The sequence below is a fragment of the Acartia tonsa genome, chromosome 9 (assembly GCF_053477335.1).
Source record: "Acartia tonsa isolate MP-2025a chromosome 9, ASM5347733v1, whole genome shotgun sequence".
In the NCBI taxonomy this organism is placed as follows: Eukaryota; Metazoa; Arthropoda; class Copepoda; order Calanoida; family Acartiidae; genus Acartia; species Acartia tonsa.
This window is the reverse complement of record NC_137268.1, coordinates 30694436-30838614: the sequence shown is the minus strand read 5'-3', so window position 1 is coordinate 30838614 and position 144179 is coordinate 30694436. Positions and strand designations below refer to the sequence as shown.

At 33.2% G+C, this 144179-nt stretch overlaps 6 protein-coding genes and 2 long non-coding RNA genes across 13 annotated transcripts in view; 6 read left to right on the top strand and 2 right to left on the bottom strand.

Moving 5' to 3' along the window:
- LOC145328759 (uncharacterized) overlaps nucleotides 1-4202 on the top strand; it is a 6695-nt gene extending 2493 nt beyond the window's left edge. The window contains exons 5-8 of the mRNA XM_080172579.1: nucleotides 373-501; nucleotides 915-1130; nucleotides 1537-1673; nucleotides 3508-4202. Of these exons, the coding sequence (XP_080028705.1) occupies nucleotides 373-501; nucleotides 915-1130; nucleotides 1537-1673; nucleotides 3508-3903 (878 nt within the window). The 3' untranslated portion in view covers nucleotides 3904-4202. The remainder of the gene's footprint in view (nucleotides 1-372; nucleotides 502-914; nucleotides 1131-1536; nucleotides 1674-3507) is intronic.
- A 5846-nt stretch (nucleotides 4203-10048) lies between these two features.
- Nucleotides 10049-12368, bottom strand: LOC145328758 (uncharacterized). The gene is made up of 3 exons (XM_080172578.1): nucleotides 12323-12368; nucleotides 11482-11701; nucleotides 10049-10914 (listed from the first exon to the last, which is right to left on the bottom strand). Exons 1-3 carry the CDS (start codon nucleotides 12332-12334, stop codon nucleotides 10691-10693), a joined length of 456 nt encoding a protein of 151 aa, XP_080028704.1. The 5' UTR covers nucleotides 12335-12368; the 3' UTR covers nucleotides 10049-10690.
- Nucleotides 12369-14984: 2616 nt separating this feature from the next.
- On the top strand, nucleotides 14985-18733 carry LOC145327486 (uncharacterized). Its single transcript, XM_080171032.1, has 3 exons — nucleotides 14985-15102; nucleotides 15424-18350; nucleotides 18656-18733. Exons 1-3 carry the CDS (start codon nucleotides 14985-14987, stop codon nucleotides 18731-18733), a joined length of 3123 nt encoding a protein of 1040 aa, XP_080027158.1.
- A 28038-nt stretch (nucleotides 18734-46771) lies between these two features.
- On the top strand, nucleotides 46772-49175 carry LOC145327485 (uncharacterized). Its single transcript, XM_080171031.1, has 4 exons — nucleotides 46772-46925; nucleotides 47279-48306; nucleotides 48569-48885; nucleotides 49121-49175. The coding sequence occupies exons 1-4, from the start codon at nucleotides 46823-46825 to the stop codon at nucleotides 49173-49175; spliced, it is 1503 nt and encodes a 500-aa protein (XP_080027157.1). The 5' UTR covers nucleotides 46772-46822.
- A 9202-nt stretch (nucleotides 49176-58377) lies between these two features.
- LOC145328757 (protein phosphatase 1 regulatory subunit 21-like) lies at nucleotides 58378-84463 on the top strand. The gene is made up of 12 exons (XM_080172577.1): nucleotides 58378-58583; nucleotides 59187-59282; nucleotides 59750-59815; nucleotides 60157-60257; nucleotides 71721-71851; nucleotides 77269-77345; nucleotides 77968-78034; nucleotides 79535-79691; nucleotides 80303-80408; nucleotides 80886-81110; nucleotides 83682-83821; nucleotides 84143-84463. The coding sequence occupies exons 1-12, from the start codon at nucleotides 58491-58493 to the stop codon at nucleotides 84216-84218; spliced, it is 1335 nt and encodes a 444-aa protein (XP_080028703.1). The 5' UTR covers nucleotides 58378-58490; the 3' UTR covers nucleotides 84219-84463.
- A 1477-nt stretch (nucleotides 84464-85940) lies between these two features.
- On the top strand, nucleotides 85941-140073 carry LOC145328756 (uncharacterized). Of its 5 annotated transcripts, XR_013882585.1 has the most exons (43): nucleotides 85941-86177; nucleotides 86607-86675; nucleotides 87199-87355; nucleotides 88136-88246; nucleotides 88824-88958; nucleotides 89262-89320; nucleotides 92944-93003; nucleotides 93386-93444; nucleotides 93968-94138; nucleotides 110607-110659; nucleotides 111843-111994; nucleotides 115462-115594; nucleotides 116134-116207; nucleotides 116354-116650; nucleotides 117033-117282; nucleotides 117916-117980; nucleotides 118837-118989; nucleotides 119429-119505; nucleotides 120002-120107; nucleotides 120445-120606; nucleotides 121001-121109; nucleotides 121421-121505; nucleotides 121888-121975; nucleotides 122175-122431; nucleotides 122741-122882; nucleotides 123175-123410; nucleotides 123572-123740; nucleotides 124124-124239; nucleotides 124628-124692; nucleotides 125059-125143; nucleotides 125557-125635; nucleotides 125918-125985; nucleotides 127168-127276; nucleotides 129203-129313; nucleotides 131495-131587; nucleotides 132131-132252; nucleotides 132650-132782; nucleotides 133182-133279; nucleotides 133614-133727; nucleotides 134328-134396; nucleotides 136996-137089; nucleotides 137607-138223; nucleotides 139112-140073. XR_013882585.1 is itself a non-coding variant. In XM_080172574.1 (42 exons), exons 1-42 carry the CDS (start codon nucleotides 86100-86102, stop codon nucleotides 137697-137699), a joined length of 4956 nt encoding a protein of 1651 aa, XP_080028700.1. In that variant the 5' UTR covers nucleotides 85941-86099; the 3' UTR covers nucleotides 137700-140073. The 5 variants fall into 5 exon arrangements, 3 of the variants coding, with proteins under 3 accessions (XP_080028700.1, XP_080028702.1, XP_080028701.1); XM_080172574.1 differs by having other exon boundaries at nucleotides 137607-140073; XR_013882586.1 differs by lacking the exon at nucleotides 134328-134396 and having other exon boundaries at nucleotides 85942-86177.
- LOC145328751 (uncharacterized) lies at nucleotides 103114-104435 on the bottom strand. Of its 2 annotated transcripts, none has more exons than XR_013882583.1 (5): nucleotides 104174-104435; nucleotides 103942-104006; nucleotides 103714-103795; nucleotides 103534-103605; nucleotides 103114-103206 (listed from the first exon to the last, which is right to left on the bottom strand). It is a non-coding gene; the product is annotated as an uncharacterized LOC145328751 (long non-coding RNA). The 2 variants fall into 2 exon arrangements; XR_013882582.1 differs by lacking the exon at nucleotides 103114-103206 and adding an exon at nucleotides 103256-103305.
- A 2201-nt stretch (nucleotides 140074-142274) lies between the features above and the next one.
- Nucleotides 142275-143782, top strand: LOC145328754 (uncharacterized). Its single transcript, XR_013882584.1, has 2 exons — nucleotides 142275-142390; nucleotides 143145-143782. It is a non-coding gene; the product is annotated as an uncharacterized LOC145328754 (long non-coding RNA).
- The last annotated feature ends 397 nt before the right edge of the window (nucleotides 143783-144179 follow it).

The window sequence follows — 144179 nt, the reverse complement described above, 5'->3', positions numbered from 1 at the left end:
AAGATCTACATTAGGGCCAAGTTATTTTTTTATAGGAGCTTCAGTCTCAGAGATTTGATATATTAATTAGCTTTTCATGATTAAGAAATTTCATTATAAATCAAAGTTTGAACATTAGAGTAAAACAATATAGGGAGAAGGGGTAAATGAATATATGTCCTCTTCCCGAGGACCCTGTGCCGATTTTCTATTGGGTCTTTGAAAATCAACCAATAGCGTCGGGAATATAAAACCAGCCAAGTCGATACTAAAGAAAGCTGAAAGCAAGTTGCTACACAAAAAAGGTCCCCAACAGGGGAATTCAAGTTGTTGTCTGGTTATACATCGATTTATTTTTTAAACACTTTCTCTATAACTTATGCTTTTATTTAGTTTCCATAAAAACTGAGATAGACGAAGATACCAAACTTCACTCCCCGCCTGTAAACGGCCGCAGTTTTTCTGGCCGTCCTTTTCCGCCGACCAGCGGCCACCATCTTCGCCTTGCTGACTTATCCCCAGGTATGCTTGGAATTCTTTTTTTCAAATCATTTCTACTATAATTTATCTGATGGCTAGCTTTCTGGTCAAGTTCAAATTGCTTTATTCAACTACATAAAAAAATATTCTAATTAAATATATTCTTATCTGTACACAAGGATCTTTAGGGAAAAAACAATGAACGATAAATTGTTGTTGATCCCAATGAGGATAAACAAAATCAACCCTTTATATTGTGATTAATGTTATCCGTTAGTTTGGACACCACTAGTTTATAATCAAGCAATAAAGATATTTAATGAAAAAGTACCAAAAGTTTTTGAGCAACAAATAAGATAGCGGGGTTTCAAAACTTTGGATACCAATGTAATTACCAGTCCAATCCACCTTTCTCCCTGGTTGTAATGAAGATCTAAAGTGTGTGTTTCTTATAGGTAGCGACCGGCGGTCATCCCATCACACAGGGGCCCCACTACCTGACCTAGTCAGAGGAGGCGGGGGAGGGGGAGGCGAGGGAAGTGGCAGTGGGGAAGGGGGCAGTGGCCCCGAGGATTTTGAGGACGGTATAGAGGAAGATATTGATGAAAGTGAGGAGGGAATTGATATTGAGGTTGACGATGATACTTCAGAGGGACAAACTTCGATTCCAGGTAAAATATAAATCCATAAAACAACTCATTAATTGTAGAGCATTTTTCTGAAAGTCCATTGATTTGTATTATTTTCTGGTAAAACCCTAACAACCCTATGACAAACAACCATTTAATTGCATGGCGATTTACTTAAAGTTCTTGGTATGTAAAGGTATTTACTCTACTTTTTCTTTTACTGTCATAATCCTGATATATCAGCAGTTTCCACAGTTAATGACCCATCTGATTATCAAATCATGAGATAAAAATAATCAACCATTTAATTACACACCGTTTGTTCCTTTTTATGTTCTATATAGACAAATGCATTTGCCATACATTTACTAGTAATGTCACGCACCTGACATAACAGCATATTTTTATGAAACTTAGAGAAATTTAAGAAAAAAAAATTTTCTTTTAGGGAAGAAAAAGAAACGTCGTGTGTTATTTTCCAAAGCCCAGACCTATGAGTTGGAGCGCAGATTTCGTCAACAAAGATATCTGTCTGCACCAGAGAGAGAACATCTAGCAACCATGCTTAATCTTACTCCTACCCAGGTAAGAGAACATCTGGCAACCATGCTTAATCTAACTCCTGCACAGGTAAAAGAACATCTGGCAACCATGCTAAATCTTACTCCTACACAGGTAAGAGAACATCTGGCAACCATGCTTAATCTTACTCCTACACAGGTAAGAGAACATCTGGCAACCATGCTTAATCTCACTCCTGAACAGGTACAAGAACATCTGGCAACCATGCTAAATCTTACTCCTACTCAGGTAAGAGAACATCTGGCAACCATGATAAATCTTACTCCTTCTCAGGTAAGAGAACATCTGCAACCATGCTTAATCTTGCTCCTACACAGGTGACTGTAGTTTAAGAGATCTTACATGACAAAGTAATATTACTATTCAATTATAGGGACTATTAAAAAAGGTATAAATTTAAAAGCTTTTGGCCGAAAACTCCTGAATGACTTGATGTTAGAATAATGAACTTTTCTAATATGACATCATTCGGAATACTTCGGTCAAAAGTTTTTTGATTCATCCCCTTTTTAATAGGTACAATAAAGAGCTTCATGAACATATAATGTAACGGGAAAGCAAAAAATCTATATTAATACTTAAGACTTTTAGTTCTTTCACTCAAACCTAGTTTTTTACCACTGACCCCATATTTCTAGCATCCAAGGGGATGTTTTATCCCAAATGGATAATATCCATGCAGGGCTCCTTAAACCTGAACCTAAATGCGATTTTTCAAAAAGTTTGTGTAAATGAAAGAAACCGACAAATATTTTCTTGAAAATTAAATAAGTGGAGGGGGGAGAGAGAGAATTATTGAGAAGCTTTACAAACAAATTTATACTTTTAACAAGGATGACAACATCCATAAAAGCGAAGCACTGAAACGGTAGGACAAACGGACATTAACACTTGTCTAGTGTCTGAACTGAATAATCAGAATATAAAAGTATCGAAAGAGTCGAATCAAAATTGTAAGTAAATTTGTTGAAAAACTGCTTGATACAGGATAATGTTTTGGACATACTTACATTTTTAGGACTTGATTATAGAGTTGCTTTGCTTATACTATTGTTCTTTGTTGTCCCAGGAATCAATATATCAAAAATCAGATCAAACGGATAATTAAATCACATAAAAATGTGTTGTTAAAAAATTAGAAAAATGAACATGTTTAAAATGGACATACGGACATTCTGGTAATGATTATAGAGTTGCTACGCTTTCTAAATCTTACCTAACTACTACAGGAATCATCATGCAAAGTTTGAAATCGATAGGACAATTCTAACATGTCTAAATTAACGAATAAAAGCTATCTATCTCGGACGGACGGACGGACGTACGGACGGACGGACGGACGTACGGACGTACGGACCGACCCTAATTATAGAAAAGCTTCGCTTTTAAAAATGACAATATTAAAAGAGCAAATATTTGAAATGAAAATCTTCACGAAGTTGTGTTCAAATCATTCATTTTCAATGTTTATTTTGAAATGCACATAAGTCATTTTATAAAACCATGAAGCGTGTTGTATAATGCTTAGCTTCTCTAACAAGGCTTGTGGAAAGACATTTTTACATTTATATGTCTTTATAATTTATATAAAGGAATAAGAAAACGGCCGAAAATTGATATACATCCCCAATGATGATACACAAAATTAACCCTTCTGTAGATATATTTTACAAAAGATTAAATGGCAGAAACTTGTATCAATGGAAATTTTTTCCCTTGTTGTTTTAAAGCTGTTGAAAGAACATATGATATACTTTTCAACTATTAGGGACATTCTCAAGACATGATTGCATGTGAGTATACTTCAAATTACGTATTTAATTTATTGTTATTTTAGGTAAAAATCTGGTTCCAAAATCACCGTTATAAGACTAAGAAAGCCATCCACGAAAAGGGCTTCGAGAGTTGGACGGCCGCGGCGGCCGCAGCTGCTGCCGGCTTCCCGCCACGCCGCGTCTCTGTCCCAGTGCTATTCAGGGACGGCGGTAGCGGTCATCCCAATTTCCCCGGCGGTCATGGACTGGCTAAACAAGAAGCTTTGTTGGCGGCGCAAGCCGCCCATTTGGCTGGATTAGCCGCCGCAGGCGGTCCGCCCTTTCCTTTTCCGCCTTTGCCGTTCCCGCCTCCCGGTTTTGGGCTGCCGCCTTCTTCGTCGGCGTCAAGTTTGTTAGCCGCCAATCCTTCATTACTCTCCGCATTCTCTCAGAACTTGAAACCTTCTAAATTATGGTGATAGCAATTAGTTTGTTAGTTCTTTTTAATGTCAAGAATATTCATAAATTGTTTTAAATCTTATTCACATAGTTTCTTTTAAAAGCATTGCCAGTGTTTTTTTTACTTGAGTGATATTTTATTTCATGAAAGAACTTTTCTGCCATTCAAAAGTATTTTTCAAATATTTTTTTCTTTGCAAAAAAAGAGGGAGGGGGGATCAAATAGTGACGAAGCCCCTTGAGGCTAGGAACACATCATTATCATAATGTTACATTGATAACAATAACAGCAAACTATTATGCACTAACAAACAAATTTTTTTAAAAATATTTATGACTGACAGAAAACTTTTTTCTTTTTAAGATATACGAATTTTGACTAAACTCACATTAAGATTACTGCTTTTTTGATCACTGAAAATCGTTTTAATGTGTGAGTTTTCTTAATTAAAGTTAAAATTGTGTTAAACTCTTGCTTTAGAAAAATCTTGAATTTTAATTATGAAAATTGTTCCTATAAAACTGGCTGGAATCCTTATAAAATATTTAGGTATACCTATCAACACCTTATTGTGATTCCTGCTAGAATTGTTAACATATTAACTATTTAAAATTATGAAATTAAAAGCTATGTATCTATCTAGTCTTAGATGTAATTTTAGATTTCAAAAAACTATTATAAAGTTTATAATTGTGTATTTTTTAGCGCAAGTACTCTGTAACTATGACATGTTGTTAGTTTGTTTCTATTGTGGCAATTTTAAACCTGATACTAACAATGTATTTAAATCTTTAACTTTTTAATAAAATCCAGCTGCTACGCCCCCTTTTGGTCTCTAGACGCACTGGATGTGGGAAAGTGGAGTTAACCTCCCCAATGTTAATTTTAGTTTTAAAAGAAAAAAATTGTGGGGGTCATTTTTTAGGGGTCATTTCTTTTGGGAAGGTTGTCGTACCCTTCCCCAAGATAGCTATAAACCTTCCAAGGGCTTATAAAAAGTTACACTGTAAAAGAGAACCATATCAGTTCAGTTGTTAGCAAGATCCTTCATTACAGACAGAAAGACCAGCACATATCCTGTTATTTTTATATAAGGATTTCGGAGTTAAAATCTAAAAGTAATTAACAAAGTAGACACACACCAATACAAATGACGAACAAAAATGCTTCGCTGTTTTTATAAATGTATATTTTTGTGGCAAAACTAATGAAATTATCTATATAATAATAGCTAGAAATAATATTAAATACTCTCTATAACTTTTACTTAAATAATTCTGTTAAATGCCACGCTAAATTATAAACAGTGACAATTACCAGGGATCTAAAGGGATAATTTAATTTAATTTAGATTACAATTAGCCGTTGAAACATTTGGACATTGAACTTAATATACCAACCAATCAAAATTCATTAAAAGACCCAAAAGTTGTTAAGTCAACGAATAACGTTATCATAAAACTTTGGAGACAGCCCATTGTCCCCTCTCTCTCTCTCTCTGGACAATTACTCTGACAATGTCTAATCATAAACCGGCTGATAAAGAATCCTCCATAGTATTCCTCTATTTATTTTTAAGAATACTAATCTCAATTCTTACACTAAAATTTATAGAAAACAGTTTATAATTGCAACTAACTGAGCCCAGAGAAAAAGTATTAGAGAAAATTTACAAAAAGATTTTAGGAATTTTTTACTAGACACATCGCCCCTAGTCTCCTGAATGAATTTGGACTAATCATTTCAGTTAATTAAAATTTATTCTTAAAATTATTATTTAAGATATTTCTTGAGGAAGGTGTAATCATTTGAGAAATGAAAACCAAAATGTTCCATTTCTATAAGAGAATCAGAGACTGAAAAAGGGTCTATAATTTCTTTCACTTTAGTAGCGGCTAAGCCCCTAGAGGCCTCTAGAAGCTTTAAAGAGGATACCTAAACTTTAATCTATTTTAGGTTAATAAGAAAAAGTAAAAGAATTAAGAGGGGAGGGGATATCTTTTCAGTTGCGATTTCTGTGGAAAGTTTGTGCAGAAGTTAACAAGATACTTTTCTACAGACATCCTGTTACTTTTATTTAAGGATTTATTCTTCCGTTTATCTGCTTCAAAAAAAGTTTTATTTTTGTGAGGGAGCTGGGATAACTATCCCTCCAAATAATTATCCCTGTATTTCAGACAATAACTAAACACAGCTAATTTATTGATAATCGATATCTCTATAGCCATTAACCTAGCCCCCCAATTGAAATTGATCCCCGCTTAACCCCTTGGCGACGAGAAAATGGGTTAACTTGTGTGCTTTTCTAATATCAACATCAAATTATTGACATTAAATCATTATTGGAATATATCTATAGAGTTAGGTGAATGAAATTTGTTTGAAATTAAAAAATTGTGTCAATTTTATTATCGGATGAATTAGATTATCTCCTAGATAACTGTAAAGGAGAACCTCATCGGCCATGGGGTTAGTGCGATCTTAAGCTACGGACTGACAGACTTCTTGTTACATTTATAAAAATGATTACCACGACCATTTTAATTGAATGCAATAAAGTTGGCATTAAGCATGAAAATTGTTTCTAGTTTCAATTGATTCAATTTTTAAATCGGATATAAAGGGCTAAAAACGCACTTCTCCCCCTCTTTTAGTAAATATATAATATATGTTAGTAATCAATATTATACTCAAAGACCAAACTTTACTTGTTATTAATTTTGAGTTTAGTAGAAGTACAATGGAAAAATGTGTGTGTGTTCTAACCATCTGCCCTTCAATTGCCGCCACAAGACTCCCGCATTTTCTCTTACACCATATTTGCCGCTAAATTTAGACCAATCAGCGTTGACAGTCCCGAAATATGGACCAATGAGAGCGCTGGATGGTGAATGAATGGCGAACTAAGTTTTTACCATAGCCGGAGGGTTTGGGGGAGGGTTCAAGCCCCTCTAATATATTTAGACTCGCTGTAAAGCTTTGTATAAGGATTACTTTTGAGTACAATACTGTAAGAAATTTTTAAAGCAAAGCTTTTCTATAATTAGGGTCATAACATCCTTCCGTAACGGTTAGCTCTTTTAATTAATTTAGACACACTTGCATTGTCCTATCGATTTCAATCTAAGCATGATGATTTCTATAACAATTAGGTACGATTAATGAAACATAGCAACTCTACAATCGTTACCAGAAAGCCCGTATGTTCATTTAAAACATTCTGATTTTTAACTTTTAGTAATTTTTCATGTTATATAATTATCCTATTCATCTGATTTAAGCAATGATAATTCCTAGGACAACAAGATACACCATTATAAGCGAGGCAACTCTATAATCAAATCCTAAAATTGAAAGTATGCCCATTACTGTATCCTGAACTTACTCAATTATGCAAAGAATAAGATATAGCCAACAAGCGAAATAAATGTAAGATAATATTTGGGAGGCAGATGTAAAGGTCGCCAATTGTACTATAAGTTGGCCCAAACGACAGCTAATAAACGTAGAGGTTTCGTGATTTTTTCAGAATTAATTTTGTTGTAGGTATGACCTGCAAATTTGCAAAAAAAATATGTACAATCTAGTTAAACTTAGAAATCAATGTTCTATTTATTAAATACTGACACTCTACAAGAGTTATTGACTCTATGCCCTTCCTTCTGACTTTAGAAGTTTTCTTTTATGAATGTTGTCATCCTTGTTTTATCTTAAATAAAAGAAATCTGTAGGTAAAACAAAACTCAAGCTGATGATTAAATTTGATATCTAAGTGTTGCTTGAATGCAAGAAAATTGGCAAAAATTGATGACTATATGAATTTTTTTCTTGTAAAAAGTTAAATATTTTCTTTTAAAATCAACTATAAAATAGTGGTTGCTTTCATAAAAACTTATTTCTTTAAAAATTTTAGAAAATACTTCTTTCTATCTCAAGCCCTAAGTTGCTGCTCCAACCTTTACTTAATCTAACATAAAAAAAATCATTCAAAAAGTTTGTTGTGGTCCTAATACAATATGAGGGAAACTACGGAATAATACTTAAATAATTTTAAAAGGTAAGAAAATTTACATACTGCATAGTTTTTATAAAATGAAATATGCCTCTATTTTTAAGAGTGTCACTGCAGTATATACTAAAAGAGGGGCAGAACTTTTTCAGAGATATAGAGAAAGAGCGCTATTATGAGAGGTCTCTAAAAAGAGAGAGACAGAGAGAGAGAGAGAGAAAAAAAAATAAAATTAGATAGGGAAGGATACAAACTGTAATCAAAGCATAGGAAAATGATCTAAAATATATCCAGTATTTCTCTGAATCAGATTTATTTCTGCTGGATTAAAACCCATACTGAAATTGCACGTATTAAAATAGTAAAATAGTCCATCTCATTATAAATTTTTCTGTCTGCTAGAAATTAAGTTTATAGATACTTGTCTGCTATATTCAAAACTAACTCAGCGAGTTAACGGCAATGATGCGCTAGTACCCAAAGTCAGTCAGAGAACCTGCTAAATTCTTGCACATTCCCTTTAAGCCAGTATCCAAAGTCTGAGACTCCTAAAAAGTGAATATTCGATCCATTGTACCCTCTCTTACTCCTTGGGAACCATATCAGTCAAGCGGTCAGCAAGATCCTTCGGTACACACAGACAGATAGACAACCATCATGTTACTTTTATATAAAGATATATCAAAAATATGAATTAGGGCAGCATTAAAAGTTAACACTAATTTAGAGGAAAAAAGCAATAATTATTATTTGAAAGAATAGTGCAATTATTTCATTGAAAAATGTATGGATTTAACAAACTTAAGTATTACTTTGTTCTTTACAAATTTTATATAGAGAGCTCTTTTAAAAAATGAGAGAGACAAAAAAAGAGGGGAAGAAAAAATGAAAAAGAGGGAGAAAAGTTATAAGGGGGGAAGGATGAAAAGCTAATATGAGAGAGATTGGGAGGTTTTTTTTGTTGAGCAGTATTAAAATTAAAATTCAGCTCAAATTATTACACTTCAATACAAGTAGAAATATTTTTTAGTTTGGAATTAATTAAATCCGTAGCATGATAGTTGAAATATGGATTTTTGGCGGACGCGCTAATATCGCATATGGACCCTAAACAAGCTCATTTTAGATGCTTATGGTAGTTAGGGTTTGGTTAGATAAGGGTTTAAGAGTCCCGCAGTGATAGCAACCCCTATAGTTGGGTCCCGGAAGTACTACAGCCCCTAACAAATTTTTTTTAAAAGAATATATATTAAAAGTGAAATAGGATATTACAAAAATTAGAGAAACACTAAACTACATAACTTTTGTGTCACTTTTGAGGAAGACGATTCCCTTTTCTCCCATCTCTTTTGAATAGATTTTCTACCCCCTTCCCTTTTTCTTTTCCCTATATAAGACGTCATATGGAATCGTCTTCCTCAAAAGTGACACAAAAGTTATGTAGTTTAGTCTTTCTCCAAAAATTAGGGCTCGGCAGATGCGCGTCAGCCGCGACTAAACCTCAAATTTGGATGTTTAATATTTTTTGAAAAAGGGATTGTCATAATTGTCTCAGGTTTAGACTTCTAGCTGATTTTTGAAATTGTAAAAGAAAGAATTCCCTAAGGCCTACATGGGGCTGACGAGCGGCTGCCGAGTACTGACAAAAGCATGTCAGCCAAGACGATATCATTATCAAGGTGTCAAATGTAAACGGCTATATTATATTCTTTTTAAATGGGACAAAAAATATAATTATAATAATAAGTTGTAAAAGCTCTTTATAAATTTAACTAGTTTTTTCGCCCCTAGCAATCAGAGGCTCCGTATTGGAAGATTAAAAAAAAAGAGCTTAAAACCATCCCTAAAACGGAGTATTCAATCAGTTCAGTATTGAAATATTAAGCTTCAGACAGAAAATCCTTACTACTTTATATAATAGGACTGGTAGCTGCGCCCTTAGCTCCGAAGGATAAGAGCATAAATCAGAAAGATAGCAGAAAACTATTCGAAAACATTGATTTTATAATTGAAATAGCCTAAAACCATACCGGGACCAATGTGAAGCTTCCCAAAAATAGAGCATTCAATCAGACTGTAGTTATTGAAATCTCAAGCTTCAGACAGAAAATCCTTTCTACTTTTAAAGTTCTAATTTCTTTTTAAAAAATGCAAATGTATCTAATATAATTTATTTAGATATGTTTTAATACAATTTGATAAATTATACATTATTTAATCAAAATAAATATACTATGAATCTAATAATAAATAAAGCTCTATAACTTATGGAGGAAAAATAGATATGTGAAAATATAACAAAACAGTCTAAATTAAAGTAAAATATTAAAAATCATTACTTTTTCTTCTCTTCTTCAGATTAATATTTGTTTAATTATCTACTAAAAATTTGCCTGTGCTATTCTAAAAAAGACTTTTTCATTATGTTGAGAATCCGGTTTATATCCGCTGGATTAGAGCTGGTTCTAAGTCATACTAATCTTATAATTGTACATTTTACTATCCTCTGAATTCTGTCTAATGCAATGTGATAAATAACTATTGAGAATATTAAGTAGCGAAGCTACTCTTTGAATAGTGTATGTAAATATGTCAGTATGTACAATTACATCCACCTGGTTCTTTGATAGTGTTATAGTGCCTAGTAAAAAATGACTTCATCAATACAATTCACCAATGTTAGGCCAGTATACATTTTACCATTGGTCAATTACAATATATACTGGCCTATCATTGGACATTTGTTTTGTAGGGGACGTAATTTTTTATTTCGCACTATAATCTGCTTCTGGTTCTTTTACTGACACACGTAACCATTCAATGATCTCCTGCAGATTCCAGGTAAAGGACAATTTTGCTGGCAAAATCTCAAGGCTTCGATGTTGGATGTGCGTAGGGGTACGACACGGGTAGGGGTAGGGTTGCGTGGAACACATGAATACCCCCGGAGTAACTTGTACTTACAGACTCCATTCAAGGGGGGACAGGTACGCTGACAGGACGACTTGGAAATGCTGCTACCTGTAATACAACATATCATTAGGTTACATTGTGTATGTGTGTCTGTGTATGTGTGTCTGTGTGTAGGTGGGTGTTTGTGTGTGTGAAGGTGTTAAAAATGTATTCAATATCTATGACACCGTACTTTAAGTAAATTGAAATTGTTCAATGTCAAGTTTAAGGTTATAGTGCAAAGAAGGCCTTAGAAAGCCACGAATAGATCTTCTGTCCTTCCCCTACAAATACAACTAGATCTTATTTAAAACTGAAGGAGAAGAGAAAATATAAAAATAAGCTCCCTGATTCTAGAAGCAAAGCCAATTGTAAGTTACTTCAATTACTTTTTAACCACAGTAACTCCTATTTTTTGTAAAGATTTTGTGATATAAAATTAGTAAAAACAAAAGATCATGATAAAATAATTTGTAAGTGTATCAAAATTCAGCCATGTGACGTCATATAAATAAGGGAAATGAGAGGAGAAGTGGAAAAGAAAACCACTAAAAAAGAGATGAATAATCCCTCATTTTATGACTTAACATGGCTGATTTTTGAGACACTTTGTACAGTTGCAATTTGTAGTCCTACCTAGAAGTCCGCCAAGCAAGCCTAAACTGAGTAGATCCAGCCTGCCTCTACTGGCATCAGCCTCCAGTTCCGATTCCAGCTGCTCCAGATCCAGGTTCTCTCCAATATAGGTGCCCAGGTTTCTGGCGTTGTTCTGGTAGTTGCGGATGTATTCCTCGTTAAATTGGTACTGAGCCTGTGTGTAGCATAGCTGCGCTACTACCACACAAAATACGACAATCTAATAATAGAACAATGTTGAAATAAAGGATAAAAAGGGATAAGATAATGGTCGATAAATTGATGTACATTATTACACTAAAATACAGTTATGTAGTTTACAATTAGTGGATGAAAGGTTTGGACACTCAACCTCATAAACAAACCAATCAAAATCCATTAAAAGTCCCCAAAGTTGTCGAGCCAACGAATGAGAAAATGATATTATAGAACTTTGGGGACTAGTGTAATAAACCAAGTGTTGAAACTCTAAACGAAAATTTGACTATTAAAAACGTTTTTACTAAAAGTAGATTTTACCCTTCAGTGTCCTATCCCTACGGGATAATATCCCTGCGGGGCTATTCTAACCTTTAATTAACCTAACTAAGTCTTACAAAATCCGTAAAAATACTTATCTTAGTATAGCTTTGAAACCGATTAATAACCGCCGTATTAGAACCGGTTCTCAGCTATACTGAAAAATCATGTATAGCATCGTATTACAGACAATTCCTATAAATGCTTATAATACAATGCGATAAATAACTATTATGATATAAACATTTAATCTTAAATAGCTTTTATATTAAAATGGCTTAAAGAATATATATTTTACATTTGATAATAAATTAAAACTTACCGATAATTTCATCTTTATATGATATCTTGAAAGTTTAGATAAAACTAATCCTATATCCTACAATTGTCATATTTTATAGGTTTAAGGGGTTCGGTTTTTAAATGAATTTGAGAATTATCTAATTTTAAAGGTTAAGTAGATATAAACGGGATATTTTATTCTTAATCCCCCTAAGCAACAATTTTAGCAATCTTCCCAAGATAAATTTACATGCATTAAAATTTTGAATAACTTATCGTTCATTTTCCTATCCCGTTTTCTGTAATAAAATTATGTATATGTTTACGAAACCAATAAATGACATTTAAACTGTTGAAGGACATACTTACATTTTAGAACCTTATTTTAGAGATGCTTCGCTTATAACATTGTACCTTGTAGTGATAGGAATCAGTATTCCAATAATAAGATATCGCTTAAAAAATTGTTGTTAAAAAGGTTAAATAGCAACATTTTTTAACTGGTATAGGAATCATCATGAAAAGTTTGAAATAGATAGGACAATTATAAAATTAATAGATTAACAAAAAAAGCTAAATGTACCAGACGGACGTACGCATAAAAAAAACATTTTATTTATATGTATAAAAACTGGTTATTCTTAAGAAGTGAAGCGGTCAACCCATATTAAACACCTGAACTTCTTATGATGTAAGTCTAGGAGCCTCACTAATACCTTAATTCATGGTTTAAAGAATAGTTTTTAAAACTAACTAAGATGTAATAATATTTATTGTCGCATATAGTCATCTTTCTGTGGATATCAAAACTGGTTTTAATTTATTCGATATTTGTGGAAAATTTGGTGTAAAACGATGCTATTTCAGTATCGCTAAAATCTATTATTTTCTACATGATTACAGAAAAGTAAGGCCCAAATGAATCTTCACACAAAAAAATCACCTTTTTATGTTTTAATGTTTTTGCGTAAAATACTAAAATAAAATACTTCCCTATATTGCTAAGGACGGTTTGAGCTATAGAGTTATGTATATATAAATAACGTACGGACGGACAGATCAGATGGAATATAGAGAAGCTTTGCTTTAAAAATACAGTGGTTTTTTTTATGAGAACTTTTTTGAAAGTAATTTTACCCCACTTATAGTTATCATAATTTAATGATTAATGGCTTATTTTCTTCGTTTTTTAAGGCAATTAATAGAACAACAAAAAAATATTTCAGTTTTTATTTAAAAAGTACAGTAAAATCTAAAATTCAAAACTTAGGTGTCAACATATAAAAATGGTTTTAGCGCATTTTTCTTAAAAAATGGATTTTCTGTAGTCGACTTTGGGGGGCCAGTACTCCCTCCCTGGTTGAGATATGACCTTCAAACTTTGATATGTACATGTCCCTAATAGTATCTGTATACATTTTTAGCTCTATATCTCAACTTTGAAGTGTTTAGCAGCCATTCTGACAAAAGGTTGATTATTTGAGCATAAGGAAAATGCGCTAAAACCATTTTTAGATGTTGACACCTAAGTTTTGAATTTTAGATTTTACTGTACTTTTTAAATAAAAACTGAAATATTTTTTTGTTGTTCTATTAATTACCTTAAAAAACGAAGAAAATAAGCCATTAATCATTAAATTCTGATAACTATAAGTGGGGTAAAATTGCTTTCAAAAAAGTTCTCATAAAAAAAAAACACACTATATTACTTATCCCTCTATCGCATTTGATCCCCTATCATAGCATTAGAAACTCCGCCTATTAGGCGGCGACGTTGCTACTCATTATGATTGCTCTTGTCTGTGAGCCTTTGGTATGTAAATTCAACATAGTACTTTCTTAAGCAAAGTTTTTATAAAAATATGTCTTATCGGTCCGTGATTAGCGTTAATATTCAAGGGCGTCCAAGGGGGGAGGTATTAAGGAAAATACATTCCAAATTGAAAAGGTTAAATCATGGAAAGAAAAACGAACATTTACCTAACCTAAAATAACCTATCAAAAGCTACTTTGAAAATACGACGAAACTCGCAACTTCGTTTTCTTTCCATGATCCAAAAAGTTTTATATGCCCTCTCCCAACAAATTAACCCCCTTGTAGAAATATCACACCAAGTAAATTTACCCTTCGGAGGGGATATAAGACATTTCCCCAAATCTCATTTTATTTATGACGCGGTTCTGAGTCGAGATTAGATCTTATTACCTATACGACAAAAACCTTTGCCAGCAACGAAATCAATTAGAAAACAATTACAAAACTTATACATGATTTCAGCTGTCGTCGGGTGGCAACACTTAGCAAAATTGAAGACCTTTTTATCTGCCCCCCCTCCCCCCAAATATTATTTTAGATTTATTTCGCTTGTTGGCTATACCTATTCTTAATACGATGACGATTTATATCACAACAGTTTGGAGTTCCCATTTTGCTGGTGCAAATGGATCCCTTCCCCGCAGGACCAGCGGGAACGGCGGAAACGGAAACGAGACCGACGGCAAAGAATCCAGGAGGCCGGAGGAGCAAGCCAGGGAGGAGACCTGCAAAGGAGGACAACCCACGGCGCTTTTTTAGGCAGCAGAGGGGGGTGTTACCAGCCACAACACCTCTCTCTATAAAAACATACTGGCGAAGGCTCAAGCTGGGCCGCAACTATTTTGGTGTTGAAAACGAGAGAACAGTAGGACAAAGGGTGAAAATAATGCTGCGGACAATTCACCCAAACCCAGGACCGGGGAGGGATAAGACAGAGGAGGGGAAGGCCAACAGGAGAGAAAGAAGGAAAACAAAGAGACAGGAGAAGAGGAAACAACAGAAAAGTGAAAAGGACAAATACAACATCATAACATGGAATGTCCAAAGAATGTCTCTGGGAACCTTTAATAAACAGAAAGCAAGACAGGTGGCAGAAAAAGCAAGAAAATAAAATTGGGACTCAGTGTTGTTAAGTGAAGTAAGAGCAGAGAAAGAAGGAGTAGCATGGATAGGGGAAGGCAAAGAGCTGACGGTGATAATATTTTCGGAAAAGGCAGGTGTCCTACTTAGAGGAGAACTGCTAGACGGATGGTGTCAAGGAGGTCAAGCCAAGAAAATAAGTAAGAGACATGTATCTGTGAAAACAAGAGGTCTATCTTTAACAGCTACATACCTACCAGTATTTATTGGAAACAATGAGGACGAGATTGAGGTTGAAATGGATGTACTTACAGAGCACAAAGAATGGGCAGGACGAGATATATTTATTGGAGGAGGAGATTTTAACGCACATGTCGGAGGAGGGGAGGAGTTGGACGGAGTCAAAGGAAAGTTTGGACTAAGAGAATCTAACAACAGAGGTCGAGATCTAATCAGATGGTGTGAGGAAAACAACCTTGCATATGTAAATAGTTTTTACAACCACAAGAAAAGAGGAACCTGGTTCAACAGAATGTTAGGACGCTGGTACGAACTTGATGGATTTATTATGAGGACTGAAGAGAGACACAGATATGCAAGAAAAGTAAATACAATAGGAGAAATGACTTTGTCAGACCACAAGCCCAAGAAACTTGTCATTCACATAAAGAAATGGCACTGGCCAACTGACAAGAGGAAAAGAATACCTAAAATAAGATGGGAGAAACTTAAGGAGCCGGAGACAGCCATGCTATACAGACAAAAGATAAATGACTTAATTGAAGAAAATGAAAGAGAGGAAGCAGAAGAACAGACACCTGACACAACTAACTACCAAGAAATAATTGATCTTGTCACCAATGCAGCCAAGGAAGTCTGTGGTGAAGAAGAAAAGAGAATAGAAAACCCATGGATGATAGGAAAGGAGGAGGAGCTACAGAGACTGAAGAGCAGAATATCAGGAGCAGTATCTCTGAGAAACAATCTCAGTGAAAGGGCAAGAACACTGCAACAAGATCTGGACAGAGATATAGACGAAGCCAGAGAAAATCTTAAAGATGCCAGACGAGAAATGAAACGTGAAATGAGAAGATGGGAAAAGGATTGGTGGGAGGAGAAAATTAGTGAATGTACAATAGCAGAAGGAAGAGGAGACCATGGTAAAATGTACAAGATAATGAAAGAACTTGGACGGAGAGGATGGAAAGGAAATACAGACACTACAACCATAAACAAGGAGGAGTTTCGAGAACATTTTAAAAGTGTGTCTGAACACAGATTTGAAAACCTACCTGAAGAAATTGAAGAGGCTGTTAACGAGATAGACGAGACTATGTACAACACTGAGGAGGCAGAGATGTGGAACGAAATGCTTGAAGAAACGCCACAGAGAGAAGAGATAATAAAGGAGATGAAGAAAATGAGAGACTCAGCTCCAGGAAGAGACGGTGTAAGATTAGGAATGTTGATAAAAGGAGGTGAAGAAATAATAAGTAGAGTAGTGAAACTGGTACAGTTTATGTTTAATAATGGTCCGGAGAAATGGGAAGGAGAACTAAAAGTTGGAATGGTCATTCCTTTACACAAGAAGGGTGATCGAAACAGACGTGACAACTACAGAGGAGTCTGCTTACTGGCTATGGGAAGCAGAATCCTGGCCAGAATCATGGCCAATAGACTGAGGATTTGGGCAGAGAAATTGGAAATACTGGACGACGACCAAGCTGGATTCAGGAAGGAACGATCAACTGCTGATGCTACACAGGTGATGATCCGAATCCAGGAGGATGTTAACGACTTGAAGAAAAGACTAGAGGCCAAAGGAGAAACGCTGGAGGACAGAAGGACGCCAGTAGCTAGACTGTTGGACCTGAGAAAGGCGTACCCCAGGGTGAACAAACCTGCCTTGTGGGGAATCCTGCAAAAATACGGAATGAAAGAGAGAGCACTAAGAGTTCTAAAGGGCCTGCATGAAGCAACAGAGTACAGAATAAAGAGTAGAGAAGGAGAGAGCGAGCCATGGGTTCCAGCCAGAGGTCTAAGAGAAGGAGACCCTTCATCCCCTGTACTGTTTAATGTCTTCCACCAGGTGGTGATGAGGGTTGGGACAAAACAGAGAAAGAGAAAGGCTGAAGAGGCAGGGCTTGAGATGGGTATCAGCTTTAAAGTTGTACCTGGATCATCTTTTCCTTCAAATAGCACCTGGGAAAAGAGAAACTCTGAAGCCAAGAGAGTCAAAGTGGACAAAGAACTTTTTGCTGATGACACTTCTGTGATTGGTAGGAAGGAGGAGATTGAACAAGGACTGAGAGCTATTAAGGAGGTGATGAATAAGTTTGAGGAAAAGAACAATGACGACAAGGAAGAGGAGGTAATTTTTGGAACAGCTGAAAGTAATAAGATACGGATGCTAGGCAGTTGGATCGGACCAGAAGAGGACATAAAACAGCGGAAAAAGAGAGCTGGAGCAGCTTGGGTTAAAGTGAAAGCTCAGCTGAAGGGATCAAGAATGTCTAAGAGAACACAAGCAAAAATTGTCCAAGCTTGTGCAGAGAGTGCCATGTTGTTTGATTGCCAGGTCAGAACGTGGCAGGTCGGAGAGATTAGGAAGCTCCAGAGCTGCGTGGACAAAATGTACAGGTATATCTGGAGCAGCAAGACTAAACCCCCTTTAATCCAAATGCAAGAAAATGGGGTAAACATGCAAGACATAAGGACGGAGTTTGGCATAGGATCCATTAGACTAAAGATTGAGAAAAGGTGTCTAGAAAGGCTTGGACACTTAATGAGGATGGAAGATGACAGAATAGTGAAATCAGTCACTTTTGGATGGCTGGAAGATCTAGAGACAGTAGAGAAAGTACCTGGAAAGAAGAGGAAGACGGTTTTATATTACAAGAAATTAGTAAAGGAGGCAGGCCTAGATTACACCAAAATCGGAGCAATGACAGGAGACAGGAAAAGATGGAGAAAAATAGTCAAGAAAAGAGTTAGCTACCTATACAAATATGACAAGAAGAAAGGAAACAAGAATGTGTCAGAACCTATCAACAGAAACAATATTGTCAGACAAGACCTAGTCAACAGATGTGAAACCTGCGGGAAAATATGCAAGAGTAAAGGAGGCCTAGTTGTGCATATAAAACGCATCCATGAAGCATCTAGTCATAAAGTAAACTTCACCTGTGATAAATGTAACGAGTCTTTCACACAAGAGGCGAACCTAGCCAACCATACCAAAATCTGCCAAGGAACAAGTACCGGATCATCAGACACAAGGAAATGTTCTTTGTGTCATAAAATTATAACAAAAAGTAACTTTAAACGACACCAAAGAACATGTAGGATAAGGCAGGGACTCGAACCAGAGCCGGTACAAGAAGATACAGCGGCCAGAATATATGTGCCTAAATTTGGACCCTGTAGATTCTGTAGGAAGATTCTCTCACTAACAAATATGTCAAGACACCAAAATAGTTGCCAACTAGCAAGAGAGGCGGAGCTCTGACGGAGCTGAAAGCCTTTGATGATGATGATGATGAGTTCCCATTTTAACAGGGACAACAAGTCATTGATATTGGATGTCAACCAAATCCCATGAGGTTTAACATGGAACATTTGCAGAGAGAAAGGAGACAATGGGCTGTTTATTACACTAGTGTCCAAAGTTTTATATTAACGTTTTCTAATTCGTTGGACTTTAGTAAATTTTGAGTAATAATCATTGGGAATGTACATTAATTTATCGGCCATTGTCTTATCCCTTTAGATCCCTGGTGTATTTGATTGAAAAGGCTACAATACAATGTGTATAAAGCTGTTAAACCATGTAAACGACAGTAAAACCTTTTATTAAAGACCGACTATATTAATCTCCAAGATCTATACAGTTTCTTTATGTTAGTGCAGCTATTCTAAAATTAGGGTATTCTACGCAGCAAGATACTTATTGCGCCAAATAAAGAGCAGGATTCTACGCATCAAGGGTGTTTCATATAAAGAGCAGCTCACTAAAACTCTTTCTCAGATATTTTATTCAATGGATGCATCACGAGAATATTTTTGCTGTATTACAATTTACTCTTCAACCAACTTATGTCTAAGGACACATTTTTTCAAAGTACATAATATAATGGGTATATTAAACAAAATTTTGAAATAAATGTTGACGACCTTATATAAAGGGATCTTGAGGTAAATCCTAAAATATGTAGCAACCAATTATCTGGAGCGAAGCTTCTTTCTTGTCATTTTGTGTCCATACGTCTATATATTATACAAAAAGGCTTTGAATTATCAAAAAATAATATTTTTAACTGGAAGCAGGAAATCTGAACAACAAAAATACTAATAAACATATTTCTAAGCAGATATATTGGATAATTACCATTTCTTACAAAAGAAGAATGAAGGTTTCCTCCCCATAAATTGATGAAAAAGAATCTTCCTAAACAAAGCTTTTCAAAAGTCTTGGGAAGGATTATAACTGTATTGGGGGAGGATACCACCACAATCCCAAGAGAAATCGCAAAATAACCCCATCTAGCGGCCAAAAAGCATATTTTTGTTAACAGCTGATCCTAACATAGATTGAAAAAGAAAATTTAACGTGCCCTTAGAGACTTTTAAGGAAGTTGTTATCCTTGTTAAATCCTGTGTGTAGAAACTAATTAACCGAACATAAGAATTTAGTATCTACCAGGGAGGGAAGGGACAGTGGACTATAAGTCATACTGGTTCCCAAAGTTTTAAAAAATGTTTGCTCTATTGAACTTTTATTAAATCTTGATTGGGTTACACAAACTAGCAGTCTCCAAACTTTCTACTAAAGGGATATTTTATGTCATTAAAAGTGTCATTGTTGTTGATGGCTTTAATTAATTTTTCGCCCATAATCTCATCCCTTCAGATCCCTGAGTATTTGGTGTCAATGGAGGGCAGAACAGTTTCCTAATCGTGTTCATAAAATCTCTATTTTGCAGTAACTTTTCCACCAATAAAAATATATATTCATTAATAAGATTTTAATTACTATGATATCTTGTTGAAATATATTTTGGTTGCTTTTAAATATTAAAGTAAAACAATAGAGGAAAAAGGGGTTATATAAATGTACTTCCCCACCTAGTGGACCATGTGTCGACTGACAATTGAGTATTTAAATATCGGCAAATAGCGTCGGAAATATTAATGCAGCCAAGTAGCTACAAAAAAGTAGAAAGCCGGCAGAATTGCCAGCAGACGAAAAGGTCCAGTTAGTTGTCTGGATTATACATCTATACTTTGTACATTTATTTTCTTAATATTTCTTTAATATGTTAATTTGTTCAAAATCTCTGAAACATTTTGGCAAATAAATGTGCTTTTTAGAGAAGCTTATTATCAAGGTTTTTTTTATTATCCCAAGACCCTAAAATAGCTACCAAAAGAGAAATCTTAAAAATATGAGGGGGGGGGGGGGTTATTCATATCACCATTGGCATTGATATAAAAGTCTAAACTGCTACGTTGAAATAGAAGTGATAGTAAGCCACATCAAGTCTGTAAATTCTATGTGATTCAATAATATTAGAGGTCTTTAAAAACCGTCCATCTCTTGGGATTAAGTTTGGTTGTAATAATGTCACTGAATAACATAGTTCTCTCAGTGGTACACTAATCTTACACACACACACACATACACACTCACACACACACATGAAGTAGCAAGGTTACTCTATAGTTTGGTTGTAATAATAACACTGAATAACATATTTCTCTCAGTGGTACACTAATCTTACGCACACACACACATACACACACACATAATATAAGTAGCAAAGTTACTCTATAGTTTGGTTGTAATAATAACACTGAATAACATATTTCTCTCAGTGGTACACTAATCTTACACACACACATACTCTCACACACACATAATATAAGTAGCAAAGTTACTCTATAGTTTGGTTGTAATAATAACACTGAATAACATATTTCTCTCAGTGGTACACTAATCTTACACACACACACACATACACACACACATAATATAAGTAGCAAAGTTACTCTATAGTTTGGTTGTAATAATAACACTGAATAACATAGTTCTCTCAGTGGTACACTAATCTTACACACACACACACACACACACACATGAAGTAGCAAAGTTACTCTATAGTTTAGTTGTCATAATGTCACATAGTTCTCTCAGTGGTACACTAATCCTACACACGCACATACTCTCACACACAAACACATGAAGTAGCAAAGTTACTCTATAGTTTAGTTATCATAATGTCACATAGTTCTCTAAGTGGTACTCTTATCTTATACACACACACACACATAATATAAGTAGCAAAGTTACTCTATAGTTTGGTTGTCATAAAAACACTGAATAACATAGTTCTCTCAGTGGTACACTAATCTTACACACACTCACACACACACACATACACACACATGAAGTAGCAAAGTTACTCTATAGTTTGGTTGTAATAACAACACTGAATAACATAGTGCTCTCAATGGTACACTAATCTTACACACTAACACACTCACACTCACACACATAATATAAACCCTTTACAGTCGGGCCCCTTGCCGCACCTTAATCAGTCGGGGGGGGGGGGGGGGGGCATTCAACGATTGAGTATAAAGAAATTACAAATTGTTTTGGAAATGTTGAAACCGGTTTGTGGCCATTTCCCCCTCCCCCTTTATGGCCTGAAAATGGGGAACACTTTCGCTTTCATGAAAAATCTTAAAAATGGTTTCAATAAGTGGGCTCGTATTAACCCTTAGCTGACAATAATGTGAACGGTCTTAAATAATTTATTTTAAAAATATTTTTTTATTTTCATTTGGGGTTTATGGTTTTTAGTGTCGTTTGTTACGATTGTAATAACTTTTTTTGTATTCATGTGATATTAATGAAATTTTATACAGAGACTACCAACTACTTTAACTAGCTATGTTTAAAATTTCATCAATCTATGTTGAAAGCCTAAAGAGTTAACGACACTCAAAGACAATCAACATTTTTTATTTAATAGTATAAAAAAATGACTTTTTTAAACATAATACCTACAGAAAAAGATTGCATAATTAAAGGTATTTAAACGTAAAAATCGATCATGAAGCATAAAAGAACGGCGATTCTCATTTGTCTAAGGAAGATACACAAAAAATTTCAGACTCCTATCTTTATTTTAAGTGGGTTTTCTACAAAAAGTTAACGTTAATTTTGTGAAAGGAAAAAAATAATTGATCCGAAATTTAAACGTAAAACCTACGGACAAAGATTACATAATTATAGGGGTTAAAACGGAAAAAATCGGACACAAAGCATAAAAGAGCGGCGATTTTTACTTGTCTAAGGAATCTACACAAAAAATTTCAGACTCCTATCTTTATTTTTAGTGGGTTTTTTTTGCATGAAAAGTTAATGTTAATTTTGTTACAGGAAAAAAATAATTGATCCGAAATTTAAACCTAGTAAATGAAAACTAGCATAAATCCTGCCATGTGGGTCTGCCCCCAACCCCTTACCAATAAATGAGGTCCATATTAGCAACCTAACCATACAACATGTTCTACCTTGTAAATATATCCATAAATGAGAGATCTTTTATTTTTTTCAGTTTGGCTTTGCAACTGATAAATATCTGCAAAATTAGAATCAGTTCTCAGCCATACTAAAATGCATCATATTACAGGCAATTTTCTCTCAATTAATAAACCTATAATAAATAAGGCAAATAATATTAATTCAGGACTAATTGGTACCCAAAGTTTTATAACCTTTAGTAAACATTGGACTGTAAATTACATTTGGTACCCAAAGTTTTATAAACCTATATGGCTATATCCGCTAGATTAAAATTGGTTCTCAGCCATACTGTAATGCATCATATTACAGACAATTTGGCACAAATATTGTAAGTAATTTAATGGCTTTAGAATAACATTATTTAAAATCCTTTTCACGTTGTTTTTACGTTAATATCGTCCAATTTAACTATACTTTGCAACAAATATTATTAGTAATTTAATTGCTATAGAATAACGTTTTTTTAATCGTTTTTTACGTTGTCTTTACGTTTAAAAACGTCCAATTTAACGATACTTTTTATAAAAATATTATTAGTAATTTAAAAACTATAGAATAAAAGTTTTTTAAATCGTTTTTTACGTCATGTTTACGTTAAAACCGTCCAATTTAACAATACTTTTTAACAAATATTGTTAGCAATATAATGGCTATAGAATAACCGCTATTTTAATAGTTTTTTATGTCGTTTTTACGTTACAAACCGTCCAGTTTAACAATACTTTTTAACAAATATTGTTAGTAATTTAATGGCTATAGAATAAAATTTTTCACTCCGTTTTTAAGTTTTTAACTCATGTATTTTTATTTTAATATCTGCGGACAGCTGTCTATAATATGATGCGATAAATAACTATTCCAGTAAGGCTTCCAAACCAATTTATATCCGCTGGATAAGAACCTGTTCTAAGCCATACTGAAAAAGTCATGTATAGCATTGTTTTACAGACATTTTCCTACGATTACTAAAATAAAAATCCTAAAGAATAATGTCAGTTTTTTTAGCATATGCCTTCGGCCATTTGGGGCCCACAAAACTGGTTTTAATCTTATTATTTTTCCATTTTAATATCCGTGGACAGCTGTCTATAATACAATGCGATAAATAACTATTCCAGTATGACTTCCAAACCAATTTATATCCGCTGGATAAGAACCGGTTCCAAGCCATACTGAAAAAGTCATGTATAGCATTGTATTACAATGTATTACAAACTGGTTTTATTTGTATATTTTTTCATTATAAATAACTGTGGAAAGCTGTCTATAATACGATGCAATAAATATCTATTCCAGTATGGCTTCTAAACTGATTTATATCCGCTGGATTAGAACCGACTCTAAGCAATACTAAAAAATCATGTTTAGCTTCGTTTTACAGTCAAATTTCCACAATTATTAAAATAAAAATCATTAAATTAATGTTAAATTTTTTAGCATGGGCCTTAGGCACCTTAGGGCCCACAAAACTGGTTTTATTTGTATATTTTTCCATTCTAAATAATTGCGGAAAGCTGTCTATAATACAATGCGATAAATACCTATTCCAGTATGGCTTCCAAACCGATCTATATCCGCTGGATTAGAACCGGCTCTATGCAATGCTGAAAAATAATGTTTAGCTTCGTATTACAGTCAAATTTCCACAATTATTAAAATAAAAATCATAAAATTAATGCTAAATTTTTTTAGCACAGGCCTTAGGCACCTCAGGGCCCACAAAACTGGTTTTATTTGTATATTTTTTCATTCTAAATAACCGCGGAAAGCTGTCTATATTGCTATGCGATAAATTGATTAATTTAAGCATGTTAGAATTGTCCTATAATATTCAAAGTATGGATTTCCAGCCAAAAAAATGTTGATCAACAGTGCAGTTACTCTTTAATTTATTTGCCTTGTGGCTTTTCTTGGATGTAATTAAATATCTAGGTTAACAATTCAAATATTATGCTTATTATATTCTAAAATCTTTTTATCATTTTTAGTCTTTTAAAATCGCTAGGATTTGTAGTTGCACTTAAAAAAAGAGCGATTAATGAGATTTTCCTTTTATTATTGTTATTATCATAAACCGGTAATTTTACTTACAAAACAATTTAGAATTTTTCTATTCTCAACCCATTCAACGCCCCCCCCCCCTATTATCTCAGTTCCTATTGGAGATAGAGGGCTAAAAATTTTTGTGCAAGTCCCCTGTTTGATAATGAATATCCGACCTCAAGTGAGTCAAAGTCAATTTCGCTTCCTTCACCCCTTTATTTAACAGCCTTTGTTTTTAGGTCCTTTTTTACTGAAAAATTTCAAACGGCTGTAATTTTCTTATTTTTGTAGCTAGAAGAACAATGTTTTTACAGAAAATGTTTATATTTATGTAAATTTTATATTAGAAATATCAAAACAAAAATTTCAGCGGCCGCAGCTGTACTTGGCAGCTCCCAGCCGCCGCAGTCGGCGGCCGGCGGGAAAACGGCGGCGAATCTTTATGAAATTTTAATACGTTATGTAGACATGTAAGGAAAGCTTAGGTTTAAAATTTGAAGTCTCTAAGTCAAAAATTGCGGTCAGAGGAGCCTTTTAAAGATTTCTGGAGACCTGGAGGATCAGGACCTGCAGGATCATACCTGGAACCTGAAATTGACTTTAACACCTGTATTTCATATGAGAATGTACTACTAGAGGATCTTTTAGTATTTTAGTAAGATAAAATGCTTTGTTTAAGTCAAAAAAAAGTATTTTTGCTCTTTACCTGGATCACCCTGCCAGGTTTGCTGGCATCCTGTGCCCGCCAGGATGGAGATATTCAAAAAATTCCAACTCTCAGTTATGTGCCATACCCATACTTAAAAAGTCACGCAGTTTTGGCTCTTTATCTTTCACACACAGAAAATGAGAAAGAAAAAACCTGATGGGGGGGGGGGCGTTCAACGCCCCCCCCCCTCCCCCTCCTTCCCCGACCGTTAATGGTAAATAGCAAAGTTATTCTATAATTTGATTGAAATAATAACACTGAATAACATAGTTCTTTCAGTGGTACACACACACCTATACACACACTCACACAGACACAAATCAGAGATCTAAAGGGATAAGACAATGGCCAATAAAATGATATACTCCCAATGATGATTCCCCCTTCAGTAGATTACAATTAGGGGCTGAAACGTTTGGACACTCATAATGAACCAACCAATATAATTCAATAAAAGTTCCAAAAATTGTTAAGCTAATTAATAAGAAAAGGATAAAACTTTGGTGACTAGTGTCCCAATGTCCCCTCCCTGCAAACACACACATGATATAGATAGCAAAGTTACTCTATAGTTTGGTAATTATCATGTCATTTAATGACATATTCAAACATGATGTGATCAGATTATTTTTCATCTTAGTAGTGAAGCTACTCTAAAAAATATTCGCTTGACCAAAAACCATTGAGCAATCAAAACTCGCCCCCTCCTACCTCTCCCCAATGTAATTCTAAACAAATCCAAAGACACAATTAAATGTCTTACACATAATAAACGCATACCCACCTAGTCACCTACACACACACACACACACACACACACACACACACACACCCACACACATACACCCACACACATACTAAATCCTAGTACACAATTAAGTGTCTTACAGCCCATTTAATCTTCATTAACCAACAAACATTAAGCTAATAATAGAATTACAATATTTAGAAGGACTAATTATTGCGGTTCGGAACATAATGTCCACTAGTAGAAAGATTTGAGCAAATATAACAATAAATATTAGTATGTAGTATTTCTATAGAACATCTTATTCTAAATCAGTAAATTTAATGAAAAAGTTTTTAAATAGAATAATACATGGCACTGATGTTGAAAAGTGATTATCCAAGGAAAAACACACAGCTCAATAGTAGGAATATATTTCGATTAGAAATACACCGCTTTTACTGCTGAAAGACTGTCACAAGTAGACCCAATAATATTGGTGTATTTCTTGCAGGTTTCCATTAAGTTTTTTTATAAGTGTTGGTCTTTTGCACTCTAGAGAAACTCTACTTAAAGAAGAAGCCTGGGAAAAGACATTAAAGAGAAGGAAAAATATAATTTTAACAGGTTTTCATTTGGGTGAACAATAACTTTTAAGATTTTGTATTGAAAATTTTATATTGTACCTACTTACTATTTTTGTAAGATATTAGATAAATTTAAAAAGATTCAGAAATGTAAGTAGTTTTAGTTAATTTTTTAATCATTTCATATGAATTTTTATTATCCTATTGTATATAAATTATGGGGTTGAATCACGTTTATAAACAAGCACTAAGATAGAAAAACCTTTAGGAAGCTTTCCAGTACACAAGAACATAGCCAGTCCTGCGTGTAACGAGATCTTATGGAACATAAAGCTAGACTTTCTATCTATATATTGTAAGGATTAGGTTTTATCACTAGACCATTTTAAAAGTGAAGCTTTTCTATAATTAGGGTCGATCCGTCCGTCACACACGGATAGCTTTTTTCCGTTAATTTAAGCATGTTAGAATTGTCCTATCGATTTCTAACTTTGCATGGTGATTCCTTTAGTAGTTAGGTACGATTTAGAAAGCGTAGCAACTCTATAATCATTACAAGAATGTCCGTACGTTTATTTTAAACATGTCATTTTTTTTACTTTTTTAACAACAAATTTTTATGTGATCTAATCATCCGATTGATCTGATTTTTGGCATGTTGATTCCTAGGACAACAAAGTATAATGTTTTAAGCGAAGCAACTATATAATCAAGTCCTAAAAATGTAAGTATGTTAATATACATTATCCTGTAATAAGCAGTTTTTCAATAAATTTACTTACAATTTTGCTTATACATTTATATTCTGATTATTCAGTTCTGACACTATATAAGTGTTAATGTCCGTTTGTCCTACCGTTTCAGTGCTTTGCTTTTATGGATGCTGTTATCCTTGTTAATGAGTATTTTGGGTAAATCAAACCCTTGCTTATCTACGAAATAGAGTCTAAGACAAGATCATGAAAAGATCATATTATCTGTCAATGATTATTTCTCTTTATTTTAAATTAAATTTTGTGTAAATTCCCCTAAAGATTAAAATTAGCTTTTGGGAAAATCCTTTTTGATTGTTTTATGTTCCCTTTGTTTTTCTATTATCATTTAAGAATAAGAGGATAAGTAAATGACACCAATGGAAATTTATTATGAACATCAAAAATCTACCAAACGACAAATTGATTTTTATAATATAGAATAGATGTAGATTTATTAGGGAAATTCTTACAATACTCGGATGTTGTTAGCTTTTTATTACTGCCCTGCTTTGTGTTATCATTATTTTAGTAACGAAGCTATTCTATAATTCACTTTGTCTGTCCTTGCGTTCGACAGTCTATCTTTTTGACAGTCCATGACGCTTCAGGGAAAATTAGATTTTCTTGGCTGCTATTCAAGATAATCGGCTGAATTTTTTTTGAGAAGATTCCCATACCAAAAAGCATCTAGAATGAGATCTACTTGTTCTGTCGGCGTTATCCTCTTTTTCAATTTTCAAAATTGAAGAGAAAAAAAATTCAAAGAGGATAATACTGTTCTGTCGGTCAGTCAGCCATGCTACAAAATATAAATTGTATATAACATATAATATATGTGGATGGTTTCGTGATTTTTTCCCAATCAATTTGTTTTTTTATTTCAACACGTGCTTTTTAATTCTTCTTGTCCGTATTTCGAACCATTATTTTTTTTGTGTGTTTCGCTACTTAGAACTCATTGATGTTGCAATTCTTGTTACTATTGAAGTGTATAGTTTTTTTAAAAGCAATTTTAGTATTTATTTTCCTCTGTTTTTCTTCCCACTGTTGTTTCATAATGTTAAAACCAATTCAAATTATTAAAAGGAATAGAAATAAGAATTCCTTGAAAAATTGTATTGGAGGTATTGGAGGAGAAGCTAGAGTGAAAATGAGAATTAAATTAGTTCAGTGGTTAGCAAGTTCCTTCGGTACACACCGACAGACACACAGACATCTTGTTACTTTTATATAAGAATATAGGATGGAAAATATAATTATTTACTAATCGTTTATTCATAAAACTTATCGTTGTCCTCAAAAACCTTCTAACGTGAAAACCAATAAAAAGTTGATTTGTCATGTTTTAATTTTATTGGTTTGTCTGCCAGTCATTCTATTCAGGGATCTAAAGGGATAAGACAATAGCCAATAAATTGATGTACATCCCCAATGATGATAACACCAATATTACACCTTCTCTAGGTTACACTTAGTGGTTGAAACGTTTGGACACTCAACTTATTTAATAATCCAACCAATCAAAATCAATAAAAGTCCCAAAAGTTGTTGAGCCAACGAATAAGAAAACGTCTTCATAAAACTTTGGGGACTGGAATAATAAACAGTCCAATGTCCCCTTCCTCCCTGCATTCTATTAACATTGTTTAAAGGGGATATTCCATTATCTAAAACAATGTTATTCTATATCTAGGGTGGTTCGTCCGTGGATAATTCTAAAAAGGATTTAAGCATGTGATAAACATTTAAAATAAAAAAATAAAAAATCTCTGTATGTTTGTCTGTGTGTACCAAAAAATCTCAGCTAACTGTTGAACCAATAAGGTTCTCCATTACAGATTAGCTCCTGATAGCTCATGGTAAGGTTTATAACTGTTTTGGGAGAAAGCACCATCCCCTCCCATATTTTTTTTACTTTATATTTTTAAACTAAAATTAGAAATTGGGGGGGGGGGGTCAAGTTTATCCCCCTACCTCTCCTCAAATGCACCTAGAGTCCTCCAGGGGCGTAGCCGCTAATTATTTAAAACAATGCTATTCTATATTTTGGGTTTGTTCGTTCGTGCTGCCTACAGGATAATGCTAATTAAAAAAAGGCATTTAACATATTTTTAAAATTGAGTGAATCCTTAAAACAAGAAATTAATTTCTAAGATGAAGTTATCTGCCGTTGCCATAACCTTTACAAAAAATGTTAAGCTACTTAAAAAGACATAAACTATTTATTGTTTACTGAAGCAGCTTATGGTGCCAATGGTTAAATGTATACTGGCCTATCATTGGTCATTTGTATTGTTTGACGTTATTTTTATTAGGCACTATAAAGTGCTTCGTATTTTTTTGCTGCTATCTTAGAATATGGTGGCGAATCCTCAACAAATAGCCTAAAACCTGCACTGGATAAAACAACTAGACTTTCTGAAAAATGTGAAATGATCAGTCCAACCGTTTGTCAGATTTTAATGAAGATACAAACACAGACAACTGATTACTTAATAAATAAAATTACGATATGACCTATTGAATTGATTGATTTAGAATAATATTAACATATGTTCATTAAGCTAATTTTTATTTATATAATCTTTATATTATCTTTCAAAGTTAAGCTTTTCTATAATTAGGGTAGGTCTGTTCGTAACGGTTTGCTCTTTTCGTTAATTTAGAAATGTTAGAATTTTCCCTTAGGTTTCAAACACTGCAAGATGATTTTGAACAGTTAGGTAAGATTTATTAAAAATTGCAACTCTATAATCGTTACCAGAAAGTCCGTACTTCCATTTAAATTTTTAACCTTAATTTATAACATAATTATTCAATTAATCTGATTTTTAATTTTGGAGCTTCACTTTTATGGATGTTGTCATCCTTGTTTTTAAAGTAAAGCATGCCATTATAAATATAATATACAACGTAGGAAGATGTGTGTCTGTCTTGATAGAAGCTTAAGATCCCAGCAACGGCTGAGTTTAACAAATTCGCCTGAATTTATAATTAATCAAAATTTTAGCTAATTTTGTGTTTCAATAGTTTTTCTTTGTGTTTTTAATCTATCTACTAAATATAGTAGTTGTATCATACGGGCGAGGCTGCTGTCAATGGCACTCTAACTTCAGGTAAAACAACCCAGGATAACATAGGACAAATCTCTCTTTTTCTGTCCAAACACCCGGGGTATTAATTAAGTAACATCCATCAGACAACAAACCTTTTGCTTGCACGACCTTTTCTAGAAGTCCTAACTGTGCATGAATTGCACCTTTTTTGAGCCAAGGCATTCCCCCTACTCTGACCTGATATAGCAAAGGTAGGAACCATTTAGTATTGATACGGTGTTAGGCCGAGATTCGAACCTATCACCTTCCCGGCGCCGAGCGGATGCGCTACGTGATGAGCACCGGTCGTGGTTTTTTTTGTAGAGTATATGCACTACTGGTAAAAATAAGTTTGTATCCATATGGCACGTGCCGTAAAAAGGCATCAAACTATCTCTCTTCTCTTCAGGGCTGGAGTTTGGTGTTCTAAAGAACAATTAATAAATAGAAAGGTGGAAAGGGCTATCTTTTTAATCTAGTGGCGTCACCTCTAGACTCTATGGTCACAATACATACATAAAAAAACTTACATTTTTGGGACTTGATTATAGAGATGCTTCGCTAAAAACCTTGTTGTTTTAGGAATCAGTATTTTAAAATTTAGATGAATGGAATAATTATATCAAATATAAAACTGTAGACAAAAAAGTAAAAAAAAATCAATTAAACGAACGGACATTTTGGTTATAATTCTAAAGTTGCTACGCTTTCCAAATCATACCTATCTTTAACAGGAATCATCTTACTAGGTTTAAAATTAGCATTTCTAACATAGAAAAATTAAAGATAGGTGCAACCCCCCCCCCTGGTGAATCGCTGCGCACGCCATTCGTTTAATAATTTTTGTTCCTCTCCCTGACTCCTTAGATATTTGTGTATTTTGCTGCATATAATTCAGGGATAAGGCCGCAGGGTTTCGGATCCGCATTGATTTTATGCGGATCCGGATCCGGATCCGGATCCGGATCCTCAAAATTTGGTCAGTGCGGATCCGGATCCGGATCCGGATGCGGATCCGGATCTTACTGGATCCGGATGCGGATCCGGATCCTACTGGATCCGGATCCGGATCTTTGACAATAAAAATAAAATCACCAAATTTTTCAAAAAAATTTTATTCTTTAATTCGAAGTCAAAAATACTTTTAATTTTCAAGTCTGAACCTAAACCTTAAAGATTGGCTCTCATCAAGAGAATGTCTGAGATTTTATATAAATTTAGGTAGATTTTTCCATTTTTTCCGCATTTTTTGGAGTCTAAGGATCCGGATCCGGATCCTTGGACTCAAAAATATGCGGATCCTTGCGGATCCGGATCCGGATCCGAAACCCTGGATCATAAGGGTATAGATTATTAGTTTAATATGCATTAAGAGATATAAGTTTTCCGGAATTGTAATGTAGGGAGTAGATTTGAAATCTGCATCAAATTTTAAGGATTTTTTATAAAATTCGTTTTTTTGTATAATTCTTTATCTAAAAGCGGAAATACAAATTAAGTTAATTAATTTTGGCATCTGTGATTGGTGGATTTAAAAAATCTGCGCTCTGATTGGATGTCGTACATCATTCAACCAATTAGAGCGCAGGTAGTTTAAAATCCACCTATCCTATTGGTCAAAATTAATTAACTTAAAATGTATTTTCGCTTTTAGATAAAGAATTTTACAAAAAACGAATTTTATAAAAAATCCTTAAAATTTGATGCAGATTTCAAATCTACTCCCTACATTAAAATTCCGGAAAACTTATATCTCTTAATATGCATTGATTTATTTTCAATAAAGAAGTTTTTCATGAAGTATTTATAATATTTGTAGTAAACTGCTTTTAAAATTCATAAAAGCTAATTATCGAATAATTAAATTCTCAAAACTACTTGGAGTATTATTTTCAAACTAAAAAATAAATCTATAAATATAAATGTATATTCAGACAACTACATGTACCTTTTTGGTCTGCTAGCAAATTGCATTCTGCTCTTTTGAAGCGACTTGCCTGTTTTAATAATCTTATGCTATTAGTTAATTTTCAACCAATTGAAAGTTGGCAGAGGGTCCTAGGATTGGAGACATACAATTAACCCCCCGCCCCCCCCCCCGCAATGCTTTACTCCCATAAGTATAAATTCCCAATTTGAAAGCCATTGACTTATCCCTACCTCCCTGTCAGTATTTTCTCTATGAAACTGACAACAAAAGCATTGAAATGGTCCTTTCATTCAATTTATTCAGGGAATATAAAAACACATCTTGGGGAGGAAGTTTCATTCTAAAAAATAACCAATGACGATTATGATCATAGGAGCGCAGCAATAAAAAGGCAACATTTCTTATGGTGAAAAAAAAGTTATGAAAGTATAACTGTAATCTTATTATATAAAGTAGAAGAGGGGCAAAGTGAGGCAAAAATCTGCCATGTGACGTCATAAAAATGAGTGATTATCCATCTCTTTTTTAGGTGTTTTCTTTCCCACTTCTCCTCTTAACTCCCTCATTTTTATGACGTTACAAAGCAGATTTTTGTGTCACTTTGTCCTTCTACTATTAAGTAGGATACTTTTTTTGTCTGTAGCGAGGGATCTTGCTAACCGCTGAACCGATATGGTTCTCATTTATAGTGAAACTTCTGATAGATCCTGAGATTGTTTTAGGCTATTTTATTTTTAGAAATAAGTCTTGGGATGGTATTAGTCGGTTTTTTTTACCCTTCCATATCACTTCGAATATTGAACCCTTGATGCTAGGGGCGCAGCCGATAGTCCTTACATAAAGTACCAGGTTGTTCGAGTAAATGTCTGTCTTTAGTGAAAGATCCCGACAACAGAACCGATTTGGTTTTCATTTACAGTGAAGCCCTAATAAGGTTAATAACTTGGGGAGGGGGGGGGGGGAGTTGGGAGGTACCTGCACCCTTTCAAGATGAATTACCTCTAGAAATATTTTTAGGCTTTTTCTTGTAAAACTAAAATTAAAAATGAATTGTTTGAAGTATTCGTACTTGTTTTTTAAAATATTTCTGCATCAAAGAAAATGCTCTTTTATATGTCATTAACTTTTTTCAAAACAAAATAAAAGAATTTTAAAATATCCTTTTGTGCAATTTAAAGCACAGCTGAAATATATTTACAATTTTCTAGAAAAAAAAGGATGAACAGTAAACTATTATACGATAAGAATAAAATTCATATTATATATAAATATATTCATTAATGTAATATTTAAATAAACAAAAATTAGAGCAAGCTTTTTGACCAGTGGTGTACACACAGATTAACCAGTCAGATGTAAAAACCTGTAGGAACTGATAAAAGGAGAAGACAGTTCTTATCCTGATATATTGTTTTAGGGGGGTGTTGACTACCTCTTGACCATATTATTAATTATAATCTAGTTTTGTTCTACAGCACATAGAAAAACCAAGTAGAGACTGTATTACACACCAGTGATCTGAAGGGATAAGACAAATGCTGATATATTTCTGTACATCCCCAGTGATCATACACAAAATTTCCCCTTTTGTAGATTACAATTAGTGGTTTGGACAGGACACTCAACTTAATGAACAAACCAAAATTCGATAAAAGTCCCCAAAGTTTTTATGCCAACGAATAAGAAAACGTTATAATAAAACTTTGGGGGCTAGTGTATTGAACAGTCTAATGTCTCCTACCTTTTTGATTTTAAACAATTTATGAAAGACCTTACGGGAATACTAGCCGCTACGCCCCTAGAAGCCTCTAGGGACACATAGGGGGGGGGGATATGTCGCCCCCCCCCCTCATTTTCAATATAAGTTTTATTTTTTTTTGGGGTGGGGTAATTTTGTATTGGGAGAGTGGAGAACCCCTCCACAAAAACCTTTCTGGAACAATAAGAAGCTACATGCACTGTAAGGGAATCAATATCGGTTCAGCGGTAAGCGATATCCTTCACTACAGATAAAAAAGCTTACTGTTTTATATAATACTAGCGAATGCACCCTTAGCATCTTGGGACTCTATATTCAAAATGATATGGAAGGGCATAAGAATAGCCTAAAACCATATCAGGGCATATACGAAGCTTCCCTATAAAAGAGGACCATATCGGTTCAGTGGTTAGTGAGATCCGTCGCTACAAGCAAAAAGCTTAGTACTTTATATAAAAGATGATAGGTGCGCTACTAATAAATTAGTATATTAAATAATGATACCGCTACAATGGATAAATAAATGTAAACAAAACGTCAATAAATCAAAATAAATTTATGAATATTTTCACACTAATGATACAAATACAAATAAAATATGAATCACCTTTATTGGTTCCAGGACAAACGCTGGAGTGACAGAAGTCGGAGCGGACAAACGCAGGAGTGACAAAAGTCGGAGTGGACAAACGCAGGAGTGTCTAAAATATTAAGTTTATTAAGTATTTCTATGAAAGTTAGGTTAAGTTAAGATATAAATTTAGAAATAAGCCCCCCGCAGGGGTTAGGCATTTTAAAATAGATTAAGTTAAGTGTCCATTCCGACGTTTGTAATTCCTGCGTTTGTCCGCGTACCCCTTTATTTAGTCAGGAATTTGGGGGAAATAAAAATTGTGCTGTAGCACGATGACAGGCAAATTCAGGGTCCTATTTTGTACAATACATTTTCTGTACATATATTAATTATTAATCGCTTCGTATTATAGATATCTTTCCATGGTTATTAAAGAAAAAATATAAGAACAAGGATAACAAAACTGATATTAATTTTCTGGTTTTATTTTGATATTTGTTGAAAACTGTCTGTAATTCGATGTTATGCATGATTTTATGATTTTTCTGTTTAACTGAGAACCAGCACTTATCCACTAATCCAATCGGTTTCAGAGTAATACTGTAAATTTTTTTGAATTCTACAAATATTACTATGGTTTGTTTACTAAAATGTACAAAAAAAAGCAAAAAAAACTTAATAGAAGAAGTAATTTAGTGGTTATTTACCATTGTACACACTATAAATGTTCGTACAATCTCGAACTACTAAGTACATGCCACCTGGTAGCACGCATAACTAGAATATGTAAGTAGTAAGTGCATGAACTCTCTTATGCTTTAAATTGATTAATGTTGACTATTTTTTGCTGTGCTACTTTCCCCCCATACAAGCTTCAAACTCTAGGAACTTTTTAAAAACAGCCTAAAACCTCCAGAGGAGGTATGTGAAGCTCTATAAAATGGAGAGCTATCTCTAAAAATAAAGGTAAAAAACCTATCCACAATAAAAATTTGATGATCATTCCTTTTTTTCTAAAAACTTATTGATGCCCCATAATTGGCTCTAATCCTATGACGTCCATGTTCCTTTTTTTTTGGGGGGGGGGGGGTAAAATTAAAAACCCCCTTTATCTCATAACCACTTGGAGGTCCTTACTCTAATAATTAGTTTATTAGTAAAATGTCCCACTCTCCTAAAATCCAATGACTAATAAACGTTTTCTTATTGTTTTAATAATCGAATAACTCAAAATCACATAAACTACTGTTAGGATGAATCTAATATTAAATTCAAATGTTTGCTACATTTGCACAAAACTAAATGTACAAAATATAATGTCAATAATTGTTCACCATATATTGATATTTTTGTGTGAAATATTGTAAGTGTATTTATCTTTATAATGGTTGATAAGTCAATATTGATCATTTTATAGAAAATTTATGGTTTTTAAAAGCGGAGCTTTTCTATAATTATCAAACGCCAAGCATTTCTATAATTAGGGTTGGGTCGTCATTTTTTTCGCTTGCTTCGTTAATTTAGGTATGTTAGAATTGTCCTTTCGGTTTTAAGCAACAAATTTTTATGTGATGTATTCATCTGGTTGATCTGATTTTTGGAATACTGATTTGATATAATTATCTGATTGATCTGATTTTTGGAATACTAATTCTTATGACAACAAAGTACAATGGTATATGCGATGCATCTCTGCAATCAAGTCATAAAAATGAAAGTATGTCCGAAAACATTATCCTTTATATATTTAAGCATTTTTTTCAACAAATTTATTTACAATTTGGTTTCGACTTTTATACATTTATATTCTGATTATTCAGTTCTGACACCCTACAAGTATTAATGTTCATTTGTCCTACCGTTTCAGAGATTTGGCTACTTGCTTACATGTGGTAGACTGGAGCACCGAACCCCCCCCCCCCCCCCCCCCCGCTTAGTTTTGACAAAAATCAAAAATAAGGGGGGGGGGGTAGTTTTTTAATGTCTGGAAAACGGCAAGGAGGAAAAAAGCACGGCAAGGCAAAGAATTAACCCCCCCCCCTTAATTTTGAAGAAAATCAAAAATAAGGGGGGAGTAGTTTTTTCACTGTACAACACGCCAGAAAATTGAGTGAGGTAAATCAAGTAAATCCAGTATGCCAGAGGGGAAACCTTATTACGAGATATTCATGTTTTGGGGCATAATTTCCTTATTTATTGACTGATTTTAGTAATTGATGTATCCCTGAACAGGTAGTCTTAAGGAGAATATATCAGAAGTGTTTTCATGGGGACTGTTAAGGAAATTATGCTCCAAAACATGAATATCCCTGTTATAAGGTTTCCCCTCTGGTATACTGGATTTACTTGATTTACCTCACTCAACTTTCTGGCGTGTTGTACAGTGAAAAAACTACCCCCCCCCCCTTATTTTTGATTTTCTTCAAAATTAAGGGGGGGGGGGTTAATTCTTTGCCTTGCCGTGCTTTTTTCCTCCTTGCCATTTTCCAGACATTAAAAAACTACCCCCCCCCCATATTTTTGATTTTTGTCAAAACTAAGCGGGGGGGGGGGGGGGTTTCGGTGCTCCGGTCTTCACATGTAAGCAAGCACCGAGATTTGCTTTTATGGATATTGTCATTCTTGACTTCGTAAATCATATTTCTAGACGTAATGGATTTATAAAATTGTTTGACCATTTATTCCATGTTTTGAAGTAGCATAGCTACTCAATGAATATTATATATTGTCTGTACGAATTAACAAGGATGACGACATCTATAAAAGCAAAGCTAAGAAATGGTAGGACAAACGAACAATAACTCTTGTTGAGTGTTAGAACTGAATAAACAGTATACTAATGTATAAGTCTAAACAAAGTTGTAAGTAATATGCTTTACTTTCGTATTAGATTGTAAATTATGTGTTTAAATGATTTATTCATCTTTTGGAATAAAACATACATGATAAAAATACAAACAATTTTAATTGAAAGGAACACATCATACATTATACTGGTACCCAAAGTTTCATTAAAGAAGTTGTATCAACTTTTTTGCTTTTTATTTAAGATAGCTAGCCGGTTCTTTCAGTAAGTAGTAGATGTAAAATTTTTCATAGAATTCAGATATGCAATCGGTTTTTTTGTAGACCTCTTATTTTTTAAGTAATTTAAGTTTTTTAAAAAAATAATTAAGTCGGTTTTAAGGTACTAAAACGCAACAAAATAAAAGAAGAAAATAGCCAGTATGAACAAAAATAGTAAGATCTTTAATTTGACACCTTACTTTTAAAATTCTGTTGAGTAATTATTGAAAAAATCTATTTTTTTAACCTCGGTTTAATCAAAACATTAAACCTAAATATTTTCTCATACAGACATAAAAAATATGGGTTCATATATATCATTAGAATGAGAAAAATAATATGAATCCATTCTAAGCGAAATTGAAAAAGTTTTAAAAAATTGTAATAAAAAATAGAAAAAATAAAAAGTTTATTTTAAGAATTGTAACTACTAAACTAGCCAATCACAAATCGCAAAAATTGACGAATCGGGAAGCTTAATCTATAAAATTAACCTATAGAATTGCCAGAAAAAAAGGAGAACGTTCATACAATATATACAATAGATACTACAATAAATATAGTGATATTAAAGAACATGTAAAGAATGAAAAATTATGAACAAATATGCATCAGTCTGTTTATAAACTTCAAAACAGGGCAGTTAAAAATAAATTATTGTTTCTTGTGTTTAAAAAATATCTGCTACATTGCATTGTCTTTTGTTTAGGTTTGGTTCAGGTTTGGTTCAAGCTAACCCTTTAAAGCCGAAAATTATGATTCTTAAAATAAACTTATTTTTTTTATAATAGTTTTATAAAGCTTTTTCAATTTTGCTTAGAATAGATTCGTAATATTTTTCTGATTCTAAAGGTATATATGAACCCATGTTTTTTATGTCTGTTTGAGAAAATATTTAGGTCTAAAGTTTTTATTAAACCGAGGTTAAAAAATAGATTTTTTCAATAATTACTCAACAGAATTTTAAAAGTAAGGTGTCAAATTAAAGATCTTACTATTTTTGTTCATACTGGCCATTTTCTTCTTTTATTTTGTTTCGTTTTAGTACCTTAAAACCGACTTAATTATTTTTTTAAAAAACTTAAATTACTTAAAAAATAAGAGGTGTACAAAAAAACCGATTGCATATCTGAATTCTATGAAAAATTTTACATCTACTACTTACTGAAAGAACCGGCTAGCTATCTTAAATCAAAAGCAAAAAAGTTGATACAACTTCTTTGGGGAAAACTAGTTGTGTCCAAATTTTTGCACCAATAATATTTTTCTGTGTATACAGAAGGGAAGATTTTTTATCCTGATTGTGGGACTACATAAATTTATCGTCCATTATCTTATCCCTACCAGAGCAAACAAACCAAAATACTTGAAATAGAGTTAAACTACAAGTTTACTTGTTTGTCATATGATTACTGTATTATATTATACTGTTCTTTTTAATTCAACATCATTACTGGCTTTCGTTGCTGCGCTTATAAATCTATACATATAGATGTATAACCGTACAACTACCTGAACCCCCATGTAGGGGACCTCGTTTGCTAGCTTTCTGCTCTTTTGTAGCGACTTGGCTAAGTTAAAATACCCGACGCTATTGGTTGATTTTCAAAGACCAAATTGAAAGTCGGCACAGGGTCCTCGGGGTGGGAAAATACAGCTATTCAACACCTTCTGCGTGTTTTAATGCTGCGCTTTTTTTTGACAAAATTTTCCTTGTTTCATACAAAAATATGATGGTTTATCTTTATGCTGACAGAAATTCCCAAGAAAAGTAAGAAAACATGGCGGATTCTTAGAATATATGTATAATAGGATAATATTACAGTATAATATCAGCTTGATTTAGTCTCATACTATGTGATTACACTGCTATAGTGGGAATATAAATCCTGTCCTAGGTTCATCATTTGTAACCCATTGAACATATTAACCAAATATTCAGGGGAAAATATGGTTGGGGGATTTTATATCCGTTTATAGTAGATTTATACATTTTATTAATTTTCTTTAAAATACTTGATTTAGCCTTTGTGTAAAAAAAAGTCCAATTCACAAAAGACTGATTTTAACTTATTTCACCAAGGACAACCAAAAATCACGCCTTTATATGCAAAGAACACAAATGAAAAGTGATTATTTTTCTCGTATTCATTCGAATCCGGTGGATAGGAACCGGTTCTCATCCATACGAAACAAACTATGTCTAGCATCGTATTATATCCAGCTTTCTACGAATATAAGAATGTACAATTATAAGATTAAAACCATTTTTTTATGCCCCGAGGTGCCGCGGATAGCTGTTTATAATACGATGCGAGAAATAACTATTAATTCATTGAAAGTATATTCCTATTATATAAAGTAGCAAAAAAATTTAGTTTGAAGATTGAGATCTCAAAAACTACCGAACCGATTTGATTATATTATTTAAGTAAACTTCACAAAGGTCCTGTGATTGTTAGGCTATTTCATTTATAGATTTAATTCTTGGAATGGTTTTGATCATTTTTCTATCACCTCTTTACCCCTTTGAATGCGGAGCCCCTATATGCTAAGGGCAAAGCTGCTAGTGAACTATAAACTAATAGAAAATATACATTAGTAATTTTATTAGCCCCTTTTATTGTTAAAAGTTGTCTGCAGATACGAAAATAAGACTGGAAGAATAGACAGCCCTGTTAAATTGTATAACCTGATAAATATAATAATGTTTGTGCAATGTTCCATGAAAAATGAAACAGTTATCTCATATATGATGACATTATTATCTTCATACACACAGAAAGGTCGAAAATATTCAGGGATAAGACAATAACGATAAATTTTGCATTCCTATTTAGGATCAACAAAATTTCTACTTTTGTAGATTTTGTTGGGTAATTTAGATATTTTTATTTTGTACCATCCAATCAAGATATCATAAAGGTTCTCCGCTTTTTCAAAAAGAACTAGATGGTATTGATATACATATCAAATAACCAGCGGGTGCGCTCCTAGCATTTAGTAGTTCTGTATGGATGATAAAGGGCGGAAGAAAGGCTTTAAACTATCCATTAAATGGATATCTAAATATGAAAATAGAAGAAGCACGATATTACACAGAAATGATTTGATTTCAAGTAAGTTCTGATTATTTAAATTTTAATAATCCGTCAAGTAGTTATTATCAATTACACGAAATTGAGTATACTTATTACTCAACTTATATGAAATTGAAAAGAAAGAATATAGAAAGAGAAAAGAAAATTAAAGGTTCTGTGATTTTTCTTCTTATTAGTTTGTAAAACTTGAAAAATAACATATTGTTCAAATGAAGAGAGAAAGATATTGCATTATAAAAGAACTAGCGGCTTCGCCCTATATTCCCTGAAGAGTAGAATCCGATCGATTCAGTGGTTACTGAGATTTTAAGGGACAGACAGACATCGTTCTACTTTGTGTTATTAACTTATTATAGATAGTTATTTCTCGCATCGTATTATAAATGGCTTTCCACGGAAATAAAGTGTACAATTATAAGATTAAAACCAGTTTTTTTAGCCCCAAGGCACCGGCTAAAAAAATGGTTTTAATCTTATGATCGTACATTTTTATATTCGTAGAAATAATAGATATAATACGATGCTAGACATAGTTTTTTCGTATGGATGAGAACCGGTTCCTATCCACCGGATTCGAATGAATACGAGAAAGGAAATTAAAGAATCAACGTTGAATTTTATTGAAATGTCAAGATTAGGAAAAACAGACAGGCTTCCCAATCTTTAGAGTAATGCTCGTTAGTCAGAAAATCCTTATAATAAAGTAACGGGATGTGTGTTTGTCTGTCTGTTTGTTTGTACCGAAGGATCTCGCTAACCGCTGAACCGATCGGGTTCTCCTTAACAGGATAGCTTCTCATAGGTCCCGGGAAGGCTTATAACTATTTTGGGGGAGGGTACTACCACCCTTCCAAGAGAAATCGCCCATAGAAAAAAATTTACTTTTTCTTTTGAAATCTAAAATAATAATTTGGGTTACCAACTTCGACTCTCCCCTCATCAAGTGCCCCTAGAGGCCTCAAGGGGGCGTAGCCGCTAGTATTCCTATAAAGCAGAGGCTAAACACAGACTTTTTACTAAAGTAGATTTAACTTTGTACTTATCATGGTCAGGTGAGGTGAGATAATAAATAAAAGCATATATCATATAGCAATCATGTAAATTCTTTTGGAATGGAGATGCGGATAAACATTGTTAGTGAAAAAGTAAAAACAAGGATGACGACATTCATTAAAGCGAAGCTCGAAAATTTAGATGGTATTACAAACGAACATTGATACTTGTAGAGTGGAAGAACTTGATAAGCAGAATATTAATACATAAATCTAAACAAAATTCTATGTAAATTTGTTGTAAACAGAATACTGTTTAAGGACATACATATATTTTAAGACTTTATTATAGAGATGCTTCCCTAGGAATTTTTATATTAACAGTCAGCTGTTTAATTAGTTTAAGGACATACTTACATTTCGAGACTTAATTTTAGAGATGCTTTGCTTACACAATTGTACCTAGCTGTCATATGAATTATTATTCTAAAAGTAAACTAAAAAGGATTTAGATATATCATACAAAAATTGCTGGCAAAAAAGTTAAATAAAAATTTACCTTGGACTTTCTGTTAATGATTTTAGAGTTATTATGCTTTCTAGATCGTACCAAAATGTTACAGGACTAGAGTCATTAATCATTATGCCAAGTTTGAAATTGATAGCACAATTTGTTAAGATGGGTAAGAGCTAGCCGTTAGGGAAGTACGGACAGACCCTAACTATATGAAGTTTTGCTTCTTAAAACAATTGAGAAAAAAAGAATGAATGTTAAAATTCTTTAGTATTGAATGCTATCACGAGTATAAAGTTGATTATAAAATAAGAAAGCACTTTTACATTTAGGGTGTTCTGTTGGTCTATCCGAAATTAACGTATAGCTATCTATTTTCAACTTAAATAGAATATTTTAGCTGGCTTATACTATAACAAACTGATTGATTGATTTTAACTATGGCTTCCCTGTAATGAAAAATTAATTTTTACTCCCCAATCCCTTTGACGTAAATTGAGCTTGCTAGGATGGGGTAAAAGAGGAGGATTGGGGGTAACGGTATTTTAGCCAGCTACGAGCAACGCTTTATTAGGGAACATGAAAATAGTCTGGTGCAACATATAAGTAATAATATATCAATTTGTGTCTGAGTGTTAAGCTTCTGTTATGGATGTTTTCATTATTGTTATCCGTGTCAGGATGACAAACATAGAAAAGGAATTTAAAGCTTGCATATCATTATCAATTTCAAATTCATGGTGGCAGCAGTTTTACTTCGATAGCAGCGCAGCTACTCAATAATTAAAAGTGTGTTGTATATCACAACGTTAGTATAAGGAGAATAATTAAGTCAATTGTATATTACTAATTATAAAAATTTGGGTTGGTCCACCAAAATAGCTATTAACCTTCCCTGGACCTGTAAGAAGCTTCACTGTAAAAGAAATCCATATCAGTCCAGCTATTAGTGGAATCTAAATCTACAGACCGATAGACATCCTGTTACTTTTTTTGTAAGGACTAGCGGGGAAAGTCAGAAAATAGTTTATAAACAAGGCAAAAAAAATCTAGAAGCTTCCCCTGAAAAGTACAACCTTAAATCGGGGTACCAAGAAGTTACGTTTGCAAACTTTAAAAAGATGCTCATAACGTTAAAGAAAGTTCTACACCTGGTTTTAGGCTATCTTCCTGTTAGAATGCAACTATATTAATAAAAAAGATCAACTTGAAAAAACATAATTTATACTTGGAATACGACTTTTCAATTCAAATCTTTTGATTTCAAGATTTTTCTTATATTTTTGTTTGACAATCTTCAAATTCACCGTTTTATTATTGTAATGATTATTGCTGATAGTATTTATTTAATGTGAGTCTAGAAGTCACTCGCCTAACAAGGCATTTGTAAGCATATTTCAAACTTTTCAAACAGAAAGACCAAAAATTAATCTAGGAATACGACTTTAAAATTAAATCAAGACTTCAAATAAAAATGTTCTTTATTTAGATTGTTCTATTCTTCAATCCTTTCTAAAAATAATTGAAATTAATGTTTTGTGTTATGCTTGTGGCTCCAACCTAAGATAAGGCCGGGGAATTTATAATTTTATAAAAGATTATTCAGATGCAATGGGCTGATATAACTTTTCTGCGGAAAAATTCTTGTTGAGAGTTGAACTGCAATTTGTTACAAAGAAAACGAAGTAACGGGTTTCGTCGTATTTTCACTGTAGCGTTTGTAATGTTATTTTAGGTTAAGTAAATGTTAATGATTGCCCTGCAGGGTTGGGGTTAGGCAAGGGCTAGAAATGGAAAAGCTACTGTGAAAATACTACTTCGTTTTCTTTCCACAATCCTTAAAACTTTATGGATAAGTAATATATTTTACAAGCGGACTCTTTTTCTCTTTGTCTATTTACTTTTTGTGTAGGGCAGCTTTTTTCCGTCAAAAATACATTACAAGTGAAATAAATTATCTTTTTTTCAGCTAGGGTAAGAGAGAGAGAGGGAATTGACCGAATAATCCTTATTCCCTATTTCCAACCAAAAAGAGAAAGGTTAATAAATGGGGCACAGTGAAAAATTTGGTATTTGTTGTGCAATATGGTGGAATTTCAAAAAATACATTAAACGTGTCTCTAGGAGCAGTTTGGCAAGCGGCCCAGCTCGTTCGGAATAAAACGTGGAAAGACGAGGATAAAAAGTCGATATGAGAAGTCTAAAGTAACACAGTTTGAGAGATCTTAAGCGAATTATGTGAAAGAATTCGCTCGTATTATTAAACTGTTTTTAACCTATTTTTAAAACATATATCAAAAATATACTTTGACACCAGTAGAATTAAACTGCAGAGCCTAAATTTGAATTAAGTCCCCAATAAACTTTTTTGAGGGGATTTAAAAATTAATTTTACTGTTGCTGTGGTCTTTTTTGATCAGAGCAAAAGGTCTTTTTTTAATTGGGTAAAATTCGTAGCTTTTAGAGTGTTTTGCTTCATATATATAGTATTCTGGTATAGAGTAAAATTAGGCCTTTTGATTTCATCTAAATTAATTCATTAAAAACTTAATTCTTTACAATATATCAATGAATTAACTTTATCGTGCTTGTTTTCCATCACTTATTTAAAACACAAAAAAATTGGCTGTAAAGGGTTAAATAGTGAAAGATGACAACAAACGTTTACGCAATACAACAAATTTTTTTTTGTCACATATACAAATATAATAAATAAAAGATTATTCAAACTTATCTTTTTAAATATTTTTAAAAAGCATGTATCTTTTATGTGTATAGTTTTCATTCTTTTCATTTTAATTAAATAAAAATTATTTAACTACATTGGAAATAAGTCACTTTGTGAAAACACTCTTTTTTGAATTGTTAAAAACTGAAATGAAACGAGACTTCTAATTGGTTCAGACTTCAGAATAATATGTTTTATTTTAATGTTAAATTTCTTCTATATAAATTATTGTTTTAGAAAAAAATTATTTGCATCGAACAGAGTAGAGTTTTTATTATTGTATTGATATAATCTGAATCACATCAAATTGTTCTGTAAGAAACAATTTAACCCCAAACTAAAAAATGCTTTTGCTTCCATCAAAATGATCACAGCAACATATAAAATTGATTTTTAAATCCCCCAAAAAAAGTTTATTGGGGACTTAATTCAAATTTGGGCTCTGCAGTCTGATTCTACTGGTGTCATAGTATATTTTTGATATATGATAAAAAAATAGGTTAAAAACAGTTTAAATCAAAAGTAGTATGGTCTGATATAGAAAGCTTGGAGAGCTAGCAGACGAAAAATATAAATTAACCTTAGTTGTCAGCTACGGCCGTTAGATGGCGGTAGAGAGACGTAGTATAGAGGGAGTACCTCTTGCGGCAGATTCGTGCATTATAAATGATATACAGGCTATATGGAGCGGCAGGGGCCGGCAATAATGTGTAGGCACGATATATACTCTTAACTGAGTGGTAGTAGAGGAGGACTCTACGTAAGGCGGTACGGGCCAGATAAATTTTACAATTGCGGTAGGCAGATTGTAAGACGGTACGGTACAAGTTTAGATTAAACCACGAGGGGTGGTTGTTGTCAAGCTGAGCGCGAAAGCAAGTAGTCATACACACACACACGCACACACACACTCACACTCGGGCTACAGGGGCCGAGAGAAAGCTCGCTGTTTTACTTCATTCTTTATCTGACCATTGAACGTACAACATCTAAATACAAAAGTGAAAGAATAAAGAATAAAGGATAGTGAAACATAGGTTTATGCTACAAATTTACTTGTGATATTAATCGTTTAAGTTTTTTCTAAAAATTTATTTTTCCCTCCCTCCCATTCCCTTAAATTTTTTAATAATATTTTTAAATTCTGTAGCATTTTTTCTTTGTATTTTTCTTTCTTATAATTCACCGATATTTTTTAAGCACGTGGTTTTCGATAGGGTGATAATAGATAGTTTTATGACTTTAAATCTCGAATTGAATGCTATAAGCCTTTACCCAAAAAATTTTACAAGGAACATTTTCAATGTCGATTCGATTAATTCTTTTTAATATTATATTCATAATTATAATACTTCGTTTATTTTATATTTGTTTAGTCTAGGTTTCTCGATTTAAATTTTATATAAATTTTTCAGATTATCATCACAAGTTTTTTGTTTCTATCTCATACGGCGCATATTCGCACATAAAATGGCCGATGGTGAGGATGAGATGCAGTTGCCACGTTTGGGCGATATAGCCCAGGAATTGCCGGCGTTCGATGAAGAAAACGGTTTCGAGCCTGTATCTCCAGGTATTTATTTTGATTGACAGGTCATTGGCTGTTAAGTCTAGAGTTTTTCTATCAGTTACGAATCACGATATAGGCCCATGGCTATAAATGTTACATCGATTTTATGTTACTGAAATTTTTGACCCGTTCATACATTTGTATAAGACACAACGATATAAAAATGTAGTTAATAAATGGTTTCTCAAAAAAAAAAAAATTTTTTAGAATAAAATGTACCTTACCAAAGTTGCAAATCCGTTCAACAAAATTCACTGATTTCATGTTGAGCATGTTTTGTTCATGGTTAGACATTCAAATAACAGTTGCAATGTATAAAATAAAATCGATAATTGAAGTAATTTTTTGTTTTTTAGCAGCGGATGTAGATGATGATCTCGCTGACGATAGCGACGAGAGTGTCCATGATCAAGAGGATCAGAACGATGCTGCTCAAGCGCAGTTCCACGAATCGCAACCAGCTCCTATGATGGATGAGATTGCGGAGGCGGATCGAATGAACGATGGAAATGAAAGAGATCCAGCGGAATTATTGGCCATGCTGGCTGACGATGCGCCAATGGGAGCCAGATCGTTTCGAGCATCCACACCTCTCATTCCAGCGCCTCAATCTTATATTCAACAAGAAAGGGCCAGATATGGTCAGCATGATCATATCAATAGAGTAGCACAGCCACACCCTCAGCATTTTCCACAATGTCGGCCCGGTCCAGTTCATCATCCATCTCAGAATCAGGCAATGAATTTTAATCATGTCAACATAAATGCGGCACCATATGTGGCAGGAGGCGCGGCAGCTAGGCCCCAACCGCAGCAGAACGGCGAACGCATGCGCAATAGGTCAGAGGAACTAGCCAGAGTGCCAACAAAATCAGCTCAGTCTGCTATGCCGCCGCGTGGTACGTGTCATGACCGAGGATCAACGGCTGACAGGCCTTTGTCTGTCGATAATTCGGGCCAGGTACCGAACAGCGTTCTCATCGACGTAATTCGCATGCTAGCCAGCGACAGAAATCAGAAAAACCAGCAGAGCGCCAGTGCTCCTCAGCCATCGACCAGCAATGGTGTTGGCATTGTCCAGCAACAGCAGATTCAACAGCAGCAGAGGGCTGGCACACAACCAACTCAATCTGCAAATTTTCAACAGGCCACGCCGTTCCCCCAGGGTTGGCAGATGGTCGCTTTACCGAGCAGAAGGCTCGTCGCAGGCGTGGTTACGAAAACGAAGCCGCCCAGTTTCTGCTTAGTACATTATGCTGTTACGCAACAGACCAGATTGGGGAAAATAACGGAGGTCAACGCGCAGAATTGCCGTGACTCCAGTTATTTGAGGTTGATGCAGAAGACTGGTCTCGATCTTATATCTGTCCAAAACAACATCGGGGTAACATTATTAAAATTATACGATAAAGATTCTCGTTCGCATTTCTATTCCTTACTTTCTTTCGCGGTCTCAGCCTTTTAGATTCACAGTATTTGAAGGCAGTGAGAAATTTTTTAACTGTAATGTCGTAGATCTTAATAGGCACCAGAGCAGTTTATTCGAGCGATGTGATATTTTGAAGATTATTGTTGTATATCACCACATTTAATCGAGTAACATTTAAGTCATATAAAAATTTGTTACGTTTTAAATTATAATCTAGGACGCAGTTCGCGAGCTTTACAATATGTATTTGCCCCCTGATGCCCACTCTGCTATACACCGCAGTATGGAGTTCTCGCTTATGGCCATCGAGCTGCTCAAGTTCATGAGTCTCTACACGAGTTTGGCGTTTAGAAACAGCCCCTCTGTGGTTGTCAAGTTTGCCTGTAACGATAACCGCGAGGTTCTGCAGGGCGAGAGGCTAGCCAGGTTAAATACTTTGCGCAAGGAGCATGAAGAAAGTGAGAAGCGCAGACGGGATAGAGAGCGTGAGGCTAGACCATCTGCAAAACGCTTCACTGGCACGTGCCACAATTGGTAAGCGAAAAAATTTTTAATATATCTTATTTGCAGTTGTCTTGAGTTTTTGTAATGATAGTTGGATCTCGATATTGAGTGGGCAACCAATGGATATGCTAAATGAATAGTCAATGATGTTTTTTCTTCGAAATATACATAATTTAGCTCAAAAACATTCGCATTTATTATACCGTTTTGCAGAGATTTTTTCTTGGTTAAACTCAGTCAGTCTAATGTTTTATTATATTTTCAGTCAGAAACAAGGCCATAGAGCCTCTCAGTGTACAGCTCCTAAGAAAAAGGATTGAAGCGAGGCTTCGAGTTCCCCGGCCATAGCGGCATATCCATCCGCCAAAACCGAGGAGCTCCTTATTGACGATGTTATGGCCACACTCGATAACGACGATTTAACTGACCTGAAGACTATTGACTTTAATTCCAATGGTAATATTGAAAACGACGACAATGTTCCTGTAAACATTGTTACCAGTGACTTAGTCGTAAATTCTTTAAGTGATATTTCTGACCAAGATTTTGCGGCGTTTATTGACAAGGAAATTGACCAGTTACAGGGCCTTGGTTTTGGTCCAGTTGCAGGAGGGATCCATGATCCAAGGGCTCAATTATTTTATAAACAGATTTTAAACGCCAGTGATTCAGTTTTAGAACTATTAAGAGACGGTTACAAGCCGGACATAGTGACTCCTCTACCCGAGGCAACAGATCTTAGGAACAATCTGAGTGCCTTGCAAAACATTCAATTCGTTCACACAAAAACAGACAAATGGGTTAAGGAAAACATAGTTAAAAAAGTTGATTATAAACCCTATTTTGTCAACCCTTTGACAGTGGCCTCAAAATTGGATAGTGAGGGTAACGTGAAATTACGACAGTGTCTAGATCTGTCACGCACGCTAAACGACTGCTTAAGAAAAGTCTCTATGAAAATGGAGGATATCTCCATGGTCCTCCCCAGAGTTACACCCGGCTGCTGGATGTCCGTGCTGGATATCTCAGCAATGTATTGCCATTTGGCATTACATCCAGAGTTCCGTGGTTTGTTTGGCTTTGCGGTTGTCAACGCCTCCGGCACGCGGGAGTTTTATGAATTTTTAACGCTGCCATTTGGCACAGGTTAGTTATCTTTATTATTTCTTAATTCTATCAATAGCATAGATTCTTTCGATATGCAGGTTCTAAAATACATAAAGTAATAGCGATGTCTATCGTTTTAATGAGTGCAATATGGAATGTATTTGATAGCCTCATTTGTGCTGAAGGTCAAAAACGAATGTATGTTTTTTGTTTTATGACTTGTAGTGTTTTTTTCTAAAAAATAATCGAGCGTTCGATTAAATTGTACGCGTTTATTCAAATTGATTCATAAGAATGCAATATTTTTTGTCAGGTCCAGCCACATACATAATGAATTCACTGATAGTTCCCATACGAAGATTCTGCCATGCTCGAGGCATCGATATATCGACATTTGTCGATGATTCGTTCAATTCAGCCTTGTCTAAGATTAAGGGTTTGGCTAGCCTTAAGTTCATAAAATTCGTGTTCGAAAGCACAGGCTGGACGTTAAACTTATCAAAATGTTTCGGGCCTGCCACTTCCTTGTGTTACCTGGGCTTCAACTTAGACTCGATTTCCATGAGAATCAGTGCCCCCCTAATGAAGATAATAATTCTTACGAACGATATCAACGCTGCAATTTCAAAAGCCGAGAGGGTTGGTTTAATACACGCCAAAGAATTAGCGCATATCCTTGGCGTGTGTTGTCACCTTCTCCATTCTCATGGAAATATAATGAGAGTGGTTACCAGAGCATGCCAACAGACACTTGGATCGACTGTACAGGAGAAGGGATGGTCTGGGTCTTTAGCCATAAACGATAGAATGTTGCAAGAATTCGAAATGTTAAAAGTCTATTTAATAAGGTGTGTACATTCGAGTTTTTTAGTTTTGAAATGTTTTCAAAGAATTAAAATCTTTTAAGAATATGGGAATCCGACTCAGTGTGTATTTTTTCTCCGACAACGTACGAATGTATTTCTTAAACCCCGGTTTAATCTTGATGTTCATTTAAATATGAGTTATATGATTAAATATACTTTGTTTTTATTTTAGTTTCAACGGACAACCTGTCAACAAGTGCAATGCTGTCATCAACATTATCCAGCCTGCGAAGCAGGCAGTTTTGCTGGAAGCTGTAGATCCTCTAGATATCGCTCGGATAGAGTCTATAATGGTCTCTGATTCGAGTGAATCTAGAGCTTATGTATTCGAAGCGGAACAGCTTCGTATCATAAAGGAGTTCCCCTTCGAATACAATGAAATGCAGCAGTCCAGTACACTGCGTGAGTTGTTGGCAGTTGTGAGAATGTTTGAACAGGAGCCCTTTCTCCAGCAAAACAGACACAAAACAGTGGTTTGGTGTACGGACAATCGCGGCCTAGTCAGCATTTTGAACCGCGGATCTAGAGTAGAAATTCTACAGCGCCATGTGATAAACATCAAACTAGTCCAGCTAAAGTTTGACATAACTCTCCTGCCGGTATGGCAAAGGAGGAGTACGTTGCTGCTCAAAATTGCCGATGAGGGATCTAAAGTAAGTAACACCGACGAGTGGTCGGTGGCTCTTGAGGACTATAAGTTAATATGTGAGAAATTCATGGTTATGCCGGATATTGATCTAATGGCCAGCGCGGCAAATACAAAATGTCCGGCGTTTTATTCAAAGTTGCCGGATAAAACAGCATTAAGCACCGATTTTTTCATACAAGAGTTGAATAATAAGCGTGTCATGTATATATGCCCTCCGGTCAAAGTTATAGTCCCAGCACTACATAAGATTTTGAGTTTACCGTCTGCCACTACTGTTTTTGTCATCCCTTTATGGCAGTCTGCTTGTTTTTGGTCGCAGTTTATTGAAGCTGGAAGATTTAAGTCCTTCATAAAAAGGATTTTTGTATTTAAGACCACTTTTACATCAGAAGTAGCAGATTGCATGTTTAAAGGGGTTTGTAATTTTTCTATGATCGCTTTATTGATTAAAACCTGAGTGTGTATTTATAGTTATTAGAAATGTTTTATTTATTGGGCTACGATACTTCTTCGACAAGATTTAGTAATACACAGATTAAGATTCTATTGGACCATATGGAGAGGTCATATTTCTATTTTCGTCATAACGAAGCTATGTCATAGGATTTGAAGATAGTTTGGTCGTACCCAATAAAATGATATCATTGTCTATGCAGATATAATTATTTTAATTTATGTATAAGTCTGATTTGTTTAATCTAGAGTCTTTCAACAACCACCTAAGTCCAGAAATCGTAGGATTGTGAGAAGTGTTTTTATTTTAAGATATTTACACAAATTTTAGACATATTATTCTAAATTCAGTTATGTTGGTTGGGCGAAATTAGATTATTTACGCTTATAAGGAAAATCCTGCTTGTTTCGGATTTTTGGTTTTTGCAAGTACTCTTGTTGTTCATCTATGTCTTTTTATGTATTAGTCAAACGTTCGGTCTTTCCATGAAAATGCAATTTGAAAATTATTCTAGTCTGTGATATACTCTGAAAATTTAATACATATTTGTTGGTTGTTCAGAAAAATGGGTTTTACAATATTAATATTTGGCCTTTTTTAGTAGTTGATTCCGAACGGAATTCATATATTTGAATACTGACTTTTTAATAATTGAATGAGTTTTTTGGCAATTTTTATTTAATTTCTCAACCTGTATACCCATTTCAGACTTATTATTAGAGGAATCCGCGGTAAACAGTCTAAAATGGGTCGCGCCAGATTTGATCCAGCTTACCGGGCCAGAGGACAACAAAGACCCATGAGAGGCAAGTATAGTTGGTTAAACAATTAAGAATCGGGTAGTAGGGACAGGAGTTGAACGTTCCTAGGCGTTAAGTTGGCAGTTTTTTAGCCTCAGATTTACGATACAACAAACAAAGATTTTTTTTTTTTATTAATATACAAATGGCCAAATTTCGACACACGTTTTTTCTCTTCATTCAAGTAACTAGATAACTTTCTCTATAAGAGGTTTTTTAATGCATAGGAAGCCTGATTTACTCAAACCGAAGGATAATTTAATCTATATTTTAGTCGGAGAGGGCCTTCCTGCTCGAATTTCGCAGAGGCCAGCTCTGAGAATTATGAAAGCAGCGCGGGGACTGAATTTGTCGCCAACAAAGAGTCGAGATGCCAAATTATACACGTCGTCCCGCGCCCAGTCCACCACGAGCGTGCATTCCCAAGTAGTGGAGGTGTTTCTCGCCTATTTGCGCAAAAGGAATCTGCCTACAACCACGTTCCAGGAGAGGGTGTTGCAGGATTTCATCCATTATCTTGAGGATATAAGAAAGCCTTACTCCTTCCTTAAACAGGTTGGTCATGTTATTATTAAACAAACGGTTAAAGTATCAGGATGTCTGTGCGCGACAAACATAACTTAGGATGCAAACGGAAAGCACCAAAATTGTTTGAGCTCACCGGGAAATTTTTCGAACAAAATTTTACAGAACACATATAAAACGGGACGGGGATTTTATCTTCTTTCACGAATAGCGTCCAGACGGGACACCACGTTCAAGGTACAAAACTTTTATCCAAAATTTTTTCCCAGCGATGAATAGCAGAATGTTCAAAAAAGTTTTCACTTTTAGAACATGAATATATTCAAATCATGGTGTTCTTTAAATCTTTAAATATATGTTTAGGAAGTTTCGTTAGTCATGTTGCGATTAAACAGCGGTTAAGTATCAGGTTGCTTGTATGCGACGATCATTAATTTAGGCGAATACGAAACGGAAAGCACCAAAAAATTTTAAGCTCACTGAAGGAATCTTCGAACAAAATTTTACAGAATATACCTAATCGGACGGTGTTTCACGTGTATTGTTCAGACGAGACGCCACGTCTGAGGCATAAACCTCTTGAAAATTTTTTCTCCATATTTCCTATTGTTTCAGGTCTGTGGAAGTTTGAAAGCATGGTCATACATAATAGATCAGCCTGTTTCGGAATTTTCACAACGCGTGTCGCGGTTGTTGGAGGGAGCAGTGAGAAGGGCAGCAATGGAACGCGCCCCCGTCAGAAAGGCCACGCCCATCCCTAAGGGCACCCTCACGGCAATCATGCACAAGATAGCTTACGACTACGCCTCCATCTGGGACATTCCGCTGCCATTTTTCCGAGCGACGGTGGCAATAATTTTGCAATTCCACACATTTACTCGCCTCGCCGATCTTGATCAAGTGAGGGCTTGCCATATAAGCCAAGATCAAATCGGCGGGGTGGAGGTTCTGCAAGTGATCTACCCCAAGAGGAAGAATGATCAAGAACATGAAGGATGTACAAATCTGTTAGCAGCAGAGGGAGGAGATATGTGCCCGGTGGCGCTGATTAAGAAGTATTATCGCAGATGCGGATTCCGGTTTATGGGGGAAGGGATACTGGACGAAAACTTCTTGTTCTGCAGATCTTCAACCATGTGGTTGCCAGGAGGTAGACAGATTGTAGCTGACAGCAGGTATCAACTCTCGCCACAAACACTATTGAACGATATCACACAGTTATGCCGTCAGGTAGGATATTTCGGCCCGGTGGGCAGAAAGTCCTGTAAGATGTCTGGGGTTTCCGCAGCGTGCGAGGCCGGTTTGTCGGACGAGGCGCTGCGGGACAAGGGGAAATGGAGGTCGATTGAGATGTCCCGTATGTACCGACAGATGACAGAGCCATATCAAATGGCTCTGTCGCGGTGCATTACAATGCAGGACAATCCACAAATAACGGATTTTGCGCGGAACTCCGGTCAGCCAATTTACCGCGGGGCGCAAAATCCTAGGTCGACCTCCCATCCCCAAGTCTCGCGGCGTCTGTCCCCAAGCAGACATGAGGACATTGTGATACAGCGGCCACAGGACAGGCCTGCGTCGGCAGCCCAAAGATTGTTCCCATATCAGCCGGTGATAAACGGCCATACAAATAGAGCTGGGCTTTTTCACAATATCGTGATAAATTCTCCGTTCGCAGGAGGACAGCGAACGGCAAGATTCGTTGACGACGGAAGTTTCAACACACGTTTCACAAGAAACACCGACGCTTTTCGTTCTTGGTTTCAGCCGAACGAATAGTTACCTATTAAGTATTAATTCTTATTTTATGTAGACGTTCGACCTTATAGGTTATGTCCTTTGTTTTTTAGCATGGTGTTTTAAGGGTCGCCAAGATTATAACGATTTTCATAAGTTCGGCGGCGGTTAACGATATAAGTTCGTTTTCGAATGATGCAATTCGATCACATTCGAAGCGCGACATGTTGGTTTTGAATATATCATCGATAAGCGGTCGGTTGTTCAGTTTCAATTAATGATATTACCATGAAGAAAGACAAAGGATCATACCCATTGAAAATTCATACTGTGTTAAATCTAGTATTCAGTTTATTAGTCATGTCAAAAATCAAAGTTTATTTTAGCAAGTCATGCTGCATTCATTTCTAGTCTTTGAAAATAACCTATACCTTAATGGTAGATAAGATTTTTACGAAAATTTTTCATGATATAACGTATAAACCAGTATAAAATCTATGAGTATTATTTTCAATCAGTAAGCGTTTCAAACAATTTTTATACCAGTGCAAAAACAATACAGTCATCACAGCCTTTTTTATATGTATCATAGTCATCCCAATACTTGTAATAATTCCTTTATGTTTTTCATGTTCAAGAAAATTAATATAAGTGAAACAATAATAATGATTTTGTCATTTATTTATTTTAAAAAATCAGAGCTAAAAAATACTATGGAATTTTTTCATTAGTAAAATAGAAGTTTATGGATTTTTTCTCGGGAGATAATCCAGCGTTCACATGACCAGCAGCTCGCGGGTCTCGGCTTCAATTTCAGCTATGCAATCGATTAAACCATCAGGTTATTGCAGTCGGATTCGTGATCCTTGCGGTCACAGGGTTCCACGAAACTTCAGTTGGCTTCACACCAAGCGAGGTGATGATGTTGTTTACCAAGGAGTCGTAGTAATTCAACATCCGCACATCGATCGAATTTTTCGGGTATTTCGGCGCCGAGCCGCTCGATTCGCCACAGAAATACACCCTATTTTCAGCCAGTTCGCCTCAAAAGATACCAATTTGGAGATTTTAGTAAAAATTAAAGAACGGGTATAAAAAATGTGTTTATTACATGTGGAGTTTGCAGTGTTCATATATTACGACAATTATTGGAAACCACACGATCGAATATCGCGAAACGGGTATATAGGCATAGAAGTAAATTAAAAAATTTTTTCGCGTCATTATAAAATCTCCAAAAAACAGGCTACCTTAAAGATTAATAGTCTCATTGGAATATTCTGGTATGAAGGTTGCAATACGATACAACCATATTTCCGAAGTTTAAATTTAGCAAATTTCGCGAATTTCTAGAATCAGAATGAAAAAGGAATCATAGAACATACGAATACGTGCGGTATGTAAATCAGAATTACCTAAGATTCAAAATTAAGCACGTTTTCGTAAAAAATCGACAAACGAACGTTTTAATTGTACGAATAAGCGTTCAACTGTGAATTTTTATCGAAAATTTTCTATCGAAAATGTGCTTATTTAAGATCGACGAGCGAAAATTTGTTAAACGATTCGAATAAAAGCACGCAAGACAAAGAACTTATTCTGTTCCTAAAAATTCTTTAAATTTACCATTCTCGAAACTTCTGGGTTGTTTTAGATGGAACAGATTTACTCGTTCCGAGTCTTTCCGCGTTTTATTTCGATCGAACTTCGGACAATATGACGAATGTGAGTAGGTACACGTTCCAAACGGATTTTTCTGGAATTCAAGCTATGAAACAATAATGTGAGGTTTTCATTGAAGTATCTCGAACGAAAAAGAAAAGATGTAATAGGGGAGGAAGAGAGAAGGGGTGTCAAAACTCCTCATCCTCACAGGGTTAACAACTTTATTTAACTCATTTTTATTTTTTAAACTTTATTTCAACTACATACATCAATTATAGACTAGAAAATCTTTTCAAAAATTAAATAATTCAATTGTTTAAAAACATATTGAAATTATTCGGAGAAGGTATATTTAATATAATATGTCATAAATAGTTAAACCAAAGAAGATATAATTTTCAAAATTTAATGTATTACTATTTTTTCAATTTTAGCTAAAAATAAATTTCTTTCCAATTACAATTAATAAAATGTTTTTAAAAATATTTTTAATAATAAATATTGTAAATATGAAATCTCAGATTGTACACACAAAATAAAAACTGTAAAAACTAGTTGCTAACCGTGTATTGACCAAAATGGCGTTCTTCAAAATAATTGAAAACAGTCGAAGCAAAATAAAACTAAGAAGTCAATTTTGTCTATTTTTTGTGACTTTTCTCTAACGACATTGCTGAAATTAAATTTGTGAATATATATTTTTTACAATAAGTTATGTAATTTACCTCGAATAAGTGTAAAATAGTAAGTTTTTGACAATTTCAAATATGACTTTTGTAAAGGGGAAGTTTTTATATTTGTCAAAAATTTGTACACCTGTAAAAAGTTAATGTGATAATTTGGGGGAAATTTTTATATATTCATTTAAATATTTTTAGTGAGGATTTCAATTCAAATTGTATAAGAAAGTAGGTATCAAAATTTACTTTTTCATTTATAAAATGAAAAATTACCTAGGTATTCTTTTTCTTTTGATTTTCCGATTCATTGTTTAATGTTTATTTTAAAACCGGCTCTAAATATTTCATCCATCTTATCTTAGGACGAAATACAACCAATAGGTATTCATAATATGCATTGATTTTGGTATTTAACTTTTAACAAGAATTTTAAGTTTCAGCCAATAATACATTTAGGGGACAAATGGGATTCTATTTAAAATGAGTTAATCCTTATACTGTCTGTCTGTTTGTGTGTATGTGTGTTTGTACCGAAGGATCTCGCTAACCGCTGAACCGATCGGGTTCTCCTTAACAGGGTAGCTTCTCATAGGTCCCGGGATATAGGGGACAAATGGGATTCTATTTAAAATGAGTTAATCCTTATACTAAAGTAAGGTTTATAACTATTTTGGGGGAGGGTACCATTACCCTTCCAAGAGAAATCGCCCCTAGAAGAAAATTATCCCCTCTAAAAAAAATTTTTAACTAAAATTAAAAATGTAGGAGGGCACCCTCCCCCAAATTTTTATTTTCTTTTTTCTTTTAAAATCTAGAATAATAAATTAGGTTATCAAATTCGACTCTCCCCTCCTCAAGTGCCCCAAGAGGCGTGTAGGGGGCGTAGCTGCTAGTATATAAGAAATGACTAAATCTATTACAGTCAACTTACAAAGTCCATGCAACATTTGTGGAAAGAGATGTGGCATTTACCTAACTACTCAATAATAAGACCAAGTATAATGGTAATCTTTCTATTGGAATGTTTGATGTACCTATATTGATTTCATTTCAGAATTAAAATGAAGTTTAAAAGTGAACCATAGTTAAAAATAAATCAGTTATAAGAAAAAAATTTAAGTAAAGCAAAAAGAAATTAATAAAAGTGAATAAATGTCCCCTGTAACCAGCAGTATGGCGGCAGAAACTGATATCAACACAAAATATCAGAAACTGGCCACGGAATACGCTAAACTAAGATCTCAGGTACGGCTAGAGGAGTATAAAGTAAAAAATAAGTTAGAAGTAATAAATTACAATTACATACCTACCTAACCTGTTAGTTATAGATAAGATACTTATAAGTTATCAGAGATGGGGTTCTTATAAATCAAGTATCGCTGAATCGGCTATGGGTTCTTAACCAAATCACTAGAATTGTTTTTTGTAAAAAATCTTTAAAAATTGGATAATATCTGTTAATAACCCTACGGTGATTTAAAAAACTTGTTTGAAATCTCCATATAAGAGTAACAGGATGGTTGTGTGACTGTTCCATAATATCTCGCTCATAATATCTCGCTCTAGGACCGTTGCATTGAAGCTTTTTTAAGGTACACTCGCTCATGGAAAAAGTATCTCCCTCGTCCACCAGACTTGCTTATTATCGTAAAATAATTTTACAGCAAACGAAAGTAAAACACAATAGTCTTGTACCTATTGAAAACCGACTAGAGACCTACATATATAACTATTAATTAAAAAAGATTGTTACATTAGTCATACCTAATCTTTAACATACATGCCTAGGTACCTAAAATCTATTTCACTTTTATTTATAACACTCTGAATAAAACAGGTATTTTTTAGATCAGCGTGTTAAAAAAAGGCGTGCTAGATGAACAAGATAAATCATCAGTCCTGTCAGACCAACTCAATGACAGGGAAACGCAGCTTAGAAAACAGGCATTTGACGATGTATTAAAGTAAAAAGAATAGAGGTGGCATTTGCTATATGTAAGTCTTCTATCAGATAAGGGACCCTGTGCCGATTTGTGTTAGGTCTTTGAAATCAGCTAATAGCGTCGGAAATATAAACATAGCCGTGTCCCTACATATGAACAAACAGTAATTTGCTAGAAGACGAAAAGGGTTTCTGCCACTTTGGGCAGGAGGTAGTTGTCTAAATAATACATAAAAAACTGATATATTTTTTGGTGATGTAAAGTAACATTTTATTATAACGTGCCTGCTTATTATCGGGGCAGAATGACGGGATTTTAACTGCATGTCAAAAGTTTCTTAAGCAAAAAATGCTTGTATTGTTTCTTTGCTATCATTAGATATTCAAATACTACACTAAAATTCATATTCTTCATTGTAAATGCTTCTTTTTTTCTATTATAAATAAATAATCGTCCAGAAAAATACAGGAAAGTGAAATGGAAGGAATTTTATTTCGGAACCAGCAGCTAACTAGACGAGTCAATGTTCTTCAGGCAAATATGCATTGTTGTCGTTAGTAATCATATTCAAAGTCAATTTATGTTTGTTAATAGCACAGCAATATGAAAAGGTATCAACGTCTTACATTAGAAAATAAAAGGGAAAATTAAATTTGATGACTGTAATGTTAATGGATAATGATCTTAATTCATAACATAATAAGCAGTATTTCTAATGCAAGTGTATTTACTCTTCGTGAAAACATTTGTAACGGCTGTAGATTACGAAGATGCCTTGTAGCGATAAATTGACGTACGGACAAACCCTGGCTAACTATCTAGTAGCTGCGCTACAAAATAATTTTGCTTAACAAACAATGCAATATTTACTTTAGGAAGAAATAGACACATTGAATAGTAAACCCAAATCTAAATGGAAGATTGGAGGGGGAGATAGCACAGGGGGCCATCAAGACAAAGATATTCATGCTAGCAGGTAAACTTTTCATGTGGCTCGGATTTGAAACCTTTCATTAGTAGATATTCAGCATTATTCACTTTGGAAATCAGATCTTTAAATAACTAATATTTAAAGATTTAAAAGTCTTTTAAATAATAAGTTTGTTCTAGTTATATGCAAAAAGTTGATTGGTCAATTCTATCTGCAAGTAAAAGTATTTTGATCTATTGAAACAAAATACATTCGGTACATTTAAAGAAACATGCCCTTAAATTATCATTGATGGATATTTATTAACTACATACCTACCTATAATGATCAATAACTAAATGTTATTAAATAAACTAGGCAGCTTTAATAGCTTTCTTATAAAGTAAACATTTATGCAGCATTTTGAGTGTACTTTATGCATTCTTGAGTGGGCCTATGTGCCGTGGGTGTGTAATAAGTGTGTGTGTGTGTAATGATTATGTGTAAAATTGTTTGTGGGCAATTCCCTTTCATTCACAGCATACCAAGTGAGTCTTCATACATTGGAAAAATATTAGCCATGCTCAAAATTTTCTTCATACATTTGAAAAATATTAGCCATGCTCAAAATTTTCTTCATACATTTGAAAAATGTTAGCCTTACTCAAAATTTTCTTCATACATTGAAAAAATATTAGCTATACTTATAATTTTCTTAATGTAAGCTTGTATCAAAAGGAACTATATGTTTTTAATCATTTGATAAACTCTAATTTTTACATTATTGATTTAACAGCACACAATTGAATATAAAAAATGAAACGACTAGGTACCTACCTAATATACATTTTATACATTTTTTTTTGGGCAAGGCTGCAACATAAATGATTTATTCTATCACATATAAGTTTATAGTGCAATTTTTCTATGCTTTGATCATATTTGATTATTAAGCTATGGATAAAACTTTTTAAATCTTTAGAAATCTTTTCATAAAAGAAAATACATTATTTTATTATTTATTTTATGCATTTAGTAGGTACCTACTTTTTTTTTATTGAAACAAAGGGGGGGGGGGGGTTAATGCAACCATCTCGTAATCAATGTATAAATGGCACTTAGAATTCGAATTTCTATCTGAAATTTTTCATGAGTAATCCTTGGTTGGTCTATTATCTCTAAATCGAACAAAAAGTTGAAAAAGTAACAGCTAACGGCTCAGCCGTTTAGCCGTTTTTTGGCCATTTTTAGAGCAAATCTGTCATAAATTACGTAGGAATAAACTTTTTGAAACATATTTTTGCTTTAAATCATGTGAAATGATACAAAAAAATACATTTTTAGATTTCTAGTACAAGCAACTACCGGCTAGAACCGTTTGAAAACGTTTTGTAGCGGAAAAAGAGTATTATATGGAGATAGGTTTCGTGATGGATTTCCGTTGAAAATAGTCAAAAAATGGCTAAACGACTTAGCCGCCAGCCGTTAGCCGATACTTTTCCAATTTTTTGTTCGATTTAGGGAAAATAGACCTACCAAGGATTACTCATACAAAATTTCAGATCAAAATTCGAATTCTAAGTGTCATTTATACATGGATTACGAGATGGTTACATTAACCCCCCCCCCCCTTATTTTAATTCTTGTAGCTCACATATTTTTTATATTCTTATTCTGCTTATAACTTACTATCCATTTCATTTAGTTATTCCTATAATATATTCTTGATCCGTTTTCATTTTTCCATTGATGAAAAAAATGAAAGATTTTCTATGATAAGGAAAAAATTGAAAGATTGTCCAATATTGCAATTTTACGTTCAGAGGTCAATTCTTAAAAAAAAGTATAAGTATGCGAAATGAGTTTTATAAAAATCTATTTCAATGATTTTAGAAATAGGCCCCTAAAATAGTATAATACCTACCTACTCATTTTAGCTGTCTTTTTTTTTACATTTACCTACCTAACAAAAAAATTTTTTATTTTTATTTAAGAATTGAGCTTAGGTGTAAAAACATGTTTTCAATAGTTTCCAAGGATCAAATATGAATAAAATTTGACAAGAATAAATATTGTAAAAAGTAGATTGTAAAACAGGGCAGGCATATATTTTTAAGCACGTACCTAAGTAAGAAAATATAAAAAATTGTTAACTGAAAATTTATTTAAATTAAAGCCAAAACTTAAAGTGAACCTAGGGTATCTATATCTCTAATAAGTACTTCTAAAATTGTTAGGATATAAAAAATTTTCTAAAGCTAAAAATTACAAAATTTAAACTTTAAAAAATTGAAATGTAATTTAGTAAAGATAATTCCTTTTTGAAAACTATCATTGAGATAAAATAAAAGTTTTCAACCAACCTTTAAATCCTTCAAAACTTTGCTTCATTTTACTTTTAAATAAAAGTAGTTTCGCCCTTAGCATCTAAAGGCCTTATATTGAAAAGGGGTTAGACAGGGTAGAAAAATAGCCTAAAACAATCCCAGGAGCTATGGAGGCTTTCCTATGATTAAAAACTCAATTTGTTCAGTAATTTGCAAGATCTTAACGGTCATACAAAATTAAAAATAAACATAAAATGTACCATCATGAGACCTTTGTAAAGCTTTCTTAAAATGGAGAACTTCATCGCGATTCTAAAGGGCAATAAAAAAATCTATTTTACGTATAAGGACAAATAAGTATCCATTAAAAAAAAGTAACAGCAAAAAACAGGCGTAACTAATTACAATGTAAAGTAAGGACTTTTAATCAATGTTCTCTAAATGAAAGGGTTGGTTTTCTACCGGGTTAATACTTAGAGCCGTATAACCGTTCCCCGGGATCTAAACCTAAAATTAAATTCTTTTTATCAACCTTACCTACACTTTTACATTGTTTTCTTCTATTACAAAATATTTGTAACGTCAGTTTTGCATTTCAAAGTATGTTCGAGGGTATAGACAAGTTTAAAGATAAATTAAGTTACCTAACGAAAATGGCCAGACAGATATAGTTGATTAGTACCTCAGGGGACTAAATAACAAGGCATTCCATCTACTCTTTTTATAAATGTCGCGCATCTGACTTAGCAGTAGAATAATAGGTAGGTACATTTTTAAAGTCTTTAGATATAATTCGGTTGTGACCGGAATTAAAGGACTAGTAACGCTGCAGTCGCGGATTATGGTTGGGCCAAAATATTTTTGAAATAATCCATTTTGCTTTAACAAAGTTATTTGTATTATTTTTTTCTATTCCTTGTATTGTACAATGAAATGTTGCACTGTAGTAAATGTTTAGAAAGTGTTAATGGCACTAATAGGCAATAAAAACCAGATTCAACACATTTTAGTTTAATACAAAGTATAATTTGTTTTTGTTTTAATAGGAAAGTTACCTATTTAGTCAAAGCTTTTTGGAAATTTCGAGTTATTTTTTAATATGTCATGTATCAGTAGTATTGCAGCCATTTAAAAATATGTTATGTTTGACCCAATGTTTCTTTTTCAGAGAAAGTTACGTTATTTCAGATATTTATGTAGGTACTCTAGATTTTTAATAGATAAAATTTCTGAATTATTTATTTTAGAATATTGCTAGCTTGGTTTTTATGTTCTGCTAATCTTGTTTTAAAATCCTGTAAACATTGAGCAAAATTACGGGAATTTTTATGAGTTTAGAACTCATTCTACCAAGTTACAAACTAAACTTGACAACCATGGGATACAAAATTTGAACAGGTTTAAAGCAATTTTGCTACGGTAACATCACACTGCAATTAAAGCTAGCTAAAGAATAAATGTTACTGTGTTGTTACGAATCTTAACAACTGAACTACAGAACCCACTTTTAGTGTGGCATTGGGAGCTAAAACTTGGAAAAGTTTCTGCCAAACATAATGAATGGGGTAACTAGGCTTAGAATAAAATTTCCAGCATATTTCTCGAAAATATTTAGAGATTTATTTGATGTCTAAAAGCAAAAATTGTTTACTAGAATAAAACAGCTACTAAGCATCTACTAAACCTTTCCTAAAATATTTTTTTTTTCAAAAGTATGTTTCTACTACAGTTATGGACAAAGAAAATATCAAAATTATATAGGAAGGTCTGTTCTTTTGACAAGGAAATAATTCTTATGATTTTGCAACATGCCTAATTACCTAGCTCTATTTGTAGGTCTAGCTAATATTTTGCCGAAGTTTTGAACACAAAGAGAGAGAGAGAGAGATAGCATAGATCCCCAAAAATAATAACTAGTTTTAATAATTTGTTTATAAGTATGTCTGTCTATCTTCTTGTTTTTGCAGAACCGCCATAACTCTTTAGTAATAGTTAATATTACATAACTAGAATCCAAGGATAAATTTACTTAAAGAATGTAATGAACTAAATAAATAGAAAAAATCTAAAGTAAAATGGAAATAAGAGAATTGGGAAGAATTAATTTATCGTCCATTGTTTTATCCCTGAATCCGTGGACACCAACTCACAAATTGCCAACAAAATTAGATCACAAAACATCCTCAAATGTAGAAATTTTCCCCAGGGATAAAGGACTTGTAAGTTTTTTGCCTGACAAATTTTGTAAGTAGCACAGCAATAATAAACCAACATATTTACAGGAAAACATAAGTTAAATTATTTAATGTCATTTTAAAGAGCTTAAAGACAGTTTTTTTTGAGAGTATTCAATATTCGTTAATAATGAAGAAGATATAATATAAAGGTTACTGAATGTTAAAAGTTTTAAGTTTAAAGATGATTAATATTATTTGTTCTACCTACTTAAATTAATTTTTTTTTAAAGCTGTTGCCTTTTCCTTTATCCAATAATTTGTTTCCCTGAGTATTTTAAAATTTCTCTTTTCCATATTTCATAGTTTTTCATGCCTACCTAGGTACCTAGTTCTTTCTGCATTTTTCAAACTTTTTGCTGGAAACTTTGAACAAGGATATAAATCCACAAGTAGTACAGAAATAACAAGTTAATGAAATTCGATGCAAGATCTAATGGACTGTTTATTTCATTAGTCCCCAAAGTTTTATAGGTATTAAGTAACGTTTTATTATTCGTTGGCTTTACAACTTTGGGGACTTTAGTGAGTTTTGATTGGTTGTTTTATTCAGTTGAGTGTGCAAACGTTTCTACAACTAATTTTAATCTACAGAAGGGGTAATTTTGTGAATCATCATTGGGATGTACATCAATTTATAGCCCATTGTCTTATCCCTTTAGATTCCTGGATCTTTTGACTTATTTAGTAAAATCAATTTTGAAGAAAAAAATTTAAAGTTGTCAAGAAAGCAAACTGAGTGTGTACTATACTTGTTCTTACAGTGACTGATTTATTTTCTAGCGGAGTAACCGACGAATATACCCTAGTTATTACATGGCTGTGCTACATAATTTATGTTTAAGGGCAAAAAGGAGGGAAATATTGGGAAATAAATTTGAACTCAATTTGTAAAAGTTTAAGTGAGTGACATAATGTGTTTAAAAACATAAAAAAATCCATAAAAAAACTTTCTAGAAATGTTAAGCACTGTTTTAGCTTTTACTGAAAGAAATTGTTTTAAAATTCTCAAAGGGGACTTTACACGAACGTGAGCAAGTGATTCGAACCATATCCAGCAGTGATTATAAATGTTTTTTTTGGGTGAATATATAGGGGTAGTTTCACGAAATGCATTTGTACTTAATTTAGTGAACCGCATATTTTTTGCTAGTTAATGGGTTAAACTATATTTATATGGCATATATTTGAAAGAATTTCAGTTTTCTTCACACTTCACACTTTTATGTTAATTCATTGATATATTTTGAAATATTGATGTTTATGAAGCAAAACTTCCTAAAAGCTGAGTATTTCACCTAAATATAAGATCATGACATGGCAATTAAAATGCAAATGATCTTAATCTACTTGAAAACGTTGTGGCAGTCTATTCTTATTTTGAACTTTATGTGTGATTCTATGGGTTTAAGGGGGTCACATAATCATCCTTAAAAATCCTTTATAAACAATTTATAATGAAAGCATGTCATTAGGTATTACACAAAGCATCCTGTATATAATCAAGCATTTTGAGCCATTTTTATTTTTTTCTTCATTGATTCTTATGGTGTCTGATTTGTTAAGCTTCGGTTTAGCGATGTTGTCATCTTTATATGTCAAATTTTTATAATAACTAGGTAAAACATTTTGTTATTCAATTGAAAATTTGCTGAATTATCAGCAATTTAATAAACCGACTGATAACCCATTAATATTACAATTATATTACATCATACAAAAAGACAAGTCACAAACATAAGAGTAGAAAAAAGGTTTTAAGTATTTTCCCAATTTCCATTAATTAAAGTGCACACTGATCAACTTTAATTGCAGAAAAGCCAAGCTCTATAAATTATAGAATACATAATATTGTATCCATATTGACTAATGAAACATTTATGTAAGAACACAGAATAGGATTCGAATATAATATATATAATGTTAAACAGGGACTTTCATGGCCATACGGAGCCAGAGAGAGAGAGAGAGGGGGACAATGGACTGTTTATTACACTAGTCCCCAAAGTTTTATGATTACGTTTTCTTATTCGTTGGCAGAACACTTTGGGGACTTTAGTGAATTTAGATTGGTTGCTTCATTAAGTTGAGTGTTAATACGTTTTTTCCAGTAATTTTAATCTGCAGATGGGGTAATTTTTTTGTATCATCATTGGGAATATACTTCAAATCATCAGTCATTGTCTTATCCCTTTAGATTCCTGACAAGAAGCTCATCAATTACAAGCTAACATTTTAGATTACAAAAAACATCCAATTCTAAGTGTACTTCTAGTAATCTAAATGAGATAGTTAGACTAAAGTAATGGAGTGCATGTCTTTTAGTCTGTCTGAACAATTTACATTGTTATTTTACAACGTTTTTACAGAATCTTTGTCACTTTTCTGCTAATGTTAATATATTGTTTATATTGTTGACAATAGTAGAACACAGTATACAATGCTCTCATTAATAAGATATGTCACATATAAGGATATATTAATAGCCTCTAGCTACTCTATAACTATAATCTGTCTGTATGTATTGTTTATATTACTGACAATAGTAGAACACAGAATACAATGCTCTCATTAATAAGATATGTCACATATAGAGATATATTAATAACGTAGCTACTCTATATCAAGAATTTGTCTGTCTGTATGTACTGTTAAATTATTGACAATAATATATTTGGTCATAATTAAGAACAGTTTGACTTAATAAGTACATTTGACTAAACGGTTACACACAACTTTTCGGAAAATAAATTGACATTGTTGACCTTTCATGATAATCATAAAAAGATATATTCGTTAAAGGTTTATTATTTTAAAGTTCTAATTTATTTGAACTCAGGGAGGGAGGAGACATTGGACTGTTTATTGTACTAGTCTCCATATTTTATAAAATGATTTTCTTATTCGTTGGCTTATTGACCCTTGGGACTCTTCGTTTAAACCACTAATTGTAATCTTTAGAAGTGGTAGTTTTAAGTATCATCATTGGGGTTATACATCAATTTATCGGTCATTGTCTTATCCCTTTAGATCCCTGATTTGAACTTTTTATTGAACTAAAGTTATTTCCAATTATGTTAAAAAGGTACCTAGAGATTGTATAATTAGAATTTTCCCTCTTTCTCTCTTTTTCCCCTCTCTTTATATTGCTCTCAAATTATAAATTAATTTAGCATAGAGCATTGACCTATTTTGATGTGCACTTTAATATTATATTAGTCACTAGATATTGGCACTTGAAGAGGGTGGTGGGGTGGTGGGATGGGGGAAGGTAACACTTCACTTCCAATTTTAAGTTTTAAATTAAAATTTAAAGATTTATTGTTCTTGGGAGTGTGGTGGTCTCCCCCCTAAAAATTTATAAACCTTTCTTTGACCTATGAGAAGCTTCACTGTAAAGGAGAACCTTATCGGTGTAGCGGTTTGCTACAAACACATGTACATCTAGTTACTTTTATATAAGGGTTTGAACTTTTCACGATTTATAAGGATGACAACATCCATAAGTAGCGAAGCTCAAAAACTATAAATAGACAACTGGAAATGATCTATAGAGTATGTAATAAAAAACTTCAATAACAAAAATCACGAAACCTTTTAAAATGTATATTGTATAATGTTTTTTTGAAGCATTAAGCTAATAAGAAAAAACGTTAAAATCTAAAATTCGATTTAGCACCCCAAAAAAAAGTAAGTCTTTAAAAAACTTGATCAAAATATGAAGAATGTTGACTTATTTAATCACTAAAAAATCCAACCGTTTATCTTCAACAGGAGTTGAGAAAATCACAAAAACTTGAAAAACTAGGAATTGATCTAGCACCCTAACCAATGAAGGTATCTTAATAAAAATAGGTGGAATTACGTATAAAGTAAACTTGTTCAATCCCTGAAAATTTCAACTGTCTATCTTGTATAGGGATTGAAAAAATCCAGGGATAAGGGATGGGAAACGTAGGAAAATATTATTTCAGGCCTATTTCAAGCCTAGGCCTATTTCTAGCCTAATAAACCAGTTTTGGGATAGCGCAGTGGTTCGTATAAAATGCTAATGAAAAAGCTGTGTGTGTGTGTGTGTGGATAAAGTATAGAATCAAATTCAGGTAGCTAGTTTAAAGTAAAAAACATAACTTTTTATAAACCTATATATTAATGGCTTTTGTTAAAATGAAGTTTTTTCTCTCCCAAAATTTTTTATCTTTTACTTTGGTAATTTGAACTCTCAGAAAGCTATCGTTGGGTTTCCCTCAGACAGATTTTAGTTTGTATTATTTGCATTTTTATTAATGAGTAAAAATTTTATTTGAAAATTTCATTGCTAATTAAAATTCAAAATAAATAAATAAATATGCACTTGGGTAACATTCTATCAAGTTCTTTGGATACTATACTGGATATAATGTAATGATATATCTGTACTGTGTTGTATTGTACAAAAATTAGGGTGAAGGTGTTGTATCAACTCCGTACTAAATTTTTAAAATTCAAAATACAACATCTAATTTATAAACTACCAAATGAAAATTCGTAGCTACCTTCTTTCCAAAAAAATAATCCCGTTATTTTTGTTTTTTCTATGTGGCCCTTTTTTAATGTTCAACTCTAAGCAGATTTAATAATTAAACTAATGTGATCTAACACCATTTATATTTATTTTTTCGTAGCAGACGAAATCATTATTTTTTCTAGAATTGTCTGCTTGTAAAATTTCCGCTATCTGTGATTGGTTGATACAAAACAAGCCCAAATCACAGAACACTATTGGTTTAGAGCGGTAGCCAATATGAGCCGTCCGCCAGTAAGGTCATTAAATTAGGCAAATGGTAAAAGTTGCATGATCCCTTTCAAAACCAGGCCGAGACCTAATTTATGGCCAGGTTTCCTATCCCTTATCCCTGAAAAAATCATGAAAACTTAAAAATCTAGGAATCGATCTAGCACCCCAACCAATAAAGGCATCTAAATAAAACTTAATCGAAATATGTAAAATCTAAATTTATTCAATCCCTGAAAATTCCAGCCATTTATCTTGAACAGGAATCGAGAAAATTACAAAAACGTAAAAATCTAGGAATCGATCTAGCACCCCAATTAACAGACAGACGGACAAAACTATGTATAGATTAGATGGGCATATGTCATATGAATCTTCACTAAAAATTTCAGCTGTCTATCTTCCCCCATAGCGTTACGGACTGACTGACTGACGGACGGACATAGTGAATTATAGAGTAGCTTCGCTACTAATAAAGTAAATCATAAGTTTTTAAAGTAGTTGAAGAATAATTTGTGTGCTATTAGTTTATCGAACCAAATATTTTAAATGTGTAATTTTAAATTTTTATTATTCTTGGTCAATTTATTTATGTTCTCTATTTGCAAACTCAACCGTTCATGTTTTGTCCATCTTTTAATGATTTTTAAACATTTCATTGTGACAGCTATAAGCTCGTAATTATTCTACTCTAATTTTATGCTATTTAGTATTTAAAGAAACCACCTTTGATGCAATCTATTTATAGCAGGACGGGATATTATAAATATATTTCAGATTCATTCAAACAGGGTAGACTCGTATACAGCATTTTTATTGGGGATGGACACAAATATTTATTCCATTATTGGTGTTGTAGGAAGGAGATATTGGGCTGTTTATTACACTATTTCCCAAAGTTTTATAATATTAATGTTTTCTTATTCGTTGGCTTTAAAACTTTGGGAACTTTAATTGTGTTTTGGTTGGTTCATCAAGTTAAGTGTCCAACCACTATTTAAAATCTACAGGAGGGGTAATTTTCTGTATCATGGGGATGTAAATCAATTCATCGGCCATTGTCTTATCCCTTTAGATCCCTGGTTGTATCCCTTTATTCAAATAAATTATAAACTTTTAGTTGAAATGAAAGTTTTCAATTACCAAATTTAAAGTAGTGCAATTGCTCTATTACTTGATCACGAAAAATCCGTATTGCTGTCATAAAAATCATGTATTACTTAGAAATAATATATTTAAAGAACCACATATCATAATAATAACTTAGCTTTATTAATATATATTCACCAGAAATGTTACCTATTTTTATTGCTTCGACAAAAAAAAACGTTTGTCCTCGTTTGAATTTCTTTTAATCAATTTATCAATGACTAAAACTTTGATTTAATTCTCATTTTAACTGGTCAAGTATTCCTAAAAATATATTAATGAAAAATGTTGTATACATGATAATTGGGTCGCCATTAGGAGGTAAATAAATTAAAGCAATTTTCATGATATGTAAATCCTTATATTTCACGTTTTTTCCCACCTTTTCAATATTTTTGCTGCGCTTCTAGCCTCTAGAAAACTTAATTTCATATATATTTTAAAGAGCAAGTGTTTAACCTGTTGGAAATTAGTCTAAAACTTACCAAAAAAACAATGTAAAGCTTCTCTGATTAAGTGAGTTCAGTCGCTCTAGGAATCTTGTTAACTCATATATTTATTAAATATTTTCCAACTCTTATAAAAAAGAAATAACAAATCATTCAACACAATGTTATCAGTCATTGATAACAGAAAAAATTTATATTGTTTTTAAAGTGTTAACAAATGTCTGATCAATTTAAATTGATAAGAATATTAAATGAATTACAAATAATTTTAAAAGATTGGATCGTGGAAAGAAAACAAAGTAGCGGGTTTTGTCCTATTTTCACAGTAGCTTTTGATAGGTTATTTTAGGTTATGTTAAGAAAAGCTACTGTGGAAATATGACGAAATCCGCTACTTCGTTTTCTTTTCACGATACAAAAGATTAATAAAAAGACTGTAGTAGAATATGACTGCCAAATACTTTTTACATATTGCTTATGAAAATATTATTTGCTACTCATGGATGTTTCAATATTGTTCCTTTTCTAATTCAATGTTTTATAAAAAATTATATTAAGATTTACATGAATATGTTCCTAAATCTTTTTTGGTTCAGGGTAATCAACGAAGAGTTAGCCGCAAAAATCACTGAGAATGCTCGCCTGCATGCCACACTGGATGATATAGAAAAACAATATGAAACAACTATACAAACACTCCAGACTAGGATACAACAACTTGAAAAGGGAGGAGGAAAAAAACAAATGGAACATTGAAACAGAATTAAATTCTAAAATAGGTTACTTTAGCCAAAACAATGGTTTTATTATTACTTGGATTTTACATCAGATTATCATTTACTCAAATAAAGTGAAAGTTTGATGCTGGCTAAACCCTCCCCCCTCATCCACCCCATTATCCAATCACATCCCCTCCAACCGGATAACGAATTGGCCAATTTTAGTAATACTAATGTATTATTTTTTGTTTTAGAATATTTGTAACTGTCCTCGCAAAAACTTTTAATTTGATTGTAAATTAACTTTCTTCTAGGGTTTTATGTTAACATTAGGGAGAGTGTATCTGAGTGAAAATAAAAGGACTTGACAGTTAAGTTAAGAATTGAGTTTATTTTTAGGAAGCATGTAAATTTATCTTTGATTTTAAATCCTTTTTGATACAGTTTTTTTTTAGACAATAAATAGGGTAAGGGGGGGGAAGTTTCGGTAAGGGGCTATTCTCGGTAATTTCGACCTACCTTCATTAAATGACCTTTTTCTCCATGTTCCTTTCAAATGACAGAAAAAAACATAAAAGCAAATTTGTTCCTTATTAAATTGCCTACAAAAAAGTATAAAATGAATTTTTTGTGAGATGAATATTAAGGGTACTTATTGGGTCTCAAAGTCGGACGAAAAATTTTTTTTTTCCAAAATTTTTTTAGTAGGTGTGTAAAGATCGACCTACACAAAAATTGGTAAGACCTAGAGCTGATCTGAAAAACTTTTTGAACTAGAAATTGCCCGCTTTTTCCAAATCCGTTGAGAGCTTTAAAATCGGGTTAATATTTTTTTCAAAAATGACCAAAGTTGGCGCCGGGGGAAAAATCGGTAATTTCAAAAGAAATTAAAATTCAACTTTTAAGGTCATGTTTTCTTTTGTCAAATCTATTATTCCATATGGACTTTTTAAGAATTAGGCCTAAAAATGAATAGAACAGATAAAAAACAAACAAAAAAATTAATTTTATTTTTTTAATCAAAATTTTGCGAGGAAAAAATCAAAATTCTGGTCCTTTGAAAAAAAAATATTTTTGACATAGGAGGAATAGTCCGATCTTTATGAATTTCTTTGTGGTTAATCCCAATCACCTATACTAATTATGATTTATTACGCTTGTTTGGTCGTTTGGCCTTTTTTCATCGATTTTTTTAAGGTTAAAATGTAGTCAAGATTTTTTGCAAAGATGACACTTTTGCTTCAAATTCAATTTTTGAGGTCAATTTTTAATCAATTTTCATGTTTTTTTGGCTAAATCTATAGTTCAATGTGAGCTTTTTTAGGATCAGGCCTAAAAAGTAATAAAATACGTTTTTTTCTTATATTAATTTTAAGTTTTTTAAAAAAAAATTTTCGAAAAAAAAATCGAAAATTCGCGTCTTTCAAAAAGATTCATTTTTAACATAGAAGGAATAGTCCGATCATTATGAAACTTTTTGTGGATAATCCCTATAACCTATACTAATTATGATTATTTATGTTCGACTGGCCGTTTGGCCGTTTTTCATCGATTTTTTTTAGGTTGAAAAAAATTACCGATATTTCCCCCGGTGGTGGGGAAATATCGGTAACTTTTTTGCGGTCAATTTCGGCCAACTTCTAAAAGTCCTAGGATAATGTCCTTTTAGGACCTGATAGTCCTTTCCGTAAGCTTTCTACTGGTCTTGGTTTCATTTGAAAATATTAATATTTACCCCATTTTTTTTCAAAAAAACCGAAAAAAAACCGAAATTTCCCCCCCCTTACCCTATTAGTTGTAAAATAGAAAATAAACCCTTTATTTTACAAAAATTCAACTTATTAGGACACTGAGATTGTATTTGTTTCAGTTCTCAATTTTGAAAATGCAAAAAAAGCTTTACCAACCTATTCAATCTCTTTTTTTATTTGTAATTATTATGTAATATACCTAGTTGACGATGACAATTATGTCTAAAAACATCTTACCATTAGGTACAAGTTAACAAAAATTGATATACCTATACAAATAAGACACAGCTAGCTTAAGCCAGGTACAGGTTTACCTGAGCACGCCAAAGAAACTAACTAGCAGGGGTGTTCTAGGAAGGTATTGTGAGTTCATAACCACTCTTACTTAAATCGTAGCTGTAGCTTCCCTACTATGATTTTTTTCAAAATACATTTTCTTGGCTGCTGGGTTTCAATTTTTTTTTCTACTATAAAATAAAAAGAATTGTTTATTTCAGCGAGCTGGTTTACAAAGTTTAAAGAGCAAATCTAACTGTTAACTGGATATTTCAATCATATAATCTATTCCATCAATGAAAAATAATAAAAAATTCATAATCTTTTACTAATTATAAAATTTTAAACAGTATACTTTTAAAGTTATATAATCTACATTTAGGCTAATAAACCATCCTTATCTTTAATTTAATTGATGAAAGCAATGATAAAGGCCTGTTGAATCTGTATCAGATTGTCCCAGAATATTTTTGAGACAATTCTGAAACACCAAGTCTATTTTTCATTTCTCTACTGCAAATTATATCTTTGAAGGCACAGATAAATAAGATTATTTTAAACTTAATCATCTAAACTAGGATATGTCCAAAACAAGTAAACTGAAATAATCCTTACACTAACAGGTAAATATGGCAAGGACTGTGTCCATTGTGACAAAAAAGACAAGGAGACTAGGTGATACTAAAATAGTTTACATAGTATAACTAATTCTCAAAAAATACGCTGTTAGAGCTATACTACACAACAAGAACAAACTTCTTAGTAGAAAATATATTTCACTTTATTCAAGCCTTCTCAATTTTAATCAGTTGAGAGTTTCTGTATATTTAATGAATGTGAACTATAACATTAACAATCCTGTGTTTCCAACTGGCACATGCAGTACATGTTGAAATATCTTAAGTAGTGCCAAACTGGTAATTTAACTAAAGTACTTGCTATGCTTAATTATGAAGATCTTATTCTGCAAAGAAATACCTGCTCAGATGATAAAACAGAACAGAAATGCAATTGTAATATTAGTTTGACTGCAAGATCCCAAAGATTGAAAAAAATACAGGTCTGTATAGATCATCTGAATTAGTATATCAGATTCTAAATAATAAAAACACCTTAAAAAAAGAAAAGACCTTTTTTTAATAATTTGTTCAACAAACAAGAAATAGGTTCTGGTATCAATCATCAATGTAATTTGAGTCAATTATCTGATCATATTGTTTAACATGCACTGATATTACCTGTCAGAAACTCTCAAATGATTAAAATTGAGAAGGCTTGAATAAAGCAAAATATAATTTCTACTAAGAAGTTTGTTCATGTTGTGTAGTATAGCTCTAAAAGAATATGAATTTTTTATTACTTTTCATTGATGAATTGGATTATATGATTGAAATATCCAGTTAACAGTTAGATTTGCTCTTTAAAACATGTAAACCAGCTCGCTGAAACAAACAATTCATTTCATAATTATAGTAGAAAGAAAAATTGAAACCCAGCAGCCAAGAAAATGTATTTTGAAAAAATCATAGTAGGGAAGCTACAGCTACGATTTAAGTAAGAGTGGTTATGAACTCACAATACCTTCCTAGAACACCCCTGCTAGTTAGTTTCTTTGGCGTGCTCAGGTAAACCTGTACCTGGCTTAAGCTAGCTGTGAAGACGTTTTGTTCTTTTCATAAATTAAGATCCGTAAACAAACAATGTAGTAAGAGTTGTATTCGAAGAAGAGATAAATTTACAGGTTGACAGATTTTATTTAAATATAGAAAAGGCACACCACTTAAACAAATGAAAGTTTTTTTTATGTAAATTTAAGTTTCTTTCTCTCTGAAGATGAATATCTTAACTTTTTAAAAGGTCTCTGTTAGAATAGTTCTCTTATGTTAGTAAACATTTACTGTGGGGAAAGGAAAAGTTTTCTTATTGTTATAAACAAAGAAAATTTAATGGTTTTTTAACTTGCTGAAAAAAAGAAGCATAAGAAAATTGCACAATCCATTTTCTAAATTCATTTTCTTCATGCAAATTTTCGCCTGTTTATTTTTGTTCAGATTACTATTCTTCAACCCCGCTTTTTTTGTTGAAGTTTCTTTCTAGAATTTTAATTTAAATTAAACACTTAAGAGTTTAGTAGACAAATAGTAGACATGTTCTTGATTCAATGGGGTTTATTTAAAGGAATTTTTAAAGGGAGGGGGCGAAAGTGACACTTTTTGAAACCAAAACTAAAAGTCAACAAAGGAACTCAACTAAAAAAAGAGTTACAGGTCTGCGATTTTGCATGGCAGTTGCTTTATAGGGGTACAATATGGAACTGTGAAGAAACGGCGGCGCAACCGCCGAAAACCGTCGTTTCCCGCCGAAATTTTTTTTGCCTTTTCTCGGCGATTTTCGGCGGTTGCGCCGCCGTTTCTTCACAGTTCCATATTGTACCCCTATAAAGCAACTGCCATGCAAAATCTCAGACCTGTAACTCTTTTTTTAGGTAAGTTCCTTTGACTTTTAGTTTTGGTTTCAAAAAGTGTCACTTTCGCCCCCCCCCCTTTGAAGAATTATTTGGAGTAACAAATAATGTAAAATTTAAAATTGTTCATTGTTTGAATTACAATTAAGACTGACCTGACCCTGACCAAATTATTTTACAAAATTTATAGTTTATAATAATTTTATAGTTTCCAAGTTTATAATGACTACATAAATATTTTTCATTTCATTCCTTAAATATCTGTTTCAAGCATTTAAATTTGAGACATATGAATTACGATATGGATACAATAATCTCCTCCGCTCTTTTTAAAAGCGAAGCTTTTCTATACTTAGGGTCGGTCCATCCGTCCGGGGTAACGGTTACCTCTTTTCGTTAATTGTTATAATTGTCCATTTGATATCAAACCTTGCATGATGATTTCTATAACAGTTAATTACAATTTAGGAAGCTTAGCAACTCTACAATCTTTACCAGAAAGTCCGTACGTCCATTTTAAACATATTAATGTTCGTTTGTCCTACCGTTTCAGAGCTTCGCTTTCAGGGATGTTGTCATCCCTGTTCTTAGTTGTTATGGTGTTGACAGAAGGAGAAAAAGTTTTTGTTAACAATGTTTAACATGTCAAATAATAAGTTTTTTCTCACATCGTATTATAAACAGCTTTCCGCGGATATAAAATGTACAATTATAAGATTAAAACTAGTTTTTGTAGCCCCGAGATGCCTAAGGCACGAGCTAAAAAAAACTGGTTTTATTCTTATGATAGTACATTTAATTATTCGTAGAAAACTGGATGTAATATGATGCTAGACATAGTTTTTTTTGTATGGATGAGAACCGGTTCTAATCCATCGGATATTAATCTGTTTCGAATGAATACGAGAATAAGTTTTTCCTCTGACGCTACAGGAAAAGAACCAACTAGGCCTGGATAGGAAGAACCATGAATCTGAAACGAATGATTCTATCCAACATTACTCCAAGGAATGCATGCTGGAAAAAAATTGGATAAGGTCCAGTGTTTCGGAGCCAGGAGCCGTGGAGCCGCCATATTTTGCTGGAGCCAGAGTCGTAATTATCGTTAAAAACGGCTCCGGCTCCGGACTAGATAAATAAAGAGATTTTTTATAAATTATTATTTGGTAACTCTGTTTTGTCATGTGCAAATGCCCTTTTTAAGTCCATTTTTATCAAAAATTTAACTTTTATAACAATATGTCGAGTTTTTCTTGATTTTAGGTCGGAGCCGGAGCCGCACCAAAATCAAACGGCTCCGAAACGCTGATAAGATCAATACAAAGTAGAGGATAGGACAAAAGATTGATCTTCTCTCGATATAAAAATTTAACACACAATAGTACAAAAATGGCTTAGTTATGTTTGAAATATTTATAGGTAGATATATAATCTAAAATATCCTTTCAATCCCCCTTTCTTTACTTATTAACCTAGAGATACATACACATCCTACTACTTTTACATGTTGGATATTTAGATAAAAGAAATAGAGTGAAACTAAAACATTTGGTTGATTGATTGCATGGCAAATCTTTACCAAAAAAAGTTCACAAAAGCTCTGAAAGTTAACGCATGTATAAATGAACAGGAAAATGATGAACTTAGAAACCAAATAATAGTTCTGAAACGTGATCTTGGTGTTAGAACAAAACAAATAGGTAAAAATCCCTTATTTAGCAAGTACATCTTTTTTAAATGCCCCCCATCCTTCGCTTGCTTTGATTTACTACGAGAAACCATATCATGTACAGCATGACCCTCGAAAAAGTATTTTTAAGCATCTGTCTGCAGCCTATATTTCTCAATAAAATATTAAAAGATTCATATGTACTTGTTCTCTATAATTTTCTACATCAAAGGATATCAAAATATTTTTTTTACATAAATTAACAGCCGAGATTTTTAAAGCCAAAGTTTGGAAAAAGTGCTTGAGTAACTGGATATTGCTAAATATTTCTTAGTTTTTTATTAGTATATTATTTTTTATCAACCAGTTAAAAAATAAATAAGAAAGAAGAGCAAGTTTACAATTGATACATTTTTTATTGCATTAAAAAACGTTACTTTTACATATAAAAAACTACTTTTCAAATTTTACTGAATACATTTTTCTTATAACCATTTTCACTCAAATCTTATAATATCTCCCACTTATTAAAATGACCATAAATAAACCCCTCCCCAATTTATGCTCATTACCGGAAGGATTATCGCCACCTTTACCAATAAATTCACGCCCACTCATCAAATTAATCTAAGACACATAAAAATCATTTAAATTGTTAAATGTTTAATAAAAGTTTGTAGCTGTAACTTTTTGGTTTTTTAACTTATTTTGATAAAATAAAAAGTGTTTGATTTCTGTTTATGTAAACTTTTAATTTGCTACTATTTTTATAGGATTTCTTTCTGTAAGGGTGTTTTTGCAATTTACACTAATCTAAAAATGCCTTTTAGAGCAAGTGAAAAAAGTGCTTTCAGCATGAAATAAATTTCTTGGAAACATCTTTATGTCAGTTTTATAAAAAGTATTGAAATTATGAGGAAAACACGTCATTTCACTTAAAAAAAAACATTTTTCTTGAAAAGTTACTTTTTCCTCAGCCAATTATTCAAAACTTTGGCTCTAAAAATCTCAGCTGTTAATTCATGTAAAAAAAAATATTTTTATATCTACTTATGTGGAAATCTACAGAGAACAAGGACATATACATTTTTTGATAATTCATTGAGAAATATGGGCTGCAGATGCTTAAAAATACTTTTTCGAGGGTCATGCTGTACATCTCGTTAACCGCTGAACTGATATTGTTTTCATTTACAGTATAGGTTCTCATTGGTCCTGGAAGGGTGTTTATAACTATTTTAGGGGAGGATACCACCACCCTGGCCTCCCAAGAGAAGTCGCTCCTAGAAAAAAATTACCCTACCCCTAAATAAAGTTTTCAAGTTTCTTTTTATAAACCAAAAATGTAAAGTAGAGGGGGTATCCCCCTCCCCCCCTTCAAAGGCCACTTGAGGCCTCTAGGGGCTTATTCGGTAGTTGTTAAGAAAATGTAATAAGATTTTTCAAAGAAGAACCAGATTGTTTCAGTACCTATTTATCATTATGAATTTAAAACTCAATATTGAAAATAAGGAATTTTATTAACTTGTAGAAAGCCTTGAAGTGCAAGTGTCAGTACTAGTGGAGAGAGAAAGAAATTTAGAGTCAGTGAAATATTGTGATTTTTCCAGTCAATACGAATACATAAACCCTGACCAAGTAAGGGAGCAGGAGCAGAAAGAACGAGATCTGGTGGCTTTAAATACTAGGTAATCATTTTAGTTTGGTAGCGAAACTTCTCTATAAGACAGTCGGAAAGTTTTTGGGGAAGTTCTCGTCGCTTTAAATATGCAGATTTAACAATTTACATACAGTAAAAGATTTTTGGGAGGTGCTTACCTCGAGTAAGTTACAAACTTTTTCATGCTACCTGTTGAAATTTTAATTTTAAAAAGAAAAAGTAAAAAAAAAATTTGGAGAAATTTTTCTAGAGACGACTTTCTTGGGGACGGAGGGTGGTGGTACCCTCCCTCAAAATATCTATAATTTATCCCTGGACCTAAAAGAATCTACATTGAACCATATCGGCTCAGCGGGTCAGCGAAATCCTTCGGTACACATACATCCTGTTAATTTTATATAAAGATTAAGGCGGCCATAATTTTAAGAAAACTTTTTATTGTCGGCAATGACTTCCAAGCAACCATCAACAATATTTTTTCATCCAAAATATACAATTTTCTCTAATTTCTTGACAGGCAACTGTGTCAATGTTTTGCTTTTACAATGCAATATTAATGTTGACTGATTTTAAACCATACACAGTACTTGGAATGATAGGTGTCCTATGCAGATGCTCTAAATCATTATTATTGTTTAGGTTATCTGAATGTGTGGGCCAGTTAAGTCAAGCTGAGAGGGACAGGGAGCATTGGAAGTTGGAATATCAATTGGCAACTATTAAACTCAACAAAAATAATACTCAGGTATTTAAATTTTAAATATTCATTAATTTTATCTAACTTTGCCTTAATGGTATATGCCTTTAGGGGATTGGTTCATTATTAATCCCAGGCCAGGGTCTTAACTTCTAGGGTGCTGTCCAACTCAATGCTAAATAGACCATAAATAATCTATACTGTCTAGTATCGGTCATGAATGGAATATACAACTTACTTTTTTTAAAGTGAAGCTATTCCTTATTAACTTTGTATGTTCGTTTGTAAAGCTATAAGAAAAATTAGATTTACCATGCCTTTATTTAAGATAGCGGCTGGTTTCTCCATGTACATCCAGTATAGAAACTCACTTATTTTTTTATTTAATCTTTCTCTTCTTTCGTTTTTTAATGAGCACTGGACATCTGCTCTATAACTCAAATTTTCCGTTTGACCATTGGGTATTTTTTTTCGCTATTTGTGGATATTATCAAAATAATCCTTGTTAAACTTACTATTTTTCAGACGCCAGACAGCGAGGGAGACGCAGAAATGAATGATTCATCACTCCTTGATTCCTCAACAGTTACTGCCACTGATCATAACCAGATTAAAGATGCATTTGAAAATCGCATTAGTGAGCTTATTAGTGATAAGATAACAGCTGATTCTAAAGCTACCGCATTTTTCCTCGAGTGTGAGGCTGTAAATTACAAGTTGGAAGATTTGTCAAGTCAGCTGTTAGAAAAGGTAACATTTATATTCATCTTCAAAAACATTTTTAATGAAAAAAGAATAGAGAAGTATTATACATGGATAAAATGATAAATAAAATAATCCTAAAACATTAGTTATAGTTGTATAATTATATTGACTATTAATATATACCTATACAGAAAATTTTATTACAATTAGGCAGTTAAACGAAAAGAAAAACGTTTTGTTTATTTTTTTTAAGACCCTTACTTGAATTTACTTAAATCTTTTCTGTACTACAATTTTTCCATAACTATTTGTATATTTTTATACATTTCTTTGTTATTTGTTTTCTATTAACTAGTAAAATATTCAAAGCTACCAATTTGAAATTATTTGTGAAATGAAAACTTTGCATAAACTCTGAGAAATGGTTTGAATTTCCAATTTCCATAACTCACTAGAATACAATGAATAGAAATTTTTAACCCCAAGACAAGGGGCTATTTATCACTGTGTTCATAGTTCTAAATTTATGTATTTGGATAGAATAAATAAAACTTAACTAGATTCAGGGATTAATCTTCTGAATACTTACTAATTTTAATATTCTACGATTAAAGAAAAAAGTTTGTTTGGTCTTTTTAAATAAATGTATATACACGGGTATTTACCTCTTTACTAACCCAAGTATAGATACTTTCTATGTAATTTTAACTTCGTTGTTATCATACAGATCCTCTCCCTAGCATATGAAAAGATAATTCTAGGTAGAATTAGACAATTAAGTTTCTGACTAATCATAATTACGATGTACACAATTCTTATTTGGATGGATTGGATAGTGGAAGATTGATTGCCTAATCTTTCTACTCTATTCTTATGTTGATAACTTCTGCTTTTGTAAGCATGAAAATATATAGTGGTTTTAAATTTTTGACCTTAGTTTTGCTATAGAGGGGGAAATAACCGTATGTCCCCACCCCGTGGACCCTGTGCGGACTTTTAATTGTGTCTTTAAATATCAGCCAATAGCATTGTAAATATTGACACAGCCAAGTCACACATAAGAGTAGAAAGCAATTTGCTAGCATACGAAAAATATCCCCATGACATGGGCAATGTAGTTGTCTGGGTTATACATCTATACTTATTTCATTTATTGTATTGCCAAACATTCATAGAATAAAATAACGCAATTCTTTCCTTTTGCATGTGAAAAGTGTTATGTTATGAGGAAAGAGGAAGCAAAAAAAAGAGTTAAAGCACACATTTAACTCAATTAAAGATAAATCTCATTATTATTCCATTGAAAAGTTGACAGATAGAGAGAGAATCAAGGGTTTCTTTGTTTGAACCTGCAAAATACATAGATATGTACATATATGCTTTCAAAAATAGGAGAATATCAACTTTATTTAAGAACTAGCGGCTACGCACCTAGAGGCTTGAAGGGGCACTTAAGGAGTCGGGAGTTGAATTCGATAATCAATTTTATTTAGATTTAAAAAGAAAAAAATTGGGGGGTAAGGATTTATCTTTTTTTGGAGGGAAATCGACCACTCTCCTCTATTTTCAATTTTAGTTTTATTAAAAATTAAATTAATCTTTTGAGAGTAATTTTTTTCTAGGGGCGATTTCTGGTGTTATCATATTAGAAATACCTATTTTTAAAAATTTTTAATTTTTGGTACAATCATTTTTCACAAAAATCTTCGAAGGCATTCAACAAAATCTGCAAAAAAAAAATTAAGTTAGGTTTTTTTTATATTATAGGAAGTGCAATTATATAACTACATCTAAAATGAACTGCGATTATATAAAGCAGAACTTTACCGGATTTTAGTTTAAGAAAACCTTAAAATTAAAACTCTTAAACAACAGATATTATTTCTTGTCAGCTTTTCTTAAAGATACTTTGGAAATTTATGGAAAAATTTAACTTATTTTTAAAATTTCAACTCAAAATTATTTTCAAAATAAATGTCCCTGTCCTCTATAAAACTAGAGCATCTATAAATGATAAAAAAAACGTTCGAATTTGTTAAAATGCATTTAATTGATTGAATTATATCAATTTATTCAAATCATTAGTTTTGTTACAAAAGCAGATGTAATGTGTCAGAAAAAGCACAAAAAAATTTATTTAGGTAATCATATTGAAATAAAGGATAATATCTAAAGGGTTTTTGTTGTTTTCACCCAAAATGCCTGTTGAACACTGATAATCAATATATCGGTTCAGCAGTTATCAAATCTTAAGCTACAGACAAAAACCAATACTTCCCCTAATTTTAGAATAATCAATTTAATGATTTTTCATTTCATGGTTACACTACGCTTAAAATAAATACTTGACTGTTTTGTTAAGGTATTTAATCCTAGTCTTTGCTACCTTTATATAGAACTACTAGATCTTGGAATGAAAACAAAGTCGCGGATTTTGTCTTAGTTTCTCAGTAGCTTTTGATAGGTTGTTTTAAATGTTAATGATTGCCCCGTAGGGGCTAGAAAAATTAGAAAAGCTACTGTGAAAATACGACGAAACCCGCTACTTCGTTTTCTTTCTATGATCCGAACTACCTAATTGACCCTCATTTATAGAACTAAATGATCCACTTTTAGGAGAACATGTACGAAGATCAAGCGAAGGTGTTGCAACGCAAAGAGGAGGAATGGCAGACAATGCAGAGCAACTACGAGGAACAGCTGTCCGTCATCAGTGATCATCTGGCAGAGATGAACACAAGATTAGCTAGTCAGGAATGGGCTTTAGGATTTTCCTTTTGTGATAGCATGGCATATCTTTTAATAGATGAAAACTGTTTGTAACTACATACTGTTAAGTTAGAATTTGGCTGACTATGGTGCTTTATTCTCAACTAGCAGCTGTACATCTAGCATCAAAGGGCTAGTGGAAAATGGAATGGTTTGATAAAAGTTTTAGGACATAGATCGATAGAAAGTGTATACAAAACATTGGGTACCAGAAATTTTACAGTCAAATGTCTCATTCCTCCCTGAAAATATAGTACTTTGCAAAGATTTTGATAAATAAATGATAAAACCCATGACAATAACTAGGAGGATGAAATTCAGCTGTTACGACAAACTAAAACAGACACCACTGATTCAAAAAAGAATAAAGGCAAAAAATCTTAGAGGATTTTATTTTTCCATAACCGGTGAATATGTAAATTTGATTACTTTGGAAATGTTTATCCCAGTTTTGTACTCGAGGCCAGTAAATTAAAGTATTTTTTTATCGCATCGTATTATAGGCAACTTTCCGTGGATATTAAAATGGAAAATTATAAGATTAAAACCAGCTTAAGTCCCAGACTGACAAAATTGGTTGGTATTGATTTTATGATTTTTATTTTGATTATCGTGGAAAATTGTCTGTAATACGATGCTATACGTGATTTTTTAGTATGACTGAGAACCAATTCTAATCCAGCGGATATTAAACGGTTTTCAAAGCCATTTTCCCTGTCATTTTTTAAAGAATATTACCTAAACTTTTTTTTATAGATCTGAAGAAAAATAATCAAAAAAGCATAAAATGTTAATTACTGTGATTTAAATATAATACCTATGGTTTAAGTTTTTTTTTTAAATAATTAAAAATTATAAAACATTCCAATAATATAAGTCTTATTGATTTTGTTTAATCGAGATTATTTTTTGTATTACATCAGTTTTAATCAAGGATATGGTTTTTTTGAGAGGAATAGATATATAGATATTAAATTACAAATTTTCTGTCATTAAAGATAGTTTGACACAATTTTATTTGTTGTACTTATGGAAAAAAAGTAAATTAAAAAATTTACAAAGAATAAAAATTATATTGATAAAACTAGAATCTTTGTCCGACGTGTTCCAACAAATAATTTTCAGAAAACCTATCCCTGATTATATATTAATTTTTATAAATTTTCTCAAGTCAGCTGTTCTCACAAATTGAAAATACGTTTAATCTAGTTTAAAGATCTGAAAATTGAGCAAAAAATCTGTAGAATATCAAATTAAATTTACTGCCTGTACAATAACAACTTATTTTTTTGTTTTTTCACTGATGGAAAAGATACACGCAAAATAGATTTTCTTATGGTGTAAAAACCTTCCCTAAAAAAGAAACTGAAAATAAAAATTAGTTTCTAACGTGATATGTGATAGTTTGTGATTTAGTTTATTTATTGTAAACAAAAGATATGTTATTGATATCTTAACTTTTAGCATTTTAGTTTTTAATATGTATTTATTTAATATAGTTGTGATAATGCCAAAAATTAAAAATGTATTGAAAATCTTCCCTAAAAAATCAAACTACTTTTAATTCATTAAATTGTACATTTTTGGCATTGATTTAAAAGTCATTTTTATAATCATTATAAAATTTATACCTATGGGTGGTAATTTATTATCAATTGCTCCAAAGTCAATTATTTCGCAACAACTTTTGTGCCGAGTAATATAGATAACTCATATATTAAATTAAGCTTTTTTATGTAATACAACCATAAGATCAAAGTTGATGCACTTGGTTGTAAATTACCACTCCCCCTGTCTCAAATCATCACAAAGATATGTAAAATTAATTTAAATTAAGTTGGATCTCTTATTTCGACAATAGCCCACATCCTCCGCCCCCCCCCCCCCCCCTCTCTAATTTTCCTTAACTATTAGATGAAAAGGTTGGATTTAGCCCATGCGGGCTTTTACATTACAAAATTTTATCTAAATTAAGCATCACTTACTTTTTTTTGATTATCAATAAATTTTATTTAATGGGGACGGTCCATTGTTAAAATCAGGAATCTTGCTGAATATTAGAAGCATTTACAAATAACTGATTAAAATCTATTGATTTCAGACTATGTAACTCAGGGTCCAGTTGGCTAGAAAGGGGGTGTCAAGCCCTTGAGAGATAAACCCTCTTTTGCATGGCTCATATTATTAAGAACAATTGAACCAGTTTGATAATAATAGTACAATTATAATATAAGACAAGACTCAATAGTCAAAACATTTGTAAGAATGTATGTTCAATATTTTCCAATTTTTCTGCTGCTACCACCGTGGGCTCACAGCCTGGAAGCTACACAAGGACATAAGGTTAGTTGGTTAGTAGCTTTGCTCAAACCCGCCCAAAAACTGTCGGGGTTAACTTTTGAGTCTGCACAGTGTCATATTAGAGACGTCAAATATGGTCTGCTTTTTCAGGCGCTTGACACCAAAGGTAATAAGGAAAATGCATTAGCCCGCAAACAGGCAAATTATTACCATGCACAGACAAAACTAATCGGATGGTTGTCCGTTGGATGTTACTAAATCTGACATTTCATAATGGGCTTTAGAGTATTTTATCCCGACACAAGCGTGATACATTTGGGTTCTTGTATGGATTGTCAATAGACTCGTTTAATTTATTGGAATTTTTTGAGATAAAAGAAAGTTTTAAATAAGATAAAAATATTTTAAGAAAGATTATTATTATTGATTAAAGATGTAAGTATTGTTGTTACTTAAATTCTTTTATTTTAGGATAAGTATAAATTGACGAGTTCTGAAAATGATTATAGTGACATAGAAGATATTTACAGTGACTATCAGGTAAAAATTATTGTTTCATTAAGATCGTTATTATTTAGTATATGAAACAAAGGAATAATTACCTACCTACATGAAAAATATTTCAAAATAATATTTTTACAAGTTTTTATAAATATGATAAATAAGTGTAGAAAAATCCTATGAGTGTCCTATGTTTATAAAAATCACTAGGTAGAATTTTAATGAAATCTTTAACGTCCAAGCACCAGAATTTTATATGGTTTTAAGTTATACCTACAGTGATTTTGTTCCAGGAATCTAAAGGGATGACCGATAAATTGGTGTACAATTACATCCCCAATGCTGATACACAAACAAACCCCATCTGAAGATTAAGATTAGTGGTTTAAAGTTAACTAAACCAACCTATCAAAATTTATTTAAAGTTCTTTGGCCAGCAAATAAGAAAACATTGATATAAAACTTAGGGGACTACTAAAATAAACAGCCCAATGTCCTTTCCTTCCCTGTTTTGTTTTTCCATTTGATAGCTAAAAGTCACTTAATATATTTTGTTCTCTAGAATGATGGACCGCGGTTCCCCTCGGACGGAAGCATACACGTTGACCCCCAGTTCCCAGTCTACTCAAATTGGGAGCGGACTGACGAGCGGATTAGCATCAACAGTCCGCGCAAGGAGGACAATATTGACGCCAGCGGTGCTCCAGCCGATGGACAGGGTAAGTCAATTTGTAGTAAGACACACTGACAGATACTAACAATTTGAGTAGGTATGTTCATACTTCGATTGTTGTCAATGTTATATTTATGTTAATACAAGAATTAGGGTTGGCAATCTGTATCCGGATCCGGAATCCGCCCAATTTTTGGTCAATTTTGGAATCCGAATCCGTATCCGGAATTGGTAAGCTAAAATTAGCGTCTTAAGTTTTTTCTTTCAACTCCGCCTTTTTGAAGGCAAAGATTATGATCATTAGGTATATATAGTATCTTTTAAAATTTGGTTCTATTCTCGGAGGAGAATTATAGAGAACACCAAGAACATTAATTTTTAGTACATTGTAGCACTTAAATTTTTAAATAAAGCTTTTAAAAATATTGCTGGAATCTGAATTCGGAATCTGCCAAAAATAAGAATCCGGAATCCGCGGGAATCCGCCTTTTTTTTGACGGATTCTTGTAAGAATCCGAATCCGAATCCGGTCCAAAAATTTGACGGATTGCCATCCCTAACAAGAATAACATAAAATAAAAGTTAAATGATATCTTGTTTTTCTTCATAAGATGAATGTTTTTTTTGTGAATTAGAAATTGTCTCAAAAAAGATATCCAAACAACTTTTGTTTTGTAAATTGTACAAACAAGTATGTATGACAACATTCATTAAAGAATAGTTTCTTATTCAATGTTTTAAGTCAATTGGACTACCTTTATAATAAATGTTTAGTGATACTTGAATGCTTTACCTAGGTCTTTTAGAAATATTATTTTCTTTTCAGAGAGAGGCCGTGACGAGAATTACATAAAAGTGAAGCTACCTGACGATATACTCAAACATTTTGAGAAACAATACGGTATCAATAGTGATGATCATATCAGCAATATTTTAGGTTAGTTTACAGTTTTCTTTATCTATCCTAAAATACATAGTGGTAAGCTTTTCTATCTGCAGCGAAGGATCTCGCTAACCGCTGACTGATATGGTACTCCTTTACAGTGAAGCTTCTTATAGGTCCTAAGATGGTTTAAAACTATTAATTATTATAAATAAGTCTGGGTATGGTTTTAGGCTATTTTCTGCCCTTCCATAGGTATTCCTTCGAATATAGAGCACCTAGATACTAGGTGAGCAGCCGCTAGTAAGTGTAAATTTAGGTATACCAAGGGACCTAAAGGGACAAGACAATGGCTGATAAATTGATGTACATCCCGAATACACAAAACTACCCCTTTGGAGACTAGTATAATAGATAGTCCAATGTCCCTTCCCTCCCTCCTGGTTATACCCACCTGCCTAAATAGTCTAGTACGAGTAAAAATAATTCAATGTAGGTATACCTATCTTACTATTTAAAAGATAGTTGTAACTGAAGATTGCTTTAATGTATGAAACATGATGTTTTACAAATAATCTTTTGTTATGAATTCTACGTTGACTATATCTTACTATTTATATTGTATATTTAGGTATTCCCGCTGACCACCTGCCTAACTTAGGGACGGGTAAACATGAACGTAATAAGAACAATAACAACAATAATAATAACCAACCAAGAACAACTACTACAGAAGAAACCACAGTATTCAGAAAATTAACAACAGGTTATGAGTTTTTCATTATCATTTAAAGGGGAAAAAGTGACCCAATTTATGTTATATTATCATTCTGTTGATCTCAAGGACCTCTATAACAATTGTTTCTAAGCAAATTGTCGTAATTTGACTTATTATAACTGTTTCTCATATGATTTATTAAAGTTGTGGCTGTAATCAGTGGCGTTTGGCAGGGAGGATGTCAACAACAACAACCCCTCCCCCTTAAAATTGAAATTGTCATAACATGCCTTTCCCTTAGTGACACGCCACTCTGGCTGTAACTTAAATTGATGTTTTTTAAAATTTCAGAGCCTATACCAACCAAACAAGATATTTATGAGGATTATGAAGACCATTTCAAAGCTCAGGTAAACATATTTTATCTTAAGGTATCTAACATCCAGGTACCCAAAGTTTCTGAAGTTCGTTCTATCATTCGATGTCCGAAAACTTTAAACTATAGAATAGATGCTTTTTTGTTTAGTTAATCTCAACAAGTACCTAGTGTTTGAGTTTTTCAACCAAACAAAAACTGTAAATTTGTTTTTCATAATATATTTGTAAATGTGTATATATTTGTTATACATTGTCTTATCCCTTGAGATCCCTTAACCCTGATAATATCTTTCCAATAATTCAACCTTTTTTTTGTCGAAAAACTCAGTTTCGTGTCTAAGTTATGTATATAGGTAGTTACTATCCTCATTTCAATATTTATAAAGGCTATTAAAAATAATAGCAAATCCGCCGAAATCCCCTGCAGCCTATATATCCATGCATATTATGCGTATATTAATATTTGAACAGTCTAGTCTGTTCATCCACGGGGATCTAAAGGGATAAGACAATAGCAGATAAATTGTTGTACACCCTTAATGATGATATACAAAATTGCCCCTTCTATAGATTAAAATTAGATGCTGTAACGTTTGAACACTCATCTTAATGAACAAACCAATCACAATGAACTGAAGTCCCCAAAGTTGTTATGACAAAAATAAGAAAACGTTATTATAAAACTTTGGGGACCAGTTTAATAAACAACCCATTGTCCCCTTCCTCTCTATTGTTCATCCAGGCTTTGTGGAATTTTGTTGTGAAAAACAGTAGATCTTTAAATGGACGAATAAGGATATTTTAGATAGCCAATGAATTTTGTAAATTAGTATTGCAGTGTGAAAAAAGCTTTTTGCTGCTTTTTAGGTGTAACAAAGAAAACTATATATCATACATTAATGACAGAAAATGTATCTTTTATATTTGTACGGTTGAAGTTCATTTAACATACTTTTATGAACGTACGGACATAATATAGCAACTTTCACAGTAGATTTTTTTTAGGTTAGGTAAATGTTTAATGATTGCCCGCAGGGTCAGGAAATTAACCCCGCAGGGGCTAGAAATAGGAGAAAAGCAACTGAAAATACGACTAAACCCGCTACTTTGTTTTCTTTCCAATTCTTCTGTGTTCCATCTTTCTATAATCATAACACGTTTCCCTTTCCCAGAACCTGTTTGTGTTATGTATATTTTATATTATTTATGAGATTGCGTTGTTGGTTTAATATTAGAAACCCATATACCCTTGATTTATACTGGTTTATGCCTCAGAGAGAGAGAGGGGACAATAGACTGATATTTACACTAGTCCTCAAAGTTTTAAAATATCTTTTTTTATTTGCTTTTTTCACAACTTTGGGGACGTCTTGAATTTTGATTGGTTGATTCATTAATTTTAGTATCCATACGTTTCAACCACATATAATCTACAGATGGGGTAATTTTGTGTATCGTCATTTTGGATGTACAGTACATCAATTTATCGGCCATTGTCTTATTCCTTTAGATCCCTCTTTGTAATAAATATTACAACAAAATATAATTTTATGTTTATGTATAGGTATAATATTTGTTATGTTACACAGTTATGGAATCTCGACCACAAAGATTTTTTTATCCAATCTTGACAAGTGAGGTATTTTTAGAAAGAGGAATATACATAGAAAACGTCTATGTAAATTAGAAAATCCGCAGAAATCATATTTGAAAGTTATTTGCAAAAATCTGCAATGTTAATTTGCAAAAAATTTTTCATGCCTTAAATGACATATTAAGAAAAAATTGTTTTATAAAATATGTTTATCTATAAGTTTAGAACATAATTAAGGCAAAAAAAATTTCTTCAGTGTTACTTTTTTCACCTTATAAATGAAAAAAGCAGTTTCTCACATTTTATGATATAAAAAAGGAATAGGAACAAAAAATATGTTTTTTCTTGATGTAAACACAATAATTGGCATAAAATCTATCATCCTGAAGGTAAAAATCAGATATAGAATCCTTTTTAGAGTCAATATAGTGCAAAAAGTAACCAAGACATTTTTGCAAAGTATGAATATCTAAAGAAAATAGTTCTTTTTGCTTTTGATATACATATCAGATAAATGTATATAAAATTAGTGATCAAAAACTATAAAACATGTTATAAGTTTTTTCAACACTGTCATTGCTTAAATTGCACTTTTAGGTTTAAGAATTACCGAAGTAGTGCATACAAACTCTTATTATGAAGTAATTAAACAAAATAAATGCAAAAAAAACAACTACAAAATGGTCTACTGCATTATAAAAAACGCCTAATTGTTGTTTGAATTTATTTTGTTTAATAACTTAATAAAAGGAGTTTTTATGTGCAACTTTAGTAATGAGTAAACCTAAAAGTGCATTTTAAACAATGATAGGATTGAAAATAGTTATAACTTGTTTTATAGTTTTTGATCACTAATTTTATATACATTTATCTGATATGTATATCAAAATCAAAAAGAACTATTTTCTTTAGATTTTCATACTTTGCAAAAATGTCTTGGTTACTTTTTGAACTATATTTGCTCTAAAAAGGAGTCTATATCTGATTTTTACATTTAGGATGATAGATTTTATGACAATTATTGTGTTTACATCAAGAAAAAACATATTTTTTGTTCCTATACCTTTTTTTATCATAAATTGTGAAAAACTGCTTTTTTCATTTATAAGGTGAAAAAAGTAACATTTAAGAATTTGTTTTTGCCTTTAGTATATTCTAAACTTATAGATAAACACATTTCATAAAAAGATTTTTTCTAAATAAGTCATTTAAGGCATGAAATTAATTTTGCAAATTAACATTGCAGATTTTTGCAAATAACTTGCAAATATGATTTCTGCGGATTTTCTAATTTACATAGGCGTTTTCTATGTATATTCCTCTTTCCAAAAATACCTCACTTGTCAAGATTGGATAAAAAAATCTATGTGGTCGAGATTCCATAACTGTGGTTAGGAAAAAATTATTAATAAAAAACTTCTTTTTATGCAATGGCTTGCACAGCGTTTCTTAAGGGGGGTGTTGTTAAGTCATGGGGGATGATAAAAGGGGAAGGAAGTACTTCATAATTCTTCCACAAGCCACTGATTTCATTTATTCATGAAAATACCCCTTATATCTTATTTTAACAAAGATACTTAAAAAATCAGAATTTTACATTGTTCACCATTTTTGGCGATAATTTTACTATGAAATATTTATGTTCAATTTACATTTATCTGTATCCTAGCTTTCATTAAAAAGAAATTGTGTTCTTAAGATAAGATAAATGTGAGATATAATGCACTTTTCTTGTGGCAAATGCTATAATCCTTAAAAAGAAGAAAAAAACATTTTTAATTGGATGTAACAAAAACACACCTACTAGAATTTACATTTTAAAGTAAAGAATTATTTGGCGGGGGTATTTTGTCGATGGGTGATATCCCTCAAATAGTTACAAACCTATCTTTGACCTATAAGAAGCTTCTCTTTAAAGGAGAATCATATCGGTCCATCGGTTAGCGAGATCTTAATCTACAGATAGACATCTTGTTACTTTTTATAATGATACACACAAAGACATCAAACACTTTGTCAAAGTCTACGTAACACAAAATATGCATTTTTTTTTCTTTTTAGAATCCTGGATCCAACAGATATGAGAAGCCTCTAGTCCGACAGGATGAATATTATAACAGGAAAAAAACATACATTGGAAACGCCTTTTTTTAACAAATTGTTTCTCTATTTCATTGGTTAAGAAATGTACTTTGATATTATTTTATTTCTTTACTAACGGCTACGCCCCTAGAAGCCTCTAGGGGCAATTAAGGAAAATTTTTATCTTTAGTTGAAATAAGAAAAAGTAAAAAAATGGGGGGGGGGGGTGATTTTTGGGGTAATTTTTTTTGGGAGGGTGGAGATTAACTCCCCCCAAAATATTTATAAACTTTCCCTGGATCTATTAGAAGCTTCAATGTAAAGGTTCAGCGGTTAGCGAGATCCTTCTCTACCGACTAAAAAAGCATACTACTTAATATAATAGGAATTGTAAGGTTTAATGTATGTTTGATTAAAAAGGCAAGACCTGCTACCAAAGCTTACAGATTCTGGTGCTTCAAATCAACATGACAAAGAGAGGTGTGTTTCTAAATTCTTAGATTTAAGATATCAATATTAAAAAGAGGCATTATTATCAATTTTTTACTTAACCAGCGGCTGCATCCGTAGCATCTATTAGCTCTGTAATAAAAGGGGCTGCTCTAAACTATCACAAGACTTAAATCTGAAAAAGAAATTGCCTTAAACCATCATGGGACCTATGCGAAGCTTAACTTAAATAAAGAACCCAATCACTTCTATAGTAATTAAGATTTTAAACTCCTGACAAAAGCTATTACTACTCTGTATTTACCAAAAGTTTCCGGTTATTGTATGAAAGGTTGTATATTTTAAATCTTGGATCGCGCCATAACTTAATATCTACTGTTAAAATGTTTTATACTAATTAGGTTATTTTAGTAATATTAGTTGAAATTGCTTGGCCCATAAACAAGTTTATTGTATTAACAGACAGTGATTAGAACTTACAGAAGAATTTTATACAATCAAATTTTCGATTTCAGAAATTTACCTTTTGTGGTTAATAAATCAAAATTTTAAGGGAAAGAGCCGGAAGTGAGAATCCAACGCAAACTACAACAACCACAACTACGAGCTCCAGAAGTGTATGGTCTGTCTTGTGGCAGGCACATGTATACCTGACCGGTACACTCTTCGTCCTGCTGGCACTCTACTGTGGCATTAATATCTGTAGACTTCATGTTTTCTCAAGGTGAGACTTTCTTCAACATTTTACTGTTATTCGTAAAATAATATTGTATCTAAAGTGAATAAACCAAAACCTATAAAAAAACGGTGTTCTAAAGGTCTACTAAATTGAATATAGTTAAAAGTTTAAGGATTCTTTCCAAAACATCGAAACGAAAAAGATGTAAGATAATAAAATACGTAGATGTTTCTAAAATTAAGCTTATAAAAATAGTGTAAATAGGTAGCATGAATATTAACCTACAATCAGTGAGGGAGAGGATATTGGAATTATATTATACTGGTACCCATTGTCTTCTGTACATTAACTCCAATTTGATAGCTTAAAACTTTAGAGACCTACTTAAATTAATTCTTGACTGATTGTTACAAACTAGAAAATCAAACTTTTCAACCAATAACTTTAATCCATTCATATACATTTTTTGTTTAATCATTGGATATGTACATCAATTTATCATTCATATTCTTATACCTTCCTATATTAAACAATTGCAATTTCTCCATAACTCTTCATCTATACAAGGGATCTAAAGGGATAAGGCAATTGCTGATAAAGGGGGAGGTAGGTTGTGTTAAAAATCCGTATAAGTGTGAGTAAGCTTCCAGTCAAACGATTATTAAGTCTATTATATTTAATTACAGTTAGACTTAATAATAGCTTTTGACTGGAAGCTTACTCATACTTTTATGGATTTTTAACACAACCTACCTTCTCCTTAATGTACTGTACATCCCGAATTATTATACACCGAATAACCACTTTTGTAGATTACAATTTGTGATTGTAACTTTTGGACACTCAATTTAATGTATGAGCCAATAAAAATTGATATAAGTCCCCAATTTTGTTAAGCAACGAATAAGAAAACGTAATTTTAAAACTTTACGAGACCAGTGTAGTGATAGGACCATTGTACCGTCTCTCTGCTTCCATACACAGTACAAAATATACAAAAAGTTATGAATGATATAGAATATGCATTTGGAAGATCAGAATTAAGAAGGAATATAAATGTATTGAATAACATAATTAACCTACTACAAATATAGGTATATCATGTTGAGTGTTTATTTACACATAGTTAAATACATAGGTACATGTATTATATGGTTCTTTGCAGTTTCTCAAATATACTTTTTTCTTAATCTGTACAAAATATACAATATTTAACAACTATAAAGAAAATAAAGCATACTTTAATTCATAGAAAGATAAATATGGAAATTTTAGTTCAATATTAAAATAAGATTAATAGTGTTGAATAAACGGTTGGTTTTTCTAAGGCACATAAAAATCAAGTATTTTTTCTTCTTAAAATAATGAATTTTGCAGAAATAAGTTTAATTTCACGCAAAGTTAAAGTAAACACAAAATACTTTGTTTCTAATGTTCCTTATTCTAACTCTAATTCATTTTATAATCTCCATCTTAATAATTTTCTGTTCTATTTTCAGTTATTTTTGTAGGGAAGGATGAAATTTTGTGCCTCTGATTCCGATAACCCCTTTACCATGCAACTTTACCTTTTTATAAAACAGTGAAAATCAATTTAATACAATGCAAAGTGTATAATAAAGGGGTCTAAAGGGATAAGATAATGGCCGATAAAGTGATGTTGACGCACAAAATCACTCCTTCTTTACTTTAGATTACAATTAATAGTTAAAAAGTTTAGACACTGAACTTAATGGACCAACTGAACAAAATTAGATTTAAGTCAATGAAATTGTTAAGCAAACAAATAAGAAAGCATTACATTAAGACTTTGATGACTAGTGTAATAAACAGCCTAATGTACTCTCTCTCTCCCTGGTAGATAACTTTGGTTTATGCCAATATAGTTTTAAATTAAAATTGATCATACAAAATAAAAATATTTGTGGGCATACTATCAAACACCTTGTAAAGGTCCAAATAATATAATTTCTTAGCATACGTTTTAACTTAATCCTAATACTCAAGGAAGTTAGATATAATTTGATTGCGTTTTTTGAATATTGTGTGTTTTTGTTGAAACATCTCTGGCAAGATATAGGAAGGAAGAGTTGTAGAGACTAGGTTAATACTTGGATATCTTCAGGAATAGATAGGTTAAGGCGTACAGTTTGTAATCAGCTGTTTCCAGTTTCCCGTGCAAATTAGATAAATCAGCTAATTTTTGTGTAATAAAGTTAAAAATTTTGAAGATTTTGAAAAGAGTAGTTGAGACTAGGTTTAGACTTAGTGCAGAGTTCGTAATCAGCTGTAAGCAGTTTCCCGCGCAAATTAGGTAAATCAGCTGATTTTATGTCTAATGGTTAGAAAATAGCTGCTAACAATTTACCGCACAAATTGTAGAAATCAGCTAAGTTTTTCCTTGAAAATGTTGGAATAATTGAATTAAAGTTATTATGCTGTTAAAAACTCATATATTATGGAACTACCCGACATGGGTGTGATAAGTCATGGTGGAACTTTTCCATTTATTAAATTGTTGTCAAATTACAGGAAAACTAGTGTCTAGTTGATTTTTAACACTTCCTCGAACTTCTAAATCCAATCAAGCTTAATTAAATCATAAACAATATGACAATAGTTATTTTTAGCCCCGAGATGCCGAAGGCACGGGCTTAAAAAAACTGGTTTTAATCTTATGATTGTACATTTTCATATTGGCAGAAAACTGGATATAATACCATGCTAGTGTATGGCTGAGAACCGGTTCTAATCCACCGGATATAAATCGGTTTCGACTGAATACGAGAAAGAATAATTCCCTTGCATCCCTGCACCTATCTTGCAAGATATATGTTGTTTATTGCCTAAACTTTCTAGAGATATGTGATTCTTGCCAAACCTTATAATTTGGAATAGAATTATATATTAAGGAATTAAAGTTTTTTAAGGAAAAGAAGATTTTGGGTGTCTTATTTGGTATGTTTTAATGGATTTATTATTAATTGGATCATACACCAGATTATCATGTACTGCAATAAAGTGAAACTTGTAGCTGGCTAAAATAAAGATCTCCCCCATGCAACCTTTACCTTCTCCCTACCCTCTTAGTGGATGCATGAACTGACCAATGAGTGATGTCCATGTTAGCAACCTAAATTGACGACAGTTTTTCCCCTGTCATATATCCACGTATTTTCTATATCATTAATTTTTTAAATCAAGATCAAAATATAAACTGAAATTGTTGTCCACATGTAGCACAGCAACAACTAGATGACAATATTTTCCAGTATTTTATTTTATCAGTTGACATTATCAAAGTAAATAACAATTCATTTTTAAAAGGGTGCTCTAATTTCCGTAGTGAATAGAAATAATGACCCAAATAATTCTCAGTTTGAATTGTCAATTTTACCTTAGAGCTTACCAACCTTTATTTCTTAATATGCAGAAGTGCATTATATTTAGTTTAACATACTTTCAGATGTTTAAATTTTATAGCATAGCAGGTTAGACGAAGATTTATAATCTATAAATTTGGTTGTTGATTGATTGCAATCCTGTAGCTGCACTCGGGTTGACCGCAGGGATCTAAAGGGATAATATAATGGCCAATAAATCGATGTACATCCCCTATGATGAAACACAAAATTACCCCTTCTGTAGATTATAATCAGTGGTTGAAACGCATAAATACTTAACTGAAATGAAATAACCAATCTAAATTCACTAAAGATCTAAAAGTTGTAAAGTCAACGATAAAACGAAAACGTTATTATAAAACTTTGGGAACTTGTGTAATAAACAGACCATTGTCCCCTCTCTCGCTGGGTTGACTGAGTGAATTATATTTACTTTGTATGTGTCTATCTAGTCTTTTTTGCATATTCATATCCTTGCTTTATACGTTTAACATAAAAGATTCTTGCTAATTTTATCATGTCGTATAATGGGATGAAACTGATTTTGGCAAGACTAGATAAAGGTTCTTAGGATAAGATGAATTAGTGATATTAAGCAAATATGTATAGATTTTCAGAGGACAAAAGAAGATAAATTAATCTTTGCCTAAATATCGTCAAATTGCAATAGGGAGGGTTATGATTATGTTAAATAATTGGTTAAAAAGGTGTTTAGTATTAAAATATACACATATTAATTTAAATCTTTAATATTTTGAAAATTAATTACAAAATTATTTCCTTTTTTAACGTTATGGTTTTAGTAACCTTTCCTCGACTTTTCCTTCCCTAAAGTGTTGTAAAATAATCTTACTCTTATTTATGGTCTTTTGTGAACTTTTTTTAGTATAGAGAACTGTTTTTCATTACATAAAAACTGTTTCTTTGTTGATCGAATACAGTATGGCTGTCTGTGTGCGTGTTTGTTCGTCTGTAGATTAAGATCTCGCTAATCGATCTTTATAATTAACCCTCTTCTATGAGAAATATACCTAATGTATATTGAAAAACTATAGTAACATAGTGAGACAATTTCGAATGAAACCTTTGATAAAAAAATTACTTTGTCACAGTCATACGTACTTTTTTTCTGTTGTGCTATTCATTTTTAATAATACCTAACCATTAGAAAAATCTTTGAATTTTTAAAGAAAATGTTTAGTAAAAGTTTGGATCTAATGCAGTTCATGGTGAAACGATTATCTTCAATTATCTATCTATACACTTTAAAGACGTCTAATGACCAAAACGATGAAATGTAAATATTATGCTGGTACTATATTTTAACACAAAATAGAAGGCCTACAAATAATCTGAAATAATCATTACTCAATTATGCACAGTTAACTCGCAGTGTACATAAATGATCGCGGGGGAAAATGCATCTAGCAGCCTATAAAGTTGATAAATTTTTGAGGTAATCGTTACCAGGAATATTTTACCATGAACTGCACTTGATCCAAAAGTTTAGTTACGCTTGCAAGTGCAGAATAGAGTATGTATGGGGAATAGTGGATAATACACAGCATTAATATTTAATCATATGCAATTTTTCAAAGCAAGGCTTGTCTGTAATCAGGGGTTTGTCGACAGTATGACACTTCCAGAGGATTTTTTTTAAAAATCTTTCATCAATATAAGAAGCTGCAATTGATAGCTTAGTTTTCATTAAATTATTAAGTATTAATTAAGGGAATTTATTAAGTATATCCTTGTTATTGTAATACTCTTAATAAAGTTTAGAGTTAAGAAAATACATGGACATAAAGAAGAAAATTAAATGTGATAAGTTTTGTATGTCAGACTTAAGCAAAGCGTTTGATTCTTGCTCATCAATGACATTTTATTAATTCTACCTACTTATTTTTTTTTTAAATTTTTGAAATTATCAAAAAGATGGAAATGTTTGATATGAAACTATGAAGTATTTAATATTCATTGAACTGAATATAATTTGAGTTCAAGTGTGTTTCAGCAGAAATATTAATAGAAAGTCTCAACTGTCAGCTGCTAAATATTAGAGTCATGATTTTTAAATAGGATCTTAGATATTTGGATTATAGAAAGAAAGCGAAATAGTGGTTTTGTCGTATTTTCTCAGTAGCTTTTAGGTCAGGATAGGTAAGGTAAATGTTAATAATTGCCCCGCAGAGTTAGAGCCCTCCTCAAGGGCTAGAAATAGGAGAACTTTTACTGTGAAAATCCATCTACTTCGTTTTCTGTCCATGATCCAGATATTTTTATGCTAGCATTAATATTACTCTTCTATGGATATTTTTGTTTTAGATATTCTATTTTGCCTCCAATATTTCATCATTTATTAAGAAAATTCACAATGCTGCATTTTTTAATTTAAAAAATGTTTTGACTGTAAGCGTCGGATGTATAAAAGTTTTTATTAGATAAAACAAAAATAATAATTTTTTAGAAAAACTTGCGTTCGAAATATCTTCATGGCTCTTTTTCCATATTATTCTATGGTTCAATTGTATTTGATCAAAAATTTTCATTTATTAAGCTCTGCTATTTGCTTTCAAATATTTATTATATATTTTGGATATAAAAGAGACTGCTGAAATAAAAAAAAATAGGACAGATACCTAGTTGATTTTTAGATAGTGAAAGGGGTGAAATGTTTCTAAATTGATTATTGCACCGTCTTATTATTCAATTCCGTCTTTTTTTTTTTTTGGGGGGGGGGTATTTTTATGATGATTGGATGGTTTAAAATCTTGTTATTTTTAGAGTTTCCTCAGCTTTTTTCAGATATTTTAAAATTCTTGCATATACCTACATAGTACATACCTAATGTTTTCGGAAATATTCTAGGGAATAAAAGATTTGGATGTTGAACATATTTCAGTTCCTATTGATATTTAAAACCTGTCAGTTTTTATTTGAATTCTATGGGCAATACAATTTCGGTGCTTGCTTACATGTGAAGACCGGAGCACCGAAAACCCCCCCCCCCCGCTTAGTTTTGACAAAAATCAAAAATAAGGGGGGGGTAGTTTTTAACCCCCCCCTTAATTTTGATGAAAATCAAAAATAAGGGGGGGGTAGTTTTTTCACTGTACAACACGCCAGAAAGTTGAGTGAGGTAAATCAAGTAAATCCAGTATACCAGAGGGGAAACCTTATTACAGGGATATTCATGTTTTGGGGCATAATTTCCTTATTTATTTATTTATTTTCCCAGTAAAAGGTTTTAATTTTGTGCGCACAAAATTAAAACCTTTTACTGGGAAAATAAATAAATAAATAAGGAAATTATGCCCCAAAACATGAATATCCCTGTAATAAGGTTTCCCCTCTGGTATACTAGATTTACTTGATTTACCTCACTCAACTTTCTGGCGTAATGTACAGTGAAAAAACTACCCCCCCCTTATTTTTGATTTTCTTCAAAATTAAGGGGGGGGTTTTGAACAAAAAGTCTTTGCCTTTCCCTGCACTTTTCCTCCTTGCCATTTTCCAGACATTAAAAAACTACCCCCCCCTTATTTTTGATTTTTGTCAAAACTAAGCGGGGGGGGGGGTTTTCGGTGCTCCAGTCTACCACATGTAAGCAAGTACCACAATTTCTAATATTATGTATATTATCCTTTGTATGTTTAGGTTTTATTTTTTAAATTTTTAGGAAATGTAAGGCATTAAGTCACAGTACAAAAAATTTACTCAACTCTTTAAAATCTTTGTGAGTTTAGTTATATTGAATTTTGATTGGTCCAAAATTTTCAACCAAATACTTTTAACACTGAAGGAGCAATGTTGTTAATCATAATTGGGGATGTGTAATGTGTATCAATTTATTGTCCATATTGTCTTATCCTAAGATCCTTAACAGAATTCCTTTCTATTCCACTAAGTATACTCCTTGTAATGCATTTTGTATGGTATGCGCATATTTGTTCTTGTTTGCTCGCACTCTCCTCTATGTGCAAATTCAACTTTGCTCAATTCCTTCAAATGGTTGTTAAATATTATTTTTAACATTTTTACAGTGCAGTAGATTGTACAATAATTTGAGAAATATTTATTAACAAAGGTGAAAATTGTTTATCAATATTCTACTAAAACCTATGATTAGATAAGATGTCTCTGAGTGTCTGTCTCTTAAGATCTCGCCAACTTCTAGACCGAAATGGTTCTCCTTTATACATAAGCTTTTTATAGGTCCAGAGAAGGTTTCTAACTATTGTGAAGGAGGGTATCTCCACCCTCCCATGTAAAAATTGACTGTACAAAACAAAACATCTTGGGAACTAAATCTTGGCGATTCGTTGTAAACTTTCATTCCCATATTGTGTACGCTCTATTTAAGTATTAGGATCATCTACATAGATTTATTGCATTATTTACCTTGATTATACTTGTTCTTAAGTCAATTATTTACTCCCCGACTAAAAATGTATGAATGTTCAGTTAGAACAGCTAGACTGGTCATTTATTATTTTGGATTTTAAACCTTGTCAGGTTTCAAGCTGTTCTCAGATGGCGGAAACCAAATACAATTATTTTCCTTGGTCCGTTTCTATTTTATAATAGCCCAAAACCTTTACTAGACCAACATTAAGCTTTCCCTCAAGTTCTAAATTAGAACATACATACATCCAGTTTAGTACTAGCGGCTCCAGGAGGCCTCTAGGAGCACTTAAGTGAAGGGGTGTAGGTAAAATTTCCATTTTAATTTTAATAAAATATTCTTAAGGATGTAACTTTTTCTGTGGGCGATTTATCTTAAGATGTAGCAGCTACCCTTTCTCTAAATAGTTAAAATCCTTTTCTGAAGAATCATGTCTGTCCAGCGGTTATCGAGATATTAATCTACAGACACACAGACAGATATCCTGTTATTTTTATTTAAGGATTGTCTTATTTGTTGGAAAAGAAGAAACCACTAAATACTATAAGCATACACACTCTTATAGAAAATCGATAAAGATCCTATTTTCTTTCTTTTCATCGGGTCATAATAGTCAATATCTCTTGCCCCCCAAAATTGATGTTTTATTGACGGTATTAAAATATCTAGGTAATTAAAAATAGAATAAACAAACTTAAGTTTTTGACACTGAATTGTTCTTTTATTTCAAAGTTTTAAACTTAAAGATACCTAAATCAAGAAAACAAGGATTAAACATAAATAGCCAAAAAATATTAAACAAATTATTATTGATTTATCAAATTTCATAAAGCTGTATTTCAAAATTCTGATTTTCCCACAAAAAATCATTTGGAGCATTACCGACTAATCGATGGGCCAATTTTAAATGGTCTGCGCACAAAAAACAGCCGTCTGTCTTTAATAACAGTTGAGATAATCACGTTTTCTTCATAGCCCTACCTACGGACAGACGAGCAAGTTTGATAAAGAGCAGCTCTGCTACTAAAGAACAAATACTTCATGCATCTTAATTTAAAATGTTTTATGTTAATAGAACTAATCTATCGTTCTAAATAATGAAAGATAATAATAAAAGGTCTAAAACTGTCAAATGTCCAGGTTGTTGCTTCCTTTATTCCAGGGACGAGGTATAGGACATCTGATTTCCAGGGAAGGATTAATTTTATACCTCAGATACAATCCACTTTCAGTCATTAGATACAGTCTCAGTCTGATGTTGATATTCTCTTCTTATCTTTACCAGGAAGCTTTACCATAGTCTTCTGCAATAGGCATTGAACAATTGGTAGAAAAAAGAATACACTCAGGTATTTGATATACGTTGGCTTAGCTGATTGGCTTGCCAGGACTTGATCAATAAACTGCAAAGAAAAATAACAAGATTAATTTTCTTGAAAGTTTATGCATTTGGTAGCAAGTTTAAAGATCATTCCATAAAAAAAAATATTCTTTTAATTGCAAATTATAAATGTTTTAAATATATGAAAATATGGTGCTACAAAAAACACAATAAATTATGGTGCTACAAAATATAACCCGGAGTTTACTAGCAAATTTTATAAATTAAATACAAATATAATGACTTTTACCTAGTCAGGGATTGCAGATTTCTTAAATAGGAGCTTTTTCATCATCACACTTTGCAAGTTGAACTTTTAAATCTTAAAAGGAAATAAACTTGGTAAGTAAAAAAAACAACATTATTTTCTTTCTTTTTCAAAAATCTTTAAAATGATAAATTTTCATTCAATATTAAATAATCATTGTACCTTACTCAAAAACCACTATTGTTTTCGGGCTTTTGCAGGTATACAGATAGAACAAGATGATTCCAGATACAATCAGGTACAACTAAAAGATTTAAATATTCTTTATTAACTATAACTTTTAATTGTCTTTCTATTTTTTGAAATATCTTGAATCTTTCTTATATTGCATATTAACGGCAATTTTGATAATACATAAATTAACAAAAAATGTATAATAATCAAACAAACCTCAGAATTCCTTTAAATGTCCTCTAAGGGCTCAAATGTTACAGGTAACAGGAAAACTTCATTTTCTAAATACAATATAATCTTTTCAATTTTCTGTTTTTTATAAAGTAAACTTTTTTAACAATGATTTTAAACAAATATTGAAATTGAGTTATGACCATTTTGGTCCTGCTTTAATGCTAAAATTACTTTTTCTTTTTAAATATTTACATAATATGAAATAAATACTTACAACTTCCGTGGCCTGGCTAAGCAGCTCCTCTTTGCTATCCACAGCGGGAGGATATATGCCGGCAAGTTCACGGAATCCAGGTAATGTCTTTAAAGTCTGAAATTAGTAGCCATTATTGTCTTTTCTAGCTAATTATGAATTTCAAACGATAAAAACATGTACTTTACTAATTCTGGATCCATCTTCTGGAGTTGTTTCAAAAGTTGGAGGTAGCAGGTAATTTTCTCCACACCTAAAACAGCATCAGTTGGACATTTGACAAAAACAACACTAAAATGTACTATATAACTAATACAAAGAAAAATAAATAAGTAAAACTAACAAATAGAGAATTGAGATATATATCCCAAATTATGTTGCTATTGTTCTAAAATGGAAAGATGCACTAATTATCTGTTTATGTGAGGGCTTTGCACTCAGGGATATAAAGGGATAAGATAAAATAATGTACATTCCCAATGATGATGCCAAAAAAATACCCCTTCTGTAGATTACAATTAGTGGTTAAAACGTTTGATAACTTTGTGAACTACCTACCTGTAAAATACCTCTTATGGGCGAGGCTGACAGCCCGAGACCAAAACCAGTCCGAGTCCACCAGCCCAGGAAAACTAAGGGGAGCAGTAGTGTCCCCTTTTCTGTCCATTCACCCTAAATAATTCTAGTTTAGTCTTGATAATCTTTCTAGGTTTACCCTTGACGTCACCCTTATATCCCCGCTAGAGCCGCAGCTCTTAGAGGGATTTTTATGGGGCGAGTTAGAGTTTCCCTTTCTCTTTATTCCTGAAATGGTTTAGATTAGTATAGCTGAGTCCAGTCTTCCTAAAACTAGTTTATAAGGTTAGTAGGGAAAGATTTGGTGAAAGTGTAGAACGTAGGAGGTAACCGTGCGCGCGCTTAATATTTCTTCAAAGGGAAAGTTTTCAGTTGAAGATAAAACATTAAACTGTTGATTAAAAATGTCTTTTAATGCAAACATGGAGCTTTGGACTGAGATGAGTGAGCGTTTACAAGGCTTGCGAGCGGCTCTGATGGATAAGGCTGATCGGACTGACGAGGAAAATGTCAAAAGAGAGATTGCAAGAAGTATGTATAAAAATGGATGGCTAACAACCCAGCTAGAGTACAGCCGACCTACCCTTGAGCAACCTGCGGATGCCCAAGCTGATGAGTTGGCAGCGCTCCAGCACGAGGTTGATATGCATGAAGCTACGAGTATCGCTATTTAGGGCTTTCAGCCTTAAGTACCTAGTTAAAACTGGTCTAATTTTCAAGATTTCCAGATTAACTACCTAAGTTTTATCATGAAAAATGTTGGAGTCCTATCTATCATTTAAGAAAGTCTAACTCTAATAAATCTGATAAAAATCTAATGTAATTTATTATTTATACTGTACCATAACCTGTATAGTAGTTGGATGTTTGCCTGTCAGTAACTCTTAAATGTCTTAGATGCGCTGTTTAACAATTATACACTCATAACGATTACATTATCTTTAATTTAATTTGGCTAGGTTTTAGCCATCTTAACTTGCAAGGTTTTTGCAAGTGAGAGTCAGCTAGTTTTCCTAGCTTATGTGCAATAATATTGCAAGGTTTTTGCAATTTCTTTTTCCTGTGTGTTAATGATTTCCGTAACTATTTAATTTTACCTAAAGATATTTGGCTAGGTTTTAGCCATTCTCGACTTGCAAGATTTTTGCAAGTATAATCATAGCTAGGTTTTCTAGCTTTTGTTACCTAGTATTTTTGCAAGATTTTTGCAAATGCTGGTCGACTAGTTTTTCTAGTCTTATAATATAATGGGCTTATTTTCATTCTAAATAATCGAATCTACGCGTTGCTTTAATAAACTTAAGTACGTTATCGAGGTTAAGGGTGGGTAAGTCTATAACTCGCAAGAAAATATGTCCTAGATGTTGTTGTCTTGCATGGCTGAAGGCTGGGCATTCTGTTAGGTAGTGTTCTACCGTTTCCGCATCGTCAAATTCTTCGCACTGTTTGCATGTAGGTGCGGCCTCTATTTTCATATTGTTCAGATGGTAGCCAAGTGTTGCGTGGCCTGTATAGATTTGTGTGATCATGTTCATCATCCTTCTCGGTTTTGTTATCAGTTTTCTCCACAAACCATTCCTGACACTGGGTAGCATCATTTTTGTTTGTCTACATGTTGTGATCCTCTCCCATTCTTTCTGCCAGTTTTTGAAAGTGAAGTCTTTAATTTCCGCTTTTATATTTGCATCTGAAATGGGAATGCATTCTCCAGGTGTGTGTATTTTCATCATTGCCCCTAGCTTCGCTTTTCTATCGGCCACCTCGTTTCCAAGGTGGCCTTCGTGTCCAGGTACCCAGGCCACTAGCACTCTGTTGTCTTCGCCAAGTTTGTTTAGCAGTCTTTTGGTCTCAAAGATAACTTTGCTTCTTATTTGATAGTTTTGGATTGCTGTTATAGCAGAGGTGTTATCAAGGTAGAAATTTACCGTCCTGTCCCTTATGTTGTTAGATATGAGTGTGAAGGCTGCTTCTGCCAGCGCTAACAATTCAGCTTGATATACCGTTGTATGGCTACCCAGGTGTTGGGCGCCACTGATTTTAAGTCCTCCTCCAGTAATAATGTAGCCAAAACCTGCTCTTCCTGCCATCTTGCTGCCATCTGTGAAGCATGTAATTACTTCCTGGTCTTTTGTTCCTGGCTTCAGGTTACTTTCCCTAGCTTCTTGTCTAGTGCCAATCTCTGTTTTAAAGTGTGTAGGTACAAACTGTGTATGTACCATTCTGTCTCTTGGTAAAAAGATTGTTTTAATGTTCTTTGCCAGCTTACGTATAATAACTGCATGTGATTTTTCACTGACTATTTCAGCCTGCTGCACTGTCCAGCTGTTGTTCCATATCAGTCTTTTGTAGGTGTTGATACTTTGTGCCTGAAGGTGGAAGACTATAGGTTCTAGTCCCAGCATCACTTCCATCCCCGCCGTGGGGGTGGACTTCATACTGTTAAGTATGGCCAGACAACCTTTCCTTTGTACTCTCTCCAGTCTTTTTCTGTTCTTTCCATTTAATCTACCTGAGATACCTTCAATCCAGATCATAGCTGCATACGTCAGGACTGGTCTCACTACTGCTGTGTAAAGCCATCTGCATATCCTTGGGTTGAGTCCCCAATTCTTGGATATCATCCGTCTGCAGTACATCATGGACATGGTTGCTTTGTCTGTTATGTTCCTTATATGAAGATCCCATTTGAGATCACTTCTGAATGTTACTCCAAGATATTTCATGCTTGACACATACTCCAGCTCAGTTTCATTCATGTAAATTTTTGGTAGTACAGGATTTTTCTTGTTGGTAAACAGCATCAGTTTGGTTTTGCTTGCTGAGAAGCTCAGTCTGTGGTCTTTAGCCCATTCCTCCAGTATATGTATGTCTCTCTGGTACAATTTGTGCCAGGAAATGGACAGACTTGATGCAGCAGCCAGGATACAGAAACTGATGAAGATGAACAACAACAGAGAGATGGGAACTGTGAGAAAACCTAATGGGGAGTACACACAAAACATCAAGGATACCTTAAATGTCTTATTAAATACACATTTTCCGGACGAACAGGATGACAGACATACGGAGCCATATGACCATAGTAATAATAATAATTTTATTGATATTGAAAGAGTTATTAATATTGAAACAGTTACTAATTCATTGAAATCTTTCAAGCCGTTTAAATCTCCAGGTATGGACGGCATTTATCCGTGTCATTTACAGAAAGGCATCGAAATCATTGGGGGGGACATTGTGAAGCTATGGCGTAGAAGTGTGAGGGAAAGTAAGTGCCCTAGAACCTGGCTAGACACCAGGGTAGCGTTTATTGATAAACCTGGTAAAAAAGACAGCCTTGATCCTAAATCTAAAAGACCCATTAGCCTTTCTAGCTTCCTATTAAAGGGTTTGGAAAGAACACTTTACTGGGAAGTTAGTGAAAATCATCTTAGATCTAAAACAAGCAAGAAAATATTCTCATACAAGGAAAGCACCAATACAGAAGACTGTCTCCACGCAGTAGTGGCGAAAATTGAGAAGGCAAAGTTGAATGGCGAGTGTGCGATTGTTCTGTTCGCAGACATCGACGCCGCCTTCAACAATGCCTCCATTAATATGATGATACATAACCGGGAGCGGATGGGAGCATCAAGACAAACGGTAATGTGGACAGAAGTAATGCTTAAAAACAGAAAAGTGACAGCCATGCATGATGACGTCATGGTTTCCAAACAAACAACTAGAGGCACACCACAAGGATCCGTAGCAAGCGTTCACCTATGGAATAATAATCAGCAGAATCTAAGTGATAGAATGCCAGAAAGAAACCCAACAGACCTCTACATTTTTGCGGATGACATACTTGACATCTCAATCGGCTGGGATGAAATATCTTGTGCACAAAATATACTTTGTGAACTAACTAATCAATAATCAATATAGCCCTCAAAGTTGTTAAGCCAACGAATAAGAAAACGTTGGGGACCAGTGGAATAAACAGCCCAATGTCCCCCTCCCTCCCTGCTTTGCATTAAGATGGGATAGAATGGGACAGTTTGGCTAATTTAGGAATAGTAATCTGTAATATTAATCCAGCTTTTTCTTTCTTTGTTTGTTACTAGATGGATTAAACACTTCCTCTCTCCATTAAGACGACCTTATGCAAGTTGCAGATGCGCAACTAGTCATTGAGAGAAGGGACAATAGCCTGTTTATTTTACTAGTCACCAAAGTTTTATGTTAACGCTTTCTTAACGTTGGCTTAACAACTTTGGGGACTTAATATGATTGGTCGGTTTATTATGTTGACTGTCTAAACGTTCTAAGCACTATTTTAATCTACATAAGGGGAAATTTTGTGTATCGCCATTGTGGGTGTACATCAATTTATAAGCCATTGTCATATCCCTTTAGGTAGCTGGCAACTAGTGTATACAATTAATGAACTCTTTTTAAAAATCTTCATGAAAAGAAGACTCTGAAAAAAAGATTATTTAGTTATATAACTTCACTTTTTTGTAGAGAAATAAAAGCAATTATATTTCTTTTGTTAATGGCTGTAATAACGTACTAATGTTATTATTCTAATGCACTGCATTGTAGTATTTAAAACTAGCGGCTGCACCCCTAGCATATAAGGCTCCTTATTCGTAGGAGCTTGAAAAATAGCTTAAAACAACCCCAAGAGTTAAATCTGAAAATGAAACAGTCTAAAAACATCACTGGACCTATGTGAAGCTTTCTAAAATCAGATCGGTAGTTATTGAGATCGTAAGCTTCAGACAAAAAACTTTACTACCTACCGACGTAATAGGATGGTAAATTAAATTATGTTTATGTGCATAATAGAATCTTTATTTGATTTAATTACTTCGCCCCTTGTTGAAATTCCAAAAAGCTCCCTTTAATAACTTTTGTTCAATCGAATCCAGCCATTTTTATAGATATTTTGTTTCAAGATGGATAAGACAATTGCTGATAAATTGATGTACATGGTACGTAACTAATGTCAAAACACAAAATTACCCCATCTATAGATTACAAATAGTGGTTGAACCGTTTGTACATACACCTTAATCAAAATTCATTTAAAGTCCACAAAGATGTCTAGCCAACGAATAAAAAAACGTTATTGTAATACCTTGGGTACTCGTGTAATCAACAGCCCATTATCCTCTCTCTCTAGGTAACATCCTTGAATTTATATTATTTACACAAAATACTTCTGCATACCTCCGTGTAAAACCTAGATTTTGGCAAACAAGGTTATTGGGAATCTGCATAAAATGTTAAACGTCAAGCTCACCAAATAAACCTGGTTCCTATAAAATGGTATTGTAACCAGGGAGGGAGGAGACATTGGGCTGTTTATTACACAAGTCCCCAATGTGTTATGAAAACGTTTTCTTATTATTTGACTTAGCAACTTTGGGGACTTTAATTTAATTTTGATTGGTTTGTTCATTAAGGTAGGTATCCAAACGTTATAATCAGTAATCTACAGAAGGGGTTATGTTTCATTGGGGTCATGTATCATTGGGGATGTATATCAATTCATTTGCAATTGTCTTATCCCTTTATATCCCTGTATTGTAACAGTAATATCATAGCAAATAATAGCTAGCAATCCCAGCCAACTGCTTTACTGCTATGCTATACTTTGAAAATAAATCAGGGAACCACTTTAGCTGTTTCATCAATTATGCATTTTATCATGGGTAAAGAATTATGTAAGTCAAGCTCACCTACCTAAATATGATATACCTACCTAAAACATTCCAATTAATATAATCTTGTGTTGGTTAGGTACATTTTTTTTTAAATTTCCAAAAGAAATTGTCGAGCAAAAAAGAATCCAGTGTTGATGCAAAGAATTTCATGTTGTTAATTTTTTCAGGTTGTTTTCCCGCGGCTATTTCCTCTCCCTGAATGCCTGTATGATTGCAGTAGGTTAGTATTTTTTTCTACATTTTTCATTGTTATGCAATAGGCATTTTGTACAATATTTACAAACATGCATTGAGGGATACTTCATCTGAAGAATAACAAACTTGTGCTAACTTTCTTACATTTAGTTTATATCTAATAGTAGGGTTGTTGTTTGTTTGATTAGCCATAGTCTCTTAGGGTTTGGACCTAAGTAGTCATGGAGTAGGCTGAGAAACTTTTGTATAGCCACTAGGGCTATCAAGCTCCACGTTCAAGCACATTATGACTTGACCCGCTATCTCATGAGAGCTACTCATTATTACCTCACCCTCGCCGAGTATGGCAGGTGTCCCAAATTAAGTCACCGTAATGAATGACGCTCTCCGCAGAGGAGCTTGGGATAAGGGTAGTACTGATATTATGTACGTGACTATTAAGTATCCAAACTTACTCAATAATCCCCTTCTTACACAACCAGGGGAAGTTGCGTGAATGTATTCAACTGAGAAATTCGAGTTTCCACATGGGGACTAGAACTCGAACTCTCATCACCGTAACTCAGTGCGTTACCACTGAGCTACGACGCCCCTTGTCTAATAGTAGGGTACATAGAGTTATAAAAATTATAAAGATACATGTATCGAATTCTTTTATAGAAATTAGCGACTGGGCACCTAGCATCTAGATACTTTATATTTAAACTAGCGGCTACGCCCCTAGAGGGCTCTAGGGGCACTTAAGGTGGGAGAAAGAAAAGTCGACTCCCTCCCATTTTCAATTTGAGTTTTAAAAAGAAAAAATTTAAAAAAATATTTTTTTTTGGAAGGGTCATTTTTTATTTGGAGTGTGAAGATACCCCCCCCCCCAAAAAAAAAAAAAAAAAAAAAAAAGAAGTTAAAAACCTTCCCTAGACCTATAAGAAGATTCACTGTAAAGGAGAACCATATCTGTTTAATGGTTAGCGAGATCCTTAGCTACAGACAATAGCCTAAAACTATCCCAAGGATTAAATCTAAAATAAAATGGTATAAAACTATCCAAGGCCCTATGTGAGGCTTCCGTCAGTTCAGTAGTTATTGAAATCTTAAGTTTTAGACATAAAAACCTTATTCGTTTATATTATTAGAATATCCACAGAAAATAAGATAATATTACGAACGAAATAATCCTGTTTTGTAACATTTTATTTCATGATTGTTTTTAGGTATTTCTCGTGGCCTGTTTCTATTGGTTGATGCATACAACGAGGGCGGAACCTTTTACTCTCCGCTGGCATACATGTTGCTCAATATTGGTTATCCATGTATCACTTCAGCCTTTGCTATCCTGTTTCTGGCACTTCTCAGAGTCACCCAGGTATTGTTTGGTTTTTATAAGTTTGTCTAAAACAACCAGCTTTGAAATCTACCCCTTTGTTAAAATATTTTCTGTTTCTGATAAAAAAGAGAATAAGGATAACATCATCTTTATATAGAGAAGTACAAAAAATCATGGAATGACAAACGGACTAAGTAAGAAGTCATCATAAAATCGGGGTTGGAGAAAATCAGAAGGACAGAATGATGATAGATCTATAGAAAATAACTAAACCTATGTACCTATGTGATTTTATAATATTGCATTTGTTGAATGACCGACAGACAGACGGACAAAGAATATTAGTACAGGGAATCTCCATCAAAACTTATTAACCTTGAATAGCAGGCGGACATTTGCAATTAGAGTTGCTTCGCTACTAAACTAAGGGGGGGGTTTTTAATGCAACCATCTCGTAATCAATGTATAAATGGCACTTAGAATTCGAATTTTGATCTGAAATTTTGCATGAGTAATCCTTGGTAGGTCTATTTTCCCTAAATCGAACAAAAAGTTGGAAAAGTAACGGCTGGCAGCTGGCGGCTCAGCCGTTTAGCCGTTTTTTGCCTATTTTCAGGGCAAATTCATCATTAATTACGTAGGAATCAACTTTTAAAAACTTATTTTTGGTTTAATTCATGTTAAATGATAACAATAACCATTTTTAAAATTTCTAGTGCCAGCTGCTAAACGGCTAGAACCGGCTGAAAACGGCTGGGAGCCGCCAAGAGTATGATGAGTAGATAGGGCATGTGACATGTCTAGGGGTAAGTTTTTATGGTTGCTGAGCTCAAAAATGCTACCAAAAATAGTGGCAGCCCTCCATATGGCAGCTGGGTAACAGCTGCAGCTCAGCTGGTAGCGGCCAAGAGTAGAATAAGTAGATGGGGCTTGTGACGTGTCTTGGGGTAGGTTTTTATGGGTGCTGAGCTCAATAATACTACAAAAAATAGTGGCAGCTCATCCATATGGCAGCTGGGTAACGGCCGCTGCTCAGCTGGGAGCGGCTAAGAGTAGAATGAGTAGATGGGGCTTGTGACGTGTCTAGGGGTAGGTTTTTAGGGGTGCTGAGCTCAAAAATACTACCAAAAATAGTGGCCGCCCATCCATATGGCAGCTGGGTAATGGCCGCAGCTTACCTTGGAGTGGCCAAGAGTAGAATGAGTAGATAGGGCTTGTGACATGTTTAGGGGTAGGTTTATATGGTTGCTGAGCTCAAAACTGCTACCAAAAATAATGGCGACCAATCCACATGGCAGCTGGGTAACAGCTACAGCTCAGCTGGGAGCGGCCAAGAGTAGAATGAGTACATAGGGCTTGTGAGGTGTCTATGGTTAGGTTTTAATGGGCGCTGAGCTCAAAATTACTACCAAAAAAGTGGTGGCCTATCAATATGGCAGCTGGGTAACAGCTGCATCTCAGCTGGGAGCAGACAAGAGTATAATGAGTACATAGGGCTTGTGACGTGTCTAGCTGAGCTGTAGCTGTTACCCAGCTGCCATGTGGATGGGCCGCCCCTATTTTTGTTAGTATTTTGAGCTCAGCACCCCTAAAAACCTACCCCTAGATACGTCACAAGCCCTATCTACTCATTCTACTCTTGGCCACTCTCAGCTGAGCTGCAGCCGTTACCCAGCTGCCATGTGGATTGGTCGCCACTATTTTTGTAGTAGTATTAAGCTCAGCAAACATAAAAACTTACCCCTAGACACGGCACAAGCCCTATCTACTGATTCTACTCTTGGCCGCTCCCAGCTGAGCTGCAGCTGTTACCCAGCTGCCATAGGGATGGGCCGCCCCTATTTTTGGTAGTATTTTTGAGCTCAGCGTCCCTAAAAACCTACCCCTAGACACGTCACAAGCCCTATCTACTCATTATACTCTTGACCGCTCTCAGCTGAGCTGCAGCCGTTACCCAGCTGCCATATGGATGGGCTGCCACTAATTTTTGTAGTAGTATTGAGCTCAGCACACATAAAAACCTACCCCTAGACACGGCACAAGCCCTATATACTAATTCTACTCTTGGCCGCTCCCAGCTGAGCTGCAGCTGTTACCCAGCTGCCACAGGGATGGGCTTCCACTATTTTTGGTAGCATTTTTGAGCTCAGCAACCATAAAAACCTACCCCTAAACATGTCAAAAGCCCTACCTACTCTTCATACTCCTGGCCGCTCTTAGGTGAGCTGCGGCCGTTACCCAGCTGCTATATGGATGGGCTGCTTCTATTTTTGGTAGTAGTATAAAGCTCAGCACCCATAAAAACCTACCCCTAGACACGTCACAAGCCCTATCTACTCATTCTACTCTTGGCCGCTTAAAGGTGAGCTGCGGCCGTTACTCAGCTGCCATATGGATGGGCGGCCACTATTTTTGTTAGTATTTTTGAGCTCAGCACCCCTAAAAACCTATCCCTAGACATGTCACAAGCTAAACCTACTCATTCTTCTCTTAACCGTTCCCAGCTGAGCAGCGGCCGTTACCCAGCTGCCATATGGATGAGCTGCCACTAATTTTGGTAGCATTTTTGAGCTCAGCACCCATAAAAACCTACCCCTAGGTAATAGACATGTCACAAGCCTACCCCTAAACATGTCACAAGCCCTATCTACTCATTCTACTCTTGGCCGCTTAAAGGTGAGCTGCGGCTGTTACCCAGCTGCTATGTGGATGGGCAGCTTCTATTTTTGGTAGTAGTATTAAGCTTAGCACCCATAAAAACCTACCCCTAGGCACGTCACAAGCCCTATCTACTCAATTGAATTTACTCTTGGTTGTTCCCAGCTGAGCTGCAGCTCTTACCCAGCTGCCATATGGATGGGCCACCACTAATTTTGGTAGCATTTTTGAGCTCAGCACCCATAAAAACCTACCCCTAGACACGTCACAAGCCCTATCTACTGATTCTACTCTTGGCCGCTCCCAGCTGAGCTGCAGCTGTTACCCAGCTGCCATATGGATGGGCCGCCACTATTTTTGGTAACATTTTTGAGCTCAGCAACCATAAAAACCTACCCCTAGACATGTCACATGCCCTATCTACTCTTCATACTCTTGGCGGCTCCCAGCCGTTTTCAGCCGATTCTAGCCGTTTAGCAGCTGGTACTAGAAATTTAAAAAATGGTTATTGTTATCATTTAACAAGAATTAAACCAAAAATATGTTTTTAAAAGTTGATTCCTACGTAATTAATGATGAATTTGCCCTGAAAATAGGCAAAAAACGGCTAAACGGCTGAGCCGCCAGCTGCCAGCCGTTACTTTTCCAACTTTTTGTTCGATTTAGGGAAAATAGACCTACCAAGGATTACTCATGCAAAATTTCAGATCAAAATTCGAATTCTAAGTGCCATTTATACATTGATTACGAGATGGTTGCATTAAAACCCCCCCCCCCCTTTTGTTGGCCTTAACCGTCTTTTCAGAAATTTACGATAGGTAGAAAATTTAGTTTTCTTTTTTGTTTAGGTTGAGTTACTAAGTCCTGGTGTACAAACACCCCGAGGGTTGGGAATATTCTGCTGTCTACATCTTTGTATTTCTATTGCTCTGGACTTTACTGTGGGTATGGTCACCAAGCTTCAATATCTGCTTCTGTTAGGTAAATATTTGTATTATTTAGATAAATTGATTTATTTATAACAGTTGTGTCCCTTTATAAAGAAATGAAATATAAGTTTTAATATTGTTTTGTTAGCGTATTTTTAGACTAGCGGTTGTGCTCCTATAGTCCTCTATGGGCACTTTGATTAGAGTGGGGAGGTTTTAATTAAACCTTAAGAAGCTTCACTGTAAATGAGATCCATATTTGTCCAGTAGTTAGTGAGATCTTTTTTAGACAGACAGACATCATGTTACTTTTACAACAGGATTAATCTTTGTCTATTATGATTCAATTTATATTATTATGGAAATGTTTTTCCAATTGGCAAGGAAAAATCATAGTGATAAAACTTCACAATTATAACTAGAAAGGAGGCTACACTTTATAAACATTACAATCATAAAACCTCGACTTTGTATAAGTATATGATAAATTCACTGAGTAAAAAATTCTTTGATACTTCTTAGTTATTTATTGAAATATATTATATTATTATCTCTTAAATAATAACACATTTCATACAACGCTCTTTTTAGGTCAAGGAATCTTCATTGTATGGAGCTTGCTCTTATCTGCTGGTTATTTTTACATCTATTCTACAATGAAAAAGGTACCTAAATAGTTTCTTCAATTTTAAATTTGTATATAAATTCTTAGATTAACTCCTATATACACTATCCACTGCGCCTCTAGCATCTAGGGGCTTTGAATTAAATTTAATGGGGTAAGAATGTGGGTTACCTATTTGTATTTAAGGTTGTGTGTCCCCAGAACGCCGAGTTACACCGTTCCATGTACCCCAAACTAATGTACGAACAACATGCCGGTGGGGGAAACGGAGGTCCGGGCTCCGACACCTACTCAATGCGTCTTCCCGCCACGGGCAGCTATCGCCCGCCAATTTCGCCGTTGGCACGCGCCGTCAATTTGACGTTGGGCGTAGCGGTACTGGGAAGCTTGATGGGTGGAGTTCAGTTATATGGAATGATTGGCATGCATGGGTTGCTGAGGTCGAATCCCCGTGAAATTCCAGATCCGTGGTATGGTTATCAGGTATGCTTTAATATTTTAGTTTTCATATGATTCAATAATGAATTAGCAATCATGATGTTCTTATGAGGGAAAATGATTTAATTTCTTTGTTAATAGGTATGTAGTTATTAAGAGTAAAAAAATAGAGGGGGAAGGGGTTAAATAGCCGTATGTCTCCACCCTGTGGAATCTGTGCCGACTTTCAATTTGGTTTTTGAATATCAGCGAATAGCATCATATTTAATAACACAGCCAAGTCGTTACAAAAGAGCAGAAAGCAATTTGCTAGCAGACTAATAAGTTCCCCAAGACAGGGTCCTTTTAGTTGTCTGGTTTATACATCTACAATTATTACATTTCTTGTGCAGTGTACCGATTCTTAATTGTTATAAAACTTATTTAGGTATCCTTGAGAGTGCTGGAGCTATGTATCTGTTACCTACTAGCTGTTGTGGCTACCACCCCCCTGAGAACCGACATGGACGCCCTTGTTGGGGGCCCCTGCTCCTCCTGCTCCCCCCTGCTGTGTTGCCAGGGGGAGGGCGGGGAGTGTGGCAAGTGCGGGGGGGAGCCACAACCCGCCCATCTGGATGAGGAGATTTATACTGAGATTGTGGTGAATAATCATACCAGCAGATTTAATGGGGTGGAAGGTAAAATTCATTACCTACACTTATTCTCATATGTACAAAGTTTATCCAGGTAGAGAGGGGAAATAACTTTGTAGAATAAATTATACCCAAAGTTAATTGACACGTTCTCTTATTTGAGAACTTTGAGGAACTTTTTAAAAATCTTTATTAGGTAATTTGTTTAGACTAGCAATGTCCAAACTTTTCCACCAATAATTTTATTCTACAGAAGGGGAAGTTCATTGTAAATTGTATTATCCCGTAAGATAAAGTATAGTTAAATCAAGGACAATAAATTCCATAAAAAGCGCAGCAATAACAATTTAACGTTAATAAATGAGAACAAAACTGAAAACACCTATCCATTGTAATGTAATAATTTGTAACCATAATTTTTTTTGACTATCTTTTCCCCTTATTTACATTTAAAATTAATCGTGGCGAATGTCAACTATGGCTTATGTATTTAGCTGAAATTTATTTTACTGCATTTAAATTGTATAAAGGTGTTTCTTTCAAGGCACACTTGCTTTTCACGTCTTAGCATTTTTCGGCGTGGTTTTTATTTTTCAAGTTTTATTTCTTAGAATATCTCATAAAAGACCTGTCAAATTGTAACTCTTTAAAATTACTAAATTAAATGTTTTATTGTAGGATACAGTTTAGCCAATATGGACCAGTACAACCCAGCTCTTGCCAACCTTGTTGATCAATCACAGGTATTCATGTTACAATCTTCAAGGAGCACTTGAGGTGGGAGTGGAACCCTCCCCACAAAAGTTATAAACCTTTCCATGACCTATGAGATGCTACCCTGTAAAGGAGAACCATATCGGTTCAGCGGTTATCGAGATCCTTCGGCAAAAACATACAGATAGATATCCTAATTATTATAAGCATTCTTAATAATTAAATTGTCCTGTTTTATAGCTCATTAATTACATATTAGGAAAGTTGTTGATATCAAAATTATTATTTTATTTGCTTCAAAAATCGTCTTAGGCAAATGTCTAAAATTAGAATTTCCGCAATAATTCTATTTCAGAGTGCATCTACTATATAGATAGGATATGCATTATCCGTACATCATTTTATGGACGCGTGTACTAACATTTAATACTCTTAGGTATAGCAAAGACACTCTTAACAAATTAATAATGTATGAATTAAACTTTTAAAATCATACCTAGCCAAACATTTCGTTCAGATCTCATCGCTATAACTTGAAAATTTGTCATTTAATAAAATTTACTAAGCAAGTCAGAAGTATTTCTGTATAAGCTTTTACTATTCTATTTATATCGAATCTATAAGACCTCGACTCTGCTTGTTAATACATCTTACCTATTTGTTCTTTTTTTCATAAAGGGTAATTTTTTTCGCGTATTTTACGTAAAGTTGAGTGTAACATTTTAGTCAAATACTTCAATTAAGTCAAACTGTTCCTAATCATAACCATTTCATATATTTACATTTGGTCTTAATTAAAACAGTTTGACTTAATAAGCGCACTTGACCTAAAGGTTACACCCAATTTACGGAAAATGCGCGAAAAATGACCCCTTTAATTATTAGAACCCGCATTGTACCGCCACACTTGCCCTGACCAGTACCACACAGCAACAGCATCAACAGCTACAGCAACAACAAGCAGCTCAGATGCAACAACAGCAGCTGGCAGCTGGACAACAACAGCTCAATAATACTCTTGCCAGAAGAAGGCAACAGGTCATTAACTTTATTCATTCGATTTTAAAACAGTTTTTTTTATGATTCAAAGTATTTTTCAATGTATAATGTATATTGAGAGAATGGATCTAGAATATACGTGGATATTATGACTAGAGAGAAATTGTCGTCTATTTAGCTAACATGGAACTTATTTATAGGTCAGTGCGTTTAGTAGGAGGGGATGTGATAGGGGTAAAGGGGGTGGAAGGGGGAATCGTTATTTTAGCCCGCTGCGAGTTTCACTTTGTTAATGAACATGAAAGTCTGGTGTAAGATCCAAGTAATAATAAATGTTTGATAGGGGGAATCTAATGTACATTTCAAAAATTTTATGGGGTGAAATGAGGGGTTTCAAATGAGGAGGTAGGGGGAACACCCATTTACTCCACACCTTGGACGACTATGGACAACTAATATATATTTTATATTTTTCTAGGGACAAGCACCACGCACATCTGGTATAAGTGGGGATAGTAATGCTACCATGGACACAGCGTTGTACAGTAATCTAAGGTAAGATATTTATACTTTTGTTTGTTGATTGACACCAGAAAGAGACGGGACAATGGTTTTTTTTTATTACACCAGTCTCCAAAGTTTTATAAGAACGTTTCTTATTTGTTGGCTCAACAACTTTGGGGACTCAAGTTAATTTTGAATGGTTAGTTCATTACGTTGAGTGTCAAAACGTTTCAACCACTAATGATAATCTACAAAAGGGTTAGTTTTGTGTATCATCATTGGGGATGGTTTTCTATTGCATATTGATTAAAAAACCTAAGCAGGAAGGTTTGTTTACTCATCATCTTAATTGATGATTCTAATTCCATCCATTTTCAACGTATCCACAACCTATCAATACACAAAGGGGCTTAGGGAGAATTCAAATTATATTTCTTAGTAATACCCTAAAATGGCTCGAACTATCACCATTTTTTCACACCATTATATAACAGGAATTTAGGTACATAAATTAAGTCAAATGATCACCTATTTGATTACTCTTTAGATCCCGACCCAGTTCAATGTTGTTTAATGATTCTGGATTTGTTCGTTTCCGTTTGGGGAATGATCCTTCAGTGAATCAACAGGATGTTCTGAGACAGTCGTGTCAGGTGATGATTTCATTTTAGGTTAGAGGTTAGGTTTAGCATGTCCTAAAGGGTTAACCCACCTCGTAAGGCTAGTTTTCCAAATATATAGGATCTTGAAAAATTGAAAGTTTTAAAAAAGATTGAAATAAGGATAGCATCTATGTTAATTAATTAATTAATTAATTTGTTTGTTCTGGGGATAATAACATTCTATTCAGAGTTAATTATTACTTAATCGGTTCAGTGGTTATTGAGATCTTAAGCTTCAGACAAAAAAATCCTACTACTTTATATAATAGGATAAAACAGTTGATATGCTTTTAAATTTACATTGATTTAATAACTTTCACTTTTACAGGATCTTGTCAACGGTGATACAGAAGAAAACGGCGGAGAGGGCGGTAACACGGTCGGCAGTAAAACCGGCAGCAATAACGGCAATAGAGAAAGTATACGCGGTTCACGCAGCTTTGACGATGGTGTTATTTCTGAGATAAAAAGAAATTTCCCGGACCCTAAGGTGAGGGGTTATTAAGGTAGTGGCAGACTATTATAATTCGTGAAGTTTTAGTTTTGCTGTGCAAAATCTAAAAAGATTTTAATTGCTGTTTGATAGGAAAATGGCAGGATAAACAAAGTTATTTCTTCTTCTTTATGATTAAGAATAGGTCCCTAGAGTTCTTTAGGATTACTTGAGTGAGACAAAGGGAGAGGGGGGGTTGTACTCGATCCTTCACTTTCAATTTCAGTTTTAAAAAGGGAGAGGTAGGTTTCTGGTAAAATCCGTAAAGGTTAGGTGTTAGTTAAAAACAGTAGTAGAACGATAAAAATTTATGTTAACTTTTTTTTTTAAATTGTCTACCTATAGTTCTTTTCAATAAGAAATACACATATTTAGTGAATTTTATCGTTAGGGCTTGGAGAGGCCCCAGTCTAACCTTTCCTACTCTCACGGGAGGGATGCAGGAGAAGAGAGACAGATCAAGTCAGAACTTTGCAGTCCTGACGTAGAAGGTCTTCCAGGTAAAAGAATAGAATGAACAGGGGTTAAATAATAACTGTATGTTCACGGGGGAGGGACTCTGTGGCTGCGTTCAGTTGGGTCTTTAAATATTAGCCAATAGTGTTGGAAATATTAACACATCCAAGTACAAAGCAATCAGTGAATTTGATAGCAGACGAAAAGAGTCCCCACAACTGGAGCATGGTAGTTGTCTGGTTTATACAATATACATTTATTTTCTAGGTACCTAATCATTTTGAATTTCATGGTTATCTACCATAAATATTCCCCTACTTTTAAAATAGTGCACATTTTACAAGAATCTTTTTAGGTTTACCACAGCGACCAGCATCAAAGTTAAGAATGATGCAAAATATGAACAGTATGAATGGCCCTGGGTCTCCCACATTTAACAGGTATGATTTTATATTGGGTCTTTGAAATCAGCTATTAGCGTCTGAAATATAGACTAAAGCTGAGTCCCTACAAAAAGAAAAGAAAGCAATTTTCCAGCAGGCGAAAAGAGTCTCTGCGACTTGGGCCAGTTAGTTTTGTGGATGGTATCTATACTTTTACATTTATTGGTCCTACAAATAAAATATGAACATGTTAGGGTGTATAAAGTTAGTACGAATGAATAATGAAACGACAAAGTAGGACGTGCAGATATACAAAATATGTCCTTTCCATTGTATCTCATTCCCAAGCATAAGAACGATGTCAAAACAATTTAGAAGCTAGTCCATAACTGCACTAGAACCAGTTTTTTCTTTGTTTTTGATTATCATTTTTTTTAAGGCTGGAGTCAGATACAGACAATAATGACCAGTACGAGGCTCCAGCTGGCCTAATTCTTCCAGAAGCTACCAAATCTTTGGCTGCTCAGGTAATACATAGATAGATAGATAGGTAGATAGACAGACAGACAGACAGACAATTACAGTGCAAATGATGTACAAATTGAAATTTTGATTTTCTTATTCCTGTACATAAAAACACGTAAACACTTTTGATTTCATTGACCTATCCCTTATTTTGACAGATGTTGTAAAAATCACTAGGTACCTAATTAAATTTATATTTAGGTCCGGTCTGTTGTTGGCTACTCAGAGAGTGACCTCTCCAGCCTTGATCCAGTTTACGCTGCCGGCAAGAGCATATACGGCGGCGGAATTTACGGAGTGAATGGTGGAGCCGGTGGTATATACGGCAGCCGGGCGCCTTCACGTTGCAGCAGTATTTCAGCAACACAGAGCTTTGATATGAGAGTGTACGGGCGGATAGGACCGAGTGGGGCTGCAACGCTGGGACGCCCGCAGGCTAAACCTAAACTTGACAATAAGTAAGTTTTACACCATTTGAAAATTATGGATCATGGAAAGAAAAAAGAAGTAGCGGGTTCCGTCGTATTTTCACAATAGCGTTTATCTTATTTCTAGCCCCTGCAGGCCAATCATTAATATTTACATAACATAGCCTAAAATAATTATCAAAAGCTACTGTGAAAATACGACGAAACCCGCTTCTTCGTTTTCTTTATTTTGGTTGTTTTATTTAAAAAGATTTTACTCTTTTTGAAACTTGAAGGCTGATTTTGCATTTCCTGAAATTCAAAATTGAATTTTTTTTTATAAATTTACACTTATTTTAGATTCTATTACTATGGTTCCACACGAGGGCAGAAGAAATCTAGTCAGAAAGAAGCCCTAACCCCGCGACCCTTGCTTCCATCACAGAGAGCCCTGCAGGGGGGTGATAACCCTAACCTTAGACCTTCCCCTGTACCTCCTAAGGTAGAAATATTTTTGACCATTATCTTTATTTAATAGGATAATTCCATGCAATGGTTTGGACTTGAAATTTATACTCTTGTGATATATGTATCTTTTAATCATACAATATTTTCCTTTTATTGTTAAGCTATAATTATCATATTCTACAAAAATATTTAAAGGTTTATTTTATGGACCTTAACTCTTTAAAAGCACTTCATGCAACCATCCCTTTTGAAAACATATGATAAATCAATCTATCACTATCACGTGACCTATTTAAAACAACCTTTCTACCTGTGATTTGTTTCAGACACCCGGTTGCCAACCTGAAAATCCCACCCCATCACAAATGTTATACGACCAGATAATGAACAGCCAGGGTCGGCCGCCGCCAATGGGCTCCGCAGCCCTGCAGCGGTCTCGCAGTCTGGGTCGTGACAGCACGCCCACACATATTGGGGGCGGACATCTGCCCCCCAGGGCACCCCCTGGATCTAGGACGCCCACGTCTGTTGCTAGAAAAGTTCTTGAATCGGTGACAAAAAGGTTAGAATTTTTACTTAAAGCTGCAACGAAACCATGCCTGTTTTAGTTTCATCCCTTTTTTCCATATAGCCTAAAACAGCTCAGAAAATTTCAATCTAAGAAAGCAATATTCTTACATAGCCTATGTTATGTACTTAATTCTATAATTGATTTTATTCTAGGAAAAATAAAGATAAAAACCGGGGCGGGCGGCCACCCATAGACCCTCGGAAGGGAATGCTAGGCCCTGGGCCTGGACAACTTGTACAAACAGCTGATGGGCGACTGGTGGCACTTGGACCTGGCAATACTTTCTATGAAGTCGGCATACCAGCCAACAGTCATCTACAGGTACGCAGGGATAAGAAAAATACTGATAAATTGATGTACATCGCCAATGATGATAAACATAATTGCCCCTTCTGTAGATTGAAATTGGTAGTTGAAAATTTTAAACACTCAACTTTAGTGAATTTTGATTGGTTGACTCATTAAGTTGAGTGTCCCCAAAGTTGTTAAGCCAACGAATAAGAAAACGTTTTTGTAAAACTTTGGGGACTAGTGTAATAAACAGCCCATTGAAGAATGTCCCCTCTTATTTTTCTGACGGGTACGCCATTTAATTTGAACAGTTTTCATAATTTTAAAACTTGATAGATTGATAATGCTGCGGTTCTTAAAGATTAAATCAATTACAACTGAAGGAAAACTTTACTGATAAATTATTTTTGTAGGCCCAACAAGCGGTGGCGGCAGCTGCCATGATGGACCCTAGGCTAGCGCATTTTGTTGATCCGCGGACAGCTGCTTTGGTAGCCGCAGCTCAGGGACAACAAATGATGGATCCGAGGTAAGTTTATTTCTGCTGTAATGTCGAGCAAGTGATGAAAATCATGGAAATGCCTCTACCAATAAAAAGATGGAACTCATTTCAATTAATATCTGCAATTAATGAAATTAGTATAAATATTGATATAAATATGGGAAGGCATTGCCCAATAAACAGGTGGAACTTATTTAAATGTACTGTTAGTACTTTTAGACATGAGTCTTGCTATTAAAGTTTTCGGTACCCTTTTGGAATGTGTCCTGTCCATGCACCAATATGCGCGTAAACGCTGGATTATACAAAACATTATATTCAAATCAAAACAACCACTACCATAGCTCAGCCATGTCTGTTCAAACATGTCTTTTAATGTTAACTAAATAAATTTAAAACTTGATACCTAATTTAGGTTGGCACGACAGATCTCGCAGGATAGAGAAGCTATGCTGTATGGAGCTGGCGGCATGGATTTAGGTAAATATAATTTTTTATTTTTTTTATATCAACATACCTAGGTATAAAAAAAGTTTACAATTATTTTTAAATTAATTTTCAAAATTCAATAGGTACCTACCTCTTTAATTATATTTTGAATGAAACATAAAGGTCCTATTTTCTAGGTTTGATAACTTGAACAAAACAGCTTATAGCGCCTAAAAATGACTTCATACAATACAAATGACCAATGATAGGCCAGTATACATTTTAGTTGACTTTTGGTAGAATATATATTATATAATGGCCAATTATTGGTTATTTGCTTTGTATGACGTCACTTTTTTAAAGGCACTGTAAGCTTCTTCTCTTGTACCCTTCAGAAATTTTTTTTTTTTTATTAAGATGGAAGATTAGCGTACAATGCCCGGCTGCAAGGTTTAGTTAGCACGCCACCTACAGCTAGACCTGGCCCACAAATGCAATCCAGGTTGGTTGTGTTTTAATTGTGTATCTACTTGCTTCAAATCCACCCAGGGAACATTGGGCTGTTTATCACATTAGTTTTATATTCTCGTTTTCTTATTCGTTCGCTCAACAACTTTGGAGACTTTTATTGAATTTTGATTGGTTGGTTCATTAAGTTGAGTGTGCAAACGTTTAAACCAGAAATTGTAATCTATAGAAGGGATAATTTGTGTGTCATCATTGGGGATGTACATCATTTTATTGGCCATTGTCTTATCCCTTGAGATTCCTTGTATCCACCAATTAAGTGTAAAGTACTTCATTTTCAGTGGACTTAAAATGAAGTTTTAAATACCCAGGGTAATAATTTGCACCTGTACATGAGCCAAAACATTCCCTATACTCCTTGAAGCATCTAAAAAATGAATAATTCAGGTATGGAGCTTATCAGGACCAAGGTGTAGTTTACCAGGATCAATACCAACAACAAGGTTATAATGATACATCACCCCAGGTATGATTCTAATTCTAAATATGCAAAACTTAAAAAGTCATCTCTTTACATAACTTAAACATCTATGAAAAAGGGATAGTAAAATGGAAAATAATATTGTGTTCTCACACTTTTTCTGTATTGAATTCTATTGGTAATATTATAGTGGATAAACAGGGTTGTAGGTTAATTTCCTCCTTTGTCTTTCGTAATTAATTAAAAGGCTATATTGACTCATTTAGGTCTGTTCCTAAAGATTTTTCTTCCTTGTTAATGTTTAATAATTGAATTATATTATCCTAGGAGCTTGACCGAATAACCGGTACCCAACAGGCGGCTCGTCTCGCCGGCAACCTTTCCAGTCCGCCTTGGTAAGTAGACATCTTCTATATTTAATAGCGCGGATAATCTGCAAATAGTTTCTAAATTATATACCTATCTTTCAATGTTCCATCCCAAACACATGTTTTTTGGGGAAATATTTCGCATAACTTTGCGAGCTTAGCTTTTGGCTAAATAACAGCTGCGCTATAATTTACTGTGTCTCTTTTCTGCCTGTCCAACCATAATTTTTTTACTTCGCTACTTATGACTGTTGCCATTCTTGTTAAAGGGATAGTTCTACGAAGTGTATTTAAAGAGTTAAGGTACTTAGAGTAGTGAACTTTTATATGTCTTAGTAGAATATATTAGGCATTGGATAGATATGATTATATGTTAAAGAATTTTTAACATTGACCAGACTAAACTTTTTTTATTTGACAATATCTAAAAAAGTTAAAGTGATTTGCCACATAAATTACATGAGAATGGTCTATTTTTTTCCAAATATGTATAGCCAAAACACCAATATCAGAGAATCTTTTTCCACATATTTCACAAGAGTTATAAAAAAATTGAACAGAGTTTCCCCTTGGGACAAGTTACTTAAAAAACATAAAAAAATAACGTCCGGTTCATTATAGAACAGGTTTTCTATAGATTCTTTTTAAAAAATGAAGAAAACCGTCCGGTTTACTTACAATATACACATTATCTCACGCGGAAATACCAACTAACCATACAACATATATATATATAAAAAGACCATTCTCATGTAATTTATGTTGCAAATCACTAACTTTTTTAGATATTGTCAAATAAAAAAGTTCGGTCAGGTCAATGTTAAAATTCTTTATCACAATCATATCTATCCAATGCCTAATATATTCTACTAAGAAATATAAAAAGATCACTACTCTAAGTACTATATTAAATATTTTATTGGTTTTAAAAAAAGTTTTTGCCATATACCTATAACATGCAATGAAGTTGAAAATAAAAATTAAAAACTCATTTTTTAAGGAAAATCCCTGGTCAAATCTTTTAATTTTAATCAATAACTTTATATTATGCACTACTACGTTATTTAAAATAGAAAAAACTTACAGTTCACTATTTTTTTTTTAAATGCACTTCGTGAAACTATCCCTTTAAGAATATTCAGACTTGTTGATAAAAAAAATGTCGTCGTTATCTCTCCTCTTCATATGATTATTTTATGCTTACTTTAGGCGGGGAGCGCGGCCACAACAGGACGGCGGAGGTGGTAACAAGCTGACGCCGGCGGATGACGACGATTCTGACGTTCAGTCCTCCACAGATACCAACCAACAGTTAATGGTAAGTGAACTAGAGTAGCTGCGCTGATAAAGTTATATTGTTTTGTGCTTTAATTAAGCTTAGTTTTATGGATTTATTTATAATTTTTAATTGGCCGATTTTACTTAGGTATTAAAATAAATCCATAAAACTAAGCTATGTGATTAGTAACGTCAAGTGATTTATTTTGTTAATGATATCTTTTAAACCAAAATCAGTTTTTGAGGATTTCTTGTTTTTTTTAGTTATCAAATTGTGTTAAAGAACCTTAGTTACAGGGATTGGTATTTTAGAATCATAACTGTTTGACAAATGCTTAATTTGGGTGTTTTAAGGGGATCTTACCAGAGGGAGAGAGGGGACAATGAGCTGTTAATTACACTAGTCCCCAAAGTTTTATGATAACGTTTTCTTATTCGTTTGCTCAACAACTTTGGAGACTTTAGTGAATTTTGATTGGTTGACACATTAAGTTGAGTGTTCAAACGTTTCAACCACAAATTATAATGTACAACAGGGGTTATTTTGTATATCATCATTGCGAATGTACATCAATTTATCGGCCATTGTCTTATCCCTTTAGATCCCTGGAATCTTACAGTCGAACTTTTTTTAATGCCAATTTTTGTAACTATATTCCATAAAAGAAAAGTCTGGTGATCCTAAAACATTTTGCAATGCAAGTATTTTTTTCTAGCTTCTTGGGTAATCTATCCTACAATAGAAATCCTTCTCTATCTTTTGTATACTAGATCTTTATATAAATAAAATTGTTTTGTGAAAATAATCCTTACCAAACAGAATTCTACCACAATAAATGGAATAAAATTCCTTATAAGACGAAGATACTTTGAATCTTGAAAATCATTATTGAACTAAGTATCTTTTGTAACCATTCCCCCCCGGCCCCTGTCTCATACTTCATAAATCCTAACCTCACCTAATTACTCATCCGTAAATTTAACTAATCCTAAACAGAGGGGAAGAGGGGTGTCCTAGTTCTCCACCCTGCCAAAATTACAATTGTGATTAAATAACACTTAAAATGGAATATGATAAAAGAGATCTTTTTTTTGCGTGTTTTCCTTAAAGTTAGATGTAAACTTTTAGTCAAAAGCTTTTATTTAGTCAAACTGTTCTTAATTATGACCAAATATGAAATGGAAAATGCGCGAAAAAAATACCCCCCTTTTGATTTCAAAATTTTGATGAATACAAATACTTTTTTTAGCATTCTTTAATAGGTTATATTTCTATCTCTTTGTTATTTGATCACAAGTTTAAATTGAACAAATCTAGGGATAAAAAGGCCTCCTCCCCACTCTTTGAGTAAGATTGATTTAAAAATCTTTCCTTGTGCTGTGAATAATTCTTTAAACTATGCATCAAATGGCTCAACTACTTCAGCACGCATGAACTGTGTGTATTTGTACACCAAAAAGTATTCTATTAAATAATATTTAAATATTTCTTAACCAAATTGAAGTGAATGAAGACTCTTTAACAACCATTGGTACTAAGGGAATAGTAGCTTTCACAATATTGCTTAAAGTTGTGAGTAAGATTCCAGTCAAATGCGCTTATTAAGTCTTAACTGTTTTTAATCATTCGTTTCGTCAACACGCAATATTGTGAAGGCTACTATTACCTTTTTTTAAATCATAATTATTTTTCCAAGATGATTTTTATTAGGGTTTAGGGAGAAAAGTTTGGATTGTTTATACCATATTGTCTTGTCATCACTTTGAGATTGAATATACTATTACCACACAAAGTATATTAAAATCAGGGACCTAACAGGTTTTTAGCCAACATTACACAAATAAATTATTTCAGCAATTTCAAATTGAATCAATTTGCTGAATCACAAACCCTTGATTTAAATGAATACTTTTTGGTGTACACACTTTGCGCACAATGCCATCACGTATTGTTTTCTCTGTGCAGGGTTTGGACAGCGACCTCGACTCCGAGGTGTCCAGCCTCCTCAGCTACGGCAGGGAGGTCAAGAATCTACATCTCATCTCACCACTAGAGTATGCCGCCATGTTGAAACAGGTTTGTTGCCATTTTTGTGGATGGATTGCAAAATTATTGACTTGCCCTGCTGATTGTATCAGGGGATCCTGAGCAGAATATACAGTACACCCTTGTTTTGTATTGAAGTAGGGTTAATGATTTTTTTCATACGACATAAAAACTACTAGATAGGTATTGAACAGGTAATAACAAATTATTAAACAAGAATGGTTTAAACTTCTACAAACCACCAAATACCAAAGGTATGTAAATTTCTTTCATTTGGGATATTAACCCATTAGTGCCGAACCGGACATTAAAACCCGGTTCCGAAAAATGAAAAAAAAACCGGTTTCCGGCTCCATAATTGCATCATTCTCAGTATGAATCCCTCCTCTACTACCCTGGCTTTCATTTCCCCCTGGAGCAGGCAGTTTAGCTTACTTCCGTTTTATGGTATAGCTCAACAAAATTTGAAAATCATGAAATTCAAAATACCCCTTCTAACTTTTTTGTTTTTATAGTAAAGTCGCTGATTTTTTTCGTGAAATCTAATGTTTATTGACAAGTACATCTATATGTGAATTCGTTTTATTCAAATTATTATTTTTTATATGATTTTTTTATCGTTTTTTTACGCCCTATTATGACCCGGTTCGGCTTGGCCATACATACCCGAAAATTTTAAAACCCGGCTCGGTTTCGGTTTTTATTACCCGGTTTTAACTTTTCAACCAATAAAAATAACAATTAACGTCATTAGTAAGGGTTTGAGCCACCCTAATAACCCTAGTAATCTCTATAGGTGTCACCCAATAGTTTTATGATCGTTTTCTGATATGTAACACCCAAATTTTATATGTTCTTTTTTTGTAGTGTGTGTCTTTTAAAACTTCGAGCAACGGGTTTTTTTACCCGAAAACGGCGGCACCTATAGCCGAAACACTAAATTTGAAATAAATCGCTTCGTATTATACTTGTAGCTCTTTAGATTACATGAGGTTGTGTAGTTTTCAATTACGGATCGTATCAAAGTTCTAAAAAGTGTTCATCTCACTTTTGGCGTTCAAAAATTACATTTTTTGATTTTTGGTCAAAATAACCGGGTTTATACAGGTCAACCGGGTTTTAAAACTGGGGGAAAGCACCAAAAACGGGTGTTAATGCCTGGTTGGTATTTATGGCCAAGCCGAACCGGGTTTTTTTGCAACTTTCCTGTGCACGCCACTAGAGCAAAACAAAAAAATACGAATTCCGTTTTGACCATTATAAAGCTTCCCTGAAACTTACAGCTCGATCGGCCCATAAAAGTGGCGCTCGGCACTAATGGGTTAACATTACTTACAAAAACAACTCATTTGATTTGTTAATAATGATACTTCACATTTTACCTAAAGTTTCTTGTTATTTATTTTCCAGTATGGCTTCGAAACCGATAAATATCATCCGTAGGATAAGAACCTGCTCTCAGCCATACTGAAAAATTATGTATAGCACTATTATAATATTTGTTTTGTGATGTATTGCGCTAACCTCTTTTTTTCTCTATCATCATTTTTCTTTAGTTTAGAATTTAGTTTTGTACATCAAAACTAGTTTTATTATTTTTATGGCCGTTTTTGTAATGTTACTTTGTGTCACAATAATAATGTAAGAAAAAAATCTTAGTTTATATAAATGCCTTGTTCGGTGATTTATTTTATTTTCAGATTAAAGTGGCCAAGATTTTTCGTATAGGCTGTTTTATATCTTTAAAAAAGTTGATAATTCAAATTAGTCAGATCATGCAAAAAATAAAAATAAGGTTGTCTACTTTAAAAGTGATGGATTTCAAGTTTTTTTTTAATAAAGATTGAAATAAATTTTGATTTGAATGACTTTTAGTTAGATTGCTAAATTTATATTACTTTTTAAGGGAAAGTCAGTCAGCCAGTCCGTAATATTATAGGAGAAATATGCATTTTTCGGCTGCTATTGAAGATAGACAGCTAAAATTTTCATTGAAGATTCCTATGATAAATGACAAATGTGCATCTAGTCTATATATATTTTGTCTATCTGTCGTTCATACTCAAAAATACATGACCCATAATATTAAAGGTTTCGTGATTTTCTCTTTCTTTTCTTTGTTATGACAACCGTTTGTACATTCCATGATTTTTGTGCTTAGCTATGTATGGATGTTTTCATCCTTGTTTATTGATTGATTGTATATTTCAGCAATACAGTGAGCCAGTGTCATCAGGAGGTTTACTTGGTAAGGACATCACCCCCGACTCTGGCGTGGTCACGGAGTCAAGAAATCATTCCAAGGTCAGTTTGGAGAAGGGATCTTAAGGGATAAGACAATGAAAAATAAATTACTAAGTCTCTAGATTAAAATCATTTGTTGAAAAGCTCTGACACTGCCACTTTGGACCAACCTATCAAGTATCCAAAGTTAAAAGGTCCAGCAAATTAGAGAAATTTAAAAAACTTTGGGTATCAATGTAATTTACAGTCCAATGTCCCTAACCTCCCTAATATTGCCTGAACACGTTGTTGATATACTTATATATTTACTATACTTTAAACAGCATGTAAATATTATGTTAGCCACGACCACTTTTTATAAAAGCCATATGAAGCTGACTAAACCCTTGAAATAGTATATATGGATAGAATGACATGTTTGTACATCTGAACTAGAAAGAACATTTATCTTTTTTCATTTTAAATGAACATGTTAGCTATTTTATTACAATAATCAAAAAAAAGTATATATTCTATTAAAAAGCTGTAACCGCTGCTGCAAGTGTATTAAGAATTTAGGTAAATACATATTTATGGTCCAAATAATGGTTATTTGATATTTAGGAAAGAGAAAACCACGAGGCTCGTATGCGACGAGAGAACTACGCATCCAATAATAACCATCACAATAGAACAAGTAGAAACTGCGCTGAACAGCTTGAACAGCTAGGAGAACAACTTAGCAGGTTGGGTTTTAAGAAATTTTTATTATTGCCTAAAATTTAATTTACTGTATAGGGTGTTCTTAGTAGTTAATTCTGTCAGCACTTAACGCTATGGGAAGAGTCAATTTTCATGGTTGCTAATAAAGATAGACTGCTGATTATTTTTAGTGAAGGTACCCCTTACCAAAGAGCATTCAGAGTACGATTCGTCCTTTATACAAAAGACAACTAAATTACATTTAAGGATAATGGTCACGTGATTTTCCATTTTTTATTATCTTTTTATTTTGACAAATGAGCATCTGCTTCTTAACTTACTTTGTCCATGATTTATTGTGCTTCGTTTCTGGATGTAATCATTTTTTTTACTAAAACCCTTTTTTAGAAAAAAAACTTACCCTCCTTTTTCAATGTTCAGAAGTAGCTGTGGTGATCAGCTATCACAGCTGGGTGAGCAGCTAGACCAACTAGGTGAACAGCTGGGGCAGCTGCAAAGAAAGCAAGAACAAGAACAGCTGACTCAGCTGCAGAGAAAACAGGAGGAACAACAGGCAGGATTAAAGGAACAAGTAATTAAATTACAGCCAGGGAGGGTGGGGACATTGGGCTGTTTATACTACTCTAGTCCTTAAAGTTTTACAAAAACATTTCCTTTTTAATTGGTTGGATCATTAAGTTGAGTGTTCAAACGTTTCAACCAGTAATTGTAATTTATAGAAGGGGTTATTTTCTTTATTCTCATCGTGGATGTAAATCGGTCATATTCTTATCCTTCTAGATCTCTGGCAATAAATAGCCCCCCCCCCCCCCCCCCTAACATATTTAAATATTTAATATTATTAAATTCTGCTTTTGGGACATTGAAACTCCATGGAAACTTATATTTTAATTTTTGATGGGGAATGCCGCAAATTTAGTATTTTTACTTATTTCTTTAATCTTGAAACTAGGGCAAACAGCAGGCCCAAGCGCAAGCAGCTAAAAAGAAGCAATCAAAGCCGTCACAGGATGGCAGCTGCACCTCAAGTGATGAGAGCAGTTGCGAAGGGTAAGTTTTCATTATTAAACTTTCTTAGTTTTGCAAAGGTTTACATATATGGTTCAAGGACAAACGCAGGAGTGACAAACGTAAGAGTATTTAAAATATTTTGTTAAATTTTACAGGTTAGGTTAGGATATGAAGATACAAAAAAAAGACACCCACAGGGGTTAGGCATTTATTAAATCTATAAGATGGTTTAAAATAGGTTTAGTTAAATGTCCAATCAAATGTTTGTCAGTCCTGTGATTTTATATCACCTACCTAAAGAAAACATTATTTTGCATATAATATTTTTATCAGTCAAGAATAAGATTCTTGATTTTAATTATTTTTTTTTCAGTGAGCTAGCCCAAGGGAAGTCTGGTCGTAAGAACCAATACAAACCTATCCCACAAACAGATCCGAGCTCCAATCATAAAAACACAAGCAATGGCAATGATACTAAAGATAAAAGGTAGGTTTTATAACCATTTGTTATGTACCTATTAACTTAATTATTTAGATAATATTTAGGGAGGGATGTGATAATGGACGGTATCTTACATTCTCTTATTCGTTGGGACTATTATTAAATCAAGTAAAGAATGGGTCGAATGATTTGTCATACATGAAGGAGTTTATTGTCCATTGTCTTCTCTCAAGATAATTTTCATCATGATTAATCAATCATTCAAATGTCAATTTTAAGAGATATTAATTTCTCTTGTATGCAAACTTATTCTCTTATTTACTAAATCAAATAATTTCACAAAAGTTTTGGTATGTCTAGTTTAATACAAACTAGCGCCGGGAGAGAACCCTGGCATTTAGGGGCTCTGTATTCAAAGTGTTAAGTAGGGGGCTGAATTACAGCCGTAAGGGCTTAAACCATCCCAAGACTCAATTTTTAAAAAGATATCCCAAACCTTTGTCAAGCTCCCCAAAAATGGATAACTCAATCAGTTCAGTAGTTATTGAAATTTTAAGCTTCAAACTAAAAACATTACCACTCAATATAATAGGATGTAAAAATACATTTACATTTTTAAATTTTAAAACTAAATTATTTGTGCAGACCCCCATTTTTGTTCCAATGGGAGGGGAGTAAACTGGTGCCCACAGACCCACGTACTCTGGGGAAAAGGCAAGAGTATACGCCCCGCAGGGGACAGGCACAAAGCTTTTGATGACAATATTGGTTGAAAAGCTACAGAACTAAGATAAAATGTTGTTTGAACACCTAATGAAACGGTTAAATCTTTAACTTTTCTAAATTACCAATAGTTTTCAAGAAACTTTGTACCTATCCTATAACCTAACATGAAATTTCGACATCTCATTTAAAAATCTATCTTAACTTTAACTTTTCTTTAGTTTTGCTTTATTGGCGTAATTATAAAAAAAATGGCATTAATATATATAAAAACAATTTTCACAATATAAGAATAGTTTAAAAGATAGTAATTTTATTAATGTCTGAATTTCACTATGGGTTTCATATAAGAACTAGATGGACTTTAGATGTTTAGATTTAAAATTAACATTATTCACTAATAGTTTTTTAGAATATTGTAGCTTAGTCTAATTTATGTTTTATATTTTTCATAACTTAATTTATACCTATAATTCTTACTTAACCCCCTTAATTAATATTTTTTTTTGTTTTTAGGTTTTACTTAATTTTTTTAGTATTTTATAGTTGTACATAAATCTATTAATCCATTTTTAAAAGCGAAGCTTTGCTATAATTAGGGTCGGTCCGTCCGTCCGTACGTCCGTCCGTAACGGATAGCTTTTTTGTTAATTTAGGCATGTTAGAATTGTCCTATCGATTTCAAATTTTGCATGGTGATTCCTTTAGTAATTAGGTACGATTTAGAAAGCGTAGCAACTATATAATCATTACCAAAATGTCCGTACGTCCATTTTAAACATGTTGATTTTTTTATTTTTGTAACAACAAATTTTTATGTGATCTAATCATCCGATTGATCTGATTTTTGGTATATTGATTCCTGGGACAACAAAGTATAATGTTATTAGCGTAGCAACTCTATAATCAAGTCCTAAAAATGTAAGTATGTCCATAAACTTAATCCTGTATAAAGCAGTTTTTCAACAAATTTACTTACAACTTTGCTTCGACTCTTATACATTTATATTCTGATTATTCAGTTCTGACACTATATAAGTATTCATGTCCGTTTGTCCTACTGTTTCAGTGCTTCGCTTTTATGGATGTTGTCATCCTTGTTTCTTATTATATCTAGGAATTTATTAACATTTTTAATTCGTATATAAAATTGAGAATTGAAATGAGACTAACTTCCTATTAATCTATTTTGTAACGCACCTACTATATAGCTATTATTTGTCCGTTCGGCAGATGGCTACAAATTTGCAACCATCTCGTAATCAATGTATAAATGGCACTTAAAATTCGAATTTTGATCTGAAATTTTGCATGAGTAATTATTGGTAGGTCTATTTTCCCTAAATCGAACAAAATGTTGAAAAAGTAACGGCTAACGGCCCAGCCGTTTTTTGGCTATTTTTAGGGCAAATCTGTCATAAATTACGTAGAAATCAACTTTTTAATACATATTTTTGCTTTATATCATGTGAAATGATACAAAAAAAACATTTTTAGATTTCTAGTACCAGCAACTAGCGGCTAGAACCGTTTGAAAACGTTTTGGAGCGGAAAAGAGCATTATATGGAGAGAGAGTTTCGCTTGAAAATACCCAACAAATGGCTAAACGGTTGAGCCACCAGCCGTTAGCCGATACTTTTCCAACTTTTTTTTTTATTCATGGAAAATAGACCTACCAAGGATTACTCATGCAAAATTTCAATTCAAAATTCGAATTCTAAGTGCCATTTATACATTGATTACGAGATGGTTGCATTAACCCCCCCCCCCCCCCTTCCAGTTTTCATCTTGTTTTCATAGACTAATTTGAAAATTGATTATTGAAATGAGCCATCTAATACAACTAAATGCAGTAATTTATTGACAAAACCAGCATAATATCTGAACTAAGTAGGTATATATTAATATATATTTTATAGGATAATGCTTTATTACTGTTCTACTTGATAATATAACTGTCCTTGTTTGTTAATAATCAGTGTGTTAAAAAGTAACAATTATGCAATATGCATGTTTATGAAAATACAAATAGTTTTTTATGTTTAGAATAGTTTTTTTCAGTATGGCTTCGAAACCGATAAATATCCGCTTGATTATAACCGGTTCTCAGCCATACTGGAAAATTTTGTATAGCATCGTATTATATCCAGTTTTCTACGAATATAAAAATGTACAGTCATAATAGTCTGTGCCTTCGCATCTCGGGGCTAACAAAACTGGTTTTAATCTTATAATTGTGCATTTTATCTCCGCGTAAAGCTGTCTATAATACGATGCGATAAATAACTTTTTTTATCATCCACTAATATCGATTAAAAATTATTTATTCTGTTTTTTGCTTTTTATTCTTACATTAAATTATCTCCCAAATTAAAATTGTTATTTTTACAGTATATAAGTTCTGCATGTTATTTAGAGAGGTATTAGAATATAGTTGAATAGTAATGACTATTTCTTAAAGCAAAGTTGTTCAAAATCTAAAGGGTATATTTTTCTTATGTTTAAATACCTCTTGAATGTGTGTTCATTTTTTATAGTTTATAGTATATTTTTCTCCTAAATAATATATTTTAAAATTGTATATTTTAGGGAACGCAAGAGTTCTGTGCAATCTAATGTATCAGATTCAGATCCAATATCCTATGAATTTTCTGCTGATTCTTTACTCTCAGACTCTGACAAGGTAATGTCAAAGCAATGACAGAAGGATGGACTGAAGAGGGGGGGGGGGGAGTTTGTACACTTATAGGAAATGAAATTTTAGTATGAAAATTTTGCACCGGCCGTATGGGCTTGTTTTTGTAGTTATCAATACAAACCTAAATAAATTTTTTTTTAAATATCCTACAAGGATAGCGCCACTATCTGTAAAACTTTGAAAATTGAATTTTGGCCTTTAGTGTTTTACCCCACTAGCCCATAATAGGAATTTCATTTCCTATACGTGTACAATCTTCCAACCCTCCTCTTAGATACAGGTATAGGCATAAGGGATAAGACAATGGACGATAAATTTTTGTTCATCCTCAATGATAACTTTTCATTAGATTTGGATTATTTGTCGAAATATCTACAATGCCTATATTGCACTATTTTTTTCTTCTAAAATGTTTTTGTAGCACTTTTCGAGATTTCAAATAATCATGTCTTGTTTATTACGGACTTTCATTCAAATTGAGTTTATGTAAATATTGTTATAGGACTCTCCACCGGGCAATGCCGCTGAACAGCCTGTATCAGAAAAGCTGACCAACGTATGCAACGAGATCAAAGCAAGATTTCTACCTGAATAGCTCCTACCAAAATTATTCTTTTGAGAGAAAAAAAATCAGCTTCTGATATTTGTGATAGCCTACAAAATTCGTGGATTTCTTTGTTTAAAAAAAATCATGCGGTATTGCGCATTTGTTGGCGGGTTTCTTCACTGAAATACAGCGCGGCATTTTGCGTAAATTGGCGGATTTTAAAAATTCCGCGTCAATTTTACCCTTTGGACAGTCAATGAAAAGGGCAAATAGCAATATCATCTATGTTAATTCATAAACATTAGCTTGTGAAATAACGAATCCGTAAATGACAGAATAATAAAAAAAGAAGTGTAACAAATGTTCGAATCTTATCTTTGAAACATCCCATCAAATTGTTGATAAACTGTGTAATTCTAGTTTGGAACCCCCTTTCTAAATGTATTCATAATGATATTTGATGAAAATTGTGAAAAATAATTTGAATGATCTGAAATTTACATACCTACTTATTTAAGTCAATCTTATTTTGTATAATTATTTATGTGTAATTTTTTGTTATGTTAGAAAGGGTAATTATTTTTGTAGAATTAATTTTTGTTTCTAAATAGGTTGTGCACAGATTTTGTCTTTAAAAGCAAGATCTTCAAATATTCCATATCTTTTCAAGTTGTACCAATTTCAGTACCTTAATATTTTTATTTTTTGTCGGTTTCTTAAACCAAAATATTGTCAGTTTTTCATTCTCTAATTAAACTATCGGCCCGCAAAAAAAACCACCTAACTCTTCCTATAAATTGTATAGTTATTGTAAACTACTTAAAACTATGAATCTCAAAATCCTTTTTTTCCAGTAATTAATCCCTAAAGTTCTTTAAATCCTAAAATTTAAGATAAATAGTTTTTTATATTGCTCAATAAAGCACAAATAGGTTGATATTACCATATAAACGAAAAAGCCTAAAACTTGCCAAAAAATCTACATTTTGTTCTAAAAGCGTGTTTTTGTTTTACTTTAATACATCAATAAGGCATTTGTGTAGCATTTTAAGTTTAGTCTAATCTAAATACACTTTTATTTAAGACATTAAAAGTAAAACAAAAATAACTATTTAACAATCCTTTTTTGATAGTTACCAGTATAAAGTACAATATTAAATAAATTTTGATTTATTTTAAATTGTTTCATTCCTAAATAATTTTTGATATGTACCAGACTTCAAAGTGACCAAATAAATTTTTTTCCAGTATTGCTTCGAAACCGATTAATATCCGGTGGATTAGAACCGGTTTCCAGCAATACTGAAAAATCATATATCGTATTATATTCCGTTTTCTATGCATATAAAAATGTAAAATCATAATTTTAAAACCAGTTTTGTTAGACCGTGCCTTTGGTATCTCGTGGGTAATAAAACTTGTCTAATCTTAAAATTGTACATTTTTTTTATTTCGTATAGCTGTTTATAATACGATGCGATAAATAACTATTACAATATTCTACATTATTAAGTATTTTATTAGATTTTAAATAATAATATACAATTTTATCTTTTTATTGAAATATTGTTTCTGTATTATCAATTTTATAAATTGAAGAAATACCTATTTAGTTTTTTAGTTCTTTCATTATTTTAAAGATTATTGGGTACAAATTTTTATCTTAATAGTAAATAGTTTCAATAGTAATTGTAGCTGGAATTATAAAAAGTTATAAAGGTTTACCTATCTTTAAGTGTATGTATCTTCTAAACATGTAAACCTTACTTATATATAATTCCATCTGTTGTATTCTATATTGGTTTGAAATGATTAATTTTTGTATGTTTGAAAATTGTTTATCATATTGAAAAGTCTTTCGCCTTGATATCTCGTTAATTCTCATTTTATTTTATGAATAATTTACATTGTAAAGTAAAGATTAAAGTAGATTTGTATTTTTTTGGAGGGATAAATTTGTTAACTGAAGAAAAACTAAGGTGCCCAAAAAAATATTGTACAATTTTCGTTTTAACGTTAAAATGAATATATTATACACTTTCTGGAAGACATTTCATTTCAATAGTTTTTATCGAGGGGCAGAATAGTTTTTTCTTTAGGTGATTATGACTTCCCTTCAACTTTTGAGTAATCTGAAATAGCAGCTAATATTGAAAAAAAAAAATTCCATTATTTTTTCAAATGTACCGTAATTTTCTATGGGTAAAATATAAAACTGGGTTACAGATTTAAGTTAAAAAATATTAAAATAGTTTAGATTTATTTATGTAATGAAATGTAATAATTATCATCTAGCCACATTAATTAATTAATTATGATTATTATTAATTATGATGTAGAGTTAGATTTGTGAGGGGAGGTTTCCCTGAAATTAATCTTATCATATCTTTGCAGAATAAATTTCAATGTACAAACTTATAAACTTGTTTATTTTATTCCGTTAATTTGACACGTTCTCTCATTCGTAGGCTTAGAAACTCGCTGTGTTTTTACTTATCTACCAATGATTTTAATATACGTAAGGGGTTATTTTGTCTATCATCATCAGTGGTGTACATTAATTTATGCCATTATGCCAGGAATGAGGTATAACCAACAAGCGAAATAAATCTAAAATAATATTTGGGGGGCAAATGGAGAGTTCGTCAATTTTACGATGTGCTGCCCCCCAACGACAGCTGAAAAACACATATGGGTTTCGTGATTTTTTCCCGAAATAATTTCGTTATTAGTATGAGCTGGTTAAAACTGTTTACCTACTATCTTCATGGAAACGAATATATTATTACTCAAATTTTTATGTACTCTGATAAAACGACGCTCGCAGCTGGCTATAAAAACATACTCTCTATCCACCTCTTTTACCACAACCTCTCCCCTTCTACTGAAAGATCGAACTGACCAATAAATGAGGTTTATAATAGATTAGAGTAAAACACTAGAGAGAGAAAGGGTTAAAAACTTAATCTCCCCACCGTAACCGTCTTGTGCAACCTTCATATTGGGTCAATGAAAATCAACCAATTGGTGTCTCTTATATTAACACAGCCAAGTAGCAGAAAATAATTTAGAAGCAGACAAAAGAGGTCTTTGAAAAATGAAGGAAGGAAGTTGACCGTATATACATCTATACTATAGATCTTTTTATTATAGTAAGCTAAATTGACGACAACGTTTTCCATTTCATGTCAATATATCGACATATCCTATATCTATTGTCGTAAATGACTTGTCGACATACAATTTATCCAATCATATATAATGAATAATACATACAAAGTTAAGTGCCCAGTTCACAAATAACTTTTAAAGGTAGACCTTAACAAGTACAACCCACAAATACCTTTATAAAATCGGTCAGTCTAAAGCTTCTATAGGTCTACCTAAAATTTCCAAAGGTCGACCTTTGTCTTTTGTGAACAGGGCTAAGAAATTATAAAGTAAAATTTGAAACTGGTACGGCAATTCTAACATCAGAGCTATAATCTGTGATCACGGACGGACCTGCCCAAGTAGAGAAGCTTCGCTTATTAATGTACAATGTTTGTACATTAATAAATGTGGAATTTTCCAGAAAGAATAGTGCCTCCTAGCACTATGATTAAAATGGGCGGAGATTCAACGCCCATTTCTTATTTGTACCATTTTTACTTTGTTATCTTCCTTAAAGAGAAATTTCCTTTTTTTCTTAATTTATACCTTTAAAAAATTTCAACAACATCCATAAAAGCAAAGCTTAACTAATCGGACAAGTGTTTTTACAGTTAAATAGTAAAAAATATGAAACTAAGCTTAAAAAGGGTTCAATTTCTATAACCAATTTAATACTTGTAAATATTAGTATTAAAAAAATAATCGAATAGCATAATTATGTAAAGAAACAATGATGACAACATCCATAAATAGCGAAGCACAAAATAATTATGGTTGAATATCCAGAGAAAAATGTGTTCGATGGTTGTAAAAAGAGAAAGATAAAATATAGATAATCTTGAAATCAAGTCTATGAAAAATGTATAAAAGCTATATGTACTCCTTAATTGTAAAAATGTCAACAAGAAAAATCCTCAAGGAAAAAGAAAACCAAGTAGACCAAAAATAACCTGGAGGAGGGAACTACAAGATGAAATTCCTCTAGTCTTGCCAAATCCAAATAAGAAAGAGTTCGACAATATTATGAAAGCTTGTATTTTGCACGTAGTTAGCCTTGTTATTATTGTACAGGACAAACAGACACTCAGTAGAGCAGCCATGCTATGCCACTAGTCCGAGAGAGAGAGAGAGAAGGGACAATGAGCTGTTTATTACACTGGTCCCTAAAGTTTTATAATATAGTTTTCTAGTTAATATAGTTGGCTTAACAAGTTTGGGGACTTATACTAAATTTTACTTGGTTGGCTTATTAAGTTGAGTGTTCTAACGTTTCAATCACTAATTTTAATCTACAGAAGGGGTAATTTTGTATGTCCTCATTGGGGAAGCACATCAATTTATCGGCCATTGTCTTATCCTTTTAGATCCCTGACTAAGCTCCGACTCCTCCCATTTAGTCACGTGAAATATTGTGTTATTATCCAAACAGTCACGTTGAATGTAAAAATATTCTCCTGGTACTTTACAATTAGTTGTTATCAGTCCTCTCAAGAGATAACATTTCATTTTTATTTGTTATTTTATCATAGTTGTTTGTTTAATAACATAAAAAGCACAAATAAAATGTTTATTTCATAAATATAAAGGTAAGATTAAAAAAAAAATATTTTTAATACAATCATTGCATACCCCTCTTCCCTCCAGGGATTAAAAAAACGCGCTGGCCATTTTCCCCACCCTCCATGATTGAATTTATCAGTGATTTCCCATAAGTGGCCGCTTAAATACTAAAACCCCCAATACTCCCTTTTTAGTAGCGAAGCTACTCTATAATTTGAAATGTCCGTAAGAAACGTTTTGGGGGAAACGTGATTTTCTCAGCTCCTATAAAAGATAGCCAGCTGAAATTTTTAGTGAAGATTCCCATTATAGATGTCCATCTAATATATACATTGTTTTGTCCATCTGCCTGTTATTTGGGTTGCTAGATCGATTCCTAGATTTTTATGTTTTCACGATTTTCTCAACTCCGAAATTGTTTCGAAATAAATTGGGGAAGGGGTTTAGTTTTATCCTCATACTTAACCCTGCGGGGTTACCTAATATGTCCTACCTTAATTAACTATTTCGAAAAATTTTATCCCATTATAAAATCGGGGGGGGGGGGAAGAAGTGAACAAGATGGTACTTTCTGTTATTGACCCCCATATTGTTATTTTTTACATAACCCCCCACCCCCAACAAAAAAATCCTTTAACCGCAACATGGATTGTTGTCATCTTAGAGTTTATACCTCTCATGGACTGGGAAAGAACCCAAAAGAACAAAAAATACAACTTTTCCCCATGCAAATAAATATAATAATTTTAATAAATTTCTGATCAATTTTTCTTATTTCAGACAAAAATTCAACACTACAAAATCCTCCAAAAACCTGAAAAATCCGCATAACACACACCATGATCTTATCAATCATCAAGAATACAATATTTGCCGTTGGTGGCCTTGTGGCCATGTTCTCAACCTTGGCGTTTGGTGCCCTGCTCATGCTTGTCACTACAATTGCCATGCTGACGTTTGTTGTCGTGGCAACGACCTTGGACATGTGGAGCGTTATGGGCATGGCATTTACAATGTTAATAGCAGTAATTTTGGGCCTGTATGCTATGAACAATGTTAGATATCCTACCAAAGACGTGAAAGTTAGTTTAAAGTAGCTGCGCTACTTATTTTCATATTTTAATAACAGACAATACAAAATTTACATTTGTGACGAAACCCATATTTGGTGAATGTAACTTTCAGGGCTCGGCAGCCACGCGACTAAGCCTCAAGTTTTAACCCGTTCGGGTGCTTCGAATTTTTAAAAAGAGGGATTGTCGCTTTTGGGTTAGGTTTAGAGTTCCATCTGTTTTTAACATTGTAAAAGGTTGATTTTTTTAGACTTACAGGCGGTTGCCGCGCGTCTGCCGAGCCTTGGTAACTTTAGTTGTTGTTTTTTTCTGTAAAGAATGTGATAAAATAAAATATAAATGGTTTTTATTGTTATTTTATTAATATCAACAAGGTTGACAACATCCATAAAAGCGAAGCTCTAAAATCAGAAGAAACGCACAATAACTCTTGTAGAGTGTTAAAAAGTTATAAATCAGCATGTGTTCGATGTATATATAATGATTATATACGCTACGCTTTTTAAATCGTATCTAACTGTTATAAAAATCACCATGCAAAGTTTGAAATCGATAGGACTATTCTAACATGTCGAAATTAACCTTTACGGACGTGATCGACTTTAATTATAGAAAAGCTTCGCTTAAAAAAACCTTAACATCACAAATGTCTTTTAGGAAATGAAAAATCTCTGTCGCTATTGGAAATATTTATGTAAAAATGATATTATTTAGTCTTGTAATAAGTCCACTAGCGGCTTCG

Excerpts from the sequence above, each read along its gene's own strand:
- LOC145328758 (XM_080172578.1), bottom strand. Across the intron at positions 10,915-11,481 it reads CTTGCTTGGCGGACTTCTAG|GTAGCAGCATTTCCAAGTCG; the intron begins GTAGGACTACAA and ends GTTGTATTACAG.
- LOC145327486 (XM_080171032.1), top strand. The coding sequence starts at position 14,985 with ATGCTGCGGACAATTCACCCAAACCCAGGACCGGGGAGGGATAAGACA. Across the intron at positions 15,103-15,423 it reads GAAGAGGAAACAACAGAAAA|CTACATACCTACCAGTATTT; the intron begins GTGAAAAGGACA and ends TATCTTTAACAG. Across the intron at positions 18,351-18,655 it reads ATGAAGCATCTAGTCATAAA|TTGCCAACTAGCAAGAGAGG; the intron begins GTAAACTTCACC and ends ACACCAAAATAG.
- LOC145327485 (XM_080171031.1), top strand. The coding sequence starts at position 46,823 with ATGGCCGATGGTGAGGATGAGATGCAGTTGCCACGTTTGGGCGATATA. Across the intron at positions 46,926-47,278 it reads TTTCGAGCCTGTATCTCCAG|CAGCGGATGTAGATGATGAT; the intron begins GTATTTATTTTG and ends TTTGTTTTTTAG. Across the intron at positions 48,886-49,120 it reads ACTGGCACGTGCCACAATTG|TCAGAAACAAGGCCATAGAG; the intron begins GTAAGCGAAAAA and ends TTATATTTTCAG.
- LOC145328757 (XM_080172577.1), top strand. The coding sequence starts at position 58,491 with ATGTCCCCTGTAACCAGCAGTATGGCGGCAGAAACTGATATCAACACA. Across the intron at positions 81,111-83,681 it reads CAAGTCAGCTGTTAGAAAAG|GAGAACATGTACGAAGATCA; the intron begins GTAACATTTATA and ends ATCCACTTTTAG. Across the intron at positions 83,822-84,142 it reads ACAAGATTAGCTAGTCAGGA|GGATGAAATTCAGCTGTTAC; the intron begins ATGGGCTTTAGG and ends CAATAACTAGGA.
- LOC145328756 (XM_080172574.1), top strand. The coding sequence starts at position 86,100 with ATGTATGTTCAATATTTTCCAATTTTTCTGCTGCTACCACCGTGGGCT. Across the intron at positions 120,607-121,000 it reads GAAATTTCCCGGACCCTAAG|GGCTTGGAGAGGCCCCAGTC; the intron begins GTGAGGGGTTAT and ends TTTTATCGTTAG. Across the intron at positions 122,432-122,740 it reads AAACCTAAACTTGACAATAA|ATTCTATTACTATGGTTCCA; the intron begins GTAAGTTTTACA and ends CACTTATTTTAG.